Source organism: Lynx canadensis, chromosome A2 (assembly GCF_007474595.2).
Source record: "Lynx canadensis isolate LIC74 chromosome A2, mLynCan4.pri.v2, whole genome shotgun sequence".
Lineage (NCBI taxonomy): Eukaryota > Metazoa > Chordata > Mammalia > Carnivora > Felidae > Lynx > Lynx canadensis.
The window spans coordinates 57,122,596-57,266,774 of NC_044304.2; the positions used below are offsets into that span (position 1 = coordinate 57,122,596).

At 46.7% G+C, this 144,179-nt stretch overlaps 2 protein-coding genes, 1 non-coding gene and 1 pseudogene across 3 annotated transcripts; all 4 read right to left on the minus strand.

Annotated features, from left to right (window-relative positions):
• Nucleotides 1-8,742: 8,742 nt before the first annotated feature.
• Nucleotides 8,743-9,974, minus strand: LOC115508616 (histone H1.10). Its single transcript, XM_030307531.1, has one exon. It carries the CDS (start codon nucleotides 9,873-9,875, stop codon nucleotides 9,234-9,236), a length of 642 nt encoding a protein of 213 aa, XP_030163391.1. The 5' UTR covers nucleotides 9,876-9,974; the 3' UTR covers nucleotides 8,743-9,233.
• Nucleotides 9,975-36,581: 26,607 nt separating this feature from the next.
• RAB7A (RAB7A, member RAS oncogene family) lies at nucleotides 36,582-104,998 on the minus strand. The gene is made up of 6 exons (XM_030307532.2): nucleotides 104,775-104,998; nucleotides 57,218-57,278; nucleotides 55,568-55,694; nucleotides 44,732-44,950; nucleotides 43,015-43,143; nucleotides 36,582-38,070 (listed from the first exon to the last, which is right to left on the minus strand). Exons 2-6 carry the CDS (start codon nucleotides 57,268-57,270, stop codon nucleotides 37,975-37,977), a joined length of 624 nt encoding a protein of 207 aa, XP_030163392.1. The 5' UTR covers nucleotides 57,271-57,278; nucleotides 104,775-104,998; the 3' UTR covers nucleotides 36,582-37,974.
• On the minus strand, nucleotides 49,763-50,670 carry LOC115508618 (annotated as a pseudogene).
• On the minus strand, nucleotides 50,692-50,798 carry LOC115509565. Its single transcript, XR_003967429.1, has one exon. It is a non-coding gene; the product is annotated as a U6 spliceosomal RNA (small nuclear RNA).
• Nucleotides 104,999-144,179: the final 39,181 nt, after the last annotated feature.

The window sequence follows — 144,179 nt, forward strand, 5'->3', positions numbered from 1 at the left end:
AGCGCTAGGGCCACTCCGCTACTTCCTCTATGGGGCATCAGGGAGACCAGGAGCACAAAACGCTGCGCTGGGCTTTGCACGGAAGTGGGCCGACGAGAGGAGGAGAAAGGGCGGGGCGGACCCATCGCGCTCCGCGGGTGGCAGGCCGCCCAGTGCGATTGGACCACCGCGCAGACGCAGCCCGCGAGAGGCGGGGGCGCTGGCTCCAAGCCCTATGCAAATCAAGGATCGCAATTCTCACCAATCAGAGGGGAGCTCCGGCGCTGTTCCTGCTAATGAGAGCGCGCGGCACGCCTTCGAGTTGGGAGGGGGGGCGGGGAGCTGTGCGGGGGCGGGGCACGGGCTAGTGGGTCGTCTCGGAACCCAGACCACAGCGGAGGCCCGCCTTCCCCCGCTCTCCAAATTCCTCTTTGGAGAGGCCTCCCTTCCGGCTGAGGGGGCGGAGTTGGCCCTGGGTGGTTAGCGCTCCGGCTTCCTGTACCCTGCAGGCGGGGGCGTTTTCACTGTGACCTCGTTTTGTTTGGGCTGATTTGCGTGGGCTTTTGGTTGTTAGTATTACCAAGAAATTTAAAAATACATGTAACTAACCAGGGATTGACTGTTACCACTATTTTGTCATATTTGCTTCAAATTTAATAAGCAACAAAAATGAAATTCCCTTTGTTTTTTATTACCATCTCCACTGTTTGTCAGTGTTGGAGATCACTGTGGTGGGGACTTTTCTTTTTTTCTTTTTTCTTTTTTGATTTTTAGTTTTGAGGGAGAGAGAAGGAGCGGGGTAGGGCGAGAGAGAGACATGGAATCACAGAATCCAAAGCAGGCTCCAGGTTCTGAGCTGTCAGCACAGAGCCCAATGCAGGGTTTGAACCCACCAGAGATCATGACCAGAGCTGAAGTCAGATAACAGAATGTCCTCAGGGGCATGTATCCTTTTCACTCAGGTTTACTTGCAAATAAATGTGATGTTAAAAGCACGTTCATGTACCTGAGAACATATTTTGTGATTTTCAGGTTTACAAAAATGGTTATCTTCTTGGGCATTTCGTTCTGCAAATTTTTTTTTTCTTGGCTGGGTCAACAGCCTTCATAGGTATTGCCAAATTGCTCTCCACAGATTTTCACCTATTTCGGGGACATATGAATCCCACCTTTTGCCAGTAAATACTTACCTTGCTTACTTAGAGCAGTGGAACACCTCTTCTTGTCCTTTGCTTTTAAAGAATAAATCTGAGGGACAAAGAGGGCAGCCTTCACCTGCCAGTTGATGTGGCCAAGTCAGGCCAGGGCCCCAGCTGTTTCCTGGGGCAGGTGGGACAGCCCTAAAATCTGTCTGGCCCCTTGGCTGGGCCCCCCAGATGGCAGCTCCCCTTACCCCTGCTTTACCTGTGCAGTGACCAGGCCTGGGTCTGGGCCTTAGGGGATTCTTCCCTCCTCTTGTAGCCTTAGAAGAGGCAGAGGGTCCCTAGTACTCCAGGTCCTAATAGACAGGTATCTGCCCCCATCTGCAATCCATCTAGATCCATCTCCTAGTACAAAGCCTGTGTTCCTAAAGCCCAACGTGCTTCATGTAGAGGTAGAACAGACTGGGGCAAGGGAAGGGCTTGGTCAAGAACACATAGCTAGGCATAGGTTAAGTTGAGGACATATCCAAGGGGCTCCTGACCTGGGAGAGGTGTTCAAACTTAGAGAGTCTGGACAAGCTCCTGTTTGCTGCTGCAAACACCTGGAGGATGGATTGGTGGTGGGAACCAGAGATAGTAATGGGTGGCCTCAGACTCCTAGATCCTCACTCGGCCTGTATACCCTCCCTCCCCCTTCGCAGCCAGAGTGAGAAGCAAGTGGTGGGAAGGGTGGGAGGTCATTCCTTGGGGAAAGGAACTTTGCCTTAGGCTGTATAGGGGGGGTCCCCAGTGAAAAATTGACAAAGTCCAGGGGCGTCTGTGTAGCTTAGTTAAGTGTCTGAATCTTGGTCTCAGCTCAGGCCATGGTCTCACGGTTTTGTGGGTTCAAGCCCCACATTGGGCACTGTGCTGACGGCATGGAGCCTGCCTGGGATTCTTTCTCCTCTCTCTCTGGCCCTCCCCGACTTGTGCGCGCACGCTCTCTCTCTCTCTCTCTCTCAACATAAGTAAACATGAAAAAAATGTTTAAAAAAAATTGACAGTGGCGCCGGGTGGCTCCATCGGTTGAGCGTCCGACTTCGGCTCAGGTCATGATCTTGCAGTTTGTGAGTTCAAGCCCCACGTCAGGCTCTGTGCTGACAGTTCGGAGCCTGGAGCCTGCTTCAGATTCTGTGTCTCCATCCCTCTGCCCCTTCCCCACTCACGCTCTGTCTCTCTGTCTGTTGAAAATAAATAAACATTAAAAAATGTTTTTAAAAAATTGACAAAGTCCTTTGGCTCCTCAGAGACTTCATTTGCCCATCTGTGAATCAGGAAAGTGGGTACTCACAGTTGAACTCCTAGAAGCCCAGAGCAACAGATGCTGTTTGTTGGGAGACCAGAACCTACCCCTGGGCTGGAGCCCCTCATGTAGAGAAAGATGAGGATCTCCCTTTGCATCCAGGACTCCAGGGAGAAGAGGCATGCTGCAGACTTCCCAGGCAACACCTGGTGGGCTGCAGAAGCTAGAGGAAGGACTATTTGGAGGAGCTTGGGGCATCAGTGAATGCGGTTGGACGATTAAGCTGAACAACACGAAAAGTTTTCAAGGGCGGTCAGGCTGGGGCAGGGCCCCAAAGCCACACTCCTGGCCCCTAATGGAGGCAGCCAGAAGACAGGCGCTGGGAGAGGTAAGAGGAGGTGGGGAAGAAAAAGGGCCTCTGGAAGCATGTGTCTGCACGGTGCATTGCACGAGGCTCCGGAATCCTAATGCCAATCCTGTATGGAGAGGGCGTAACCCCTGGTGCAGACTTGCGGTGGGGGCAGGCTGGGTCTCTGGCTTTCACCACTTTATAGCTTCCTTTGGCTTAGTTTCCATCACGGCACCACCATTCATTACTTCTTGTCTTGTGAAGCAGCCAGAAGGGGCCCTCACAGAAGATCAAGTTGGATGATCTCAAAAGGCGGGGAATCGTGGGCCCCCTGAGCTCACATGTGATTTTGTTTGGCCCATCTCGCATCTGTTTGTTCTCAATTGTGGTAACATACACGTAACATAAAATTTGCCATCTTAACCATTTCGGTAGCACTACGTGTATTCACATTGTCGCGCAACCGATCTCTGCAACGTTTGCATCTCGCAAAACTAAACTTTTGTGACCGGTAAACAACTCCCTTTTCTGTCCACCGTCCGGTCCCTGGCAACCACCACTCAATTTCCTGTCTCTGGTTTTGACCATATTTCATGTAAGTGGACTCATACAGAACTTGTCTTTCTTGTGACTGGGTTACTATATTTCGAATAATGTCCTCAAGCTTCATCCACGTCGTAGCCTGTGTCAGAATCTCCTCCCTTGCGAAGGTGGGTTAACACTCCGTTGGATGGATACGCCACATTCTACTTATCCATTCACCAGGCGGTGGGCGCTTGTGTGAATTCCGCCTCTTGGCTGTGGTGGACAGAATGCTGTGAACGTGGCTGTACACATCTCTTTGAGCTGATACTTTCAATTCTTTCAGGCCTATACCCAGAAGTAAAATTGCTGGATGATATGACGATGGTACATGTAATTTTTTTGAGGGACCTCCATACTGTTGTCCTCAGCAGCTACACCCATCTCACAATCCCACTGACCGTGTCCAAGGGTTCCAATTTCTGCACATTCTCGCCCACGCTTTTTTTTTTTTTTTTTTTTTTTTAAGTAGTCGTCTTGATGGTTGGGCGTTTGGAGTGTTTCTTTTGGTTAAACCCACATTTCACAAGCGGGAGGTTTCACACCCAAAAAGTGCATAGTTTCTACATAAAAAATTCTCAGCAGGTGCTTCTGATGACTTAGCCCCATGTGGGACCACTGGCAGGTTGAGGCACTCTCCCAAGCCCCCTGGATGGCCCAAGCCTCATCTTCAGACACATTGTCAGGAGGTGCTTCTAACACGGTCTGAGAAAACGGGAAGCAGTCGGCAGAACTGGTCGTCACTGCCTGTCTTCAGGTGGGGTCTGTGTCCTCCAGTTGGCCAGACCGCCCTGCCTGGCCTGGTGCCCATGCACATCTGTGTTAGAGACCCCCTGGTCTCGTCCCTCCTCACCCGCCTTCCATGCATGCCCAGTTTGTAATGGGGAACTGCGATGGCTTTGTATTGTGTCCAACTGGGCTAGGCCGAACTACATTTCCCACAATTCCCTTCTCTGTGTGTTTCCTGTAGGGTGGGCCGCAAGGTGGATTCTGGCCAGATTTGGAAGGAAGCCATCGTTGTGGTTGCCGATCTGCTGATTTACCTCCTTGGTGTGAGGCAGCACCAATGACGACTTTCCCTGGATTCTCCTTCGGTCTTGCTGACTCAGGGGTGTGCATGGTTAACTCTGACAAAGGGTCTCAGCTTCCACAGGGTACCGTCATCGCCAAGGTCAGAGGCACCGGGAACCAACACAACAAGTTGGTCTGTCCTGGCGTTCCAGCTTGTGCGGATTCAGCCTGCTCACGAGCTTCCCCTCCTGCCTGGGCACCTCCGGCTCCAGCCTCTGTCACGGTGATCCAGCCTCCTGGAAACTGTTTCATCGGCCCCGCAAGTGTGCAAGCCAGTTCCCTGTAACCGATCCGGTGTATGGGTGTGTCAGTGCCACTAGCCCTCCGGTTCTGCTTCCCCACCGAACTCTGACTGAGCGGGGACCCTGAAGCCCTGCTGACTCCTGCCTCGTGCCTGTCAGTGTACCTGCTGCTTTCACCGTTCCCCAGACTCAGGAGCTGTTGTCACACTGGGGGCCTGTGTCATTGCTGCTCCCGCCTGGACTGTCGATCCCCCAGAGCTGCCGGTTTGTGTGTCCTGTGCATCCTCCTCAAGAACAGGAAGCAGATCCCTGCCTCCTCAGCCAGTGTGTGCTCAATGAGTGACCATGGACTAGGCCATACGAAAGACCCCAGGGCCTCTTTGTTGCCTCAGGACTAATGGAGCTGCTAGTACAGCTAATGGGCCCTCTGGCTGTATCACCCAAAGTCTGATGCCTGGGACAGAGGGATGGCAGCACCCCTCCACCCCCGACCTTGTGCTGAGTGCTCAAGCCCCTCACCCCCATCAGGTTCTGTGCTCAGGACTAAGCCTTGCCCTGGCAGAGGGACAGATTCAGCTAGGTTGTTCAGTCAGTGGAGACCCCATCCTGTGGTCACTAAGGCCTGCACTGCCTGCAAAGGGGCCTTTCCAGTGTCTTCAAGGCTGTCCTGGGCCCAGGGAGAAGTTGCATCTAGGGACCCAGAAGGCAGACCTGAGTACCACCCCCTCCGCCTGAGGAGATCAAAGGGAGGCAGGTCCCAGCCCCACGAGAGGAAGAAGGGAGGGAAATCCTGGAGACCCCGGCCATAGGCAGTGTGTTTGGACCCCCTGGTTAACAGATGGGTGAGTAAAAGAAATCTTTCTTGGTTCCATTTAGAGACGAGGAAACTGAGGAATGGGGAGAACAGTCTTGCCCAGAACAAAAGACATGGTGGACAAGATCCAGAAAGCTGGCCTCAGCCTTCAGGGACCTGGTCCCACCCAACCCCCATCCCTATCAAAGGGAGCAGGGAGGAGACCAGGCTGGGGCCATTGCTAAGCCCGTATTTTGCAGATAAGCAAATACACCTGGTCCCTTGCTTCCTCACTGCACCAGGGTCACTTGCCCCAGGAAGCCCTCCTCCAGAGCCTCCCAGTGTCATGAGCCTCCAAGGTTCACCTGGAATTGAGAGTCTTTGAAGTGAGGTCTAAAAGACACAGTAGGTAAATGCTGGGTCCCGGGCTCCTCAGTCCCATGCAGGAGCTGAGTGTGGTGTCAGGGCAGGAAATACAGCCTTCCCAGTCTCAGCTCCAAACCCACACGACAAGCTTTTAAACACTCCCCTCGCTGGGGCTGTCACAAGGCTGAGAGGAGACCTGTGCAGCTTGCCTTAGTGCTGGCCACATACAGAGTGTTCACATGGGGCTGCTTACAGCCATCCATTCTTCAACTTGGGGTGCAGGTCAGAGATGTGGGCCCCACCCCAAGGTGCAGCTCAGCTTGAAGGGTCTGAGTGAGCACCCCGAGAAGAGAGGAGGGGAAGGGCCTGTGGGTAGACGGTGGGACACTGGGAAAGTCCTTTCAGAAGAACAATTTAAAGGGATGACAAGGTGTCCAGGATGTGAGCATGGGAGGGTAAAGTGGGTCAAAGGAGTGAGAGACCAGATTGCAAGCGACAAAAAAACAATTCAAATGAGCTTACGTAGAAAGCAATGTATCAGTTCACGTGGCAGTCAGATCTAACTAGCTTCAGGCATGGCTGGATCCAGAGGCTCCGTTAATGTCCTCAGATTATCTGTCTCCATCTTGTGGTTCCAACTTTCTCAGTTGGGGTTCCTTTGTCACATGGGCTCTCCCTGTGTACTGACAAAAATGGCTACTGGTAACTCTGGCCTCCTGTCCCTACCTGGGGGAGGGAGCACCTCTTTTTCAGTAGCTCTGGGAAGAGTGCCAGGATTGACACTCATTCAACTCACTGCCTTCAAGAACCTATTTCTGACCCAATGGCTGTGGCAAAGTGAACAATGGAACGCTCTTCATTGGCCAGGTCCTCAGTCACATGACCCTCATGGAGAAATCCAGAGCCATGTGGCCTGAAAGTAGGGGGGTTTGGGTCATCAGAAAAATATTACAACGTCCTTTAATAGAGTGGGACGCCTGCCCCCTGGAGGGCTGGTCCATGGGCTATATAAGGCAGGCCTTAGGATGGAGAGGACAGCCAGGGGCCCAAGTGTTCATGGAATGGAGACAGGAGACAGGACGGAGGTGGGGCGGCAGCATCAAAGCAGGAGGCCACTGGGGGAGCCAGATGGTATGAGCAACAGAGGGTGGGTTTGGGTGGGAAACACGGAAAGGAGGTGTTGAATAAAAAGGACCTGAAGGGCATTTTGGGGCCCTGGAGCTCCCGTGATGTCTGCAAAGGATAGACTGTTGGGGGTGGGGGGGCTTTGGTTAGGAAGGACTCAGAAGGGATGGAGCTCAGTGTGAATTGTTGCACGGGAAGGTACAGTGTCCCCCTGCCCGTGGCCCCTGTAGCAGCCCTTCTGAACCGTCTCAGAACCTGTTACCTAGGAGCTGATCGAAAAGCTAAGTCCCAGGCCCTGGCCTCAGACTGATTCTTGGACAACTGGGGTGAGATTCTTGGCATCTGGGCTTGGGTTTCTGGTTTAGGGAATGGGTGTGGAATCAGAGATCACATTCAGCTGGTCAGGAGAACCATCCCCCCCAGAATCCTGGGTAGGCCGGGGCCTGTCCTGGCCTCTAGCTGCTGGCAGCCTCTCAGGTGGCCCTGCAGGCAGTATGGGACAGGAGCTGGGCTGGCTCAATGATCCTGTAGCAAGGCACTGGCCGTGCCACCTCCCAGTCAAAGCTGCAAAATGGATGAAGCCATTACTGAAAGGCAAGTGGCCACGGCATGGGCTGGCAGGGTGAGTGAATGGTCAGCCCTGGCCCACCATAGTCCCATAGTCTCCAACCCAGGCCTCCTTCCTCCCTCCTGGACACCCCCAGTTCCCCAGAATCAGAACAGTCACAGCCAGGCTAGTAGGTGGAGGGGCACCGTGTCCTCAAACCTTCTGCCTAGAGAGCAATGATGTGCCAAGGGACGTGTCTGGGACTTGTCCCTGAGGCAGGAGGCAGCAGGGAGGAGCCCCCACCGACTTTAAGACACTGAAAGAGCAAGTGGAGTGGCCACTCGCCCTGTGTGGAAGGATCTGCAGGGTGACAGATGGCTGAAGTGTTTGCTCTGTGACCCCCCCACTCTGTGTGCAGGGGGAGGGTAGTGGCTGCCAAGCCCTGCTCCGGGATACCAGTAGGCCAGGGGCGCTTCTCCAGTGATGCTCCCTCCCCTCTCCTAGTCTCTAACACTAACACAGAGATCATCTCCATCTTTCACCTACCCCCAGCCCAGGCTTACCCAGTTTGGTACATGTACACACGCACTGTTCTAGAACATTCCCTAGCTTCCAGAGCCCTCCTTTGGCAGGGTTGTCCTCATAGGAACATCTGTCAAAGGCTTAAACGGCCTTAAGTACAACTATTCCATATGCTGGACACCAGAGTGTCCCAGGGCTCAGGGTCACACTTTGCAACTTGTCCAGGAATCCTCCGGGGTCCCGCGTGTGCACTCCAGATGAACCAACAAGCTGAGGATCCGTGCCTTGCTCAGGCCACACCTCGGGTTGTGCTCAGTGTGCCAGAGCCCAAGGCCTCCACATTTCCAACATCCCTCTCACATCAACACAAAGTCTCGGTGAATTCGGAATAACTAACCTCTGCCAAGGCTCAGCCTGGTAGGACCTCGTTCGTGCTGAGGGGCCCTGACCAGTAAGCCCAAAAAGCCATGGCTGTCCCCTCCCCCTCTCCCCACCCCCTGTCGGGGACCGGACCAGCCTATCTCCAGCATGTTTTCACCTCCGCACACTATATATCAGTCTCTTGAGGCTCCTTCCGGCATCAGCCAGGCGCCCCCTCCCCGCAGTTTCCACCCCTCACGGAGAACTCCAGGCCTACCTAGCTAACATCCGGGGTACCCAAGACCCTTGGGACCCACCATCCAACCCAAGCTGCTCGCCGACCGCACCCATCCCTACTCCACTCGGAAGAAAACGAGAGCGGTTCAAAGGTTTAAACAATTTATTGTGCCCCAAAAAGGCCAACGGGAGGAAAGGAAGGCCGCGCGGCCCCGCGCCCCGAGCGATTGTTTGTCGCGCACCCAAAGGCGGAGGGTGGGGAGTGGGGAAGGGCGGCGCGGCGGCGGCGTCTCAGCGCACCAGGGCCCGGCCAACCCGCGGCCCCCGCCCTGGCAGGCAGGCGCGGCCTCGGCCATTGGCGCCTAGGGGCCGGTTACCATGGAGACAGCCGTTGCCAAGGGCGAGAGCCAATAGGGGCGTCGCCTGGCCGTTTCAAAAATCTAAAGCAAAAACAACAACAAAAAACCGCTACGGCGGCGGGGGAGGGGGGGCAGGAAAGGGGATGGAGGGAGCCCCGGGCCCTCCGTGCGGCTCAGAGCAGGGGCGGCGGTGGCCTGGCCGGGCAACCGTACAAAAACCTACATACACTTGGGGTAGAAAAACCGAACACCGGAAAGACCCGGCAGGCCGGCGAGCTCACTTGCGGCCCTTGGGCACCTTGGGGACGCTGGGCTTGGCCGCCTTCTTCACCTTCTTGCCCCCGGCGGCCGCCGCCTTCTTAGCCTTGCTGCCTTTGTCCTTCTTGGAGGCGGCGCCCTTCTTGTGCGAGCGCTTCTCGGGCTTCTGGCCCTTGGCCGGCTTCTTGTCCGCGCGCCGGGGGCCGGCCGCGCCCGGGGCCGCCTTCTTGGCCTTGTGCGCGGCGGGCGCCGGGGCGGTGGCGGCCGCTGTGGCTCCGCGCCGCTCGCCGCCGCCCTCCAGCTTCTTGCGGTTGAGCTTGAAGGAGCCGTTGGCGCCGGTGCCCTTCACCTGCAGGAGCGTGTCGTTCTGCACCAGCGCCTTGATGGAGTACTTGAGGTAGGTGCGCCCGTTCTGCTGGTCGAACCACGCCACCTTCTTGGCCTCCGTGTAGATCTTGGCCAGCGACGAGCCGTTGCGCTCGCCCAGCCTGCGGATGGTCTCCACCACCAGCTGGCTGTACTTGCCCGGCTGGTTCTTCTTCTTGTTGTTCTTCTTCTTCTTGGACGGGGACAGCGCTGCCGAGCCGCCAGCCTTGGCCGCCTTCTTGGCCGCCCCCTCGGCGGTCGTCAGCGGCAGGGCCTCCTCGAGCTCCACAGACATGGTGGCGAGCGGGTTGGTGGCGGGCGGGGCGCGGAAGCCCGGGGGCCGCGCCGGGAAGAGGAAGGCGAGGGGCCGAGGGGGCGCCGGGGGACTGGGGGCGCGCGGCGGCTCCAGGCGGGAGCGGCCGCGGCCGGGCCTGGGGCCGGGCGGCAGGGCTGGGGTGGGGGCCGGGCCGGCCGGATCGGGGGTCCTGGGCCGGGGCCGGGGCCGGAGCCGGAGCGGAGGGGCCGGGGCGGAGGGGGCCGGAGCCGGGACCCTGCAGGAGCGAGGAAATCGGCCGAGGGAGCGCCGCTGCTGCCGCTACCACCGTTGCCGCCGGAGCTCGCTGGGCGTGCGCGCTGCGCTCTGGTGAGGAGGGCGCATCGCTCCGCCTTTATAGCTCCGTGGCGGACCACGTTGAGAACAACAACAGCCTGGTCTGGAGCCAGCGCCAACTTGTGCTTCTTGGAGCCCCTTCCTCGGCCTCTGGCTTCCCGGGCAGCGCCTCCCGGGCGCCACCGAGCCCACCGCCGAGCGCCCCGGACAGGGCCCGAGCCTGCGGCGCAGCGGAGAAGCGGCCTGCGCCCGGGAAGGGCTCGACAAAGGGGAACGGAGGGGTGCACCCTAGGCTGAGGGAGCGCGAGTGGAGGGGGGCACCCGGTTTGGAGGCGAATAGCGCGGGCCCCGGGGGAGGCCGCGCGGCGCGGAGCTTTGCGGCCGGCAGCCAAGAGTGCGCCGCGGCCACCTAAGCCCCGAGCGCGTCCAGGGGGCCCCAGGCCTGCCCGCAGGACGAGCTTTAATTTGTCCGAACTAACACAGGGCACGCCCTCACGTGGTCGGCTGGGGCAATGTGAAGTGTGCTAGGACATCTTCGAGGGGGGTCTCCACCCGAGTCCGAGGGGATGGCGGCTGGAGGCGCCCTCCAGCTGTGCGCCCGGGGTCTTGTTAGGCCTAAGGGGCCCGGGCACCGCCCGGGAGGACGTGGGGGACGACCGCAGGTGTCTCTCTGAGGACATTTCTTAGCCCCCCACCCCCACTGGCGCTGATGCTCCAAGTGCCCCATTTTGTGGTGCGCGAGTAGCCGCCACGGTCCCCCCCCCCCCCAAAGCCAAATGTCGGCTCCACGGTGGAGCAGGTTGAGCGAAATGTCGGGGTGCGACCCCCGGAGGAGTTCTCGCACAGGATGGGGGAGGGGAGTTGCCCCGGCCACACCCCTCCCATTCTCGTCGGGAGAGTGCGATTGAGAGCGGGTCCTGGAGACTGCTCGCCCGGCTCCTTTCTCCTGGTACAGGCGAAGTCCTCCGCAGAGGCTCGTGCAAGTCTGGCGGCCCTGAGCTGGGCGGGGTCCAGTGTCGCGGGTGCGGAGGAGGCGCCGGACGGTCTTTCTTGAAGCCAAAGAAGCCTCTGCTTGGGGAAGCTGAGACCATGGGGAGACACCCAGAGAGGAGAGCTGATCCCTTTGGGGTAAGTGATTTTAGGCCTGAGCATGGAGGGGTGGGTGGGTGGGATGGGACGTAGAAAATTGGGGTTTCAGGGTGGAGAGAGCTGGAGGCCCTCAAGTCCGGAAAAGCAGGGTGGGGGTGTTCTGGGCCTTCTGCCCCAAGAGTCCCCTCTTGTTGGCGCGCACCCCCAAGCACAGACCCCGTTTGCCCTCTGACAAGCTAGTGAATAAGGTCCAGGAGAGGAAAAAATTGAAGCTAGGAAAAGGTGAGACGGGGAGTGGTTTTGAGGGGGGCGGGGGGTGTCAGTCGCTGGGAGCCAGGAAGGGCTTCAGTACGGCCCATAGGGGAGGGGAGATAATCACAGGTCCCCGCAAAGAAGGCCAAGCCCCTCTTCCAGGAATGAGGAGCCCCCTGAGTGGACTGTCTGTCAAGGGCCAGGAAAACCTTGGGGCCTGAGACCTCAGCCAAAGTGAGAAAAGACCCCCAGGAATTTCCTGACTGAGAGGGGCTTCTGAAAGTGCCACAGAGCTGAGCCCTGGGGGCGGCCCTGGGGAGCAGAAAGGTCTTGCTGGGGTGGTCTTGCAAAGGTCTTGCAGAAACTGCACGTGACTTGAGCACAAAAACCACAGGTTCCGGAAATGCAAAGTGTGTGCAGGCTGGGCTGCTTGGAGGATGCAGTGCAGTGACCGAGAAGCAGGAAGACGGAGCTGCTGCGGCCCCTTGAGGAGTGTCTGTCCAGGAACCGGAGCCATCCAAGAATGAGCAGAGGGCACGCCGGGGGAGGTGGGCATGGCGGCCCTACCCGGTGGCCCAGGGTACATGGAGATGGGGCAGGAACAGGGACACCGGAAAGAGAGCCGGCCCAAGGAAATCAGGTGGAGGGGGGTAGCCAGGTGCCTGGCCTAGAGAGGCTCGAGCTTGGGGCTCTAAAGGTCAGAGCAAGAGCAGAGGGTGACGCCCCTGGTGGAACCCCGGCATGGGCCGCAGGGACATCCTCAGACTGAAATTTGCCCAGCCATTCGGGAGAGAAGGTCGCTGGAAATGTGAATCTGGAGCAGGCTGGGTCAGGGGTGTCTTCCCTGGGGTCATCGCGCAGGGAAAAGGAGGATGTGGAAATGGTAGAAAAGGGAGGGGTGCTCCACTGGAGACAGAGGAAGAACGGTCAGAGAGGGAGGAGGAAACCAGGTGTGGCAGGTATCACGGAAGCTAAGGAAGAGAGAGTTTCAAGAAACAAGGGCTGGTCGGTCACCGTGCAGCCCCTTCAGAAAGTGGATCAGTCTATCAGAATGGACGGGCGAGCTTCCGGCCCTCGAGACCCCCTGGCTGGAATCTGCCTGGTTTGCCCCGTGGTTTTTAAAACACCAGGATTAAAAAAATCAGGTGATTTCGGGTAAAAATGTGTCCAGACTTCAGCTTTCCCTTCAAAAAATCTGAGGACTCACCCTGGGTGGGGGCAGAAAGAACAGGGCCTGAGTTAACAGTTTTTCTGCTAGATGGGCTAGACCCCCAACACCTGGTCAGTTTAGGGAGTGTGGCCAGTGTGGGGCAGAGGGAAGGTTCTCCAGCCCTGGGGGAGGCCTGGCCAGGGTTGGAGGGGAGAAGGAACCAGTGGAGGGAGTGAATACGTACAGGCAGGGCAGTGTGGCCCAGGCGGTGGGGAGGGTGCAGAAGACGTGGCTCAGAGTCCACACCGGCCCTAGTGGGCTCCTTGGCCTGCTGGTGGAGCAGGTGCTTGTGTGGGGGAGGGGAGCGCTGCCTGTGGACCTGTAGACCAGGGCTCTGGGAGACTAATAATTCCAGGGCTTTGGGAACTGCCAGAGACGCAAGTGGTTTCATCCCACTGGCCTCGTTATACAGATGAGGAAACTGAGGCCTGGGGCTAGCTGGATGTCCAGTTAGCCAGGATTCTAGGCCTGGGGTGCTGCCAGCCTTCAGGGATGCTTCTCAAACCCCATACCTCCCAAACAGCTCCCCACCCCCATCACCCCTCTAGGGAAACGTAGGTGGGGAAGGCCTCAAGCAAACCAATGAAACATGACAAAATTTGGAAAAAGAAACATATGGAAGTGGCCAGGGCCTCTCTCTCTCTCTCTCTCTCTCTCTCTCTCTCTCTCTCTCTAGTTGAGCTCATCCAATCCTGGAGCTCCAAACACCATCCATACCCTGCTGACCCCCGTTTCTGTCAGCCCTCATTTCTGTCTCTCTCCTGACCAAAGGACTCTGGCATCCAGCCGCCTGCCGCGGCCTCCACTGGGATGTCCAGACACATCTCTTCTGCGTCCTGGCTAAAACAGAACTCGGTTTTTTTCTCTTGCAAACCTGCTCCTCTCCCCAAGGTTCCCAGGCAGTCCTAGCCCCAAAGCATAGACTCGCCCTGTTTTTTTTTTTCCCTCTACCCTCTCATTCACCCCATAGTTTCCTGTCACAGCTACCCCCAAACAGGTTCCTCCCCAAGCCCACCCCCATGCTCTCCACTCCTCTCCATTCAGCAGCAGGCAGAGCAGCTGATGTGAAGTCTGATCCCCTGCTTCCCACCTCTGTTGAGAAGGCCTCCAGTGGCTTTTCATCAGCCTTAAGAGGAGTCTGCACTCAGCCACACTGGCCTTTTTTTTTTTTTTAATGTTTATTTTTTTGAGAGAGACAGTGTGAGCCAGGGAGGGGCAGAGAGAGAGAGAGAGAGGGAGACACAGAATCTGAAGCAGGCTCCAGTCTCTGAGCTGTCAGCACAAAGCCTGACGCGGGGCTCGAACTCACGAACTGGGAGATCATGACCGGAGCTGAAGTCGGATGCTTAACACACTGAGCCACCCAGGCGCCCCTACACTGGCCTTTGTGTTCCTCACACAGACCCAGGGGACTCCCACCTCAGGGCCTTTGCACTTGCTGTGCTGCTGACTGCCTTTATTTCGATTGCAATCCATGAATATCTACCTCTTCAGGGCAGCCTCCGCGCCAGCCTGGCTGAAGTACCTGTATCACATCATCCTGCTTTATCATCCTCTGATCATGTGCTTACCATCATCATCTGACCCTATTCTATTTGCTTGTGTAAAACTGTAAGAACAGAGTGGGGCCTGCCTTGCTCCCTGCCAGATCCCAGCCCTGGCCACACCCTGCCTGCTGGGTACCCCTGTTCATTGCTGTCTGTACTGCAGCCAACGGGGAGACGGACCGGAGCCATGAGCTCCTGGTTTGACCTGGACCCTGGGCACTCCCCCAGACCTCTTGTGCCACCCACCGCCCCCCACCCCCCACTACTCTGCCTCGGTTCCCCAGTTTGTGAAAAAGGGTTGGATGTGTGCAGTTTGAACGACCCTCCTCCAGCTTTGGCAGTCTGAGTCTGGACAGCCGAACCGAGATGTCCTCAAGAGAAGGGAGGACCCGGAAGAACACAGCCTGCCTGGAGGATGGGACATAAAACAGAGATCTTGGTGTCAGCAGAGGAGTCTGCTGGGCCTGATGGCAAGTCTGGGTCTAGGATGCAAAACCCCGGGCTCTGGGCAGGTTCCCTCCTGTGCTTCTGTCAGCCTCAGTGTCATCTGTAAAAGGGGTACACACACTAGAGCTCGGATGGAGGCACCTTCCCCTGGGAGGGTTTCAGAAGACCTGCGTGGGAGTCACCAGCCTCAGGGATGGGGTTCAGAGACCCTGCCCCCTGAGGGCCCTTCACCCGGAAAGGCCTCATTGGCTTGAGCCGGCTGCAGAGAGTTAACAGTTGAAGGCCAAAGAATCTGTCTCCCCAAAAAGGGTTTTTAACTGAGAGGTTGGCTCCAGCCTAGGCCTGGGCTGGGAGGGAGGGTGGCTGGGCCCAGTTTGGGATTTTAAATGTAAATAGAGAGGCATTAAGTACTTTTCAGCATTTAAGTGGAGACAAAGGGAAATTCACCAGGCGAGACGGTGGGGAAGGTCGCCTTTAAGATGCAAATGTGTATTGTGAAACCCTGAATGGGGACGTTGTTTGGGGCCCTGGCCCCTAGCCGCTTGTGGCCGGGCAGTGGGCTCCGAGGGGTCCGTGGGTCAGACGAACCCGGGCAGAGTGGCCAGAGATCAAAGGAGTGGACAAGTCGCTGCTGAGGCTGAAAGGGTGCGAAACGTGGGGACCGAGAGAGCTTGGAGTTCCCGGAGGCCCCGCTTGCAGGGAGCCTGCTGGCCCCCCAGGCCCGAGTGGGGCGTAAAGGAAGAGCCGGGTGGAATGGGATAGGCCAGGGGGCAGGCTCTGAAGTGCAGGTGGCCCATGCTTAGGGCACCGGCAAAGCGTGAGCCCCGCGAAGGGTTCTAATACAGTACGCATTGTTTTAAGAATGGAGGTAAGTAGTTCTCGTGGAACAAACCAGACCTTCGTGGAACTTCACACAGCTTCGTGCCGTTTTCATTCGGAACGGCATTAAGGGAGAAGGGATGGCAGGACCGCGTGCATACGTCTGCATTTGGCCTTTAGGGGAGCCTTCACCCCAGGCACCTGCGGACCATGGGTGTCGAGTAAGAATCCCCAACCACTAGAGATAAGGCCGCGAGGGTGAAAGAATTGAGGGTGATGGGAGATTTGAACCTGTCTCCAGGAGCCAGCCGCCCCATCCGTCCGTCCTCCAAAAGCAGGAAGGCTGCGGGACCCAGCAGCGGGCACAGGAGGAAAGGGGGGTGGGGGCCCAGCCTGCCCCGGCGCTGCCAGCAATCTCGCTGCCCTTCCCCAGGCCGCCTTGCCCCTCCCCCCAGTTCTTTAAAAGCTCGTTAGTTTTTTCTCAATAAAGTTGTTCGTGGTATAAAACCCAACGGTGTAGAAGTTAGGATGCGGAGGGAAAACCAAGTCCCCGCCCATCGCCCCCACCGCCTGTCCTCGCCCCGCTCTTGGCAGGCGCCCGTGGCTGAACGGGGGCCCTCGTGTCGCCGCTCCCTGTCGCACACGCAGTTGTGCTTCCCTATGTGTTGAACAGGACGTTTCCACTGACACATCCAGGTGTAACTTGGCCTTCGGAACAGGGCCCGGGTGTTTTCCACCAGCCCTGTGGGTGGATGTGCGGCGCAAGCCGGGACTAGCCTTCCTTGCTATCCTGGAAAGATCTAGAGGATTCGTCCTGTAAATGGGGTTCCTCTGTCCAAGAGATTTGCTAACTCTTGGTGACCTGAGACCAGGTTGCCCTCAAGAGCATGTCCCCCCACCATTTCCTACTGCCGTGCTGTGTCCCCACCTGGGGCCTTTTTCCATGCACCCCACAGGGAGAGCACTGGGCCCTCAGGATTCGTTTTTCTTCCTTTTCAGGTTTTGTAACCCCCAGCTGGTGTGCACGTGCCCTCCCTTGGGCCCCCACCTCAGGTGCTGCCATCACTCCTCAGGGCCTCTGTCCCCCCCACCCCGCCACCCCCACTGCCCTCTCTTCTGGGCTGTGGCAGAGACTGGCGGTCTGCCTCCTGCCTGCTTTTCTAAGTTCATGTCCCATTCTTCATTCCTGTCAGTGGCCTCAGCCGCCCGCCTGGCCGCTCTGGGCTCACCCTACACTTGACTGCACCTCCCCCTACCCCCAAGCAGCATCCCCAGCCCTGGGGATCCTGAGGCTTGGAACTGGGGTCTCTGTCCAGCCCTCCCGCCCATGTGTGCGTCACAGGGCCTGCATGTGGGCTGCTCAGAGAGCCTGGACCAGGGGTGAGGATTTGAAGGAGGAAGTGAGCAGTGGAAACTAGAAAATGGCTTCTCCAGGCTCCGCCCTTGAGTAACTGGCCCCTCCCAGGCTCACCCTTGGGTGGGGACCAAGGAGAGCAGCTGAGAGGAGCTGGGTTGTTAACGTTAGGGAGGAAAGGCCCAGTGAGGAGAGGGTAGCTCCCAGCCCAAAGCCTTCTGGGGATTCCCTTTCCTTGGGGGCAGGGGTCTTCTGGGTACATTCCCGGTCTCCCCCCGCCCCGCTTCTTCCCCCCACCCAAGGGTCAGTTTACAGGCTCCGAGAGGGAGCTCTGCCCTGGCTCGGGCTCCGGGACCCGCGGCCTAGCCTCTGCCCCTGCAGGGCTTGGTTTCCTTAGATGGGAGTGTGGAGTTGGGGGGGAGGGAGCTGGGGGGACATCTCTTCCCCAGAACTTCGGTTTGAGGCCCAAGGAGCTAGGACAGGATCGAGAAACCATTCTGGAGGGGGATCCAGAAGATGACAAAAGCCGACAGGCAGAAACCACCTGCCCGTGTCTCCCTGGACCACCAGCCCCAGTGGCCTGCTTTGGCCACCCCTGCAGCACAATCCCTGTTGGCTGAGGTGCAGGCAAGGGAATCTTGGCTTTATCTCCCTTTGTCACAAACAACAATTAGTGGACACTTTCTTCCTGGGGAAGAACTGAAAGTCCTAAAGAGGTGGGGCGGGGGGGAGGGGGGGAAAGAGGAGGCTGCAGCCCTGTGCTCAGCAGCTGGGAGCCTGGGCACCACGCTTTCCTGGAATATCGACTGTTTCCAGGGGGTGGCGGGTCCCTCCACTGTCCAGATGAGGAAACTGAGGCTTCAGAAAGGTTGGGCAATGCCCCAATGACATCCGGCCAGAAAAAGATGGCAAGGCATTTGCTGTTTACCCCATTGCAAGTAGCCTCCCCTTCCCTCCCCCCAGACACTTGATGTACTTTGTTTTATAGCACTTATCACTTTCTGAGATTATCCTGTCTCCTGCCTGTTCCCACTAAAGCAGGAGCCCTGTCTAACTCACTGCTGCATAGGGCCTGGCACATAGTAGGCCCTCAGTAAATATTTGTTGAATGAATGAGATGGGATTCAAACCTGGTCTGGCTTCCTGTCCCAGCACTGACCTTACATAGGTCACAACTCGAAGTATCTGTGCACTGAGCCCACTGGGCTGCCTGGCAGAGCAGGCAGGGACCCCACAGAGTTGTGACACCTTTGAAAACCCTAGTGGAAAGCCTACTGCGACCTTTGCAGGGCTCACAGAATTCCAAGGCTCACAGAATTTTATTTCATCGTTGCTTGTCCCATTTGGGGACCTTGAACTTTTCTACTAGTCAAGAACGTGTTAACTGCCCCTTTCTTCCTGTGATGAGGCGCGGCCTCACACCAGACCGCTCCCTAATTGCCATTATTTGAGGGGGGCCTGAAGGGTGGGGACATTACGGCTGCACCGGGTAGCTGGCGGCACAGGCGTCCCGCTTGGACGGCCACCATACGTATACCTGGCCCTGCCATGGCCCCCCTCCTCGGCCAAATTCAATCCAGTCCTTCCTCCACTTACGAGGCAGCCAGAGGAGCTTTTAAAAGGCAAACCAGAGCTTGTGGCTGTCCTGCTGGGACCCTCCAGCGCCCCACCCTCCACCCCGACTCCGCCAGGCCCCACTGACCTCTTCGACTTTATCCGCCGCCGGTGCTCCCTCCCTCCCTGCCGGCTCCTTCTCCTGGCGGGCACACCCCTGCAGACATGCCGGCTGTGGCGCCAGGCGTCCTGCTAGCCTGCCCCCCCCCACCCCCCCCCGACTGCCACCCCCATCCGCACTGGCTCCCTCCATCCTGTCATCCTGATTCCTTTTCTCATAAGGTTTCTCCAGCTGCGTGAGTTTTACTTGCTTCCTATCTGTCCGCCTGCCTCCAAGACCTTGGCTGTCTTGTGTAGCATCGAATGATGAGAATCTAGAAACGAATCTAACTCTTGGCCCTAAGTCAGGTTCAGAAATATATTTAAAGATGGGGGAAAAAAATACCCAACCAAACCAACGTGTAATCTGGAGCCTGACATCAGTAGCTCTCAAAAAATATGCTCCCTTCCTTTTCTCCCCCCCTCCTCAGGTAATCTTTCTTGAAAGAGGTGGGCTTTGAATAATGCTTTTGAGACCATCAAGGGATTGAATGGGAGGATTCTTAGCCCACATTTTGTCCCATCTGCCCTGTTCCCCCCCCCCCCCATTTTACATGACGAAGCTGAGGTCCAGAGAAGAGGCAGGACTCACTTGGGGCATGCGGATTCTACTCCAAATCTAATTACCAGTCCAGTGCCCTTGCCCCATCTGTCCAGTTGGCTGGGCGTGGGGACGGGAGAGCAGGGCCACAGGATGAGGGCGGGCATCAGGCTGTGCGCCACCCTTGTCTGGGTGTGAAAGACAACCATAAAGGCTGTTCATCTCGGCCCCAGGCCCCAGAACCATGCCTCACTGGAAACAGCTGAAGGGGGTGTTTGACCTCGAGAAGAATACGAAGAGGGACTGAGCTCTCTCTGACGCTAAACTGTATTCTGGACCTGCCTGCCTTGCACCCCCTGCCCCAAGACATTGAGAAAGCCTCAAAGTGGGTCTCCCTGTTGCCAGATCTTTACAGAGGCCAAGTTTTCCCCAAAGCCCCCGTGGGATCTTGCCCACCCCTGCCGAAACACGTGGACAGCTTCCCATCACACTCGGAGTAAAATCCAAACGTCTCCCCACAGCCTGGAAGGCCAGATGTGGTCCTGTCCCCTGCTGGTCTCCTGTTTCTACCCTGGCTCCCCTTCATTGCTGACTTTTCTGTCCATGCCTTGGACATCCAAGCCGCAGGCCACCGCAGTGCCTTGTGCTGTTTCCCCTCTTCAATTTGAAGACTTTCACGGAAATTGCCCCTTTTTGTGACTCAAGTTAATGTCACCTTCTCCGGGAAACCCTCCTTAAACACCCCATCTGAAGTAGGGTTACCCACTCCCCCCCATCCTCCACACTTTCCCACGTTTTTCGTCATAGCACGTCTCACTATTGGGGAGTTTGTGCGTTTCTAATCCTCATTTCTCTGCCCCACCCTAAAGTCAGCTTATCTGCCTTGTGTATCACGGAATCCTCTGTACGTGGCACACAATAGATGCTCAATAAATATTTGTTTGAATAAATGAAGGAAAAAAAAAGGGCCCCTCCGGGGTACAGAGATTTGTCCTGGTCTTTTCTGTCCCAAGTATTACACCAGGTGTCTGGAGAGCCTGGGGGGGGGGGGCGGGGGCGGGGGTGAAGGCCAAGACAGCATCTTTCTCGGAGCCCCCCATCTCAGGTCAGGATTGCCGCGAGGTGGCCGTTCACCCCAGCCGGAGGCAGAACGGGCCCACCTGGGGCAACTTTGTGTCCAGGGAACGGGAGGGTTTCAACGCCAGGGTTAAAAACGAACCGGGAGGATGTGGCGTAGTTCGGGTAAGCGACGGCCGAGGTCAGGGTCAACGGGGAGACCTTTGGGGGACATAAGATAAAGGGTTCCGGCGACACACCGGCAAGGTGTTGGTGCTGGCCCCCGAGCGGACGTGCCCTTCTCTACTCTAGGGGGGTTAGCAGTGGTGGGTGCCTAGCTATTGCCTCAGTCGGTGCCTCTCCAGAGCGGGGGTGCAATAGTCCCCCCTCCGCCCCTCCGTTTCACGGGGGCCCGAGGCCCTCGACGGCCTTTGCCGAAGAGGCGGCGCGGGACCCTGCGCTTCTGTCTCGCCGCCGCCTGCAGGCGCCCTTCCCTCCCTCGCCCGCCCCGCCCCACCGCCCCCAGAGGTCCGAGCCGCCGGGCCAGGCCCGTCCCCGGAGCGGGAGCGGGCTGGAATGGCAGCGGCGAGACGGCCCCGGGCCACTGGGTTCGGCTCAGCCGTTAGGCGTTGGGCGCGCGCCCCGCCCCCGACGTCCCAGCCGTCGCGGGCCAGCCCCGCCCCTCGTCTCCACGGAGACTCGCACGCTGCACCGCGCCCGCCTCTGAAAGGCCGTGCTGCGGCGGCGCGTGCCTGCGCTGCGCGCCTTCTCTGGGCACCGCGAGCCGTGTCTCCCAGACGCTTATTGACATGCAGACTCCCAGACTCCTTCCCTGATGAGTCAGTCAATAGGTTCAGGGAGGGGCGTGGGAATCTCCTTTAGCAAGGCGATTCTTATGATCGATGATCGGCAGGCTTGGGAAGGGAATTGACCCCAAAGCCTACAGACTTTAGACCCTTGGGTATATGCACCCTTGGGTATATGCTAGAATACAGTGACTCCCAGCTCCCTTCCTAGTTTTGTATGGGGCCTTGAGCCAAAAGCTTCGGCTGACTTAGCCCCCAGAAGTGTGGTTCTCAATCCTGGCTACACACTCAAATCACCTGGTAAGCTTTAAAAAATACAGTGCTTTCTTTCATACCAATTGAATTGAAAGCACTGACGGTAGGGCCCCGACATGAGGATATATTTTATTTTGAAAATGTTTGTTTACTTATTTTGAGAGAAACAGAGAGAGAGAGAGGGAGAGAGAAAGCTCACGGAGTAGGGAAGGGGCAGAGAGGGAGAGAGAACTGTGAGATCATCACCTGAGCTGGTATCAAGTCAGATGCTTAGGGGCACCGGGGAGGCTCAGTCGGTTGGCATCCAACTTCAGCTCAGGCAGTGATCTTGCGGTTCGTGAGTTCGAGCCCTGCACTGGGTTCTGTGCTGACAGCTCAGAGCCTGAAGCCTGCTTCAGATTCTGTCTCCATCTCTCTCTGCTCCTCCCCAGCTCACGCTCTCTCAAAAATAAACATTAAAGGGGCGCCTGGGTGGCGCAGTCGGTTAAGCGTCCGACTTCAGCCAGGTCACGATCTCGCGGTCCGGGAGTTCGAGCCCCGCGTCAGGCTCTGGGCTGATGGCTCGGAGCCTGGAGCCTGTTTCCGATTCTGTGTCTCCCTCTCTCTCTGCCCCTCCCCCGTTCATGCTCTGTCTCTCTCTGTCCCAAAAATAAATAAACGTTGAAAAAAAAAAATTTAAAAAAAAAAAAAAAAAAAAAAAAAAAAAAAAAAAAACATTAAAAAGAGAAAAAAAAAAATTAGATGCTTAAACACCTGAGCCACCCAGGCGCCCCATGAAATATCTTAAAGTTCTAGCCCTCCACACAAGTGTAGGGGGGAGAATGACCGTCTTGGGCATCACCAAGGGGGAGAATGACAGTCTTGGGACATGTGAAATACTGCCTTGGCAGCTCAAACTCTGTGGCCCAGCCTGAGGAGATGAGCTCCAGGGGCTCCTAATGGTCAAAGGGACAAACTTCTGGGCACCCCAGTTTCTGGAATGGCAGCACTCCCAACAGTGGAGAGCAATCTGAAGCTGGGATAACAGGGAAATCTGGGGGGCGGGGGACACCACACTTCCCCGGACCATTTCACCGGTCAGGGAGAGCAGGGGGAAGGGTGCCCCAAAGGCATTCTCTTTTCACTCCTGCTTATACCCCCTTCCACCAGCAAAGGTGGCAGGTGGTCCACAGGCTCTCAAAGCATTATGGCCAAAGAAATCATCCCTCCTTAACTCCTCCCCAACACTGCATGGAGCTCACACTCTATCTATACAAGGGAGCTGGGGTTTCTGTGAGGCTAAGCCCTATTTTCAGGGTCATAGACTTTAGGTACTAATTGCCTTGGACTTTTTTACATCAATAGTTTCCTTTTAAAAATAAAATGTACATAACATAAAATTGATCATTTTAACCTTTTTTAGCAGAGTTCAGTGGCATTGAGTGTATTCACAATGTTGTGCAACCATACTTACTATTTCCATTAGCCCAAATAGAAAGTGTATCAACCGAATATTAACTCTCCCTTGCCCCGCCCCCACTTCTAGCCTACATTCAGGGTCTTGGATTTTTTGTATTCTAGGCACTTCATCTAAGTGGAATCATACATTACTTAACCTTCTATGTCAGACTTATTTTACTTTGCATAGCACCTTCAAGGTGCATCCATGTGATAGCATGACTCAGAATTTATGGCTGAATAGTATTCCGTGTGTGTGTGAACATATACTACATTTTGTTTACCTATTAATCTGCTGATGGGCACTTGGGTTGTTACCACCCTTTGGCTATTTTTTTTTTTTTTTTAATGTTTATTTATGTTTGAGAGACAGAGAGAGACAGAGCGGGTGCAGGGCAGAGAGAGAGACACATAATCTGAAGCGGGCTCCAGGCTCCGAGCTGTCAGCACAGAGCCCGATGCAGGGCTCGAACTCACGTACTGTGAGATCATGACCTGCGTGAAATTGGACGCTTAACCAACTGAGCCACCCAGGCTCCCCAAACCCTTTGGCTATTGTGAATAATGCTTCTGTGAACACAATGTAGGAATATCTCTCTGAGTCCCAGCTTTCATTATTTGGGGTGTGTACCTAGGAGTGGAATTGCTGGGTCATATGGTAATTCCACATTTAACTTTTTGAGGAATGACTAAACTATTTCCCACAGCGGCTGCACCATTTTACATTCCCTCTAGCAATGCACAAGGGCCCCAATGTCTGCACATTATTCTCAACACTTGTTTTCCACTTTGTATAATAGCCACACTAATGAATGTGAAGTGGTTTGGATTTGCATTCCCAAGTGACTAATGACACTGAGCATCTTTTTCATGTGCTTATTGGCCATGTGTATATCTTCTTGGGAAAAATGTCTTTTCAAGTCCTTTGATTTTTTTTATTACTGAGTTGTAGGAGTTCTTTATATACTCTGAAACTAAAACAATTTTTTAATGTTTATTTTTGAGAGAGAGAGAGAGAGAGACAGTGAGAGCAGGGAAGGGCAGAAAGGAAGACACAGAATCAAGTGCAGACTCCAGGCTCTGAGCTGACAACACAGAGCCCATGACGGGTTCGAACTGTGAGATCATGATCTTAGCTGAAGTCAGTTGCTTAACCAACTGAGCCACCCAGGCGCCCCTTCCATATGAATTTAAGGACAGGTTTTTCTATTGCTGCAAAAACATCATGAGACTTTGATAAAGACTGCATTAAATTTGTATAATCTTGGGTAGTACTGTTGCCTTAATATGCAGGGGCGCCTGGATCTCGCGGTTAGTGGGTTCAAGCCCTGTATCGGGCTCTGTGCTGACAGCTCAGAGCCTGGAGCCTGCTTCGGATTCTGTGTCTCCCCTCTCTCTCTGTCCCTTCCCTGCTTGCACTCTCTCTCTCTCTCTCAAAAATAAAATAAAAAGAAAAGAAAAATAAGGCTTATGAAAGAAATTGAGGACAACACCAAGAAATGGAAAAATATTCCATGCTCATGGATTAGAAGAACAAATATTGTTAAATGTAGATACTACCCAAAGCAATCTACGTATTCAGTGCAAATTCTTATCAACATAATACCAGCATTCTTCACAGAGCTAAAACAAACAATCCTAAAATTTGTATGGAACCAGGCAAGACCCCAAATAGCCAAAGCAACCCTGAAAAAGAAAACCAAAGCTGGAGGCATCACAATCCCGGAATTCAGGCTGTATTACAAAGCTGTAATCATCAAGACAGTATGGTACTGGCACAAGAACAGACACTCAGACCAATGGAACAGAATAGAGAACCCAGAAATGGACCCACAAGCATATGGCCAACTAATCTTTGACAAAGCAGGAAAGACTATCCAATGGAATCAAGACAGTCTCTTCAGCAAGTAGTGCTGGGAAAACTGGACAGCGACATGCAGAAGAATGAACCTGAACCACTTTCTTACACCACACACGAAAATAAACTCAAAATGGATGAAAGACCTCAATGTAAGACAGGAAGCCATCAAAATCCTCGAGAAGAAAGCAGGCAAAAATCTCTTTGACCTCAGCCGCAGCAACTTCTTACTCAACACATCTCTGGAGGAAAGGGAAACAAAAGCGAAAGTGAAGTATTGGGACCTCATCAAGATAAAAAGCTTCTGCACAGCGAAGGAAACAATCAGCAAAACTAAAAGGCAACCAACGGAATGCAAGAAGATATTTTCAAACAACACATCAGATAAAGGGTTAGTATCCAAAATCTGAAAGAACTTATCAAACTCAACACCCAATTAACAATCCAGTGAAGAAATAGGCAAAAGACAGGAATACACACGTCTCCAAAGAAGACATCCAGATGGCCAACCGGCACATGAAAAAATGCTCATCTCTCATCATCAGGGAAATACAAATCAAAACCACAATGAGAGACCACCTCACACCTGTCAGAATGGCTAACATTAACAACTCAGGCAACAACAGATGTTGGCGAGGATGTGGAGAGAGAGGATGCCTTCTGCACTGCTGGTGGGAATGCAAACTGGTGCAGCCACTCTGGAAAACAGTATGGAGGTTTCTGAAAAAACTAAAAATAGAACTACTCTACGACCCAGCAATTGCACTACTAGGTATTTATCCAAGGGATAGAGGTGTGCTGTTTCGAAGGGGCACGTGCACCCCAATGTTTACAGCAGCTCTATCGACAATAGCCAAAGTATGGAAAGAGCCCAAATGTCCATCGATGGATGAATGGATAAAGAAGATGTGGTATATATATACAATGGAGTATTACTCGGCAATCAAAAGAATGAAATCTTGCCATTTGCAACTATGTGGATGGAACTGGAGGATATTATGCTAAATGAAATTAGTCAGAGAAAGACAAATATCCTATGATTTCACTCATATGTGGAATATAAGATACAAAACATTTGAACATAAGGGAAAGGAAGCAAAAGTAATATAAATACAAAGAGGGGGACAAAACATGACTCAAATACAGAGAACAAACTGAGGGTTACTGGAGGGGTTATGGGTGGGGGGATGGGCTTAAATGGGTAAGGGGCATTAAGGAGGACACTTGTTGGGATGAGCACTGGGTGTTATACATAGGGGATGAATCACTGGAATCTACTCCCCAAACCATTATTGCTCTATATGCTAACTTGGATGTAAATTAAAAAATAAAAAAATAAAAATTTTAAAAAGTGGTATTTTATAACTTAAAAATATTCTTTCTGGTACTGTTGTAAATGAAATTATTTTATTTTTCTTAATGTTTATTTTTGACAGAGAGCGAGACAGAGCATGAGTGGGGGAGGGGCAGAGAGAGGAGACACAGAATCCAAGGCAGGCTCCAGGCTCTGAGCTGTCAGCACAGAGCCTGAAGCGGGGCTTGAACTCGTGGACAGAGATCATGACCTGAACCGAAGTCAGATGCTCAACTGACGGAGCCACCCAGGGGCCCCATGATTTTTTCTTAATTTACTTTGAATTGTTTTCAGTGTATACAAATGCAACTGATTTTTGTGTACTGATTTTGCATTTTGCAATGTTACTTAGTTTATTACCTCTAATGTTGTGTATATGTGTGTGTGTGTGTGTGTGTGTGTGTGTATCCTTTAGAGTTTTCTTTTCTTTTTTTTTTTTTAACGTTCATTTATTTTTGAGACAGAGAGAGACAGAGCATGAACGGGGGAGGGGCAGAGAGAGAGGGAGACACAGAATCGGAAACAGGCTCCAGACTCTGAGCCATTAGCCCAGAGCCTGACGCAGGGCTCGAACTCACGGACCGCAAGATCGTGACCTGAGCTGAAGTCGGACGCTTAACTGACTGCACCACCCAGGCGCCCCAAGGGTTTTCTATGTACATGACTGTGTCACCTGTGACCAGGGCTATTTTATTTCTTCCTTTCCAATTAGGAAGGCTTTTCTTTTTCTTGCCTAATTGTTCTGCATAGAATTTCCAGCACTATGTTGAATAGAAAGTGGGCATCTTTGTCTGGTTCCTGATTTTAGGTAAATGGCTTTTGCCATAGTATGGCCTTTGTTATGTCAAAAAACTTCCTTCTATTGTTTTCAGTGTTTTAATAATGAAAAGATGTTGAATTTTTTCGAGATACAACATGGTATCAATTTTAGGCGTACAACATAATGGTTTGGTTATTTGTGTATATGGTAAAATGATCACAGCAAATGTAGTTAACATCCATCAACACAATTACAATTTTTTTTTCTTCTGATGAAAACTTTTAAGAGTTACTCTCTTAGCAACTTTCAGACATGTAACACAGTATTAATTCTAGTCACCATACTGTACATTAACTACATGATGGGATTTGTACTCCGTACAAAGTACTCCGTACTTTGTAACGGAGGTATGTACTTCTGACCATTTTCACTGATTTCACCCACCTCCCACTCCCTGTCTCTGGCAACCACCAATCTGCTTTCTGTATGAGTTTGTTTTTTTGCTTTTTTAGATTCCACATGTGAGATCATAGGGTATTCCATCTTTCTCAGACTTACTTCACTCAGCATACCTTCAAGGTCTATCCATGTTGTTACAAATGGCAAAATTTCCCTTTTTGTGGCTCTGAATATATATATATATATATATATATATATATATATGTATGTATATATATATATAATATATATATACACACACACACACACACACACACACACGTATACACACCCCCACACACATCCTTATCCATTCACTGATTGATGGACGCTTCTGTGGCTTCCATGTCTTGGCTACTATAAATAATGCTGCAGTGAGCATTGGGTGCAGGTATCTTTCGAGCTAGTATTTTCATTTCCTTTGGATTTAGTTTTTTGAGGAACTCCCATACTGTTTTCCAGAGCGGCTGCACCAGTTTGCATTCCCACCAGCAGCGCATGAGGGTTCCTTTGCCTCCGCATCCTCGCCACACTTCTTTTTCATTTTAGCCATTGTCACAGGTGGGATCTCATTGTGGTTTTGACTTACATTTCCCTGATGATAAGTGATGTCGAGCGCCCTTTCATATACCTGTTAGCTATCTATCTTTGGGAAAATGTCTATTCAGCTCCTCTGCCCATTTTTTAATTGGATTTTTTTTTTTTTTTTTTTTTTGCTATTGAGTTATAACCCTTTCTGTATCTTGGATATATATCCAAGGGGGTTAATACCCCTTATCAGAATATGATGTGTAACTATTTTCCCCATATTCAATTCTTGTTGAATACTTTTCAGTGTTTCTTCTGCATCAATTGAGGATCATGTTGGATTTTTTCCTTCCTTCTATAAATGTGGATTATATTGATAGATCTTCATGCTGAATCACCCTTGCATTCTAAGAATAAATATCACTTGGCCCTGGTGTATAATCCTTTTAATTTGGTGCTCTTCAGGATAACCTGAAGTGATGTCAGAGTTGGAGGATCTGATCCCATGGCAAGGAATGAAAAGACAGCAAGACGTTTCCCTGTCCTTCCACAACTCCTAAACAACCCCCAAACAGTGCTTGCTAGGGGTGGAAAAATGACTAGAGCCAGAGACAGTATTTTTCTGAACTGACAGCCATGCAAGTTTCTCAAAGCAGAAGCAACATACACAGATGCAAACCCAACTACTGAATCCACCACTTTAGTTCAGTAGGCCCTCCAAGGTGGCTTTTTCCTCCCCTCAGGCTAGAAATTTATCACGGCCTTTACCCTTTCTCCTCCCTGGTCTAGACTAGGCAGTAATAATCCACCCATGAACCAGACTAAGGCCTAAGTGGCTGACAAAGTTCCAGCACTGGCTCCCTTCGTGTAATTCCAGGAAAATTACATGCGCCCCAGCAGAAGGGGGCATCTTCAGCCTTGCAGTGCGGAGGTGGGATTTCTGCCAGAGGAAGGGGGGCCAGGAAAGGTACTGTGAGGGCACAGTGCTCCTCTCCTGGAAGGAGAGAGGAACAGGGTGCACCATGCTGGTGCTCAGGTTATCTTCCAGACGGCCAGGATTTTCTGGCTGGTTCAGGAAACGAAGGCCATGGAAAGCCAGTAGAGCGGGATGGGCTAAGCCCACTTGGCAAAGAAGTCCCGCCAGCGCCTCACACCCATAACCAGGTCTCCTGAAGCACGTGTATTCCAGACTTCTCAGTCAGCACTTGCAAAAGGCATTTTTTTACAACATCTGAGCAGTGCATGCAAGTTTTAACTGAGGTGGGTCCTCAATTAATGATCATTCTGAGGTATTCAGGAATGAGATCACAGTAGTGCATTTTCTGCCCATTAAAAAAAATGTTTATACATTTTGAGAGAGAATGCAAGCAGGGGAAGGAGGGAGGGTGAGAAAGAGACAGAATGAATCTCAAGCAGACCTCGCACTGTCAGTGCAGAGCCCAACTCGACGCCTGATCTCAAGAATTGAGGCTTGATCTCATGAATCAAGACCTGAGCCGAAATCAGGAGTCAGGCGCTTAACCAACTGCACCAGCCAGGTGCCCCTCTTCCAATTAAAAAAAAAAAAAAAAAAAATACATATATATACATATATATATATATATGTATATATATGTATATATATATTTAGTGTGTAGGCTTTATAGGTACCCTTCTCACAAATTTTTAAATTTTTATTTTTTTTAAACTTAAAAAAAAGTTTATTTTGGAGAGTGTGTAATCGGGTGAGGAGCACAGAGAGACAGGGACAAGAGGATCTAAAGTGGGCTCCATGCTGATAGCAGAGAGCCCGATGCAGGGCTGAAACTCGAGAATTGTGAGATCATGACCTGAGCCGAAGTTGGATGCTTAACTGACTGAGCCACCCAGGTGCCCCAAATTCTTCTTTTTAAAATATAATTTATTGTCAAATTGGCTTACATACAACACCCAGTGCTCATCCCAACAAGTGCCCTCCTTAATGCCCATCACCCACTTTCCCCTCTCCCCCACCCCTGCCCCAAATTCTTTTATTTATTTTTATTTTATTTTTTAAAAAAATTTTAATGTTTATTTATTTTCGAGACAGAGAGAGACAGAGCATGAACGGAGGAGGGTCAGAGAGAGAGGGAGACACAGAATCTGAAGCAGGCTCCAGGCTCTGAGCTGTCAGCACAGAGCCCGATGCGGGGCTTGAACTCACGGACCGTGAGATCATGACCTGAGCCGAAGTCAGACGCTTAACCGACTGAGCCACCCAGGCGCCCCTGCCCCAAATTCTTTTAAAGTAATTTCTACAACTCAACATGGGGCTTTAACTCACACCCCCAAAATCAAGGTTGGATGCTCTATCAACTGAGCCAGGCAGGCACCCCTTTCCTGTACTTCAAGAGCAGCTAGAAAACTGGATATTGTGTGCTGTCTTCCAGTTTAAAAATATTGGTTGGATGGGGAACCCGGGTGGCTCAGTCAGTTAAGCGTCCAACTTCAGCTCAGGTCATGATCTCACAGTTTGTGGGTTCAAGCCCCACATCGGCCTCTGTGCTGACAGCTCAGAGCCTGGAGCCTGCCTTGGATTCTGTGTCTCCTTCTCTGCCCCTCCCCTGCTCATGCTCCGTCTCTCTCTCTCTCTCTGTCAAAAATAAATAAATGTTAAAAATACATATATATTGGTTGGATGCATGTAGGGAAAGTGGAATCAAAAGTTAACAGGCAGGGGGCGCCTGAGTGGCTCAGTTGGTTAAAGTGTCCAACTTTTAATCTTGGCTCAGGTCGTGATCTCATGGCTTGTGAGACTGACCTTCCTGTGGGAGGCAATCAATGGGCAGGACTGCAAGCTTAGTGGTGGAGAGAGGGGCTGGCTAGAGCACGCATTTGATGTCTTTAAATTTTTTTTTTTAAGGCTAAATCCTCTTCTCTCTTTGGGCCTTACACATTAGTTGTAGGTCAAAATACTTTAGGGTATTATTTTTATACCACTTCAACTCTGGCTGCATGTTAGAATCACCTGAGGAGGTATTTTGTTTTCCATTGTCTTTTTTTTTTTTTTTTTTTTTTTTAATTTACTGGAGAGAGAGTAAGCGAGCAAGTGAGCGAGCAGGCACAAGTGGGGGAGAGGAGCAGAGGGGCATATATATATATATATATATATACACACACACACACACACACACACACACCTGGAGGGGGAGGGGGAAGGGGTTGGGAGAGGGAGAGGGAGAGGGAGAGAGGGAGAGGGAGAGGGAGAGGGAATCTTATGCAGGCTCCACGTTCATCGAGGAGCCCAACAAATGGCTTGATCCCACAACCCTGGGATCATGACCTGAGCCATGAGTCAGAAGTTCAACTAATGGAACCAGACTGGTTTCCCCTCCTGGAAAAGTTTTAAAAGGGACACCTGGCTGGCTCAGTTAGTAGAGCACACAACTCTTGATACTGGGGTTTTGGTTCAGGCCCCATGATGGGTGTAGAGCTTAAAAATAAAATCTTAAAAAAGCTACTTGGGATACCCCAGCACTGTCAAGTTCAGTGAATCGGATGGGGCCCAGGCCTCCAGCTGATTCTAATACACAGCTAAGCTTGAGAGAAAGGAACCTTCTGCCAGCCAGCTTTACGCAAGCTGTTTTCTCTTCAACTTGTTTTTTTTCCTCTTTACATAGGGTAGTTTGTACCTTACAAGGTTTCTTTTCTTTTTTTTTTTTTTTTTTTAACGTTTGTTTATTTTTGAGAGGGAGAGCACAAACAAAGGAGGGGCAGACAGAGAGGAGACCAAGGATATGAAGTGGGCTCTGTGGTGACAGCCCAACACGGGGCTTGAACTCACAAACAGCAAGCTCATGCCCTGAACCAAAGTTGGACATTCAACCGACTGTGCCACCCAGGAGCCCCTCACTTTTCAAAGTTTTAAAGAAAGGGAAAAATTTTAAGTCAGGAAAGAGGAAACCTGGCATGAAGCCAGTTTTAAGCAATGAAAGGTGACTTCAGCTCAGGTCATGATCTCATGGTTTGAGCTTGAGCCCCGAATTGGGCTTTCTGCTGTCAGTACAGAGCCCTCTTTGGATCCTCTGTCCTCCCCACCACCTCCCCGTCTCTCTCCAGCTCCTGCACTCTCGTTCTTGCCCTCAAAAATAAACATAAAAAAAAAAAAAGAAAAGAAAAATTGGGGCACCTGGTGACTCAATCAGTTAAGCATCTGTCTCTTAATTTCAGCTCAGATCATGATCTCATTGTTTGTGGGATTGAGACCCACGTCAGGCTGGTGCTGACAGCACAGAGCCTGCTTGGGATTCTCTCTCTCTCTCTCTCAAAATAAGCTTAAAAAAATGAAAGTTAAATGTTAAAAGGTAACGAGAGACGAGGGAGCGAACACATGTAGATAGCATATGTTAAGGGCTGAATTGTGTCCCCTCCCAAATTCACATGTTGCAATCCTAACCCCCAGTACCTCAGAATGTGAGGACACATTCTTTCAAGAGGTAATTAAGTTGAAATGAGGTCGTATGCATGGGCCCTAACCCAGTATCAGTATGACTGGTGTCCTCGTAGAGAGACATTAGGACACAGACACACACAGAGGGAAGACGATGTGAAGAAACAGGGAGAAGACACCCACCTATAGGCCAGGCCAAGGAGAGGGCCCCCAGAAAGAACCAATTCTGCTGACACTTCAATCTCAAACTTCTATCCTCCAAACTTGCAAGAAAATAAAATTCTTTTGTTTAAGTCACCCAGACTCTGCATATTTGTAACAGTAGTCCTAGCAAACTAATACAGGACATATCCAAGAAAAGAGCCAAAGAACACAATGGGATCTGGGAGGTGAAAATAGTTTGGGAAATGGGAAAAGGACTCTAGGAGGGCACATCATAGTCAGGTTCAGAGTTGCTTCAGGATAAAGTTCATGGTGTGGTAGGTCAGATCATGATTTGTCATGATGAAAGTAAGAGGACAAAGATCAGGGTCAGTGTTAAGGAGAATTATCAATTATTTCAAGACAGGGTATGGATCATGGCCTGTGTCCAAAGGATGGTTACGATGTAAGGTTCAAGGTTACATGGATCAGTTAATACAGTGGCAGGTAATGTTATTTCAAGGTCAAGTTGAGAAAGGTTAGAATGACTGTCAATATCAAAGTGAGAATCTAGAGTAGGGTCAAGGTCAGGTTCAAAATGAAAGCAAGATATAGTCATGATGATCAGGGTCAGAACCAGAGTCAGATTCAAGGAAAAATTCAAACTCACGTTCACCTCAAGGCCAGGGTGTCTCACAATACAGAACGTTTGGTGTCAGGACAAGAGTCTCAAATGGGCACCTGACTTGCTCAGTCAGAAAAGTGTCCAGACTCTTGATCTTGGACTAATGAGCTTGAACCCCATGATGGGTGTAGAGATTACCAAAAACAAACAAACAAACAAACAAACAAACTTAAAAAAAAAAAAAAGAATACTAAGAATTAGGGTCATTTCAAGATCAAGTACAAATTTGGGGTAAGATATGGTCAGGGTGGTGGTTTGCATCAGAGTTAAGAATCTGCTGAAAGGTCTGAATAAAGTGAAGGATAAGGGCCAGGGTCAAAGACATTTTAAGTTCATGGCAGCTCAAAATCAGGGATATCATCAGTGACAGAATCAAGGTCAAATATAAACTTAGGACATGAGATGGCCAGGACAATAATCAGGATGTTTCAGATTTAGGTTGAAGGCATCAGTGTCAGCATTTGGTTCTGTGTCCTAAGTTAGGTCAGTTTCAAGAACAAGTTAAAACTGAGAGCAAAATATGGTAAGGATGATGGTTAGGATGAAAACAAGGGTTAGAATTAGGGCCTGGTTCAGGACCACTTTCAAATTCAGGGTCAAATTCGTAGTAATTCCAATTTCAGGGAGAGTTAAAGTCAGGATGATTATCAGTGTACAGGTTGAAGATCAACGTCAAGTTCAAAGGGTGAGCTATAGTCAGAACATTAGTGGATCAGGGTGAGATTCCAGGTTAATTTTAAAGTTAACCCAAGGTCATGTCAAGGGGATCATAGTCAGGATCATTAGTGTAAGAAGGACAAGGTCCGGATCAAGTGGTTCTTGGTTAAAACCAGGGACTCTGTGAGATGGAGGATGATCAGGGCTGGGACAAGGGTTAACTTCATGGTCATTTCATGATTAAATTCAAGGGTAAGTTCAGCATTGATCTTGGTTAATTAATTAGCATGCTAGCATCAGGCTGAAGGTCAATTTTGAAGTTCAAGTTCATTCCAAAGTTGTAATGAATATTAAATGTGATGTTTAGGGTCAAGCTCAAAATGAAGGTAATTCAAGAGAAACATGATATCCAAAGGGTGAGAGACTGGATCAGGGTTAGGATCGAGGGAAGGTTCTAGCATAAAACCAAGTCCAAGATCACTTTATAGCCAGGGCGGGTCAAGGTTGGGTTCACAGAAAAGGTCCAGTTTGAGGTAAAGAACAGAGTCAACTTATAATCAGGATGAGACATGGTCAGAATCAGGGCAGTATTAGGTCAGGTTCAAAGGGTGAAACATGGTCAGAATGAGTTTCAAGGTCATTTCAAAGCCAGGAAGATCATCAAGGTCATAGTGAAGGTTAAGAGGTTCAGCATCAAGTTCATGTTCAAGATCAGACTGGGGGCAAAATCATGGGTCTTTATTTTTTATTTTTTTACATTTTATTTATTTTTGATTGAGACTGAACACAGTGGGGGAGGGGCAGAGAGAGACAGAGACACAGAATCCAAAGCAGGCTCCAGGCTCTGAGCTGTCAGCACAGAGCCCGACATGAAGCTCGAACTCACAAACCACGAGATCATGACCTGAGCCAAAGTTGGATGCTAAACTGGCTGAGCCACCCAGGCGCCCCTGTTTATTTATGTTTTTTGAGTTTATTTTTGAGAGAGAGAGAGAGAGTGTGTGTGTACAAGCAAGGGAGAGGCGGTGGGGGGGGGGGGGGGGGGGGCAGGGAGAGGAGAGACACAGAATCCGAAGCAGGCTCGAGTCTCTGAGCTGTCAGCACAGAGCCTGACGTGGGGCTCAAACCCATGAATCTTGAGATCATGACCTGAGCTGAAGTCGGACACTTAACCAACTGAGCCACCCAGGCGCCCCCAAATCATGGGTCTTTAGAGTGTGTCTGGCTGAGCATCAGGGTCTGGGTCAGGATTAGTGAAACAAATGAAGGAAAACTCAGCAATATAAATTCACGTCAAGAGCCAGGTCTGAGAGTCTGAGCCAATTAAGAGGAGTCTAATTAGTGTAAGCACACTCAGTCTGATTCATTTGATTTATGTAACTCCTAACTGCAAGTTAGTCTAAACCAAGATGGACACAAGAAGTGCGCTCCATGCATTCATCTCTTTGGCACATTCTTACTGGGAGGTAGAGTGAATTAGCACGAATCTAATTAGTGCTATTGAGAAGCATCATTATTAGTTCAAATGAGCTCGGTCTCAGGCATTCTTCCTAAAGGCAAAACCTCATTACCTAGTTAGTATCAACTAACACGAACATAAGCAATGCAACACACATTCATCTCAAAGGCATATTTTTAATGAGAAGTGGGAGGAATTAGGTTCAACCTGAAGAGGAGTTGGGATAAGAATTCCTGTCAATGCAACAAAATCGGCCTGGGACTCCTTATAGGCTGTTCCAGCAAACCACCAGTAAACCCAGCAATCCACACTCACACTGTGACACACAGTGACTTTGGGTCCAACTAAGGCATACTACTTAAACAAATCTGTGTTAGCGCAACAAACGCATTCCCATTCTTCTCAAAAGTAACATCTCCCTGTCAGAGCAAACGGAGATGAGCGTGAGCACAGCAACAGCATCCGTCTCCATTCACGTTCTTACCGGGAGGCAGAGCACATTCAAATGAACCCGAGGAGTGTTACTGAAGAGAATCCTAAGTATCAATGAAAACAAACTCCATCCCGCACATCCTCCTCAAAAATAAATCCCTACCGCTTGTTGAAGCAAATCGACTTGTTTGGCTCAAAAGCACATGCTTATGGGGAATCTAAGTGGGAATACGAAAAAAGATACTGTACTAGTGCAGAGTTCAGTGTCAGCCATTCCTTCTTTCTGTAAACGGCCAGGATGATTATCCATCTTAGAATAATGGTTGCGATGAGAGGTCAAGGTGAATCTCCACGTCACATTTAAGGTTAGGACCAGAGAACAAGATCGCTGAACAGGAGCCTGGTCTGTAGAGGAGTGCATCACCCAGGGTCCATAACCAGAGAAGATCTAGGCCACATGGCACCAGCCAAGGTGGAGTTGTAACTGTGTGCTTCTGAGAATGCTATCTGTAACACACAAATGGAGCCAACAGCAGGCGCGAGGGAAGGAACCAAATGAGGAGCCTGAGACGTGGGAATGTAGAAACGTGTAGCAAAGGAGAATCCAAGAGCTTAGTCAACGGGGGCACTTCTAGAAGCAAAACCTACGCCAACCCTCTGACGTGGCATCTATTCAGTTCCAGCTGGTGACCTAGAATGTTGAACACGGGGCCCCTGCTGCCACATCTTCCTCTCCTGCGAAAAATCAGAAATCCAGAACTATGTGGTATCTAAGTATCAGCAACTATGCCAACCACAACACAGAACAAAAAGAACACAAAGGCTAAGTTATAGTCATACCCACAGGCTGTGCATGGTCCACAGGCAACCAACACTCGGTAGCTGCTCCTCTAAAGGGACAACGTCTTCTCCATTCAGAGTCCCCAGGCCCCATCACTGTGATTTAAAAAAAAAAAAAACAACCCAAAACTAGGGATAGGTACTGCACAGCTGGATGTGACAAGGCCTTTCTGCCTCAGAGCACCACATGAGCCCAGTTATGGAGGGCTCTTTAGCTTGATAAAGCACTGGCTATGATTAGCTAACATGGTCTCTACCGAGCCAAGGGTCTAGAAGAAGGAAAAAAGACAGGGCAAAGGCAGATGATCTTTGTTCTTGTTACATTTTATTGGCATCACGTTCATCTCTTTACAGAAGAACTTGGCCCACACCCTAGAATGTAGACCTTTGGAAAAGGGGGAAGTGCTCCGTTAAGCAAGCTACAATGCAGGGGCAGATCCTAGGGAGGGGGCAGAACTGCCAGGGTTCCATACCAAAGAAACAGGTTAATTAATAATGGGCAAGACTGGGAGTCGGTGGGGAAAAGGAGAAAAAGGTTTGCTAACCTAAGGATACCACAACCCTGAAAGGAGCGCCTTCTAGAACAAAGGTAAAATCACTAGGACAGATCTGTTAGGATTTTCCTTTCCCTCTTATCAGTAGGATGCTGATCTATAGGGGATCGAAGTGTGGAAGTGGGGAGGGGAGGAAAAATGAGAATTTTAATTTCTGAAACAACCATTTATCCATTGCACGCACCACTGTATTATGCAAATCAACCTTTTGGAAAATTTAGACACAGAAGGGAACTAGACAGTTTTCCCCCTGGAGAGATGAAAAGCTTTTTGGCTCTTAAGTCTTTGATAAAAGGCGTACATAATTCTTGTGTCTACTGTACAGAATACTGCCTCTAGCTGGATTTCTGAATTCTGAGTTGCTAACACTCTGCAATCCAGACAGGGTTCAACCCTCCATCTTACACGCCTGCATTACAGGACTTAAACACATAATCCAAGAATTTCTTACACTAATTTATACATTTTTAATTGGTTGCATATATTAACATGTACTATAAGATTCTTTTCTAAGAAGCATTACATAATAAATGGATACTGTAAAAAGATCTGATTAGTTAAAAGTAACAAGCATTAACAGATACATACAAAACTCAGCCTTATCAGACTGGGTGTGAGCCTGTAATGAAGCATGGGGCACCAGCCTTCCCAAGTGGTAGCCTTCACAGGAGGGAGGGGTGGGGGTGGGGGTAAAAAGACCACAAGACCGTTAAAAAAATCAGATAACTAATTAGACACAGATTAACTGTAAACAGTTCTCTCTCCCCAGTGGACAAAAAGAATAAGCTTCCGATGCCGACTCCACACCAGAACGATTTCTACAGCTTGCCTGTCCTGGCTGCCAAACGAGGGCTGATGTGGTGGGTGGGCAGACCCCGATGGAGTCATCACAGGCCTGGGCTGGAGTCTGTCTGCTTGTGTCAGGTGTAGGTATAGGGGTGTGTGTGTGAGTGTGAGTGTGAGTGTGAGTGTGTGTGTGTGTGTGTGTGTGTAAGGGTGAGTATGTTTGTTGGGGTTTCTTTTGGCAGCTGGATTTGAGAGATGACTTTATGTTTTGTTTGGAAGAGGAGAGGGGGCTTGTGTTGGAAGGCCTAAGTGTGTTCTTTGTTTGTGAAGGACTCTGTGCTCTGCTCTCACTGCCCCTTCAGCAACTGCAGCTTTCCGCCGAGGCCTTGGCCCGGTCGTTCTTGTCCAGTTTGATGGGTTCGGGGAATTCGTTGTACAGCTCCACCTCTGTTTCCTGGGCAGGGAGAGAGAGAAAGGCCTGTTACTCAGGGTATGGGGAGTTTCTGAGCTCAGCTCTGGCCCTCTTCCACTGGGCACAGTGGGCAGACCTGGCAGTGAACGGAGGGCTCTGGTGGAAGGCATTCAACCCTCTAGGCCCAAACTGGGGGAAGACAGGTTTTGCAATAACTCTGGGACAAGGTGAAGAGAGAAATTCAGCAGGAAGGGCAGCAATCGACACTGAGCACTCAGGACAGAGCTGACTCATGCTCTCCATCATAATCGAAATCTGGTGGCTTGGGGACCACAGCCAGCTCACAGATGCTTTGAGTGGTCCGTATCGTATCATTGCCAACACTTCAGAAGTCAGACTTCAGCATGGGCTGGATCCTGGCAGCTCTTAGCCCTTCCACAAGGCAGGAAGGGGCTGGGGCTGGAGTGCTGGCTGCCCTCTCAGTCCCAAAACATTCCCCTAGGCCCCTATCTGACATTCATTTTTCTGGACTTACGGTCTATTTTCTTTTTCTTCCAAAAGTTAAGAGGGTTTTTGTCTCTAAGTGCTGCGTGCTCAGAAACCAGCTATGGATGAATTTTATCACCAACTGTGGTTGTGAGGTCACAGCAGATGGACTGTGATCAGTTTAGTGTGACTTTCTGCTGAATTAACAAGTATCCAGTGAGGGGCAGTTTTCTACTTCCTGGTGTAGGAAAACAATCTGTCACTTAAACACTGAGCACCTATGTGCCAGCAACTGTTCTAGGATATGGAGATGAAGCAAGCAATGTTTCTAGTCGCTAAAAGTTGTCTAGGGAATGAGGGCCTGGGTGGCTCAGTCAGTCGAGCGTCTGACTTCTGCTCAGGTCATGATCTCACAGTTCGTGGTTTTGAGCCCCCTGTCGGGCTCTGAGCTGATAGTGTGGTGCTGGCTTTGGATTCTGTCTTCCTCTCTCTCTGTCCCTCCCCCACTCACACTCTCTCTCAAAAATCAACACGGAAAAAAATTAAAAACAAAGTTTTCTAGGGAAAATTATACTATTCACAATAGCTATAAAAGTAAAAACCCCCAAGAATTCACATTAAAAAAAGTAAAAGGTCTACCGAGGTATACAGAGTGTACAATTCAGTGGTTTTTTAGTGTATTCACAAAGTTGGGCAACCATCACCACTAATTCCAGAACATTTTCTTCACCCCATAAGGAAACCCTGCACTCATTAGCAGTCATTCCCCATCCCCATCAGACACCCCTAAGCCTTGGCAACCACTCATCTACATTTTTTTTAATTTTTTTTTTTTAATGTTTTATTTATTTTTGAGAGAGAGAGAGAGACAGACAGACAGAGTATGAGCTGGGCAGGGGCAGAGAGAGAGGGAGACAGAATCCACAAAGCAGACTCTAGGCTCTGAGCTGTCAGCACAGAATCCGATGCGGGGCTCGAACCCGTGAACCACGAGATCATGACCTGAGCCGAAGTCGGATGCCCAACCGACTGAGCCACCAAGGTGCCCCTACATTTTTTTTTTAAAATCTATTTATTTTTGAGAGAAAGCATGAGCGGGAGAGGGGCAGAGATGCGGGGATAGAGGATCTGAAGCAGGCTGCGCTGACAGCAGTGACCCCGATGTGGGGCTCAAACCCACAAACCGTGAGATCATGACCTGAGCTGAAGTCGGATGCTAAACTGACTAAGCCACCCATGTGCCCCCATCTACTTTGTCTTAATAGATCCGCCTATTTTGGACACTTCACTTGATGGACGTTTGTTTGTTTCTGCTTTTTGGCTACTATGGCTATTTTGGATGTACATGTTTTCACTCTTCCTGAGTATATACGTAGGAGTGGAGTCAAATGGTAACTCTTGGGGTGCCTGGGTGGCTCAGTCGGTTAAGTGTCTGACTCTTGATTTCGGCTCAGGTCATGATCTCATGGTTCGTTGAGTTTGAGCCCCGTACTGGGCTCCATGCTGACAGTGCAGAGCCTACCTGGGATTCTTTCTTTGCCCCTCCCCTGCTTGCCCACGCTCTCTCTTAAAAATAAATAGACTTAAAAAAAAAAAAAAGATAACTCTTTATGTGTAACTTTTTTGAAGAACTGCCAGACTGTTTTCCATACTGGCTGCACTATTTTACATTCCCACCAGGAGTGTATTTAATATGAAAGGCAAAGGATCTGAAAAATGATACGGTTTTATTGAAGGATATCACACAAGACCTAAAATAATAGCTGTTATGGACTGCATCTTTGTGTCTCCCCCAAATTCCTACATTGAAATCCTAATCCCCAGTGTGCTAGTATTAGGAATAAGAAATGAAGGTTAAATGAGGCCATAAGGCTGGGGCCCTGATCGGACAGGATTAGTGTGTCCTTGAAGGAAGGGACACCAGAGAGAGGGGGCTCTTGCTTGCTCTAGGTCTTGCTGTCTGTGATCACGTAGGAAAAGCCATGCACCCGAGAACACAGCAGTCAGCAAGTGGGGGAGAGAGTCCTTAGCAGAAAGTGAATTTGCTGGCACTGTGATTACAAACCTCTGGCTTCCAGAACCAAGAGAAGATAAAAGCCTGCTGTTTTGCCACCTAGTCTATAGTATTTTGTTACGGCATCCAGAGCATACTAATAAGATAGCTGTAATGCGCAATCCCAGTCAGAATCTCAATAAAGTTTTCTACTTGGGTGCGGGGAGCGGGGGGGAGAAAAAAGGTGGAACTATAATAAAATTCTCAGCCTAAATGGAAAATGCACCAACATGGCCAAGGAAAAAATACAAACAAGACTGGAGGGGTGGGGGAGTGGGGGGAGACTTGCCTTATCAGAGGTCACATACACTATAAAGGCAGTCAAATCAAGACGGTCCAATGCACAATTGCCAAATGGACTGGAGAGACCCGAAATAGATCCCAGTATACATGAACATTCACCCACATAAAGGTAATGCTTCAATCCACTGGGGAAAGTGGTTTTTTAACAATTTGCAACTAATGTTGGAAATAATTGGCTATCCCTCTTAAAGAGAAAGGTGAGACTCTATTTCCGCCTATAAGCCTAGATGAATTCCAGCTAAATCAGACAACACATAAGCTAGATATAGAAAACCTAGAAATTTAAAATGACATACCTGTCTTAAAAAATTACTCTTTTCCTATGGCCCAGGGATAAAGCATAAGTGGAAAAGTCACATGCGATGCAGGTGAAGTTAATTCCTGTTCACAGAGAGCTCATGATCAGCGACAGGTGCCCAGGCCCCAGTGCCGCACAGCGGTGGCCTACAGGACAGGGAACCCCCAGACCGGCGGCACAGCAGCAGACCTACAGATGGTGCCGACTGCTCGCTGGTCAGCAGGTAAGAGAAAGGGCTGAAGCACTGCTGCCTTCGAGGAAAACGTTCTGGCAGCATCTTTTACTATTAATTATTTTTTAGAGTTTATTTTGAGAGAGAGAGCGAGCACGCACGTGCAAGCAGGGAAGGGGCAGAGAGAATCCCAAGCAGGCCTCCTGCTATCAGCTTAGAGCCCGATGCGGGGCTCGAACTCGCAAACCGTGAGATCATGACCTGACCCGAAACCAGGAATCAGACGCTTAACCGACTGAGCCACCCAGGTGTCCCTGGCACCATCTTTTAAAAGCACACATACCTTTCAATCTAACAATCTTACTCCTGAGAGGCTAGCATGTAGGAACAAAAAAGCATTATAATAAGGCTACAGAGACAGCAATATTCAGAGAGAAAAACTGACAGTGATGCCAGTCAACAGGGAACTGGTTGAAGGCAACTCCCCATACCTGTTTAGATTCGCATGCAAGTATCAGGAACATTAGGGAAAACATAGCAGGCTATTATTGACCTAGGTGCGAAGGTGGGTTAGAGGAAGCGGAAGAGAGGGAGGCCTAGGCCTCAGGCCTGCACCCTGTTATCCACGTTTCTCAACAGGGGCTATCCTGGCCTTCTGGGTCGATCAATTCTTCGTCAGGCAAGACCGTCCCCTTTCATCACGGAACCCTCAGTGCAGCCTCCAGTTGTTCCAGAATGGGAACAACCCATTCCAGTTACCTCCCTGCCCACAGGTCCAGATGCCCCATCCTGCTGAGAACTGCTGCATTCTAGAAACCTGGTTTCCTGGAGCTGGCAGAACCTGCCTTGCCCCTCACAGCCACCACGTGCTTCCTCAAATGTTCTCTGAGCCCTCTGGCAGGCGCCTCACCTCTGACACTCACTCCCCCCCTAAGTCTGACTATCACAGATGACGGACGATGCCTCATGATGTCCCTTAACTCACTGGCCCTAACGGAGCCACTCAATCAAAAGAGCCTTCAACTCCCACATGCCAACAAGAAGTAACTGTTTGTTTTCTGGAAACAGCTGAGTAAACAACATTAAGAAAGAAATTCTCATTCAAGGAATACATTTCCTCGAGTTTCTGGGTAAGCTTTCCTTCTGGTGATCAAATATAACCATTTATGAGGATGACAGGAGTGACCCCATCTCATTCAATCTTAACCATCCTGCAAAGCAAGTATTCTCTTTTTATGAGGGGATGGAAGTTCAGAGATGAAACACACACACACACACACACACCACCACCACCACCACCACCACCACCACCACCACTAAATTTAATGATGCGTAGCAAACCTGGGATTTGAATTCCAATTGATGCTCTCCTCCAATGGAAGGAGCAATGTGGCCAGGGGCCTCCTAGTGGTCTGATCTCCTAACAGCATGCGGGAGAATAAGCACATACCCGTAAGGGTGGCCCTCAGCCTGTCTTCACTGCCCCTGTCCTACAGAGGTGGAATTTCTGGGAGCTTTAGCAAAATGCCTCATTACCTTCCCAGATAAACACATGGGGTTTTCTGGCTACACGGACAAAAGAGCTAGGAAAGAAGATTACGGACAAGGAAGCCAGGCAGGGGCTGGGTTGATGGTCAGTCAGCAGAGGGAGCCAGATAGCTGCTGGAGACCCACCTGTTTAAGTGCATTCCGTGCAATCGTCTGGAACGCCTGCTCCACGTTGATGGCCTCCTTGGCACTGGTCTCGAAGTAGGGAATGTTGTTTTTGCTGTAGCACCAGGCCTGTGCCCGCTTTGTGGCCACCTGGAAGAGGAAGCAGGGTGTATGTGTGCTCCTAATCTAGCACGGCCTCAACCTTCTCTAGAAGGATCATGGTCCCTAGTCTATAGGTAGCATAGGTGAGGGAGCAGACCTGGGGGGTGAGGGTGTGCAGGGACACAGCTGCAGACCTGTCCAAGGTCACCCTGCTGGCTCTGCATAACACAGCTAGACCTCAAACCCAAAGCCCATTCTATAATCCATAGTTTCTGACCCTTAGCTACACTTAAAAGGAGTAAGCAGCCAGCCCAAGAAGTATTGAATCATTTCTCCTAGGACCTCAGAGGTCCCAGCCCAGGAAATGCCTGGCAGCTTGGTCTCTAAGGTTCACTGTCCCTTACCCATTACTGCTCATATTAAACCACCTGTGTCACAATCTTGTGTCACAGAATCCTGCTGCTCTCACCAGCACCCCTACCCTCTCCTACCCCAATTCCTTCCCCGAGCCTTAGCCTATTTTCAGGCATGAGGGGACTGTCACTTAGAAAAGGGAGAAAATGAGATCAATGGCCAGAAATAAACCTAGTTATAATTAAGAGTCTATGTTCCCAAGAGAAATGCTATTTGAAAGTGAACCAGAGCAATTTTACTCAAAGCCCAAAGCGCAATCTTTTGCACACATGGAGATCCAGGCAGGCCCCTGAGGTGCAGGAGAGCAGAATTACAAAATCTAATCCCTTCCTTTCAAGTGCAGAAGAAGAACTGAGGCTCAGAAGGCAAAGGCAATGGTCTAAAGTCACAGCCGGTCAGGGGCAGCGTGGGGATTTAAACCAGGTCTCCTGAGCCCTGGTCCTCAAAGGCAGCTGGCCAAAAGGTAGTTCACATTCCCACATACACCTTTCTAGAGCCATTCTGAGTGTAGCAAAGAACCCTCCAAACCACAAGGCACCGTGGAAGCCAGTGCCTCTCACAGGAGGGGAAAATAACAACGGGCCCATAGAAAGCCACCATTTTCCAAGCTCTTCCTGGGTGCCAGGCTTTCAGGTGCAGCGTCACCTGATCCCAGAGTATTCTTGTTACAGGAGTCAACGTTCAGACTCCAAGAAGTATTCCCAAATTAAAAGTGCATGAGCCAGGCTTTAAATGCAAGTCTGCTTTTAAATCCCAAAGACCAAAATGCAGACTGCAACCCAGCCTCAAGTCCAATTATTTCATGGGGACCAAAAGTGATGGACTTGCTACTTTGCTGGCATAATCTCAAAGGGAAAACCACTGCAGACTTTCACTGTCCCTGTGTTGCCACAGAGAAAGCAAAACTGGTATGCCATTACTCGGTTAGGAAGCAAGGCTTTATTCCAAGGGCTGGATGGGTAATTAGTTATCTCTCCCCTCTCCCCCAGTATGGGGCACACGCGCGCGCGCGCACACACACACACACACACACACACACACACACACAGTTATACTGGGTATTGGTCCTTAAGGCACGTGGCTTTTTACTAATCAAAACTAAAAACAGTAGCCATCTGAAACTTAGCTGCTACTTTTAAAAGAAGGCCCAGCAGCCACGACCTAAATGAGGGTAGATTCGTAAGCCTCCACATTTTCGACTGTCACTACCTTTGGCACTTACTTGTCTGTTTTCGAGGTCAATCTTGTTTCCCAACACCACGAAGGGGAAGTTTTCAGGATCCCGGGGACTGGCCTGGATGAGAAACTCATCTCTCCAGCTATCAAGGGTTTTGAATGTGTTGGGGGCAGTGACGTCAAATACCAGAACGCAGCAGTCTGCGCCTCTGTAGAAGGCCACACCAAGGGACTGGAACCGTTCTTGTCCTGCTGTGTCCCAGATCTGCGAGAGACAAAACATTATTCCTTGGGGAACACGGCTGTAGGAGTGGGGGACACCAGAGGAAAACGAGCTGGATCACGGAGACACTCAGAGACAAGTGACTTCAGAACCAGAGTATCCAGAAGAGCCCTGACAGACAGCATGCGTGAGTGCACGTGTCTGTGAGGGGTGACACTGAGTCCGAACTCTGTTAGAAAATGTCTTTACCTTGATCCAGGTGGTAGTCACACGGATATTTATGTGAAATTCATGATGTAAACTTAAGGTTTATGTACTCTGGGGACTTTTTGGGGGTGACAGAATTACAGGGAGGTGATTACTCACTGAATTGTATATTTAAATTTACACATTTTACTGTCTATCAAGCTTACCTTAAAAAAATGAGCATGTTTTATTTATACTATAACTCACTTAAAAACAAAAAAAGCAAACAAAAACCCCTGACAGAGAGAGATGAAGGGAAAGACAGACAACAAGAACATACTCTAGAATATAGGTGAAAGCCGGCTTTCAATCTGAACACCATGTACTACTGACCAGCTCAAAGAACTTCACGCCGTTCATTGCCTTGCTAGGTTTGAGAGCGAAGATGGATTCCCTCGCTGCCCTAGATTCCTAACAAGGCCACCCTGATCAGCCTGGAGAGATGACAGGTGTTATGAGAAATGGTCCCACACCCCCCAGCCAGTCACCAGGTTTAAGAAAGTGGCTGGGTCAGAAGCAGCATACTATTACTTCCAGCTGACACGGGTCTCCCCCCCACTACTGGATTCACTGTCGGCAGGGAACCCGCTCAGCTTCAGAACACAAGAACTTGGACCATCCTTACAACCCAGATACATACCAGCTTTACGTCCACATCACCGGCCAACCACCCCAAAGGCCCAGGGTTTGAACCCAAATGGGGTGTGGATTGGACCACTATGGTTTTATCTCCAGAACCAGATTCTGCAGAAAGATGGTTGAGCTCCTCTGTGAAGCCCTTCTCAGGCAGCCAGTCCTGCCTCACTCCAGGTGATCTGGAACACCTGGGCAACATGTCAAGTGTCCCTAGGCCAGACAAAGATTGAGCTCCCAGTTCAGGGAAGAAGAGCACCATACAAGACGAGGGTAGGATGCCTGGTTAGGATGACTTAGGTGCAAGGCTGAAGGGCAATAGAAACAAACCCAAAGCCTATTAGTCTAACTGCCTCTCATCAGAGTTGGAGGACTAAATGCTGCCCCACCCCCAAGACAACAAGCTAAGTACACACATGTAGACACGACATGATCTCTAGTGTCACTGGATCCCCAGCAGAGGGGCTGTTGGTGAGGTCTGATTTTGTGCTTTTCGGGTTTCCCAACACCTACACTGAATGTGCGTCTCTGAGTGAAAAAATGAACCCTTTCTCGTAAGAGAGAGACTGGGACGAAGGGGGACTCAAGAGCTTGGTCACACAATAAGGAAAGTAGAAACAGACAACTATTCCTATAAAGAGAAAATAAGAAAACAAGATTTAAAACCAGAATTTTAATCTAGGCTTGTACAAAAAAAAAAAAAAAAAAAAAAAAAAAAAATTCCATTAGAGAAGTAAGTAACATTGTTCTTATGTAAACATCTGGGTAAGTAAAGCCAAAAGAGCCCTCCAAACACTTGGCACACACTGCCCCACGAGACCATTACTCTAGGTGTCCGTGCTGTGGGGTTTTATGTAGCTGAAATCCTCCCCCACACGTCACTCCTCTCTGCCCTGTGAAACACTGCAGCACTTTCTCTGACAGCGACTCACACCTTTATGGATGCCCAACAAACTCAGCGAACAACTTCATTCTTGTTAAAAAAAGCAAAACAAAAAAAAACACCCCGGCTGCCAATTTTCTGTACTTGTAACTCAGTAATGAATGCTAACATACAGAGCCTCTTCTGTATTTCAGGTGCTTGTTTAGGACAGAATCCCAACAGGAGAATTACATAAGAATTCTACCACTTTTGGGTGGAACCAAATGGGTATTTGGAACTCAAATACACAGAGAAGGCAAAGTAAGGGGTTGTTAAAAAGAAAAGCTGAAAAGCTGGGGAGTTATTCTTAGCAACTTTCAAAAATTTATCTTCAAACCTAGAAAAGTATAGTCCTATAACTGTGGTCTTTAAAACTTTTTAGTATTTTAACTGAAATATTTTGTTTTCTACATTCAAAACACACCCATATAACTACCTGCTACTTGAATGTGACAAATATTAACACTGACACCTTCATGTCAGTTTTTTTACTATTTTTTTATTGTCTAGTTTTATTTAAATTTTAGTCATTTAAAAAATTATTTATTTTTTCTAAGTTTATTTATTTTGAGAGAGAGAGCGAGCAGGGGAGGGGCAGAGAGAGGGGGAGAGAGGGAGGGAGGGAGGGAGGGAGGGAGGGAGAGAGAGAGAGAGAGAGAGAGAGAATCCAAAGCAGGCTTTGCACCACCATCAGTGCAGAGCCCAACATGGGGCTCAAACTCATGAACCTCGAAATCATGACCTGAGCTGAAATCAAGAGTCAGATGTTTAAACTGAGCCACCCAGCCCCCTACCCCATCCCCCCTTTTAAAAGGAAACAGAGTTAACCCTTCCTCACAGCATTCCCTTTCCTCCCTCCCCAGAAGTAAATGGTTCCTGAAGAACTTTTTAGACAAATGGTATTATCCTATACATCTTTTTTTGCAATTTGCTTTTTTTTTCCCTTTTCCAAAAGTTAATGGTTATATAGCATTCCACTTTCTTAATATACATCCTTTATTCCCTGGTCATCTGAACTGTTTGCAGTTTTTCAAAAAAGCTGCAATGAGCATTTTTCCTAGGCTTCTCTTCTTGTGCCAAGAGGTAAATCTCTCTAGGCTACCTGCCTAGACAGAGAATTGCGCGTGTTCAACAATGGAAAGCAAAATGGTAGTCTCTATTAAGAAGAGCTAATATCCCACCAACAGCTTGAGAATATTCTGCTTCCCTATATTCCTGCCCAAACTTGATTTTGTCAGCTTTTTTTTCCATGTCTGCACATTAAAAAAAAAAATTTATTTGGAGAGAAAGCCACCATGTACATGCATGCAAGCAGGGAAGAACAGAGAGGGAGAGTGACAGAATCTCAAGCAGGCTCTGCAAACCCACAAACCGCGAGATCATGACCTGAGCTGAAACCAAGGGTCAGGGGCGCCTGGGTGGCGCAGTCGGTTAAGCGTCCGACTTCAGCCAGGTCACGATCTCGCGGTCCGTGAGTTCGAGCCCCGCGTCGGGCTCTGGGCTGATGGCTCAGAGCCTGGAGCCTGTTTCCGATTCTGTGTCTCCCTCTCTCTCTGCCCCTCCCCCGTTCATGCTCTGTCTCTCTCTGTCCAAAAAAAAAATAAATGTTAAAAAAAAAAATAAAAAAAAAAAAAAAAAGAAACCAAGGGTCAGACGCTTAACTGAACGAGCCACCCAGGTGTCCCTTCATGTGTACATATTTATAGTAACACACTTTATTAACTTAAAATTTTTAAAAATGTTTATTTTTGAGAGACAGACACACAATGTGGGCAAGGGACAGAGGAAAACAGAGGATCTGAAGTAGGCTCTATACTGACACCAGCGAGCCTGATGCAGGGCTCAAACTCACCAACTGTGAGATCATGACCTGAGCTGAAGTCAGACACTCAACTGACTCGAGTCTGGGTCGCCCCATGCTTTAACTTTAAATTACAATGTAACAAATTACTGTTAAAATACAATAAAGAATATCTGGGTAGTACATCTGTATCACTTTAAAGAACTCTATCTACATCAAGAGAGATCTATATAAAATGAGGAATATATTAGAATTAAAAGGCTATCTAGTTTGTATTTTTCTTAAAATGTATATAAACTCTCACTTGCAACTCAGTGACTTTAATAATATGTCTGAATATTTATTTTCTACATGATGGACTCCTTGTTTAAAATGTTATGGTAAAGGGGCTCCTGGGTGGCTCTGTCGGTTAAGCATCCAACTCTTGGTTTCAGCCCAGGTCATGATCTCACAGTTTGCGAGCAAGTCCCAAAGCACTGTGTAGGACTCTGAGCTGACAGCATGGAGCCTGCTGAGGATTCTCTCTCCCTGTCCCCCTCTCGTGTTCTCTCTCACTCAAAAATGAATAAGTTAAAAAAAAAAGTTACAGTATGACATTCTTTTAGTCCTATGGACGGTAAATAGAATATGTTACTGTTTACCATTAACAATTTCAATTATTTTTTAATGTTTTTATTTATTTTTGAGACAAAGAGAGACCAAGCATGAACAGGGGAGGGGAAGAGAGAGAGGGAGACACAGAATCCAAAGCAGGCTCCAGGCCCTGAGCTGTCAGCACAGAGCCTGACGCGGGGCTTGAACCCACAGACTGTGAGATCATGACCTGAGCTGAAGTCAGACGCTTAACCGACTGAGCCACCCAGGTGCCCCATTTTTTTTAAGTTATTTTTTTAATGTTTTAATTTATACCATTAACAATTTCAGATAATACTTTATATTGAAATAAGACACTTTTCTTCCCATCCCCATGATTTACTTATTTTTTAACCAGAAGTTTGTTCCTTCACCTTGACCTGTTTCTCCCACTTCCCACCCTCCCTCCCCTCTGGTGGCCACCGGTTTGTTCTGTGTATTTATGAGTCTGTTTTTGTTTATTCATTTGTTTTTTTCAGATTCCACAGACAAGTGAAATATGGTATTTGTCTTTGATTTATTTCACTTAGCATAGGCCCATCCATGGTGTTGCAAATGGCAAGATCTCATTCCTTTTTTATTGCGAGTAACATTCCATTGTATGTATACGCGTCTTGTCTATTCATTCATCTGTGGATGGACACTTGGGCTGCTTCCATATAAAATAAAACACTCACTGAATATTATAATTTTACTTCAAATCTAATTTTAGTTCCAGAGAAGGCAGTACTATCTTAAAGGCTTGGACAAGGTTTTCTTTTTCTCTTACTCCAGGAAGATCACTTAACAGCAAACACTTGAGGGTTTTACTTAAGTGATGGAGAGAAATGATGCCTTTGTCTGTGATAGCCCCACACAGAATTGTTTCCATTTCCAACACACTTTGTCGTAAATTTTTAAGTTTACAATGATCCTCAATATAATGACACGTGCATGACCTTATGTTTCTAGCATGCTGTTAGTGCTCCATGGGACCAAACCCGATGCTCAGGATTTAAGAGCCGGTGCATCAACTGCCTGAATCCTGTCTGTCTAGGGAGCCTGCTGAGAGGTCGTTATAGTCCTTCTGCCAACTCTCCTGGCCACGGCAGTGCAGAATGGCCCCACCGCACAGTAGCCACATGGATGCTGTCCCTTCAGGGTTGACATCCACTTTATTCAACCAGGCCCAGAAGTATCTGGAGTCACAGGACCACGGGAGTTTCTTTAAGCCACACAACTGCTGGCAAGTTTTTCCCGAAGGCATCATTTGATAGCATCGGAGAAGCGGAGGGTGTAAGGAAGAGGAGGTGTTCCCTGCACCTACAGTGGTCCAGCCTGCCCTGTCGCCTTTTTAAATTTGCAATTCCCTGCAGTTAAGCCATTGGAATTAAAGGCTTCTTCTCATAATTGCCTGCTGATGTCTTTTGTCCAGTTATCCAGTGGGTTGTCTGTTGACTGGATACTATGATGCATTATTAACATTTTCTTCTGGTCTGTGGTTTGTTTTTGTCATTAGGGAGTCTTATTATTCAAATGTTTACTTTTTTTTTTCCTTTCTTTCTTTTTAAAAATATGGAACGCTTCACGAATTTGTGTGTCATCCTTGCGCAGGGGCCATGCTAATCTTCTCTGTATCGTTCCAATTTCAGTATATGTGCTGCCGAAGCGAGCACTCAAATGTTTACTTTAATGTAGTTTTACTGTCAATCCTTTAGGATTTTCGCTTTCTCTATTTTAAACACCAAAGGTTAAAAAAAATTTTTTTTTTTACTTTTAAAGTTTTCATTTTGTATTTTTTTCATTCAGGTCTTGAACCCTCCCTCTTGGTTACTCCTCCTCATTTAAAGGGAAAACCACTGGGGTGCCTGGGTGGCGCAGTCGGTTAAGCGTCCGACTTCAGCCAGGTCACGATCTCGCGGTCCGTGAGTTCGAGCCCCGTGTCGGGCTCTGGGCTGATGGCTCAGAGCCTGGAGCCTGTTTCCGATTCTGTGTCTCCCTCTCTCTCTCTGCCCCTCCCCCGTTCATGCTCTGTCTCTCTCTGTCCCAAAAATAAATAAACGTTGAAAAAAAAATTAAAAAATAAATAAAGGGAAAACCACTGGCCCGTCCCATTTACTGTGTAACTCCACTTTGCTAGTCTTCTGGAAGCCACCTCTCTACTCAGTGTCCAGCTGGGGGTGGCTTGTTTGTGTGCTCTCTGTTCCCTTGATCTGTCTCTGACAATATCACAGTTTAAATTGCTATGGATTCAGTAGTAAGTTACCTTTAAATTTTTCATGCATACTTGATTCCATCTAATGTTTACTACTGACTGATTTCTAGCTTCTTCCTGAACCATATAAGGAATTTAAAAAACCCACAACAGTCACTAATCTTCCTCCACACATTAAATTACAGAGGTCCAATCCTGGTTTTCTATGATAGTTTAGAAGTTACATACTCTTACTATTACGGTCATAATTCTAACAATAAATACATGTATACAATTAAAGTTGACCTCAATTTATCTTCCTAACCTTTCCAAATGAAATCACTTTCCTTCTGTCTGAAGTACATCTTTTAGAATTTTCACCGTGGAACTTAAGGATATATGCTTTCATTCTTAGTATTTTTAGTAGAGACAGAATACTATGGTCAAGGTTTCTTTCAGAATATATTCCACTGCCTGGTGATCTCCACGGTTACTGTTTGGAGTCAACAGCCTCATTTTTGCTCCTTTTCAAGATCATCTTTTTTCTCTGGATGCTTTCAAGTTTGTCTTTTTTTTTTTTTTTTGGAGAGAGAGAACGACCAAGTGCACGCAGGGGAGGGGGGCAGGAGAGGGAGGGAGAGAATCCTAGCAGGCTCCATGCTCAGCATGAAGCCCAATGTGGGGCTCGATCTCACAACGGTGAGATCATGACCTGAGCCAAAATCTAGAGCCACCCAGGCGCCCCCCCCCTTTTTTTTTTTTTTTGTAATTTCATTATGATTCATCGAGATTTCTTTTTTATTTATCCATCTTGGAGTTCGGGCTTCCTCAATCTGTGGATTGGTGCCACATCAGTTCTAGCAAATTCTCAGCAAATATTATCTTTGATCTTTGTTTTGAGATTGATTAAAAGGAAGTCTGACCTATCTATTGAATCCTGTTTGTACCTCTCTTTCCTACCATTCTTCATTTCAGCTCTCTTCTAGCATACTGATCTGTTGCTAAAAACATTCTCAGATTTCCACCTTTTGGTTATTGTATTTTCTTTTTATAAATTCTATTAACTTACACACTTATTTAGTTTCTTCTCTCCAGATATCTAAGATTGTCTTATTTCTCTGAAATATAAAAACCACTCTGAAAGATCAGGGAACTTTCCATTGGTTCTTGTCTTGTTTTCTTATTCGGATCATCTTATTGCATGTTGCTAAAAGCCCGTGAAAAATATGTGAGGATTCTTCAAGATCTACCTTGATGATACCTTTGTCCAGAGATGATGTCTCTCATTTACTTCTAGTCTTTCAAGCTGCCTGCAACAGCATGAGGGCCAGCTTTTCCTTTCAACCTTTCAGGAACATGTTCTCTGGGGCACCTCGGTGGCTCAGTCGATTAAGTGTCTGACTTCAGCTGAAGTCATGATCTCATCGTTCATGAGTTTGAGCCCCGCACTGGGCTCTGTGCTGACAGCTCAGAGCCTGGAACCTGCTTCGGATTCTGTGTCTCCCTCTCTCTGCCCACCCTCCCCCCCCACCCCTGCTCGCACTCTCTCAAAAATAAATATTAAAAAAAAAAAGGAACACGTTCTCTTTCCCACTGTTTCCAGACTCCAGTGACCAGTGGTTCTTCAGATGGTGTTCACTCCAGTAGTGCAGCAGTATAGGGTGCAAGCTTAGTATGGTATGTGGGCTCTATTATAATGGCCCCAAACCCAGGAGGACCTGGGGTCTGACTTCTGAATCAGCCCACATCGCCGTCAAAACCACAGCTTGGTCCTATAGCTCTGTTTCTCCTAGGTACAGGATGCAGCTTTTAGTCTGGCTGGTACACATGTGGAATCCTTGGGTGCTACTTTACTCTAGTACCCTGAAGCTATTCTGTTCCCTTCTGCCTTCTATGGTCTCTGAGAACTCCTCTAACTGTTGTTAAGTAATCAGTCTCTTCTCTTCAGAGACAGACTTCGCTTGTTGGTGTTCTGCAGTTTTTGAGTTTCCCAGGTAATTTGCTCAGTTCTTACAGCTTACTGTTTTCTTCAGGTGTCTTTAACCTGCAGTTTAACTGTTCGTTTGGCTTATTTCAATGACCATCTTTTCACTTCTTGAAGTTCTATGTTTTCCATATCCTCATTTTTTATAGTGTCCTTTTTCTCTATGGTTTCTATTCCCTTTCTAAAAATCTCTAGTCATTGTGAACATCTTTTGTGGTACGTTATTTCCTCATGTGGCTATGAGCTCACCTTCTGTTCTGAGGTTGCAAGTCTTCCTATAAAATGGTCTCGACTCTGCTTGTGTCAGGAGTGGCAGGGGTTTATAGGTTTATGTCAAATTCTTTAACATTTCTGTACCATGTAGAGTATAAGCTCAGAACCCACACATGAGCATAGTGGGACTGAGCGTCTCCAACAAGAAGGCAAAGAGGCAAAAGCCCCAAGCTTTTACTTCATGCATGAGCTCTGCCACTTCACTGGATTAAGGCATTTGTTCCTGTTTTCACATCTTTCCAAGGTCCTATGTGAGTGGGAGTCTCTCTCCCTCCCTCTCTCTTTCTCTCCAAGGGGATTCCTAGTTCCAGCTCTCCCACCTTTTGTAGTCACTTCTCTTGCCCATGGTGAGTGATAAAACTCTAGTCCTGGTTATAAAGTTGCTTTTAAAGCATCATGACAGAAGCCCCTGGGCTTATCACTAGTTCTCAGTTCCATCTTCTTTCCTGTAATCTGGAAATTACCTTTTCTCTCAAGCTTGGCCTTTAAAACTTTAGTCTGAGCCTGGGTGGCTCAGTTGGTTAAATATCCGACTTTTGATTTTAGCTCAGACCATGATCTCATGGTTCTTGAGTTTGAGCCCCACACTAGGCTTCGGGCTGTCAGCTTGGCAATCTGCTTGGGATTCTCTCCCTCACCCTCTCTGCCCCTCCCCGGCTCACACACATGTGAGCGCGTGCGCTCTGTCAAATAAAACTTAGAACTTAAAAAAAACTTTAGTTGTATTTTAAACATCTCTAGGGGCGCCTGGGTGGCGCAGTCAGTTAAGCGTCCGACTTCAGCCAGGTCACGATCTCGCGGTCCGTGAGTTCGAGCCCCGCGTCAGGCTCTGGGCTGATGGCTCGGAGCCTGGAGCCTGTTTCCGATTCTGTGTCTCCCTCTCTCTCTGCCCCTCCCCCGTTCATGCTCTGTCTCTCTCTGTCCCAAAAATAAATAAACGTTAAAAAAAAAAAAAATTTAAACATCTCTATGTGTATGTGTGAGGAAGGTGGGGAGGGGAAATCCATATTAACTGCATTCTGGAGGTGTGAGTCAAGGAAGTGTCAAGAGTCTTTATTCTCTGGGAGCACGTCACAGCTTGAGGTCAATGTGCATAAAAACCATCTGTAACGCCTGGATCATTCAAACATTTCAGCAAACTTGGCATTTGCAAGGACTACAGTGGGATAAGAACTATATTTGTCTCAAGAGGCCTGAGTCTGCCAAGGGCATCATTTAATATAAGAAGAAATAACTGCTGTGGAGGTAGGAATTTGAAAATACAACACCTGGGCTAAAGGTTGGAGACCTGGGGATGGGCTGAGATGGGACAAAGGGGCTGGGCTGGAAGCAGACATGTGCAAGGACAGGGTTGTAAGAGCAGCACATGGTTTGGAAGAGCTGGCAAAAGACAAAAAAGCCAGAACGCAAAGGCTTTCCAAAGGCCATATGAAAGAACCCGTATTTTATCCTAACTGTTGCAAGAGAAGCCCTTGAAAGATTAAGGTGATACATGCAAAAGCCAGGCTGGCTTAAAAGAAACTCAACTTTGGTGGCTACAGGCAGGACAGATGAAAAGAAGCCAGAAAAACAGGGAACTACATTAATAGCTACTGTAAGAACCTAGGAGAGACCCAAAGATGTTCTGGCCTAAAAAACTATGCAAGGATATTAAAAAAGGCATGAGTTAGACATTTTGGAGACACAATAAGACAGAGGACTGTGTGTTTTCAAATTCAGCAAAAACAAAAACAAAAACAAAACCCCAAAACAGAAGTCCAATGAAATTTGAACTTTTTTGGAACGACAATGAAAAATTTCTAGTATGTCTCATGCAATATACGGTCATACTTGATGTCCTGTATTTTCTCGGCAATACCACCTGTGGAAAATTATCCATGAATATAGTAGTGGGAACTGAAGAACAGGGAGGGGAAATGCCTAGGCATGAAAAAAAGGGTTCAGAATGAATGAACTAACAAGATTTGATTGGCAAAGTTGTGACATGTGCTTACCTGCATTGTAACTAGTCTGTCATCCACCATCACCTCCTTTGTCAGAAAGTCTGCTCCTATTGTAGCTTTGTACTGATTACTGAATTTCTTGTTCACATACTGGTTCATGAGTGATGTCTTACCAACTCTGAAATTGGAGAAAAACCACAAGTATAGGTCAACTAGGAAGGGACTGAAAACTGATTCCGGTATTTGCAGCTCTGAAGAGACTTGCCTATCTTGAAAGAAAACAAAGAACTGTAATCACAACAGAGGGCAGTGCCAGCAAACTGCCCAGCATTATTCATTTGAGGTTGTATTTTCTCCTGGGATAAAAATAGAGGGTACAAATGTAGTCCAGATGTTGAAAAGCTGCTTGTAAGTTTTGGTACAAGCACCTCAGATGGTACAGCCTAATATTATTTTTTCCTTCCAGAAAGATGTCAGCAAATACTCTCCTTCTAAAAGAAGCTACAGTAATAAGATCGTTCCAATATTCCAAAAATATCCCTTATGTCTTCGGTGTCTCTCCATTTAGAGGCTGCTATTCAGTCCAAGAAAGTAATGGCAGGAGGAAGCCATTGGCTGAGAGCAGACATATACACCAGTCAGCCACCTGCTGCTTCAAAGTCTAAAATCTGAACGAGAAAGCACCAGTATTCCACCAAATCAGAATCTACCTCAAAGTAAGCTCTTCCAGAGATGTTCCCCCTGCCCCAGTATGAGAACTCAGCAAAGAGACAATGGATTTCTTGGTGATGAGATTAGTTAGGGCAGGCTGAAGATGATGCAAAAGCCTTCTTCAAAGCCAACTGGCTCACCTTCCTTTCTCACTAAGGAACATTCTTATCTGTATATGCAGAGCACCTGGAAGTACAGTTACGGCTTAAGGAAGTGAGTGTTCTCCAATCCAGGCCACCTGCATCTGAATTTTCAGGGGAGAGGCCAGGAGATCTGGAATCAAGTAAAGGCCTGGTGATTCTTTCTGGGCAAGTTTGGGCCTAACACCGTATCTCTCAATCCTGACAGCACACTAGAGTCACTAAGAGTATGGGAGGGAGACAGACAGACAGACAGACAGATGTGTGTATTTAAGGTACTGCCAACTCGGCCCTACCCACTGGTCTGGAAAAACACCAACTTTTAAAAGGCTCCTCAGGCAATTGAAAAAGCCAGCCAGAGTAGAAAAATCACTGCCTTTTTAAAGGGCAGGGGACTTTGGGATACGGAGGCACACCCGTGTTTATTATTATTATTTTTAAAAAGGCCCAGCTTTCAGTTGGTCTAAGGTTTCACAGGTCACCTCAGAAAAGTCTCCTTTTCTGAGCTACTGCTAGGCCCCACAGCTGCTAGGCATGGCGTCAGTGGCAACAAATCTACTTAAACAGCACTCCTTAGTCTAACCAGCTTGGAAAAAAGGGACTCCATGAAACTGCTCTTGAGTTTAAATAGCCCCCCCTCCCCCCAAATCATGCCTAAGATCATGGAACGAAGGGTTATATAACAAGAGATCGTTCACATTTCTGCTGTGCCCAAAACAGCTGGAGACCTAGGGCCCTCATGCCACCACTACTAGAGAAGGAAGTGGCAGGTGTCAGCGTGGAGGGCACGGGCTTCAAAGGAGGCTTCATCCAAACCAATGTGTCAGTTCAAATGGTGAGAGCCACTTACCCAGAATCTCCCAGGATGATAACCTTCAGCAACACTTTCTTCCTAGAGGTCATCCTTCAAACTAAAAGGAGAAAGGAAAACACACTGTGAGTGTGACAGAATTACCAAGGCAAACCACCTCCCCTGGCACAAACCTCTCAAGAGCCGCAGGAGAACTGTGTCCTGAGCCTTCCTGTTGGCCATCCTGCCCCTCGAAATGGCCTAAAAGAATGGATTCTCCCTCCTGGATCAGTCTGGATCAATGCTCCCAACTTACTCAACAGCTCGGTCCTGTTTCATTCAAGTCTCTGTTCAAACAGCACCTCATCAGAGAGGTGATCACTTTATCTAAAGTAGCACCCCCTCTCCCTATCTGCTCTCTATCCCTTTACGTGGCCTTAGTTTTCTTCAGAGAACCTACCATTACTTCACATTTGCATCTATTACATCTGTCTTCTCCCTTTTCCAATAATCTCTGCGAAGACAGATGTATTCCCTGCTGCATCTCCAGTGCCAAGTAGAGAATTATTATCAAATATTGGGTTAGCGTGAGAATAATACCTGACCTTGTAGCTCCTGGGATCACTGTTTTCTAGAACATCTTTTAGGCAGCCTTCCCTACCACTGACCATATAATATGTCAGATGCCTAATCTGTGTTCATCTCTATTCCAGAACTTGCCCCTGTTTACTTATCAAGACAGGGTTCCTGTCTTAATTATCCCTCGGTGTCCCAAACCTGACTCAGTGACTTCCAGGAGAGTAGGAGTCCTAAATTCTGGACCCCAATGGCAGCGACTTATCTAAGACTGCTGGAGGAACACTCCTCAGGCACGGCTGGAATCCCCAGCAGGAGGCCCATGTTCTCCTCCAGAATCAGGAATTCAAGACTGAATGTGAGTGCCTCAAGATTGACATCTACATCTTCTGAGAACCACTACCAAGCTCTGGCCCATTATCCTCACCAGACAGTGAAACAGCTAGGGCAGCAGACTACAAGTAACAAGGCCAGGGTCAACTCTACCTCCTGCCTCCAGTGGAACTGGGGGAAATAAGTGTTTACATATAAAAAAGTAAATAAGTGTGTTCAATAAAGCCTGTTATTCTTCTACAGTTTGGGAGAACAGGCAGTCAGGACTGGGTCCTAGAAAAGCTACTTTTTAGTTTCATTTTTAACCAATGAGCTTCTAGAAGGCTGAAGCCGATAGTACTGGCTACAGTGTGACTTAAGCATGCAAAAACTGTTCCCAGACTACTTAGATTTTTACTCTGGCTTTGCTACTTATTAGCTGTGTGACCTCAGGCAAATTATCGAACCATTCTGTTGGAATGGGGATACAGGGATCATAGCCATCATGTCCTAAGGATACTATGAGGCCTGAGTGACTAAAATGCTCCGGACGGTCACTAGAATATAGTAAGTAGTTAACAAATGTTGGCTGCTACCGTTTTAATGAGTGTCAAATACAGAGATGTGTAACAGAACAGACTCCAGAAGGCACGGAGAGAACCAGGAAATCACAGAGCCTAGACAAGGTAATGAAGCCACGCTCCCCCATTTCCAGGTGCTTGGCTGTCAACTGCTCTTTCAACAGGTGGCACTGCAACAAAGACCACAAACTAAAAGGAAATTTTACAACTGACTACTGCCCCATAGGGCAGGGTTAGATAATGAATCCTATGCCCCTGAGGGTGGCGTTTTCCATGGCTTCTCAAAGAGTGCAGCAGTGGGAGCGAGACCAGAAGACAGTTTTACCAGGCATGTAAACCAGGCCCCATGACACACCCAAGGGTCATGCTGTCTCTCACCGCCCAAAGCCTCACTCCCCTGGCAGGTCTACTGAAGACACCATCTCTGCCCACCAGTATCTGTCTATAAAACTCCCATTAGTGCCAATTAGGGGGCAGTACAAGACGAGCTGAGTTTGTGCAAAACCTGTTTCCTTTAGTCTTCCATCATACCTAGTTTCCCGTGCCTCCCGCCCCCGCAGTGAGAGGTATACCCCAAATCACCTGTTACCTGTGGAGCCCCATCACCCCCTCCCTTCCTCCCCAGAGACTGCCTTGACCAAGGTTTAAGAGTATCAACCCGGGGGACAAAGCAGAAGAGACTCATAAATATGGAGAACAAACTGAGGGCTATGGGAGGGGTTATGGGAGGGGGGGGATGGGCTAAATGGGTAAGGGGCACTAAGGAATCTACTCCTGAAATCATTGTTGCACTACATGCTAACTAATTTGGATGTAAATTTAAAACCATAAAAAATAAAACAAGTTATAAAAAAAAAAATCAACCCAGGTCTGGTCTACATTTTGGGGTAGAGATCAGATTATGACAGTTGGACAAGTTTCAAATTTGAAGGGCAAATTAAGGAAAGGGATGAAAAAAGAGGAGAAACTTTACAAAGAAAGCCTTGAAGAATATTTAGGAAGGATTACAAGAATGTGAAAAGGGATTTCCATAACTTGGTTTAGGGAATTTCACTGATGTACCAAGAATTACTTAATGGCTTTTAAATATTATAAACAAAGGGCAACTGGGTGGCTTAGTCGGTTAAATGTCCGACTTTAGGCTTGGGTCGTGGTCTCACGGTTCGTGAGTTCGAGCCCTGCGTCGGATCCTCAGTACCCTTCTCTATCTGCCTACCTCCCCACCCCGGCTCAAGCTCTCTGGCACTCTTGCACTCTCTCCAAAATGAATAAACATTAAAAAAATAATAAAGAGGGCTTAAAAGTAAATATTATAAATACTAATTTAACAAATGATGATTTTAAATTTATTTAAAAAAACACCAAGAAATGCGCTTCACCTTGCTGTTCCCACATGACAGATTTCATGTTTGTTTCCTTTGTGTTTCTGCTCACACAGGCTGCAGGCAAGCCCACCTGTGTAGCTACCTTGTTAGGCTGACTCTCTTGAGCAGCAGAGCCCTGAGGGTTTTCTTCAGTCACGGTGATCCCAGAAAACACCTGAACACACAGTACTAAAGTCTCCTAAGTGCCCACTAGAGCAGGTGCACATCCCCAGCACACAATCTGTATTTTGTTCCTCCTATATTATTCTTTATCCTTGTTGCTAGTACTTGCTTCTGTTATAGTCTTCACGTCTAATATTCCTTTGAGTGAATTAAGTGTTTAAATAGCCATTCCTGCCTTTTACATATTATACCAAAAATCTGGGGAAAGTAATGCTATAAAGAACATCTTTGAACTTCAGTTTGTGGGATCATTTCTTTGGGACACAGCAATCTTCTTAGACTCACAAGACTATCACAGGCCATACTTGGCACTTGTCTACTGAGGACTGGGACAGGAACACAGCTTGCTAGCTGTTCGTGCAACAATCCACATAGCAGCTCTCAGGTACAGGGAGACAGTGTGGGTTCAACCTGACTTAAAACCTTCACTGCTGAGGGGAGCCAATCATCTCTTTGAATAGCTTCTTTGGCTCCATGTGAGGGACACATCCAGCACAAGAGCCACTGTGCTCTGTGAAGCCCAAGCATGGGGGCCCATCAGTATGACGCACAGCCTCTCCCTGTCCGGATGCAATTACCAACCAGGAGACATTTAACCATAAGCCACAGTGCCCAGCAACAGAAGCAACAATCTGCCTTTATCAGGTTCCCAGGAAACAAAATTAACCAAAGGTCAAATTCTCACACAGGAAAAAAGGTTTTCTTAAATTTAATTTATAGATAATGTTTAGGAATGGGGTTACTGAGTCAAAAGTATAAACATCTTCATGACTTTCACTAACTCACTTTCCTGAAGGATTTTCCACATTTATACACTGCAACTGTTGCAATGGTTAACAGCAGTAGGACTTAATTTTTTTTATTATTTTTTAATTAAATTTTTAAAGTTTAGTTACTTTGAGAGAGAAAGCAAACGGGGTAGGGTCAGAGAGAGAGGGAGGAGAGAGAGAATCCCAAGCAGGCTCTGCACTGTCAGCACAGAGCCCAATGCAGGGCTCAAACTCGTGAACTGTGAGATCATGACCTGAACTGAAATAAAAAGCTGGACACTTAACTGACTGAGCCACCGAGGTGCCCCAACAGCAGCACAGGACTTAAATAAGAAAATGACAATCTCGGGGCACCTGGGTGGCTCAGTCAGTTAAGTGTCTGACTCTCAGTTTTGGCTCAGGTCAGGATCTCAGGGTTTGAGGGTTCAAGCCCTGCATCCAGCTCTGCACTGACAGTACAGAGCTTGCTTGGGATTCTCTCTCTCTTGCTCTCTCAAAATTAAAAAAAACCAAAACTTAAAATGACAATCTTATTGAAACAAAGGGAATCTGAATAAATGAAGAGATATTCCCAACAGAAATCCTTAATACAGAGACAAAAATTCTCCCCTGCTGAAACAATACTAAGGGTTGTTTTGGAACTTGATAATCTAACTTTATTCATAAAAATAAGTGCACAGGAGTCCCTCCCATTCCTTTCCCCAAAAGAATATTGATAGAGGACTTGCCTTAACAGTCTTGGAAAGTATGTTATACAGTATTAAAAGTATGGGTCTGGAATAGGACTAAACAGAAAAAGAGCCCAGAAATGAACAACTCAGACAAATATAGCATTATAAAATTCAGTAGCAAAAGGATGAAAAAAATTCACTAAGTGAAGGCAGCCAGAAAAATTCTGATGAGAATTAAGATCCCTATACTTCATGTTCCAAAACAGATTCCCAAAGGAGTAAAAATTTAAATGTAAAAATGAAGTTGAAAGGAATACACACAATATTAGCAGGTTTTTCCTGGGTGACAGAATTACAAATAGCTTTGTTTTCTTTATTCTATATTATTGTGACCTGTGGAGGGGGGAAAAATTTAAAAAAAGATTTTAAATTTATTTTAATGTTTATTATTTTTGAGAGGGAAAGAGACAGAGTGCAAGTGGGGGAGGTTCAGAGAAAGAGAAGGAGACGTAGGAACTGAAGCAGGCTCCAGGCTCTGAGCTGTCAGCACAGAGCCCCACGCAGGGCTTGAACCCATGAGCTGTGAGATCATGATGTGAGCCAAAGTCGGACTCTTAACTGGCTGAGCCACCCAGGCACCCCTAAACATTTATTTATTTATTTGTTTGTTTGTTTGTTTATGTATTTAGAGAATGCACACATGCAAGTGGAGGAGGGGGCAGAAAGAGAGGGAGAGAGGGAGTGAGGGAGAGAGGGAGGGAGGGAGGAAGAGGGAGAGAGGGAGAGGGGGAGAGAGAGAGGGAGACAGAATTCCAAGCAGCTCTGTGTTGACGTGGGGCTCAAACTCACAGACTGTGAGATCATGACCTGAGCCAGGATCAAGAGTCGATGCTCAACTGACTGAGCCACCCAGGCACCCCAATAGGCACTTTTTTTTCTGAGCAAACACTAACAGTATTCCATATGCTGAATCAACTCTTTCCCTCAAGGATAATTTTTCTTGTATAATAAATCAATAGCTAGAATTTTCCTCTATTAGTCTGAAGTTATCACTTTCTTCATCTCTGAAGCAGAGAAGCCAACTGCCCAACAACAAAGAAAGCCCAAGTAGAAAAGGTTAGGAAAATACTGTTCAAGGGGCTGGACTGGGCGCCTGGGTGGCTCTGGCATTAAGCATCTGACTTCGGCTCAGGCTACGATCTCACAGTTCGTGGGTTCAAGTCCCATACAGAGTGACCTTGTGCCCTGCTTTGGGTGAGCTCAAGCCCCACTTCAGGTGGGCCCCACTTCTCTCTCTGAGCCCCTCCTGGGATTCTCTCTCTCTCTGCCCCTTGCTCACTTGCTCCCTTTCGCTTTCTCAAAAAAAAAAAAAAAAAAAAAAAAAAAAAAAAAAAAAAAGCCGATGGGGGGTGGGGGTGTCTGGGCTGGGCAGGGTCAGCGAGGGCCTGTCAGGGTCAGTCAGAAAAGGCCTGACCGAGAATGGTCAGGTGGAGGGCAGTGAAAACAAAGAACTGATATGAAAAAAACTGGACCAAAAGGAAAGGGGCAAAAGTTGGGGGTCAGCAGGCCACTGCAAAGTCTGGCCAGTGCAATTTTGCGTGGTGATCACAAACTCACAATGACTGCGGTCAAGTGGAGGTGAGGCTCTAAGGAAGTACAGTATTAAGAAGTTGAAAGCAGGGCACTTGGGTGGCTCAGTCAATTAAGCCTCCAACTTCGGGTCAGGTCATGATCTCACTGTCCTGTCCATGAGTTTGAGCCCCACGTCGGGTTCTGTGCTGTCAGCTCAGAGCCTGGAGCCTGCTTCGGATTCTCTTCTCCCTCTCTCTCTGCCCCTCCCCTCCTCATGCTCTCTCTCTCTCTCTCTCTCAAAAATATCGAAAGATTAAAAAAAAAAAAGTTGAAAGCAAAGCATCTGCAAAGCCATTAAGACAACAGTGTAAAATGCAGGGAATGGAAGTGGACGAGGTATTGTATCATGTCCAAGGACACACAGCAATTGAGTGACAGAGCTAGAATTATCAGGCATGTCAGTGCAGGCCCCAACAATCAACCATCATGCCACTCTGTGATACCAGCTCTCACAGCAAAGAGGATCTGTTTCACCAGGGTGGGGAATCAGTCCTCAGTTAGGCATTGTGAAAAGTTCCCTCTGGCAACTGAGGCACACACACAGGGTTTGGAAACCACTGACTTGAGGTCATAACTGCCGTTGTGATTTGCATGTGTGTCTGATGCAATGACAGCACTAAATATGTGAACAAATGCTAAAGGTGCAACAAGGATGGGACAGAGAAATCAGCTGATAGTTTTATTTGCTTGGTGCTACCAAGTTGCCTACCTGTAACACGTAGGTCCTAATCATACAGTTGACTTTTCTGCTACCCTGTCTCTCCCTGTCCCCCAAATAAAGTACTGAATTGCAGAAAATTCAGAAAGGTACACAAAAGAATGAAGCAAAGACAAAAAGGCACCCACAATTTCATCTAGAAACGATCACTATTAGCATCAGAATATAGGTCTTTCTAGTGTTCCTTCAGGTGGTTGAGATTATGCTGTATGTAACTTTTCATCCTGGTTTTTTTGTATATTAAATATCCTCCCATGTTATTAACATTAAGGTTGCATGATTTATTTCAGCATACGAATAGTCCCGCTCATTCCCTTGTTATTAAGCATGCAGTTACTTTTAATTATGAGATGAACCTATGTGTATGATCTGTCAGCATAACCTGAGCAGACACACAAATGTGTTATCACTAAACAAAATAGTATGAAAAATTTAAAGGCCCTTGAAACATACTGACAAATTATTTTCCAGAACAGCTTTATTAACACCCACACCAGCAGTGAACTAGTATTTCCATTTCACCATACCCCAGCTATCATTAGCACAAATCATTGTTAGTCATATAGCTAGAAAAGAGGGTCAACTGGTTCCACCTGCATTTCTTTAGATTAGCAGAGGTCAAACATTTCAACCAGGTATCTCTCAGCTGTCTTTGATGGTCTCTGCCTGTTTTACCTACCATAATGTGATTTATTGCATACATGGTTTAAATATAGTACTGAAAGGGAAGCATCATGGGGACGCAGATTCCAGAAGTTGTAGGCTTCTGAGCGGATTCAAAAGTACCATTCTAAACTTTAACCAGCATGGAACAGCTCCATCCCATTTTCTTCCAAGACTCCGTGCTCTGTACCTGACCATTAAAGACCCAGCAGCATACCCTGTCCTCAAAACCAACAAATAGAAGGGTCAGAATGAAATAAGCAAGCAACATGTGCTGGTAAAATTTTGGAGAAGGTCACAGGGGAGACACCAGGAAGGCATTTGCAGTCATATACTATTATTGTGCTGGTTATCAACCTGAACAGTAATGTCTACTGTAGGTAGGCTCTTTTTAACTTTCCAAAGTCAAGAATCAGATTAGGGCCTAAACAGTTGAAGAGCACAGAATAAAAGACCCCTTCCTGAATGCACTCTGTAACCAGGCACTACATTATAGACTTCACTAAGGTCATGCAGTTAATACAGCAAGCCCATAAGGTCTTATTCTCATTTAACACATGAGGAAACAGAAGCTCGTAGGTGGTCACTGGATTTGTAAAAATATTCAGATGTGAGACTGGAGCCCACGACCAATTACAAAGACCTTGTTCATCTCAGCCACTACACTGGGTTGCCCACCAAGATCAAAAAGGCATTTCATGCTTCCAAATAACTCAGAGGGTGAGATGGAGTGTATAGCCAAAACAAGACCAGCACGAGCCAGTAACATGTTGAGAAATTGGGCGCATGGTACTGCTCATGCTATTTTTGTACATATTTGAGATTTTCCATAAAAAATTGTAAATACAATTCATACTTTTAACAAATTAGGAATATCTGGAGGAAAAAATCAAGAATGTGTAAATTTATTTTCATTAATAAAAATACTGTGGCAAGTTTTTATGGCAAATGTGTCCCAGATTCAGGCTTGATAAATCATCATCTGTGATGATCAGCTTTTGGTCTGAGGGCAAGCCGACTGTTAGTTTTGTCACCATAGAAATCTTAGGTTGGAAACACGGCACATACCTTCTAAAAAGGAAGCCTATATCGTTCAGAGCCTGGAGCCTGCTTGGGATTCTGTGTCTCCCTCTCTCTCTGCCCCTCCCCCGCGCGCACGCGCGCTCTCTCTCTCTCTCTCTCTCTCTCAAAAAAAGGAAGACTATATAAAAAATTATGTTATGACTTTGATAAGAAGTAACTTAAAAAAATTTGTTTTAATGTTTATTTTTGAGAGACAGAGCATGAGTGGGGGAGGGGCAGAGAGAGGAAGACTCAGTATCCATTTTTTTTTCCTTCTTTTTTTTTTTCAACGTTTATTTATTTTTGGGACAGAGAGAGACAGAGCATGAACGGGGGAGAGGCAGAGAGAGAGGGAGACACAGAATCGGAAACAGGCTCCAGGCTCTGAGCCATCGGCCCAGAGCCTGACGCGGGGCTCGAACTCACGGACCGCGAGATCGTGACCTGGCTGAAGTCGGACACTTAACCGACTGCGCCACCCAAGCGCCCCTGAGGAAGACACAGTATCCAAAGCAGGCTCTGGGCTCTGAGCTGTCAGCACAGAGCCAGATGCGGGGCCGGAACCCACCAAGCACGAGATCATGACCTGAGCTGAAGTCAAAAGCTCAAATGACTGAGCCACCCAGGCACCCAGTAGCTTTTTATTTTGAGTAGGCTCCACACCCAACATGACCCTGAGATCAAGAGTCACATGTTCTACCAACCAAGCCAGCCAGGTGCCCCCGAAGTAACTTGTTTTAAGATCAGTTTGAGAAAGAAAGGGAGAAGGATAATAGGAGTTTGGATTCCTACAACAGAGCAGCTTAAGAGCGAAAGTGAACGGGTGCCTGGGTGGCTCAGTCAGTTAAGAGTTTGACTCCAGTGCAGGTCATAATCTCACAGTTTGTGGGTTTGAGCTCCTCATTGGGCTCTGCCCTAACTGTGCAGAGCCTGTCTGGGATTCTCTCTCTCTGCCCCTACCCCTCTTGTGTGCTCTCTCTCTCAAAAATACATAAATAAGCTTTAAAAAAAAAAAAAGTGAAAAGTTAGAAAAAGAGCAGATTTTTAAAAAATAATCTCTATCCCCAACATGGGGTTCAAACTATGATCCCGAGATCAAGAGCTGCAAGCTCTACCGACTGAGGCAGCCAGGCCCCCAAAGAATAGAATTTTCAACAGATAATATCACCTAGCCAATTCCAATTGCTGAAAGACACTGCATAAGGGTTCTACAGTAGCGAGACAGCCATGCAATGTCATAAAGGTAAATAAAAACAATTCTCACCAGCACTCCAAGCCAGAAGGTGGAAGAAAGAAGTTATGCTGGTTTGCAGAAGGTAGGTTTGTTAGATGGGCATAGGAAATACAGTGAAGGAAGTGAAGGAAGACTACTACACAGAGGCCTAAGATCAAACATTACCAAGTGCTTCTCCTGAAAACTCATTGTGTGCTTGTCTCTAGACTAAGCATCTTATCTGGGTAAACATGAAGAGTAAGATAACTGAGTGTTCCTTACAGGACAGTTTAAGGGTGTTCAGTGTCCTTTGGGGAGGAGAGTTGAAGTGTGGCTACTCTAACAATCCAAGGATTAGCAAATCAGAGAAATCCTCTACTAAAAGAAAGAGGAAAAAGGAGAGGGACATAACAGATTGCCTGAGTTAAACAAACAAGAAAGATGGAAACTGGAGTTGTTTGGAAACCCCACAATCAGATGGTACAAGAACCGGGTGCAGGTACAGGAAAGCGAAGGAGAGAAAAAAGTAGGTCACAGTCATACACTTCCAGGAGGGGATGTAAGGCATGAGAGAGGAAAAGGCCCATTCTGGGCAAGGGGCAGGACTGGCAGGGTGCCAGTCTGGCAAGGAGGAGGGAAGGGGATGAGTGGAGGGCTTTGATAAAAGCCCTTTCTGTGGAATCATGAAGTCACTTTGGGGGAGCTCAGGATAGTGCTGGTGTTCCAGAAACTGAGACAACAGGATTAGGCTGGAAAGCAGAATTTAGCAACCAGGTCAGAAGAATCACTATCTCTGGATGCACAACAGGCATTTAGGCAAGCAAGCCACTCTTAGGTTTAACTAACCTTTGTCTTGTTTTTATTGAATAAAGTCACTTGCCTGGCCTAGAGCACCTTCCCTGCCATTCAACTGGCCAATCTCTTAATGCCCTTCTTTCAACACAACTGTATTTCACAATAACTGTAAAACCTTAAATCTAGGTTCTCTGTGCCCAGGGCACCAGAGTTTGTAGGTAGTTTTTCCCTTTTGGGTCAAATGCTGCCTTCAGCAAGAAGCCTCCTTTAGCCTTCCCAAGGCCCAAGACAGACTCAAGTCTTCCTTCTGCCAGTTTCCATTATACCCACCCAATAAATGAAGAGATATTATGGGTAGGACTAAGCTATGACCAACCTAGAGTGGAATCTGCCCCAAGAGGGAGCCTACGCCTGGGACATAAATGTCTGGGCAGTGGGCAGAGGCTGTGGAATTTCTTGCCCTGCTGAAGTAGTTTGTATCCTGGAAAGTTCAAGAGCCACTGCTTTAACAGAGTCAAGGATCTGATGAGAAACGTGTATTTTGAAATTCATATATCAACTACTTTCATGTTACAGCTTACAGGGATTTCCAAGTCTAGGAAAAATATGAGCTCAGTTGAGTTTTATCATATTCCCCTTTCCTCCTATGAGAGGGCCTGGAGTAACCCTGCAGTCAAATCTTTTTTTTTTTTTTTTTTTTTTAAGTAAACTCTACCCCCAACGTGGGGCTCGCGTTCACCACCCCAAGACTGCTCTCCCAACTGAGCCAACTGAGCCATATATATATATATATATATATATATATATATACACACACACACACACACACACACACACACACACACACACAGGAGCACCTGTCTGACAGACATATATATATATATATATATATTTTTTTTTTAAGATACGCTGTATTCAGTTGTATCTCAAATTTCACTGCTGAGGGAATACTTGTTTGTGTTAGGATTTTAGGACTTCAGTCTAGATGCCTGTGCTAAAATGGGAATGTCAGCATTCACTGGGCACACAAGGGCAGTACAAAGAATAATAGATGGCTGGCCTTGCCTTCTAGAGGTTTGATGTCTGGTAGGCAAGAAGACATCATCATTACACGGGGCATATACACACAGTACTTTAAGAGTGCTGTATGGCAAGGGAGAGAACTGTTTTCAGCAGGAATACTGGAACATTTCAAAAGCAAGACTGAACAGCTGTACCCACAATGCCTAAGGAGTGTTCAACGTGTCAAAACTAATTGGTCAGGATGTTTTACTTGTTTTCCATTCCTTACTAGCCTCAGAGAAGTTCCCAGGAAGCTCAGTGGGAGATGTTAAAAGGCTGAAATGAGAAGATCAAGACTGTGAGGGGTCAGGTCTGAGGAGCAGCTAGACATCAGAGGGATCAAAAAGAACTGTCTGGGGCCAAGACAGCTGGGATGCGCACAGGGCCCAAGGGGACGAATCCACCATGGATGGAGCTGGCACACAAAAGCTAAAGCCTCTCTCGCCATGGGCACTCTAGACGACCAAACCTTACACTATTTCTCTAGAACAGGCATCATTTCCATCCCAACAGGCCTCGTGTCTCAAGTGCACTTGGCGCTCCTTCCCCAGGGTCCCACCCCCATCATGTACCCAGGAGCCTGCTCATCTGAGAAGGGGCAATGTCGAGGCGGCCTTGACAGCCTGTCTTCCGGGACACCACTCTGCAAGCCCCAGGGCATCTGGGTCCCATGTCCCTTTTTATCATATGGAATCGTGACTTACCTGAGTGTCTGTCTGTCACCTAACTGGGGGCGGAGGAAGAGGAAAGCTCTCCTTGAAGGCAGTCTCTCCTCCATCCCTGGATCCCCAACTCCAACAGTGTGCATGGCCCACGAGGGCTTGGCAAACAATGACTGCTTGGACAGTGCACATGTCCTATGCAGTAGTTACTACATGCCCCACACAGTAGTTACTAACCACAGGTGACTACTTAAATGAAATTAAGTGAAGTCAAATAAGTTCCTCAGCCACACTAGCCACACTCTAAGTGCTTAATAGCCAGCTGTGGCTAGCACCTACCATACTGGACAGTGCGGATATAGAGCATTTCCATTATCACAGGAAGTTTTATAGTACAGTGCTGGTCTAAACAATTCTGGAGCATTTCACCAGGATTAATACAAGTCCTCAAACATCTCAAATCTCAATTTATGGCCATTCCTTGTTTCATTATTGATAACCTTCCACCTTTCATTCTTGACAACACAATAAAAATACTGGTTCTTCAAGAGCAAACTTTCTGTCTGAATTTTTCATAAGATTACTACAGCAGGATAATGCCGCATCACATCTGATACATGCAGGCTACACCAAAAAACACTGGTAACCACCGTTAAACACTGGTAAACACTGTCACGGGCAACAGGAGGTAGGTCATTCATCACGGCAGCAAGACTGGACTAAATGAACCATGTGATTCCTTTCTGGCTTCATGATTTTATAATCAGCTACCAAGAGCATCATAAAGTGTAAATTCTGATGAACAAAATTATTTCAAGAAACGATTATTTCATATAATTCCTCATTCTGAAGATATGTAATTAGAGGAAAGCAATGTACCCTGCCTTTTTAATAGGAATTGTACCAGCTGACAAGTAGGAAAAAATTTTGAACAGATGAATGCCAGAAGGAATGATTGAAATAGAAAAAAAAAAAAAAAATTCTGCAACCCTGAATGAAAAGGAAAGATTCAGGTCAAGATCATCGATGATGCTAATACCACAGATGAAAGGTGGGTGGGGAATTAAAGATCCACAAGGCACTGAAACAGCATTTCACAGATCACTTCCTAATCACAGAGGCTGGGAAGGAAGAGCAGTACAGAACTGTGACTACCCTAATACAGCGATTAAACTTATTCCCACCAACAGTGGGATAATCAGACATTATGAAATGTTCTTGTCAAAAACACATAACCTAAATTTACCCAAGCTTTTAGTTGTAATTTCCAGGACACAAGAAATACCAGGGCTAGAGGACACATTGACTATCAAAGGATGCAACCTGCCAAACCCAGAATGTGGAACATTCTGTTAAGACAATTGGCTTGATCTTTTCAAAGTTAATGACATAAAAGCAGGGAGGGGAAGGGATCACAGTCTAGATGAAAAGACTTGAGCATTTAGGGGTGAAATGTCATGATAATATCTACTTTATTTTGTAGTAGGTCAACCAAAAGAACAGATAGAGCAAACAGACTTGACCCTGCAATAACACAGGTCTCAACTGTGTGGGTCCACTTATATGTGTACTTTTTACAGGACAGTACTGTAACTATATTTTCTCTTACTATTTTCTTAACATTTTTTCTCTAGCTTACTTTATTGTAAGAATACTGTATATAATACATGTAACATACAAGTGTTTATGGGTGTGGCTTCTGGTCAACAGTAGTCTATTAATAGTTAAGTTTCTGGGGAGTCAGAAGTTATACTTGAATTTGACTACATGGGGACGTGGTACCCTTAACCCCTGCACTGCTCAAGGATCAACTGCTGAATTTAGGTAGGAGTGTGTGTGTTCGTATATTTTATGATTCTATTTACTTGAATTTTTTCATAACAGAACACTTAACTTATTAGATGTTTATTTATTTATTTAGAGAGCATGTGAGCGAGCAGGGGAGGGGCAGAGAGAGAGGGAAAGAGAGAATCCCAAGCAGGCTTCTCACTGTCAGAGCAGAGGCCAATGCAGGGCTCGAACCCACAAACCGTGAGATCACGACCTGAGCTGAAACCAAGAGTCCGAAGTTTAAGTGACTGAGCCACCCAGGTGCCCCCAGAATAGAACATGTGAAAAAGAGATGGCTACTCCACATTAGAGGAAGAGTGGCTTCCTGAAGCAGTACTGTTAGAGCATGACCTCTGACCAGATCACATTCTGATACTTAACCCCCAGGATTCCCCAACTTCATCGTGGGCTGTTAGACCTGCCAAGGAACTTCAACATGCAGAAGTGCCTCAAATAAAACCTTCCAAAGTACTGCAGGTGTGCTTAGACAGTTGAGCACTTAGTTCAGATTTAAGTAATCCTTTGCATCTAGTCATACAATTCCCTCCCATTTTTTTTGTTTGTTTGTTTTAGAGGGTTGTGTCTGTGATAAGACTTCAGAAAGTTAGTAAGTGTGGGAGGGGTTTGTAATAAAGAATAATAAATAACATGGTCTGCTTAGTTTACTGTGTTGAGACAGAAGAGCTTGAAAGGGCACAAATTCTAGTAAACATTCTTTTTTTTTCCCCCCTATAGGAAATGAGAGTACAAGCAAAGGCAGACGAGGGGCAGAGAGAGAGGGAGAAAGAAGCTCAAGCAGGCTCCATGCCCAGCACAGAGCCTGACCAAGTGGTGAGATGCTCGATCTCACATCATGACCTGGGCCAAAATCAAGAGTGAGGTGCTTAACCAACTGAGCTACCTAGGTACCCCGGTAAACATTCCTTCTGATTCCTGAGGGACGGTGGGCAGAAATCCTTAAAGTTTCCATTGTTTTCCCTTCCCTTATTCCCTTAGCCTTTTTCATCTTTAACCTCCACACAACAAAAGCTACCTGCGGCCTAGAACAAACTGACCCATCATTTTTAGTTCAATATTGCCAAGACTATCCTCACCCCAACAGGTCTTCAAATTTACTAGCATAAAGTTATAGAAAGCATTCTTACTTTATTTTATTATGATTTACTGTGGCAAAATGTGCAGAACATAAAATTTACCATTTTAACCTTACTAGCTTTATAAACAAATTTTCGCATCTACAATTCAATTTCCTTCCTCACATGTAAGAGAGAGACTTCCTGCCCACCTCTAACTGGTTGTAGGGTTGTAGGGAGGATTCCACGTGTGAATAGGTAAAGCAGCCTTGTAAACAATAAAACACTTTACATGCATACAACTTCTCTGAAGTCAATATGGGACTGACAGTAGAGAATATGATTCTTGCCTTGTCTCTCCTACAAACAGGATGAGATTTTAAAAGATTTCAGTTAACACTATTCCCATATGTTTTTGAATCCATTAACCTAGAGACTGAGTGTTTTCCTATAGCTCTCACTCACCCCAAAGCTACCCATCCTTTCATTTCTACATCTCACTTCTGTTATGGTTGCTGGATGAACTTCTTCACTTTTACCCAAAGGCTTAACTATCAAAAAAGCCTGTTGGTTAAGTGACTAAACTTTCTGCCAGAATAGGGCTGGCTGTTCAAAAACCAGACACTAGTTCCCTGAATTCTAAGAACTATCTGAGAAACAGAAGTATGTAAAGGATCATATAAGGATACTCTGGGACCTATCTCTAGGAAAGAGTGACTCTATTAATGCCAAGTTCATTAGTCAGGGTTCTCCAGAAACACAGAACCACCAGAACTACCAGAACCACCAGATGGAGAAAAAGAACTTACTGGCTCTGCTGGCACCATAAAAAGTCCAAATTTTGCCAATTACCTTCAAGTGAGATTTCAAATATAATGTTAAGGGGCACCTGGGTAGCTCAGTCAGTTAAGCATCTGACTCTTGATTTGGGCTCAGGTCATGGTGTCACAGTTTGTGAGTTCAAGCCCTGCATCAGGTTCTGCACTGATGGCGTTCGGGATTCTGTCTCCCTCTCTCTCTTCCTCTCCCCTGCTTGCTCTCTCTCAAAATAAACTTAAAAATATATATATATGTTGTTAAAAATAAACTTCAAATATAATACACTTCATATACATATGAGATTTATATATACAACAATGTATACGATCATATAAATATATATGTGAGTATATAAACACATACATAAAATTTCTACATATGCCATTTATTACAAGGAAGTAGCTCACATGATTAAGGAGGCCAAGGAGTCCCAAGATCTGCAGTGTGAGGGTTTGACAACCAGGAGAGCCAACAGTTAAGATCCAGGCAGGGTCTGAAGGCAGGAGAAAACCTTCAGAGAGAGTGAATTCTCTCTTGCTCAGCCTTTTGTTCTAGGCAAGACTCTACTGATTGGATGAGGGCAAGGTGCTTTGCTCAGTCTATAGATTCAAATGTTCATCTCATCCAGAAAGATCCTCACAGATAGAGCCAGAGTAACGCTTTACCCAAATAAGCGGGCATCCGGGCCCCAGTCAGACTGACACAAAATAAGCCACCAGGCCAAGGGGTAGGCACAGAAAGCTAACAGAGTCAGGTGAAATGAGGAACCGTGATGCTCAAGCACAGGCCCAGCTCTTTGGGCTGAGAAGGAAATGCTAACGAACAGCAATGTCACAAGTTTCACAACACTGCTTCTATTTCAAGGGTTACATTACCGAAGAGTAGGTTTAACAGGACTAACACCGGGCTCACACAATTTTGGCAAAATGAAGATCCACCCGCCAAACAGGATCGCCAACAGACAGCTTGCTTTTGACAACATTTAGAGAGGTCACTGCTGAATACTAACTCAAGGTGAAGGACACAGCTACCCTGATAAAAAAGGAAAAGGGATGAACATTTCACATTCCATAATTATGTGCTTTTCTACCACACCACACTGCATGGGTGAGCACACCACGAGGTGGTAAGTCAGTTTATGTAACTTTATTCTTCCTTGGTTGGGATAGTTGCTTTAGAACAGAGCTTCTCCGTTTCCCCATTGCTGCTTACTAGCCTCAATGTAACTATGAAATCATATTTCAAGGGCAGAGATCTGTCCGTTAAGATGCAGTTTGGCTTTATTTGAGAGGAAGAGTGTGTATGAAGAGAAGCTACTGATCTTAATTTCCTCATTTGTAAGAACATCGCACTGTGGTGCAACATCACCACCGTCTATTTCCAGAACTTTTCATCACAGCAAACAGAAACTCCATACAGATTAAGCAAGAACTCCCCAGGTGCCGCTCCCCTAGCCCTTAGCAATGTCCACTTTCTGTCCATGAATCTTCCTTTTCTAAAGAGCTCACGTGAGTGGGATCATACGATATTCATCCTTTTGTGTTTGGTTGACCTCACTTGGCACGTTTTCAAGGTTCATCCATGCTGCAGCGTGAACGCTTCATTCCTTCAGGCGGTGAATAACACACCACTGCGTGTAAATACCAAATTTAGTTTATATCCAGATAAAATATCTGCTGATGATGTGGGTTATTCCTACTTTTGAACTGTTGTGAGCAATTCTCCAGCGAACGACTGTGTGAATATCTGTCTGAGATCCTGTTTTCACATCCACCTGAGAGTGGCTTTGCCAGGACATACAGTGAGTCTGGGTTCTGACTCTAGCTTTCCACAGGGCCAGCACTATTTCACCTTCTCAGCAGCAACAGCAAGATGTCCAATTTCTCCACATCCTCACCTCATGTATTCTTCATGTTGCTGTTGTGTTTTAAATAATAGCCATCACTGAGGTGCCTGGGTGGCTCGGCTGGTTTTGGCTCAGATCATGATCTCACAGTGTGTGCGATTGAGCCCCGCATCAGGCTCTGTGCCGACAGCACGGAGCCTGCCTCGGATTCTCTCTCCCCCCATCTCTCTCTGCCCCTCCCCAACTCACACTCTCTCTCAAAATAAATTAACGTAAAAAAAATAATGAATAGGGGCGCCTAGGTGGCTCAGTCGGTTGGGCGTCTGACTTCAGCTCAGGTCATGATCTCACGGTTCGTGGGTTCGAGCCCCACATCAGGCTCTGTGCTGACAGCTCAGAGCCTGGAGCCTGCTTCAGATTCTGTGTCTCCCTCTCTCTCTGACCCTCCCCCGTTCACGCTCTGTCTCTGTCTCTGTCTCAAAAATAAATAAACATTAAAAAAAATTAAAAAAAAAAAATGAATAGCCATCACAGTCACTGTGAAGTGGTATCTCACTGTTGGCTTAATTTATATTTCCCTAGTGACTGGTGATGTGCATTTTGCGTATCTTTGAAGAAATGTTTATGCAGGTCCTGTGCCCCTTTTGAATTGTGTTGTTTGTTGCTGAGTTGTAGGGAGTTGTGTGTGTGTGTGTGTGTGTGTGTGTGTGTGTAAGCTCCATGCCCAACACGGGGCCTGAATTCATGACTGTGAGATCAAGAGTCGCAGCTCTTACAGACTGAGCCAGCAAGATGTAGGAGTTCTTCAAATATTCTGAATATTAATGTCTCATCAGATGTATGATTTACAGGTATTTTCTCTCATTCTGAGGGTTGTCTTTTTACTCTCTTGATAGTGTCCTTTGAAGCACAGAAGATTTTTTGATCAAGTCCAATTTACTTGTTTTTCCTGTTGTTGCCTGTGCTTTTGGTGTCACATTTACAAAATCATTATCAAATCCATGCACAAAACTTTCCCTTATGTTTTCTTCTAAGAATTTTATAGTTTTAATCTTTAGATTTAAGTCTTTGATTAGCTTAAAACATTTTTTAATGTTTATTCATTTTTTGAGAGAGCACAGCGCACGTACATGAGTAGGAGAGGGGCAGAGAGAGGGGGAGACACAGAATCCGAAGCAGGCTCCAGGCTCTGAGCTGTCAGCACAGAACCCAACACGGGGCTCGAACTCACAAACCACGAGATCATGCCCTGAGCTGAAGTCGGACACCTAACTGACTGAACCACCCAGGCACCCCAGTCTTTGATTAGTTTTAATTTTTGTTCATAGTCATAGCTAAGGGTCACTTTGGCAGGTATGTGTTTTCCAGTACCATTACCGTTTGGTGAAGACACTGTCCTTTTACCACTAGGTGGATTTAGCACTCTTGTGGAAGTTCAACTGACCATGTATGTGAAGGTCAGTTTCTGGGCTCTATATTCTACACATGTATCCAGATGCCAATATCACAATGTTTTGATTACTGTGACTTTGTAGTAAGTTTTGAACTCACAAAGTGGGACACCTCCTACTTCGTTTTGAGCTTTCAAGATTGTTTTGACTATTCAGGGTCCCATGATTCTCTATATAAATTTTAGAATGCATTTTTCTATTTCTGCAAAAAGTCACTGAGATTTTAATAAAGACTGCACTGAATCTGTAGATGGTTTTGAGTAATACTGTCATCCTAATAAATTGACTTTTCTAATCCAAAAACATGAGCTATCTTTCTATTTATATCTTCTTTCAATTTTTTCAGCAGTTTTATAGTTTTCAGGCCTTTCACATACCAAGTTAATTTTTTTTTTAAATTTTTTTTTTTTCAACGTTTATTTATTTTTGGGACAGAGAGAGACAGAGCATGAACAGGGGAGGGGCAGAGAGAGAGGGAGACACAGAATCGGAAACAGGCTCCAGGCTCTGAGCCATCAGCCCAGAGCCTGACGCGGGGCTCGAACTCCCGGACCGCGAGATCGTGACCTGGCTGAAGTCGGACGCTTAACCGACTGCGCCACCCAGGCGCCCCAATACCAAGTTAATTTTTAAAAATTTTTCATTTTAAATTCCAGTAAACATACAGTTTTACACTAGTTTCAGGTGTACAATATAGTGATTCAACACTTCCACACATCACCCAATGTTCATCACTACAAGTGCATTCCTTAATCCCCATCACCCATTTCATCCATCCCCCTGCTCTCCTCCCCTCTGGTAGCCATCAGTTTCTTCTCTATAGTTAAGAGTCCGCTTCTTAGTTTGTCTCTCCTTTGCTCAATTATTTCTTAGATGCCACATGTGAGTGAAATCATATGGTACTTGTCTTTCCTAACAAGCTGATTTTATTCTTTTTGATGCTATTTTACGTGGAACTATTTTCTTGGTTTCCTTTTTGGACAGTTTGTTGTTAGTATATAGAAATGCAGCTGGTTTTTTTGTGTGTGCATTTGCTATCCTGTAACTTTGCTAGATTAGTTTATTAGCTCTAATGGGTTTTTATTTATTTTTAGTATGAAATCTTCAGATATTCTACATGTATAAGAGCCTATCATCTACAACAGAGATAATTTTACTCTTTCCTTTCCCATTCCTATGCCTTTTTTTCCTTCTTCTTGCCAGTTTGGTCAGGCTAGAACTTCCAGGACTATTATGAATAGAAGTGGCAGCAGTGGGCATCCTTGCCTTGCTCCTGATCTAAGAGGAAATGCTATCAGCCTTTCACCATTATCATGGTCACTGAGTGCTTTTCATATATGGCTTTTATTATGTTGGAAGTAATTGCCTTTTATTCCTAGTGTTCTGAGTCATGAAAAGTTGAATTTTGTCAAAGCTTTTTTTTTTTTTTTTTACATCAAATGAGATGATGTTTTGTTTTTGTTGCTGCTGTTCCTTTTACTCCGTTAATGTGGTGTATAAGTACTGTATATGGTATACACTGATCACTTTTTCAATGTGAAATCATCCTAGCATCCCAGGAACAAATCCCACTTGTTCATGGCAAATAATCCTTTTAATATGCTGGGAAATTTTATTTGCTGGTATCCGTTCAGGAGTTTTTCAATCACTGTAGTTTTCCTTTTTCTGTAGTGTTTGCCTGGCTTCGGTATCAGAGCAATGCTGCCCTCACTGAAGGAGTTAGTAAGTGTTCCCCCTCTGATTTCTGGGAAGAATCTGAGGATCAGTATTAGTTCTTTAAATGCATTCACCAGAGAAGACATCAGGTCCAGGGCTTCTCTTTGTTGGGAGGTTCTGGACAACTGATTTCATTTCCTTACTTGACAACAAGTGTAATTTTTTATGGAGTCAGTTTTGGTAGTTTACATTCCTAGAAATTATTAATTTCATCCAGATATTGAATCTGTTGGTGTATAGGTGTTCATACAACTCTCTTATAATCCATTTTTTTCTGTAGAATTGGTAGTAACATCCCCACAAAGTTCATTTCTGACTTTAAGTAACATGAACTTTTTTCCCCCTTAGTCAATCTAGCTAAAAGTTTGTCTGCTCTAATCTTTACAATTTCCTTTCCTTCTACTGGCTTTGGCTTTGGTTGGTTCTTTTTTTTCCAGTTCCTTAGGAAATAAAGTTAGGTTGTTGATTGGAGAGGTTTCTTCTTTTTCACAGCCATAAATTTCCCCCTTAGCTCTGCTTTGCTGTGTCCCAAAGTTCTGGTGTACTGACTTTTCATTTAATTAACCTGAGTATTTAAAAATTTCCCTTGTGATTTCATCTTTGGCCCATTAGTTAAGAGTGTGTTGTTTAATATCCATAAATCTGTGAATTTTCCAGTTTTCCTCCTGTGACTGATTTCCTTTTTTTTTTTTTTTTAAAGTAGGCTTTGCACCCAGCATGGAACCCAATGTGGGGCATGAACTCACAACTCTGAGATCAAGACCCAAATTGAGATCAAAAGTCAGATGCTTAACTGACTGAACTACCCAGGTGCCATATCCCGTGACTGATTTCTAACTTTATCTCAATATTGTGGTCAGAAAAGACATTTTATATGATATCTACCTTGCAAAATCTACTGAGACTTAAACTGTGGTCTAACAGCAGGTGTGTCTTGGAGAAGGTCCCATAGGCACTTGAGAAGAACTTGTGCTGTTGTTGGGTGGGGTCCCGTCTCTTAGATCTGGTTGGGTTATTGTTATTCAAGTTCTCTATTTCCTCACTTACTTTCTCTCCGGTTCTACCCACTCTCCAATATCACTGTAAAATTGTCTATTTCTCCCTTCAGTCCTGTCAGTTTTGGATTCATATAATTTGATGGCCTGTCATCAGGCATGTAAATGTTTATCATTATTTTATCTTCTTCCTGTACTGAACATTTTATTAACATATGTCCTTCTTTGTCTCTTATAACTTTTTTCATTTAAAATCTATCTTGGGGCGCCTGGGTGGCTCAGTCGGTTAAGCGGCCGACTTCGGCTCAGGTCATGATCTCGCGGTCCGTGAGTTCGAGCCCCGCGTCAGGCTCTGTGCTGACAGCTCAGAGCCTGGAGCCTGTTTCCACTTCTGTGTCTCCCTCTCTCTGACCCTCCCCCACTCATGCTCTGTCTCTCTCTGTCTCAAAAATAAATAAACGTTAAAAAAAATTAAAATAAAATAAAATAAAATAAAATCTATCTTGATTCATACCAGTACAGTCATTTCAGCTCTCTTTCAGTTACATAGATTTGCATGGATTATCTTTTTCCATTCTTCCACATTCAAATTTTGTGTGTCTTTGGATCTAAATTGAGTCTCTTGTACACAGCAAATAGTTGGATCACGTTTTTTTCTATTCAATCTGCCCATCTGCTTTACACGGAGAGTTTAATGCATTTTCATTTAAAGTAATTACTGGGGCGGCTGGGTGGCTCAGTCAGTTGAGCGACTGACTTCAGCTCAGGTCATGATCTCATGGTGAGTTTGAGCCCTGCTTTGGACTCTGTGCTGACAGCTCAGAGCCTGAAACCTGCTTCAGATTCTGTGTCTCCCTCTCTCTCTGCCCCTGCCCTGCTCACACTCTGTGTCTCTCCCTCTCAAAAATAAATATTTTAAAAAATATTTTAAAAAATAAATTACTGACAAGGAAGGATTTATTTCTGTGACTTTGGTGTTTGTGTTCCATGCATCTTAGAGCTTTTTTGTCATTCTGCATGACTGTCTTCTATGTTTAGTTGATTTTTCGTAGTGAAATATTTAATTACCTTTTCATTTCCTTTTGTGTGTATTCTATAGCTATTTTCTTTGTCATTACCCCTAGATTACATTTAACATCCTAAAGTTATAACACTTTTATGTGCACTTATACCAGCTTTAGTAACACAAAACCTCAGCTCCTTTACAGCTCTGACCCAACCCCCTTTCAGTTACAGATGTCACATCTTTATGTACTATGCATCCAAAAACATATTAATTTTAAAAACTATATTAGTCTCTTGGAGTGCCTGTGCAGTTTAGTTGGCTAAGTGTCCAATTCTTGATTTCAGATCAGGTCATAATCTAATGGTTCATGAGATCAAGTTCCACATTGGGCTCTACGGTGACAGTGCAGAGCCTGCTTGGTCTTCTCTCCCCACCCCCATCCCCGCATCTCTCTGCCCCTCCCCCTGCCCGCACACTCACTCTCTCTCAAAATAAATAAATATTAAAATACACACACACACACACACACACACACACACACACACACACAGGGGCACCTGGGTGACTCGGTCAGTTGAGCATCAAACTTTGGCTCGGAGCATGATCTCACGGCTCTTGAGTTCAAGCCCCATGTCAGCTCTGTGTTGACAGCTCAGACACAGCCTGTCAGATTCTGTGTCTCCCTCTCTCTCTGCCCCTCTCAAAAATAAACACTAAAAATGTTTTTAAATATATACATATATAGTCTCTTAAATTACAAAGAAAACAAAAGGCGGAGCTATAAACCCAAGCTACAATAGTGCTAGCTTTTATAATTTTCCAGGTATTTACTTTTACCAAAAATCCTTATTCATTTATAAGGTTTTGAGTTACTGTCTAGTGTCCTTTCTTTTCAAAGGTGAAGGACTCCCTTCATGTAGGCCAGGTATAGGGGTAATGGTCTGTCTACTTTGCTTTATCTGGGAATCTCTTAATCTCTTCCTCATTTTTGAAGGACAGTTTTACCAGATACAGGATGCTTGGTTGACAGCTTCTTCTCTTCAACACTTTGAACACATCAACCCATGCCTTCTGGCCTCCAAGGTTTCTCATTAGAAATCTACTCATAATCACATTGGTGAAAGTAAGATGAAAGAAAGCTATCTTCCTCTCAACGCTACAGATGTTAATAACGTACCTCATTGCCGTCTTATGCCACAAAACCCTTTCCTACAGTATTGTGATGCAAACATAGTTGTAGCCTCATTTTAACACCAATCAGAGCTTAAGCAAAAGGAAACAAAGATTTTAGGTATAAACAGTGAGGTCTTCAAAGCCAAAAATTATTACAGATTTCCAAACTAGAAAGGAAAAGCCCACTGAAGCACCCCAGATTTTTTTAATTTTCAATAAAATAAATATTAGTCTCTAATAACCCACCTAAACAAAAAGTTCTTTGAAGTCCCTTCTAAAAAAAACGAAAAGTCTTGAGACAAAAAAGTGAGAAAACCACTGTAGATTATCTCTAGCCACTATCAGTCCATGTCTCGCTCTGCACCATTGGTGATGGAATCACAAACACCCCAATCAGCCCCTGGCTGCACCTAGGTTTTTGGTCCTTATAGCCCAGAAAGCTGATTTCTGGTGACCTGACAGCCTGTCTTCTCCTTTTTAAAAATTTTCCATCTTATTTATTTATTGTCTCCATTCTTTTGTTTTTCCCATTTTTTTCTATTTTCCTTTTTCTTATTTTTCTTTGTTCTATTTTCTTAAATTTTTTTTCATTCTTTTTGTCTTTTCTCATTTTTCTCTTTTTTCTTTTATTAGCATAGTCAGTAAGCATAACTACTGTTTTGTATCATTAGTGTTGTTAGTACAACTGGGTTAGGAAATCATCATGCAGCAGGGACTCACGGCCATCTCTGCTAACATACTACCCATATCGACAATTATGAGCTCCTCAAGACCATTGGCCAGGGTAACTTTGCCAAAGTGAGGTTGGCCCAGCACATCTTGACCGGGACAGAGGCGGTGAAGGTCATTAAGAAGAGTGAGCAGAGCTCCTCCAGCCTGCAGGGACTTTGCTGTGAAGCACGCAGCATGGAGGCCTTGAATCATACCAATACTGTAAAATTATTTGAGTTGAGTGACACTGAGGAAGCACTATTCCTTGTTTTAGAATACATTAGTGGAGGAGACATGTTTGGTTATTTATTGGACCATGGCCACATGACAGAAAGAGGCCAGAGGCAAATTCCAGCAGCTAGTATCCACTGTGCAGTACCGCCATCAGGATGGTACAATCCATAAGGACCTGAAGCCAGAGAACCTGCTTTGTGGCATGCAGCTAAATATAAAAATTTCAGACTTTGGCTTTAGCAATCAGTTCACCATTGGCCATAAGTGGAATACCTACTCTAACAGCCCCCCTTATGCTACCCCAGAACTCTTCCTGTGCCAAAAAGTACAACGATCCACCACGGTGGATGTGTGGAGCATAGGAGTCATTCTGGCTCCATGGTCACCAGTGTCCCAGCCTTTTGTGGGAGAGGACTTCTGGCAGCTATGGAAGCAGATCCTGAGGGGGCAATACCACATTCCAATATTCTTATCTGTTTAATGTGAAAACCTCTTGAGAAAACTGATGGCCCTCAACCCCAGTGACAGTAGAACGTTAGAAGATATTATGAGGGGGGGCGCCTAGGTGGCGTCTGACTCTTGATTTTAACTCAGGTCATGATCTCATGGTTCATGGGATTGAGCAAGACTCCTCGCTGACAGCATGGGGCCTGCTTAGGACTTTCTCTCTAGCTCTCTCTGTCCCTCCTCTCCCCTGCCCCTGCCCACCCTCTCTCTTTCTCTCTCTCTCTACCTCTCCCTCTCAAAAATAAATAAACTTAAAAAGAAAAAAAAAAGATATTATGAGGGACCCATGGATAAATACGGGCCAGGAGGAGAAACTCAGATCTTACACAGAGCTGCCTCATCACAACAAGAACCGCCGGTGTGACCAAGGTGATGATGAACATGAGCTATGGGTGGAACCAGATCCAGGACCCATCAACAGGCTGGATGTATGACACTGTGATGGCCACCAAAGTGATCCCAAGCTCAAGAAATCCAAGGTGGAGGGCCACCCCATCACAGTAAGGCCCTCCCCTTCTGCTGACTCCAACAGCTGCATTCTTTCCCCAACCCAGAAGGTTCAGCAGGTGTCTAACGATGAAGTGAAGAATACCTACAGCAAGCCTGCTATCCCCACCTGGTTCTCCAAGGCAGAGAATCAGTGGTCCGAGGAGGACCAGGAGTCAGGATAAAAGGCCACAGGGCCTTCTCATCCCCTACCCAGGCTGGAGTTGAGGACCACCATCCCCAGCTCAGCCCCCTAGCATTGGTGGGCCTCCTCCTCCACCACCAGTAGCATGGCGCCAGAGGGAACCAACTGTCCTCAAGGTGTGTCATTGAAAGAAAATCTGCTCCAAACCAGACAGCCTGATAGTATGACCCAAGCCTCTGCCTCTGGGGAAGGGGGGTGGGGGCGGGGGGGAGGGGGGCAGGTCCTTCAAGTTTATTCTAAGACACTTCTGTTTAGGCTGCCCAGCAAGAATCAGAACAGCAAACAAAACAGAATGAAGCCAATTGAATTTCTCATGGTGGATGGCCAAGGCAGAAATCAAATCAAGGACCGTGGGGAGGTTGAGCTGTGCTCCCTGCATTTTAAATGTAGAGAAAGAAGATGCTGAGCTCCAGGGAGCCTGGCAACACAGTACAGATCAACCAGAGACTGGACACAAAGAGCTGTGGGCAGGAGCAATGTAAGAAGTACATGCTGTGCGTGCAAGACGCTCGGGCAAGAGGAGTTGGTAAGTAATGATAAGGAAGTCTTTACCTCTGTCATATACTATTTGTTTTCTAAATGTCTATTTCTGGTTGTTGTTCATTTCTTCCTTTACTGATATTTTTGTATTTAGTTGAATTTTTAATGTAATTTTTACATACCATTTCAATTTCCTCTTCTTTCCTCTTGTGTATATTTATTATTTTCTTAGTAGTTACGTCAGGGATTACAATTAACATCTTAAACTTATAATAACCTAAACAATATCAATTCGTTTCAATAGTATACACTCTGTTCTAATCTCTGTCCTTTATATTATCAAAGATTACATCTATATACACTGTGTGGCTGTTATGACAAATTTATAACTTTCATGTTATAAATGTAAGAAAAAAAGAGAACAAAAAGAGCAAGAATAGTGGCTTTTAAATTTGCCTGCATAGTTATCCTTACCAGTGTTATTTCTCCTTATGGCTTTGAGTTAGCATCCAGTGTCTTTTCACTTCATCCTGAAGAACTCCCTCTAGCATCTCCTGTGGGGCAGGCGTACCAGTAAGGAATACCCTCAACTTTTGTTCATCATTTGGAAATATCTTAATTTCTCCTTCATTCTTAAAGGATAGCTCTGCCAGACACAGAATTCTTAGTTGATAAGATTATTTTTTTTCTTCTTTCAGGACTTCAAAATATGCCATTTTTACCGTCTTCTGGCATCCATGATTTTTCATAAAAAATCAGCTGTTGGGAGCTCCTGGGTGGCTCAGTGGCTTAGACATCCAACTCTTGATCTCAGCTCCAGTCACGATCTCACACTTCATGAGATGCAACTCTTTGTTGGGCTCAACACTGACAGCACAGAGCCTGCTTGGGATTCTTTCCCTCCCTCTCTCTCTGCCCCTCCCCTGCCTCTCTCAAAATAAATAGGGAACATTAAAAAAAAATCTTGAAATAAAAAAAAAATCAGGTGCTAAAATCTTATTTAGAATCTCTTATATATGACAAGTTGATTCTCTTGCTTTCAAGTCCTTGTTGCTTTGAAAGTTCAAGTTACTACTCTACTATAAATGTGCCTTGCTGTAAATCTCCTTTGAGTTTACCCTACTTGGAGTTCATTAAGCTTCTTAGATGCATAGATTCATTAGATTTTGGAAGGTTTGGACCATTATATTTTCAAAAATGTTTTACCCCTCGTATATATTCCCCCTCTGGGGCTCCTAGGAAGTATATTTGGCATGCTTGATGGTGTCCCACAGGTCACTCAGGCTGTGTTACTTTTTGTAATTCTTTTTCCTGTTCCTCAGACTGAATAATTTTGATGGTTTTATCTTTGGCTTGATGATCTTTTCTTCTGTCTGCTCAAATCTGCTCCTAAACCCTTCTAATAAATTTCATTTCAGTTACTGTACCTTTCTGCTCCAGATTTTTTTTCTTCTTATATATTTTTTCTTGATGTTCTCATTTTGTTCAGACATTGTATTCTCCATTTCCTTTAGTTCTTTGTCCATGGTTTCCGTTACCTCTTTGAGTATATTTAACACAGTTAATTTAACGTCTTTGACTTACAATTCCAATGTCTGAGCTTCCTCCAAGATAGTTTCTGTCCAATTCCTTTGTTTCCTGTGAATGGGACGCACTTTTCTGTTTCTTTATGTTTCAGATTTTTGTCGTTGTTGAGAAATGAACATTCTGAGTACTATAATGTGGTATCCTGGAAATCTCACTCTCTTGTTCATCAGGGATTGCTCATTGTTGCTTGCTGAAAGCTGGAACCGTCCATTTGTAAGCACACCACTAACTTATGAAAGATCAGTAGCCTATCCCTGCGTGAAGCACATCTCCATCCAATCAGGTTCCAGAGTTTCAAAACAGTTGATTCTAACCACTCTCTCTAGGTCAATGGCTTTGACTGGTAGAGGGACTGACCTCCAAAGCTTCCCACTCTGTCATTTTGTGTGATATCACTGTGGTCTATAGCCTTAACTTTTTTTAAGTTTATTTTGAGAGAGAGTGAGCAAGCAGGGGAGGGGCAGGGCAGGGAGGAGAGAGAGGATCTCAAGCAGGCTCTGTCTGTACTGTCAGCACAGAGCCCAATGCGGGGCTCAAACTCACGACCTGTGAGATCATGACCTGAGCCAAAACCAAGAGCCAGATGCTTAACTGACTGAGCCACCCAGGTGTTCCTATAGTCTTAATTTAAATATCAGTGAACGAGTCCAATTTTTAGTCCTTGACCAAACTCAATCAAGTCCTTGAATCACTGCTAATTCTCTCAGCAGAAAATGCCAGGTACATGCCTATTTTTTGAACAGAAGTATGATTTGTTTTCTAGTTTTGGTAAGGGATCAGAATGAGTCATTCCTTCCCTAAATGTAAGTTCTTCCTTAAATCTTTTGTGACCACAGAAGACCATCACAGGAACAGATTTGACATGCGGCAGAAGACGAACATCATCTAATAGCACAGACTCAAAATATCAAACTAGTGGCTCCTGGGTTTAAGTACTGTTCAAAATATTAGAAGTGAAATGTCGTATTAAGAGGTAGTTAGTTGACTGGGAACATGGCACAGAATTCACTTCAGGAGTCATTATTTGGGAATGCAAGCTGGTGCAGCCACTCTGGAAAACAGTATGGAGGTTCCTCAAAAAACTAAAAATAGAACTACCCTACGACCCAGCAATTGCACAACTAGGCATTTATCCACGGGATACAGGTGTGCTGTTCGAAGGGACACATGCACCCCCATGTTTATAGCAGCACTATCGACAATAGCCAAAGTATGGAAAGAGCCCAAATGTCCATCAACAGATGAATGGATAAAGAAGATGTGGTGTGTGTGTATATATATATATATACACCACATCATATATATATATATATATATATATATATATATATATATATATAATTATGGAGTATCACTCGGCAATCAAAAAGAATGAAATCTTGCCATTTGCAACTACGTGGATGGAACTGAAGGGTATTATGCTAAGTGAAATTAGTCAGAGAAAGACAAAAAACATACGACTTCACTCATATGAGGACTTTAACAGGTAAAACAGATGAACATAAGGGAAGGGAAACAAAAATAATATAAAAACAGGGAGGGGAAAAAAACAGAAGAGACTCTTAAATATGGAGAACAAACAGAGGGTTACTGGGGGGGGGTGGTTATGGGAGGGTAGAGGGGCTAAATGGGTAAGGGGCACTAAGGAATCTACTCCTGAAATCATTGTTGCACTATATGCTAACTAATTTGGATGTAAATTTTAAAAAATAAAAAACAAACTGTTGAGTGTGGGGGCACCTGGCTGCCACAGTTGGGAGAGCATCCAGCTCTTGATTTCAGGGTTGTGAGTGCAAGCCCCACACTGGGTGTAGAGATACTTAAAAATAAAACCGTAAAAAAATTAACAACAACAAAAAAAGAGTCATTATTCAACCGTCCAGGGCTCTGAAGAAGAGTTAACACTTCTCTGTGCTCAGCACACATTAGGAACTTGAATATTCCTTTGCCTTAATAGAAGCATCTTTCTGGATGCATACATAAGAAAGGATACAAAGAATGCTCCATACAGGTAAAGTACTTAGCTCTCACTCCAAAAACCTTCTCTCTTTAAAACATGCCTTTTTTGAAGTAAGAAATTTCTATCAGTAGGATAAGCTGAGAGTTACAATGGTTGGAAAATTAATGTCCTAACAGTCAGCGATTCCCATCAAACAAATTCTTCCTCCAAAAACAGCCAAACTACATCAACAGTTAACCAGTTAGAGGCTGTAACTATAAATGAGTTCACCATGAATAGGACATAATCACTGGTTAGAAGCAACAGGGGAAGTTGAGAACTTCCTTTCAGTATCACCAGAAATGGATACAAGTCAGGGCACCACACCATGCCAGCACTGCCTAGGCATCTTTGGTTAATCCTGTCTTTTCAGGAGCAGTTAGCTCTGCTTCCTCTTTCACCAACTCGGCTATGCTTGCCCAAGCCGACCCCTATCTGCGTAAAGCCTGTCAAATAGGCATTCTTGCTTTTAGAGCCACAGTCACCATCTTAGACCAGGCTTATACACATCATACCCATTCTATACAACTTGTAAATCCTTTCAACCAGAGTAATGTCCCTCATATTTTCTTGTCTTTTCCTTTCAAATACGTAAATATGGATAGATTATCATGACGAGATGTGGTTAATGTGAAAAAGAGAGGTACCAAAAATCTGTTGCCTTTACAGAACATCATAGTGCTTCCTGCCTACGCCCTTGAACGGTAACATACCTGAAAAACACAAAGCCTGCCGCACCTGGAACTACCTGAGCAGCGGTGCATACCACCTGGATTTCTTACTGTATTGCCCCAGTCTTTCCTCATTTTTAAGGCGTACCGTCCTCTCAAATCTATCACCTCAAATCAATCACTGCCCAAAATCTAGACACCTACTTCCAGGTTTGGCCACATTAACACATTTGGAAGGTCATAAGTCCACTTCTCCCCTTTCCTTGATGCATCTCTCTCAGCCAAGAAAATACAAGTGGGGAAAAGAAATCTGCCCCTGCTTCAAAATGCATATTCAAAACACATAAATACACAGGGACAGACTTACATGTATTATGAGTGAACATTCTAAAATGTAGTTAGATTTTTTCTGTGAGAGAGAGCACAAGCAAGCACATGTGCCCAAGCAGGGGAGCAGCAAAGGGAGAGAATCTTAAGCAGGCTCCATGCTGAGTGTGGAGCCTGACGTGGGGCTCAATCCCACAACCATGAGATCACGACCCCGGCCTAAATCGAGAGTTGGACACTTAACCAACTGAGCCACCCAGGTGCCCCAGGTTTTCTTTAAGTATGGTACAGAACAAGATAATGTTTCCATTTGTGTTTATTAGGCTGAATCCTATGAAAGTGTCATGTTTGGTCAAAACCAATCAACTTTATAGGGTTCACTATTGTCTCTAAGGTAGGAGGGACTGAGGTATGAAAATATTTGTTTTCAAGGTTTCCTTCTGTACAATTAGATTTATGAAGTGTGTCATTACCTCCTCCTCACATCCAAAAACTCAACACCTGTCCAAAAGCCTATCAAATCTTTTTCATACTACATCACCCCCTTTTGTGGGTGGCTCCTCATGTGTCATGCAGTCAAAAAGAAACATTCCTCCAGGACAGGAACTATCTTACTCCTTTGGCATTTCGCTAGCGTAGCCCTCGGCACGAAGCACCATTTGGATACTTGCATGCCTGAATAACTACACGTCCACTTCCCCTGTATGACCAGGGGTAGAACTTGTTCCCCACCAGAGCAGTAAGAAGGAGAAAAACCAACTCCCTTCTCAGATTCTGACATGCACTGTTTGATTTTGGCCTGTGAACAACCACAGGTGAAGTTATTCGTTAAATGTGTGTGTACACCATGTGTCTAGGGAGGGGGTACATTCCAAGGCTGGCCAACATGAGCTCCTTCCTCCTCACTCCCCTCTAACCTCCCACCCCCTTCCCAAACTCACAAGTGGAATCTTGCTACTGCCTCATGGCTCCAGTGGGCTAACAGAAATCTGGCCACAAGGTTCCAACCTTCACAGAGACAGCACTCCTTTCTCTCCCCCAAGTAGATCGTGGGTGCTCTATAACTCCAGACGACTTTATGGGCTCAGAGAACCACAAGCCATAGAAGGCTGCCATTTGCCAGAGTGGTGGCCAGTCATATGTACACAGAATTTCATGTTGACGTCATGCAAAATGATTAGCTATAACTTTAGAAGATAATAAGCAAAGGGAAAAAAGGAAGAACTGGCAGACCCAGTGTACTTTTTTCCTGTAGAAAGGCAATCATTTTTTTACCAATTCAGACTAACATTCCTTTAACAACCCTGAAAATAAAGACTGGCCCAATGGTGTGATCTTCATCTGTGAAAATTAATTAACTCCCTCCTTATATATTAGAATTAATTAATAAAAGGAAAAAAACATTTTTAACTCTTGCCAAGTTTGGGACATTCCTATGGAATCTGCTATTACAACCCTCTACCAGGAGTGACAAACAAATCTATTTTGTCCAAGTTAGACAAGAAAAGTTAGTAAAAAATCCATCTAGAATAAAGATTATAAGTAACTGTGTATGTTCGAATACTGCAAGAAATGACCACAGAAGACAAAACATGAGGGGGCTTGGTCAGTTAAGCTTCTGACTTGGGCTCAGGTCATGATCTCAGTTTTTGAGTTCGAGCCCAGCCCTGCGCTGACGGCTCAAGAGCCTGGTGTCTGCTTCGAATTCTGTCTCCCTCTCTCTCCCCCTCCTCCCCCTACTAGCACTCTGTCTCAGTCTCTCAAAAATAAATAAACCTTAAAAAAAAAAATGAAATACATAAAAGCTTCATGAACATAACTTAAAACCTAATACTTGCTTTCCAGTGTCCTTTTTCAATCCTTTACATACGGCATCTGGATACTAAGATTAAAAGATGTGGGGCACCTGGGTGGCTCAGTTGGTTGAGCGACCGACTTTGGCTCAGGTCATGATCTCACAGTCCGTGAGTTCGAGCCCCGCGTCGGGCTCTGTGCTGACAGCTCAGAGCCTGGAGCCTGCTTCAGATTCTGTGTCTCCCTCTCTCTCTGACCCTCCCTCGTTCATGCTTTGTCTCTCTCTCTCTCTGTCAAAAATAAACACGCTAAAAAAAAAAAAAAAAAAAAAAAAAGACTAAAAGATGTGTACCACTGCCCCACCAAACCCAAGGCTCACTGGGGGTCAGAAACCAGCAGGTTTTCTACTATTCGTACAGCTATTGCCTTGCACAAGGGTTCGGACGTGGTGGCTGCTCAATGAAACCTACTGGCTACACGAGCCATTATACAGTATTTGTCCCAGATACATAGGGGAGAGAATTTCACTGCTTCCCTCTGTCAGAGGGCACCTTAGTAAAAGCTTCTTCTAAACTTGATGGATGAAACTGTCCTACAAATTGATTAAGGGACCAAGGGTAGAAAGAGTACCAATTTAATCAGAAGCAAACGTGTTTTGAGCCTAACTTCAACAGAGTTCTATGCAAGATGGAAAACTGCAAACTTATCAAAATGTATTATGAAGCAGAAGCAAATAAGACAGCAGTACTGTCCCAGAGACAAAGAATGGAAAAGTTAAAAAAAGACACATGTAGGTGGGTAATTAGTATGTGATAAAAAGATTTCTAGTCAGTGAGAAAAGGATGACAATATAATGAAATACTGAGACAACGATACATTTGGAAAGATGCTGACATCATATTGCATCATATATAAGAATTCCGGGGGCGCCTGGGTGGCTCAGTCGGTTAAGCGTCCGACTTTGGCTCAGGTCATGATCTCGCGGTTTGTGAGTTCGAGCCCACCGTTGGGCTCTGTGCTGACAGCTCAGAGCCTGAAGCCTGCTCGGGTTCTGTGTCTCCCTCTCTCCCTGTCTCAGAAATAAATAAAACCTTAAAAAAAAAAAATGAATTCCAATGTGCTAAATACTAGGGGGAAACATTGTTTTACTGCCCTCAGGATAGGTTGGGCCAACATATAATAATGTAAACCCCCCCACCCCCCACACACAAATCAACAGTTGACTACAGGAAAGTTTCTTTACTACAAAAACACACCATCAACCAAACCAAGCCGTGAGAAACAAGGCTGGAACGTCTGCAACATGAAAAAGTGTCAATATTCTTGCTATAGATAAAAAGTTTAGGTTAAAACAAAAACCTGTCTCACTTGGGCTTTAGACAAAACAGTCAAATCACAGAAGAAAAATAAATGGCTACTATTTTTTAAAAGTTTAATCTATCATCAATGAAATGGAAATGAGGTATCATTTAAATTTTTCCCACTGAACTGGCAACCATTAAGAAAACTGATGGCTGACATAGGCAACTATATAAATAGAATTGTCAAGCTACAAATGTTAAGTACGCAAACTTCTTGGAGGCTGTGTGGTAATATATACCAAATTTTAAGTATGAATAACAATTATAAGGAAATGATCAAATAAGTGGACAAAGACAAATATAGTCACCAAATTATCCAGGAGGGTGACAGAAACCTATTCACTTGCTTCTGTAATTTAGAAACAAGTTCACTTCAGGAAAAATCTAACCACCTCTATACAGTGAGGTTATTCTCGCTCCTCATAAAGAAGTGAATGAGCAGGGCTCCATGTAGGTGACAGCTTTGAAATTGCTGAAAGGGTACTCAAAGTCATCTTGCCAGTTGGGATATTGCAAAAGCCACTGCAGTATGACCAAGAGCCAAAGAAAGCCAAAATATGAAAGGATCTTGAGGACAGCCAATCCGCTACTCTCATTTTTCAAAAATGGAAACAGAAGCTTAGGAACTCACTTGAGAGTCAGAGTCATCCTGTGGCCCTGCTTAAGGAAGTCTCTGCACCCTACAGCCTCTGGCCCACTGATTTCAAACATGAATTTCTTTTTTTTTTTTTTTTTTCAGCCAGAGAACACAATAGAGAGAGAGAGAGAGACAGTGTGTGTGTGTGTGTGTGTGTGTGTATAAAAAACCACTTGGAGAATATATTTTTAGTTCTTTCTTTCAAATGATTAGCTTTGGGGGGGGACATAAATTAGTCTAGGATCTACCCTGAAGCCCCTCTCCTAGAGTAGGTAAGATGCATATATGTGTGTGTCAGACACACACATGAAATACAAGTCACAGGGATTCAAGGAAAGCTAAGAATAGTACAGGCTAAAAATGAAGCTGGTGGTACCTGAGCCAGGCAGGATCCCAACAGATGTAACAGAAATGAAGGGACCTGGCAGGAACCAAGCTGAAAGCAGCAGGGAACAAAGTGTCCTAAGGAAAAGGTAAGTAAAACAACTCTCAATAAAAGGTCTGTATCAGAGAAAGCACAAAACCAGGAAGACCAGCTGCAGGCAGTTTGTGGAGGGAAATAACCAAGGGCACTGAAAAAACAAAGGGTTCTGCGGGCAGGGAAAGAATAGGACTTAGGAGTACTTTTAAGACTATGACTATCTGGTAGCACTTTAGGAGAAGGACTGGGGGAGAAGGGGAGTGAGAAATCAGTAAAAAGACATTTAGGGTATCTATAGGATTCCAACACTGAAAATATGGCAGGCAAGGGAATGCTCACACTTGGCTGTTTCTTTCACACCTACTTCATGCAAAGGGCATTTCAAGACACTTGAGTTGAGGTGATCACATTGTTTATTTTTTTAATAAATTTTTTAAAAAATCAATTTTTTAGAAAGAAAGAGAGAACACGTGCGCAGGGGAGGGGCAGAGAGAATCCCAAGCAGGCTCCCCGCTGTGACCTGAGCAGAAGTCAGATGCTTAACTGACTGAGCCACCCAGGCGCCCCTATTATACACCATTTAAAAGAAGTAGATTCCTTAGGATAGAAAGGTGATTTGTGAGTGAGGCAATTTGTTATCCTTTTGGCATTTAAATTACCAGTTGACTGGGGCAAGAATCTATGAGGCAGTCTTTCCCCCAACACCTATTACCTATTACAGCAAGCCACGATACAACTAGTACTATTTCCTAAATATTTCCAACTCTGTGCTTTCCAAGCCCACGGCAGAATCCCACTTCTTGGTCTCTGGTGTGGTGTGACTCATTCTGGCCAGTGAGTTGTAAGCAGAAGTGACGTGTCCCTCTGGGCTGGAACATTTAACTTCAGGAGCAAGACCTTCCAATAGTCCTTTTTCACTTTGCCAAGATGCCCAGCAATATTCCATATTGTCACTGCTCCTTCAGGTGGAGTAGGAATGAGGCAGAGCCCCTGGAAAACTCATGATGCACATGCTGCACAAGCAGAAAATAAACCTGAGTTGCTTTCAACCATTTTGAGGTTATTTATTGCTGCAGAATAACCTAGCCTATTCAGTCTCATTCTGCTGGAAAATTCACTACCTGGAAATTTACATATCAAAAGAGAACAAAGCATCCTTCTTTTTACAAACCCTTAAACAAAACCAAATAAATTTACATAAGCTCTTCTTCTATATGTTATTTTTCTCACAACTATTAGGGTTAAAGAAACATTTGGCTACTTGGAATATGAAGTGCCAGTTCTAATCCCACTACCTGGGGACTCCGTGGTACTGAGCGCATCCTTTCAGGCCATTTCCGTGTCTGTGAAGAGATGGTAATAACTCACATGCTGCTTAGATTGAACTTTGAAGTGAAGCTTAAACAAGGTAACAGTTGAGTTCTGTAAAAGAATAATTATATATACACACTTTATTCCATGTATCACTCATGAAGAGGGGGAAAAACTAAGGCAAGTTTTACAAAGAAGCAAGTTTCTTGAACAGTATGGTACTGGCACAAGAACACTCAGATCAATGGAACAGAATAGAGAACCCAGAAATGGACCCACAAATGTATGGCCAACTAATCTTTGACAAAGCAGGAAAGACTATCCACTGGAAGCAAGACAGTCTCTTCAGCGAGTGGTGCTGGGAAAACTGGACAGCAACATGCGGAAAAATGAATTTGGACCACTTTCTTACACAATACACAAAAATAAACTCAAAATGGATGAAAGACTTCAATATAAGACAGGAAGCCATCAAAATCCTCAAGGAGAAAGCAGGCAAAAACCTCTTTGATCTTGGCCTCAGCAACTTCTTACTCAACTGGTCCTCAGAGGCAAGGGAAACAAAAGCAAACATGAACTACTGGGACCTCATCAAAATAAAAAGCTTCTGCACAGCGAAGGAAACAATCAGCAAAACTAAAAGGCAACCTACAGAATGGGGGAAGATATTTGCAAACGACATATCAGAAAAAGGGTCAGTATCCAAAATCTAAAAGAACTTATCCAACTCAACACTCCAAAAACAAATAATCCAGTGAAGAAATGGGTAAAAGACAGGAATAGACACTTCTCCAAAGAAGACATCCAAATGGCCAACCGACACATGAAAAAATGCTCAACATCACTCATCATCAGGGAAGTACAAATCAAAACCACAATGAGAGCCCACCTCACCCCTGTCAGAATGGCTAACATTAACAACTCAGGCAACAACAATGTTGGCAAGGATGCGGAGAAAGAGGATCCCTTTTGCACTGCTGGTGGGAATGCAAACTGGTGCAGCCATTCCAGAAAACAGTATGGAGGCTCCTCAAAAAATTAAAAACAGAACTACCCTACAACCCAGCAATTGCACTATTAGGTATTTATCTAAGGGATACAGGTGTGCTCTTCCAAAGGGGCACATGCACCCCAATGTTTATAGCAGCACTATCAACAATAGCCAAAGTATGGAAAGAGCCCAAATGTCCATCCATGGATGAATGGATAAAGAAAATGAGTATTACTTGGCAATCAAAAAGAATGAAATCTTACCATTTGCAACTACATGGATGGAACTAGAGAATATTATGCTAAGCAAAATTAGAGAAAGACAAATATATGACTTCACTCATATGAGGACTTTAAGAGACAAAACAGATGAACATAAGGGAAAGGAAGAAAAAATAATATAAAAAAGGGAGGGGGACAAAACACAAGAGACTCTTTTTTTTTTTTTTTAATTTTTTTTTTTTCAACGTTTATTTATTTTTGGGACAGAGAGAGACAGAGCATGAACGGGGGAGGGGCAGAGAGAGAGGGAGACACAGAATCGGAAACAGGCTCCAGGCTCTGAGCCATCAGCCCAGAGCCCGACGCGGGGCTCGAACTCACGGACCGCGAGATCGTGACCTGGCTGAAGTCGGACGCTTAACCGACCGCGCCACCCAGGCGCCCCAAGAGACTCTTAAATATGGAGAACGAACAGAGGGTTACTGGAGGGGTTGTGGAAAGGGGGATGGGCTATACGGGTAAGGGCCATTAAGGAATCTACTCCCGAAATCATTGTGGCACTATATGCTAACTAACTTGGATGTAAATTAAAAAAATAAATTGGGGTGCCTGGGTGGCTCAGTAGGTTGAGCGTCTGACTTCAGCTCAGGTCATGATCTCATGGCTCACGTCAGGCTCTGTGCTGACAGCTCAGAGTCTGGAGCCTGCTTCAGATTCTGTGTCTCCCTTTCTCTCAAAAATGAATAAACATTAAAATTTTTTTTAATAAATAAAATTAAAATTAAAAAAGCAAGTTTCTTGAAAAGCAATTCTTGTTAAGAGGACTTGGCAACCCAACCCAATAGATTCTCCGCTATGTTGTGCTCACTGCTCTCGAGCTTTCTAAAGGCAGGTACCAAACCAAGAGCAGAGGCTTTAGTCAGAGACCCGGATGGTAGTGCCTTTTTTTTTTTTTTCTTTTTTGGTAAAACAGACTGGAAAGCAGCTAGCTAGTAAAATAGACAGTTACACAGAACCATTTCAATAACTCAAAGCTTTTATAGCAACCCTTGCTTATCTCAGGCATTTACCAGTAAAATAGATTGCTCATAAATTGCTAAAAGGAGCCCATAGTGGGCTGGCTGGCTAAAGAGGAAAACCAAACTAACTGCTCCTTCTCCATTCCATCCCTCCAAACCAACTCCTTTTAATCTGTGTTAAATGCACTTCTAAGGAAGCACCTCTTTGAAGGTTTAAACACATTTGTATTTGACTCCTAGCCCCACTAATCTCTCAATGTGTGTTTCTTTAGGTAAATTATAACATCAAAGTCATTCCTTACCCATACCAGGGGTACCACCTGCCTTACTCAATAGGGTTGTGACGTTCAAGTGAGAGGATTATGCCCTATCCTAGCATTATCTATTGAAGTATCACTTTGTTAAACATAAACCCTTCAAGAAGGCACTAGAGTGCCTCCCCTCCCCCACTCCATCTGGCCCCCGTACATCTACTCATTCCCAAATTGGAGATAATGCAGTCATTCCATCTGCCTTAGCATTTCCTTACCTCCATTCATTTGCTTATGCCAGTCTCTCCAATTACAATGGGTTTCCCAAGTCTCCCTTCCATACCACAACTCTACCCAGCACCCACCTAACCCAGCCATTTGAACACCTCTAGCATTTTCTTTAAGCTATTTTTATGACTCTCATTTGCCTTGTTTTACAATTATTCCTAAACCTCCAGTGATCTTCATTTTATACTCCCCACAGCTGTCAGCAGTGTTTTCTTACAGCAGACAATAAAAATCTGTCAAATGAACACAAAACACAGTTCAGCATTCAGGAAAGCTCTACATATTAATCACTGGCCCAGAAGCATAACTTACATGCTACAAATAGTAATTTACTGTGCAAAGTTAGAACTGGAAAAATTTGTTTAAGTTTACTGAATATTTCAAGATCCATCCTAGAATAATTTATCTCTGCCCTCAAGGAGTTTAGAGTGGGGGTGGGGGGAAGCAAAGTCATGTAATATCATTCCAACCAAACTAAGGTCTACAGTGGATGTACAAAGCTCAAGATCACTTAGCCAGAAAGCTGTTGGTCAAACACCAATATGTAAATGGTCAGTCAGAACATGTAAACAGACCTATTTCTAGCATGTGTATGATGGAATCCAGTATTTTAAGGACTCAAGTGTCAAAGCAAAGAAGAATTTGAATGAAAGCACAGATGATCCTCTGGGGCCCATTCCACCAGCAGGAATGGATCCAGATCATAAATGCAAAACACTGCTGGTGGGAGTGTAAGCTGGTACAACAATTGGATAATTGACAGTATCTATACCAAAGTGTAACAGATACTGTAATGGGCTGAACTGTATCCGCCCCAAATTCATATGTGGAAGTCCTAACCCCCAATACCTCAAAATATGACTATCTTCAGAGACAGGAACTTTAAAGATGTGATTAAGATTAAATGAGGTCATGAGAGTGAGCTCTAATCAATATGACTGATGTCCTTATGAGAAGAGACTAGGACACAGGACAGCCATCTACAAGCTAAGAGAAGTCTCCAAACAAACAAATCAACCCCGCCAACACAACACAGCATCTTGAGCTTCTAGCTTCGAGAATTATGGTGAAACTTTTTTCTTTTTGTTAAGCCACTCAGTCTGTGGTATTTATTACAGCAGCCTTAGCAAAAGAATACATATACATTTTAAGCCTAAAATTAAGCCTTTCCACTCCTCGGTATTAACCTAATAGAAATACGAACACATTAGTCAGAAAAACATTCTGACCACACAAGAACATTCATACAACATTATTTGTAACAGCCAAAAGTTATAAGCTACCCAAATGCACGTCAATAAATTAATAAATACATCTGGTATACCACACAATGGAACACTTCTGAGCAATAAAAATGGAGTTGAGAACTGCACTCAATACAAAATCTCACAAACAATAATGGATCAGAGAAACCAGACACAGAAGAGTACATAGTGTATAACTCCATTTATGTAAAATCCAATTCGGGCAAAATCACACTACAGTGCTAAAAATCAGCAGACTCATTACCCAGGGACGAGGGGATGATAATGACTTGAAGGAGGCACAAGGGGGCTTCTAAATTTACAAAAATCCTCCAAGTTGGGGCACCTGAGTCTCTCAGTCGGTTAAGCATCCAACTTCAGCTAAAGTCATGATTTTGTGGCTCGTGAGTTTGATCCCCGCGTCGGGCTCTTTGCTAAGTGCTCAGAGCCTGGAGCCTGCTTCAGATTCTGTGTCTCCCTCTCTCTCTCTCTGTCCCTCCCCCACTTGTGTTCTCTCTCAAAAATAAACATTAAAAAAAAAAAAACCCAAAAAGTATTTATATAAATGTCTCCAAGTTCACTTGTGTACTTTTCTATAAATATGTTCTGCTTCAACTTCAAAGTTTAGCAGCATATAAAAATGACAAATTACTTAAAAATCAGGGCAACATTTTACTTATCCAGTGTCACCATGCCAAATAACTTTATTCTGGAACTGAATCCATCAGGTTCTTCACCTGTTGCCATTAAACATCTGAAAACCACAGCTAGCCTCATGGTCCCCAGCTTCCCATCACAGTGTTTATTAGGAGAAGTCCCATAGGTCAAAGGATTCAAGTGTCCAGTCCCAGTCATAGTTAAATTCTCACACCACATTTTAGTCTATTTCATAAAAGAAAGGTATTAAAGGATGGATTCATAGGAAGAAAACAACCAGTTAACTCTGCGGTCTTCCTCTGGATAGTGAATGGTGGTTTTTTCCTTTTTACTTCTGTATTTCCCTAGTGTGTGTGTGTGTGTGTGTGTGTGTGTGTTTCCTTTAAAAGAACGGATTCATTTAATAACCAGCAAAAGAGAAACATCATTTTATTAAGTTTTTTATTTATTTTTTATTTATTTTTTTAAATTTTTTTAACGTTTTATTTATATTATTTTTGAGACAGAGAGAGACAGAGCATGAACAAGGGAGGGTCAGCGAGAGGGAGACACAGAATCTGAAACAGGCTCCAGGCTCTGAGCTGTCAGCACAGAGCCCGACGCGGGGCTCGAACTCACAGACTGCGAGATCATGACCTGAGCCGAAGTCGGCCGCCCAACCGACTGAGCCACCCAGGCACCCCGAAGTTTTTTAAATGCTTTATTTATTTGTTTGTTCTTGAGAGAGAGTGCGTGGCAAATGAGGGAGAGAGGCAGAAGGACAGAGAGAGGCAGAAAATCCAAAGCAGGCTCCAGGCTCCAAGCTATCAATACAGAGCTTGACGCAAGGCTCGAACTCAGGAACTGTGAGATCATGTCACAAGTGACTGAGCCGAAGTCACTTAACTGACTGAGCCACCCAGGTGTCCCGAGTAACGTCATTTTAAACAAAAGGTTGTTGGGGGGGGTGTCTGGCTGGCTCAGTTGGAAGATCATACAACTCTTGAGATTGGAGTTGTGAGTTTGAGCCCCATGTTGGGTGTAGAGATTACTTAAAAAAATAAACGTTAAAATAAACAGTAGTGGAAGAAAAACCTTTTTTTAATGTTTATTATTATTTATTTATTTTGAGACAGAGCACATGCAGGAGCAGGCAAGGGAGGGGCAGAAAGAGAGAGAGAGAGAGAGAGAAACAAAGAGAATCACAAGCAGGCTCTGCGCTATCAGCACAAAACCTGACGCAGGGCTTGATCTTGACCTGAGAGGAAGTCCAGAGTTGGACTGCCCCACACAAGAGCTCCAGACAAATACATTTTTAAAAGGAGTCAAATGCCGAGGGCTTTAAGGCAATCATGTATAATCAAAAAGGGAGGGTGGTGTATCAGAAAGAGCATTGAGCTATGTGTTTCAGCAGACCTAGATTAGCATTGTCTAGGAGCTGGGCCACCTGAGCACCAGCAGTAGCTCTCTCAGACACAAAAACAGAAAAGGCTATCCTCTCAGCGTACAGAGATGTTCTAAGCACCAAATGAAACCTTATGTAAAAGGTAGGCAATACACAAACACTAAAGAGCATCTATTTAAAGACAAGTATCACGTAGTAACGTTTCTACAAAACGTTAGTACTCTCTAACAACCATCAGCTGGCACAGGTCACAGGATTTCAGAGGGGCTCTTACCCTGTGGGCTGCCCAGATGACCCAGAGTTATCTCTGGGGTCCCCAGATCTCTAAGTGCACAGTGCACAGTGCACAGAGCACTGTTGGTAGACTGACTACCATATGTAAGAGGCACTACTTTTCATAAAGTCTGTGCTGTTACGACTGGGTTTTTTCGGCTCTGTCATGTATTCTCAAATTAACTCGAACTAAGAGTTTATCCATCTGAAATAGACTTTTAATTAAAATTGCATACAAACATTGGAAACCAACGATGTTAACTATTTACCTCCCAACGCAATTTTTAAAGGATTCCGGAACTGGGCTGGGTGACTCCAGGAAAGCCAGTAGCAAGCATAAGTTGTCGTTACTTGGAAGAGTCAGGGAGAACAGAGATGCTCCTTCACTGGGTCTGGCAGCAGTCACACAAGCAAGCTCATTTGAGAGCCAAGTGAGGGGCGCCTGGGTGGCGCAGTCGGTTAAGCGTCCGACTTCAGCCAGGTCACGATCTCGCGGTCTGTGAGTTCGAGCCCCACGTCAGGCTCTGGGCTGATGGCTCAGAGCCTGGAGCCTGTTTCCGATTCTGTGTCTCCCTCTCTCTCTGCCCCTCCCCCGTTCATGCTCTGTCTCTCTCTGTCCCAAAAATAAATAAACGTTGAGAGCCAAGTGAGGTTACAGGATTCCTAAACTGCCCAGGTCCCCAGACCTCCCTAAATATGCTTCAGATTTACTCTGCCCCTAAAGCAAACAGTCGGAGGCAACCAGGAAATGGACAACAAAATCAGTCAGACTGATCTCCATGGCAGCGATGACATCACCAGACAGCCCAGGAGAGGCTAGAGGTCCCCCGCATTAAGTACTGCATCTTCAGGCAAATGAACGAGGCCAACACTGTATGTCACCACTGGAACCAACTCCCAAGCTTTCTTCCTCCCCCACAGAGATATTCTGCAAGTAGCTATTCTTAAATTTGTTTTTGAAATCACAGCCTGAGTACTAAAATTGAAACTAGTCAGAGGCACTGCTACAAGGCCTGTTCTGATTTCACCCACGACACATCACTTTTACCTTTGATTCACAAATCACACTGACCACAATTACCATGAAAAAGTTTTAAAACATAAATACAAACTATTTTTCTGTGTTTATGAAAAGTCAGAAAATAGAGGGAAGATGTGAGAGCAAATACTGAAGAGATCAACACATTGAAAATGTTTCTGCAGCAAACTGCAGAGGTACAACCCTATGGAGCTATTAGATAGCATTAACAGATAAATGTTTGATAACACATAGGAATGGATGACTGAGAATACAATGGCAACCTTACATGGGAGATAAGAGTCAGCAGAAAGCCAGTAGCCGCAAGGGGGGGGGGAGTGCTAATTTCTAGAGCTTCAGTCTCCTTCAGAGGATGACATCAGTGCCAAGGGAACCACTGTTTAGCCTTACTCAAGAGGATTCCACCTCCTTACTTCCCTGGAAAACCTTGCTTATAACTCCTAGTCCAATATCTTGTCAAATCCTCAGCCATATTTGTTGAATTATATAGATACAGAATTAGGACATTTTATCACAGGCATAATGAGAACTATTTATGTCAAATCTCAGAAAGGAACAGTGTATAAGACTATCACATGTGTGTGGTCTGAATTTGCTACACCTTTGCACAGAAAGGTTAATACCAAATATAAGGGCAGAGATGTTATTTGTGTAATTCTCTTTGGAGATTTATTAAAAGCTAATCAAATAACCAAAACCATTTTGCTTCACTCAGTGGTGGGGTCAGGAATCGGATGCAAAGCCATACTGTACCATAAAGCAGTGCTTTTTGATGATGGGGTTGGGGGCTTAGGCCTGGTTGGCCCCCCAAAACATAACAAAACAAGCAAATGCCCCAAGTGATTGCTAAGAATCACCTGGAGAGATATACTAACAAAACTATTTTTAGAATGCCTTCTACATTCCACCCTTCTGTTTGTTTACTCATGCAGTTCTACCACAAAGGCAAAACTCACATCTCCTTTGAAAGGGAAGACAGAAAAGTTGCAAAAGAAGGGACAGCACAGGGTTTTATTTAGTATAATACGGACACTGTAACTGGTAAGCACTATATCAAACTTTCTTCATCAGCTAAAGAAAAAAAATCCAGCATGCCAAATGTGCCTTTGCTCAAAGAGCACTGCAACAGCTAACGTTTGCAGTGTCAAATGGCAGTGACATGAACTCCCTCCAGTGCACAACAACAACAAAATGCCACTAGAGCAAAAGGAGAAACAAGCTTAGTGTTGAAGGTTACTCTTCAAAAAGCATGATCAATTTGAAACTGTAATATTATCTTCTGTACTTTAAGAGCAAACCATACAAATGCCACTGCAATTAACAAAGCCTTCGAGTTGGCCGGAACACCAGACTGCCTACTATGAACTCACTTGGGAAAAGGTGAGAAACCACTCTTTCCAAAAGCCTCAGGTTCTACCACCAAGCCATTCCACAACAGAACGCCTGGCCACAATCACACACCATTTTTAAACTCCTTTAGGACAGGAACCACACCTACCTCTCTGAGTCAATAACCAGTAATGCCTAATACATGCTAGATACTCAAAACATCCGAATGAATGAAAAAGTGCTCATCACTACTCCCTTCTAAACACAGACATTAGTTAAGACTTACCACTTAAGTACTACGCACTTACCACCCGCTTAAATATATCAGTTCAGGTATAAAAGTTAAAAAAAAAAAAAGAAATTAGAATACAACAGGGTCGTGAGGACTAAGCTTCAGCTTGGACAGTATCTTCAGAAGCACTCACAACTCACCTTCCAGTTCTTAGACTCAAATCTGAGCAAACTCTCCCAAGTCTGAAGACAAACACACTAATAGGAGACTCTATTAATCCGTGGATGAGAAGTCATGCGGCTAATCAGCTGCTTAAGTCACAAGGAAGAGACAAGAGCCTGTTCTTTTGGAATCCAAAGAGAAGATACAGTATTTTCAACAGGAAAGAACCAACTGGCTAGATACCCACACACTAAGGTTTGAAGAAAGGCTGTCCACACGGCAGGATTGCCAGACTTAACTTGTTTGACCAAAGATTTAAGTAACAAAATTCTTCAGACCTCAATCGAGCACTCTGCTGGAACCGTAGAGCTTCTACTTTACGAGCACCACACTACAAACAAGCTGTGTTAAAAGTCACAACCGCACAGAGAACAGCTTACGGTTTATTAGGTAGCACTAAGGCAGCTACCAGAACAGGCTTTCAAATGCATCACTAAAAACAAAGGCGGCAGAGAGAGGCAGATACACCAGACAGCGAAAGATGGATCACAAACTTCAGCAGCATGGGAAAGCAGTACAACCCAGGGGCTGATCAGAGTACTCCGGAGTCTGACCGCCCGGGGTCGAATCTCCCTCCAGAAGTTATTTACGGTGACCTTGGACAAACAAGTTAACCTCTCCGTTCTCTGACAATAATGGTTACTTCAGAGGGCCGTTCCGAGAATTAAACATAATGATCTGTGCAAAGTTCTTGCCCATCTGCCCAAAATACAACACACGCTCAAATGCTTGCTATTATTCTTCTCGATTTTCCACTTTTAAGAACCACTAGGCACCAAGGTTCAATTTAATGCGGTAGAAGATCCCCCGACGCGGTGGAATCCCAACACAGCCCGACAACCAAACACCATCTTCCCCCCCCCCCCCCCCCCCCAGTAAGTTTGAAAACTTCTCTCAGGATTTACAACATACTTAGGACAAAAAGCTCCCTGTCTCCCAGAGCCAGAGGCGTCTCACATGTATACAAGTGCTTGGGGAGAGCCCAGTGCACGTGATCTGACTCACTGCCTTGACTCAGTTGCTGTCAGGGAACCTCTCTCATTAGCAGGGTCGGGCTGTTCAACTGAACAGACAGATAGGAACGTGGCTCAGCCTTGGGCGCCTGTTAACAAGGCCCGCGCGGTCGGCGGGTCCCGGGCCAGCGTCCCCCGGACAAGTCAGCGGGCGGGGTCGGCTCCGACACACTCCGGCTAGCTACTCCCAGAGCCCCAGCCCAACAGCGCGTCCCGCCGCGGCGCAGGGCCCCCAGTGCCCAGAGGCCACCCGAATCAGGAGACCCTCCCGGGTCTCGGGTCTTGACGCCACCAATAAACAAGGCGTCCGGGACAGCCGGCCCGGGGTCCGCAACCCGGCCAGAGGTCACACCCCGCGACCTCTGACCTCCCCCCCGGCCGGGCGCGGTTCGGGCCTGCGCTTGGGCCCTGGGCGACGCGGAGTTTCCCCGCGAGGCCTGCGCTGGGTCCAGAGCCTGCCCAAGACACGGACGACGCGAGGCCCAGGCGACCGAGGAGCTGAGGAGGGGGATGGGACCAGGCCACCGGCCGGGCTGGGCCCAATGCTTACCGCGGCCGCTCCGCTGGGGGCTCCGGGCCGGGCGCGTAGCTAGGGCTCCCACCGAGGAGGAGATGCAAGGGAGGACAGAGGCAGAGAAGTCCAAGTTCCGGTTCCAGAGGACTCCTCGGCACTCCCCAAGCTTTCAACGCCGCCGCTGCCGCCGCCTCAGGCTTTATGGCCAAGACTCCGGCTCCGCTCCCACTTCCGCCACCGCCGCCGCCCCGAGCGGAAGTACCTGTCACGAGACGCTCGACGCCAAGAGTGCGGGGGAGGAGCCCCGCCTCAATCTTCCGTCACGTTCCGGCCGCCTCTGGGATGAACCTTGATCATGTGGCACAAACATGTCTGCCCCTTAGTGGTTGTCGCCATCTTTGAGGCTCGTACAATGAGCAGGACGGCGCCATGTTGAACCCGCAAACGGATGTCTCAGCCATTCCCTGTTACCCTGGAATAATGAATGCCAGGGAAGAGAGGACGTGAATAAACTGGCTCTTCCATTAGTGTCCTTCTGCAGAAGGCCCTGATCACAACTAAAGAGTCCTACTGTGTGCCCTGAGTTCTTCAGGATTCACAAAGCATGCTGTAGGAACAGGCTTTCTTAGGGAGAAATCTGAGTGTTAAGACACAAGAGAGTGGTTTTTTGACAAACTCACAATGGGTTGAGGAAGGGCACCCGTATATACTGAGTATCTCCCGTGACCCTGTACTATATACCTTTGGATCATCTCCATTTTAACCACTTTAGGGAAAGATTATGTTCACCATTTTGCAAATAGGCAACAGAGACCCACTACAGGTCACTCGGCATCGCTCCACGCAGTAATTGGTAGAGTGGGATGTGAATCAAGGGATGTCTGATGTCAATGTGCATAATCGAGTAGACGGCAAATGACTGCACCAATTGTGTTACAGAGTGATAAAGACATGGAGGTAAATTAGACACTACCAGAACATTTTTTTTTCTGGCAGAAGAAAGGGTCCAAGAAAACGGAAAAACAGTGTAATCCAACTAACATGAGGTCACTTCTTAGTGAGTCACAGACATGCCAGGTGGAGCTGTCACACAAAGTAAACTTTATTTGCAGCAAATAAGGAGATTGCTGAGGAATAACTTCCGAAGCCATGACTTCCTGAGCGAGGGTGAATAGGTTCCTTTTACTTATAGGGTTAGGATGAATATTTAGATGGAAGCCTTGTCATCCTATGTAGAGGGGGGCAAAAGGAGGCGCAGGCACCTTAAGGAAACATGCCTATACATACATCGTATGTTATGTATATGAGGCGTATGCTCCTCCTTGGGCAGAGATTTTACTATTATAATGAGGTAATTGTAACTGTCAGTCACTCCACGGATCTCTCCATGGTCCATCTGCACAGGCATGAGTGGGGGGTTAAGTTCAAACTGGTCTGGGTGGTCTAGGCAGTTGTTATTGCTTGAGAGGTATTTCTGTTTCCATCTGGGATGTTATGTCCCTCAGGTCTTTCGCCTGAGTTAAGAGATAAGCTGGAAAGAAGAGCTTAAGGAAAAAGGTGAGAGAAAGGTCAGTGAGTACAATAAACAGGTAGGCAGTAAAGGTCAGGCTTTGGGGCCCAGCTGGTGACAACAGCTCAAGACTCTCTGAGCTTAGGAGGGTGGGACACCCTACCAAGCACCTGCCCCATCTGAGCACATTAAGATCAACTCAGAACTCAGATCAACATCTTCGACAACATGCTCTTCTCATAGTCCTTTCCTGTCTTGGTTCATGAAAGCTTCATTCTTTCAGTTGCTCGGTCCAAAAAATGTTGGAATCATTCTTGTCTGCTGTAGTGGACTGAATAGTCACCGGCCAAAAGGTAAGCCTATACCGTGGAACCTGTGGATGTGACCTGATTTGGAAAAAGAGTATTTGCAGATGTAATTAAAGATCTTGAGATGAAAGCATCCTGGATTATCCAGGTGGGTCCTACATCCAATGACAAGTGTCCTTAGAAGATACACACGGGGTACAAACACACAGAGAAAAGAAGTCCATATGAAGATGGGGTCAGAGATTGGAGTGAGTAGCCACAAGCCAACGAATGCTGACAGCCACCCGAAGCTGAAAGAGACAAAAAAGGTGGAGGGGTAGGGTGGGGGGTGGAGGCTTTGATTTTGAATTTTCTATTTGAGATGTATTTGAGAGAATATATTTCTGTTGTTTTAAGCCACCAAGCTGGTGGTGATTTGTTTACAGCAGTCCTGGAAAATGAATTAAACTCCCCTCTCTCTTGTACCCCTCGTTCACAGCCTTCAAAAGATATTCAGAGCATGACCACTTACTATCTCTGCCATTACCACCTGTTCTGAACCTCCATCACTTCTCCCCTGGATTGCAGTAAAAAATCGTGCTTTCCTGCTCCCACCTCACTCCTTGTCAATTCTTAACACAGCAGCCAGAGTAATTCTATAAAAATGTCAAACCATGTCATTCTCCTGGTCAAACTCTTCCCATAAATCAGACTAAAACTAAAAGCTTTACAAGCAAAAGGTCCTACCCCATCTGATCCCCAAATACCTCTCTGACCTCAGATAGGTCTGCTCAAACTATATTAGTTTAAGAAAAGAGAAGGCACACATCTAACTCAGGTCTTTGCAGTTGTATTTCGTTCTGTCTGAAAGACTCTTCCCTCAGATACCTGTACAGCCACTCTCACTTTTCTCAGGTCTTGACTTCAATGTCATCTCCTCAGTGAGAATGGCCTTTCCTATTTAAAATGGAAGTTCTCCTTCCTACTGACACAAAATACCACTTGCTATTTCCCTGCTTGCTTTGTTTGTTTGTTTATATTGCTTACTTGCTTATTGCCCATCTCTCCACTAGAATGGCATCTCCATAAGAGCAGGCATTTTTGTCTATTTCATTCATAGCTATGTCCCTGATCCCTAGAATAGTGCTAGGGCACAGTCGGTGCTCAAGGAGTACCTTTCGCAGAGGAATAGAAATTGGAAATAGTCTCAAAGGCCAAGAATTATGGAAACTGCGCCCCATCCTGCAGCCTTACAAAATGCTAGGATTGAAGATAAGCAATTACAGAACACAGGGAAAGACAGAGCACAAAAGGAGAAACCTGTGAGCCCCTGCCTTCTAAGAAGCTGACTGAGGAGGCTATTCAGATGTAAACACGGGCTATTTCTTGTGGAAAAGAAGGGATGATTCAGAAGAAACTCACCAGAGGGTAGAGACAAGAGCTGCAGAGAATCGGTCCCAGGAAGCAGTATTGGACCAGAATCTAAGAGCTGGCAGCGCATACCTAACTGGATTTCAGAATTGCTATGACCCAGGGTAGCCACGTCACTCCCGTTTTCCCCCTTTGTTGGAACAGAAGTGTCTGCTTGAGATCTGGTGAGCTCAAGCCTGGTCAACTCTACTTGCTGGGTATCTGGAAAGCAGAAAACCCGTCTGTAGCTTGCACGTCTTCAGATCAAGAGGAATAGTACTCAAGAAGCTGTTCTTGAGGAATCATCTGTACCTGATCTGTACCTGGACCTGATTTATATGATAAGATGCATTATGAGCCAATGATATTTTGGGATGAGACTTCAAGGGTCCTTGGGAGGAAGAAAATATCTTTTGCACATGGAAGTAATAGAAATAATTTGTGTCTAGAGGGTGGTCTGTTGTAGATTAAAGGCAGTAGTAAATTCTTTGCTCCTACTTCGAGATGTGGAGTCTACTTCCCTTCCTTTTGAATTTGGGTGGGGACGGGGGCACCTGGGTGTCTCAGTCAGTTAAGGATCCAACTCCTTTTTTTTTTTTTACATTTATTTATTTTGAGACAGAGAGAGACAGAGCATGAGCAGGGGAGGGGCAAAGAGAGAGGGAGACACAGAATCAGAAGCAGGCTCCCGGCTCCCAGCTGTCAGCACAGAGCCCGACGCGGGGCTCGAACTCACAGACTGCGAGATCATGACCTGAGCCGAAGTCGGATGCTCAACCGATTGACCCACCCAGGCACCCCATGGAGTTTGCTATTTAAACATGGCAAGTTTCAGGGGCACTTGGGTGGCTCAGTCGGTTGAGCATCTGACTCTCAGTTTCAGCTCAGGTCATGATCCCAGGGTTGTGGGATTGAGCCCCATGACGGGCTCTGCTCTGAGCCTGCTTGAGATTCTCTCTCTCTCTCTCTCTCTTGCTCTCGCTCTCGCTCTGTCTCTCTCCCTCTGCCCCTTTCCCCAGCTTGCGTGCTCTCTCTCTCTATATAAAATAAATAGAAATGAAACAAATTAAAAAAAAAGAAACATAGCCAAGTTTTGCTCAAGTTTTGCTTCCTTGGCAGTTCCTACTAACCCAGGAGTCACTTGCTGGCTGTCCCTCCATGCCTGCTCTAATCTTCCCTTTTTTGGTACTTCCCCAGTCTAAGCCCCTGTGCCTTTGAGAAACTCACTTGAGCAATGTGGGCCTCAATTTCCTCATTCAAAAATGGTAGTGGGGCGCCTGAGTGGGTCAGTTGGCTAAGTGCTAACTTCGGCTCAGGTCATGATCTCACGGTCCATGAGTTTGAGCTCCGAGTTGGGCTCTGTGCTGACAGCTCAGAGCCTGGAGCCTGCTTTGGATTCTGTGTCTCCCTCTCTCTCTGCCCCTCCTCCACTCAATCTCTCTCTCTCTCTCTCTCTCTCTCTCTCTCAAAAATAAAATAAACATTAAAAAAATACATGGAATTGATAACACCAACTCTGAGTTATTGTGGGAATCAGATGTGAAAGTGACTTATCAAGTACTCTATCACATGTAGGAGAATGAATGAAGTTATATATCAGTTGCTGGGTGAGATAAATCTGGGGTGGTGGCTTCAGGCATCTTTCTGCTAAATGTAGTGAAGGAAACAAAGATCCATTCATTTGTTCATCCAAAACAAATCAGTCCTCAGCTTGCAGGACAACCCTAGGAACAGAGAGATGTACCAGCCACGGTCCCGGTGCTCCAAGAGGTCCCAGTGGTGTGTGTGTGTATGTGGTCAGGGGTGTACCTACAAAAAGACAACCTCACATTACACAAGGTCTTCTTCCTCTTCCCATAACACTAGCCACAGACTGCTTTCCAGAGCTTTCCTGCTCACAAGGCTGCACTTTAGCCCTCTGCCCACAGTAACCCTGTTAGGAATGGGCACTTGACCAGCTCCAGGGAAATCAAGGCTAATAACTCTCAAGTCCAGGGGTTCCTGAGTGTTGCAGTTGGTTAAGTGGCTGACTTTGGCTCAGGTCATGATCTCACAGTTTGTGAGTTCAAGCCCCATGTAGGGCTCTGTGTTGAGAGCCTGGAACCTGCTTCAGGTTCTGTGTCTCCCTGTCTCTCTGCTCCTCCCCGGCTTTCTCTCTGTCTCTCAAAACAGAATGAACGTTAAAAAATTTTTTTAAAAACCGCTCAAGTCCAGTTCTTTTTTGGGGTGGAGGAAGGCAGATTTTTGGAAGAGAGAAGACGTTTTCCCTGTGGATAAAGAGTAAGACATGTCTAGAATTGCTGGGGGATTTCTTGTCACCTTGAGGGCAGACCACCTGGGAGTCTTTACTTACTAAATAACAGAAGAAAACAGGGGTGCCTGACTGGCTCAGGTGGTAGAGCATGCGACTCTCAATCTCAGGGTCATGTGTTCAAGCCCCACGCTGGGTTTTACGTAAAAAATAAAAACAGAGGAAAACAAAGAGATGGTGAGGGACATGTCTTAGGGTTAAAATCTGGGCACTTGTATCCAGTGATGCCTGAATCCACCTGCCTCCTCCCTCCCCCATTTCCCCAACCCCATCTCCACTCCACCCTCCAGCCTTCACCACTTGTTTAAGGGAAAGTCACAGCCATTCCCAGGGGCCAGCCTCAAGCAGGAGCTACAGCGGCTTCAGGCCCCAAGTCCCGCCCAAGTGGACTTACACAGGCTTTGGTGACTCTTCTAACGGACTGCTCAGAAGAGGCAGGAAATACAGCCCAGAAATGAAGGGGGGTGAACATCCCCCTGGATAAACTCTGATCAACGGGACTCAGGATTTGGGGACTGAGAGGTAAAGTCTTGCTTTTATCTTTCCCCAGTGGATGGTTCCAAATGCCTGTCTAGAGATATTTCATGGGACTAAAGTTGTCAGAATTAGCAAATAAAAAGACTTGGTTTAGGGCCGCCTGGGTGGCTCAGTCGGTTAAGCGTCCAAGTTCAGCTCAGGTCAGGATCTCATGGTTCATGGGTTCAAGCCCCATGTCGGGCTCTGTGCTGACAGCTCTGAGTCTGGAGCCTGCTTCGGATTCTGGGTCTCCCTCTTCCTCTCTGCCCCTCCCCAGCTCGTGCTCTGTCTCTCTCTGTCTCTCAAAAATAAATAAATGTTAAAAAAAATTTTTTTTTAATTTGGCCTAAAACATTATTTGTATTCATCTGGAATTCAAATTTACCTGGGCGTCCTATATTTTTTTTTTATTTTTTTTTAAATTTTTTTTTTCAACGTTTATTTATTTTTGGGACAGAGCAAGACAGAGCATGAACGGGGGAGGGGCAGAGAGAGAGGGAGACACAGAATCGGAAACAGGCTCCAGGCTCTGAGCCATAAGCCCAGAGCCTGACGCGGGGCTCGAACTCATGGACCACGAGATCGTGACCTGGCTGAAGTCGGACGCTTAACCGACTGCGCCACCCAGGCGCTGGGCATCCTATATTGATCTGGCAGCCTGTATGAGACCCAGCAACCAGCTGTGCCTGCTGAGGCTGTGACCAGTATGATAACACATTACCTTCTGTTTGTTTTCCCTTCTCCCCTGTCCTTTCCTCACTTTGCTTTTTCTTTCACTCTTGCTGCCCAGGTAATGAATTCAACAATAAAGCAGCAGCATGTCAGGCTTGGTCTCAGGTGCTATGTGCTAGGAGCCAAGCCTTGCACATAAGGCAGTTCAAGTTAGATTTCTGTCACTTACATCCGAGAGTCCTGATGAAAACTCGGCCTGTTTCCTCTTCTGTGGAACGAGGACAGGAGTTTCCACCCCATTGATAGCCTAGGATGGATGAGAAGGTCCAAAGACCTTATGAAGGGCAAAGTGGCAACCCCACAGCCAGTAGTAGGTCACTGCAGTCACCCCAGAAGACAGGAGGTTGAGTCCCAGAGCTGGCCCCTGCCACACTGAGTTAATGAGGCTAGGAGAAAGGGCTGCTAACCATTCAGTGGCCGTGGGATCCTTCTGTGTTCTCTCATATGGGTGATGTCTGCCCTGGGGACCACTGCCAAGGTGGACCACTGTATTTGTTTCAGACTTTGCACTTCAGATTAATAAGCACCACGCGGACCAGGGAGTCCTGCTGCCACCCAGGCATTCTTTCTAGAGTGTGGATTGAAGCCCCCCTCTAGCCTCTGAAGCCATCATCCCGACAATGCTATGGGTGCTTTGTCCTGCCTTTAGCAACACACACCCATCCCTGTGTGTGCCTCTGGTCCCCTTTGCCCGGGATGCCCCTATACCATGGTCTTCAAGGCCCTACATCATTTGGCCTTTGTCTATCTTTCATGCGTTTATTCATGCAACAAACCTAGTTTGAGCACTTACTGTGTGGCAGGCATTATTCTAAGCCCTGGAGAGAGAGCAGTGACCAAGTCAGACAAAACCCTTGCCCTCGTGGAACTTACACGAGGCAGACACAGAAAATAAACCATATAAATAAGTGAAATATGTAGCATACTAGATGGCGATGTGTGATGGAGAAAAATACAGTGGGGAAGTGGGGTTGGCGAAGGACCCTGCCCCCAGCTAGTCTCCCTTTCTCCCTTGATCTGTCCACTCCTGCCACACTGGTCTTCTTCCTGTTCTCAAATACATCAGTTGTTACCACCATGCCTTCTTAGGTCCTCTGTCTCAACTATTTCCCCTCTCCTCCATTCTGAAGATCTTTACACAGCTGGATCCTTCCTACCATTGGAGCCTTAACTCAAATGACACTATAGGTGACCCCCTGGATCACCCTGTCTAATGCACTTCTCAGTAGTTCTTTATCCTATGGCCTTGTTGCATGGTATCATTTTCTCCATATCATCTCTAGTTGCAAGAGGAGGTGGGAAATGAAGGACAGGGTTAGGCAGCTGCCTTCTGGCAACAGCTGTTTGCCATGGAAGTGGGAGAAGAAACTTTGGTGGACAGCTTTCTGCCTCTGACACATATACAGCATGATACATGCTACATACAGGAAACAAAGGGGTGAGGGTGGCCCAAGAGAGGCACCTGATGTAGCCTGAGAGACAGAGGAGTCATGGGCAGGCTTCCCAGAGAAGGTAGTGATGAGGTGACTCATGAAGGGTAAGAAAGAATCTGCTGGGCAAAGGAAGAAGGAGGTTACTGCCAACAGAGGAATGACTATGTGCAAAGGTTTGGAGAAAAGAGAGAGCATGTCATAACTTATTTTGTTTAACTTTTTAAATGTTTGTTTATTTTTGAGAGAGAGACAGAGTTGAGCAGGGGAGGGGCAGAGAGAGAGGGAGACACAGAATCCAAAGCAAGTTCTGGGCTCCGAGCTGTCAGCACAAAGCCCAACGCAGGGCTCGAACTCATGAGCCGTGAGATCATGACCTGAGCCGAACTCAGACGCTTAACTGACTGAGCCACCCAGGCGCCCCCTGTCATAACTTATTCCAGAAATTGATGATGGTTCAGTGTTCCTAGGAAACAGCGTTAGAGGAAAGAAAGCAAGAGCTGCAAGGAAACCTAAGAAGAAAGAGTAGGTCATAATAGGATGTGAACACCTTTGACCTAGATGTTGCCAGGGGCCTTTCCCTGTTTTCCTGGTATTGACAATTGAAGTAGATGCAAGGTTGAGGATAGTGTTGAGGACCTCGCATTTAAGGATGATTAAGGATGTCTACTAAGACCTGGGCAAGAACAGGCACTGCCCTGGGAGTATACAGAGAAGTGGCAGGACTGGCCCTACCACAGTCACCCTCCTCCCCCGCCCCTCCATGAGCAAAAGTATGGGAAGAGGTGAGACAGGGAATCCATGTAGGCTCAGGGTCCACTGGGGACTCCTGGGTTTTTTTCTCCCTTCCCCAACATCGCCAAGGTGAGGGGATTCTATGAGACTTACTCTTAAAGCTGGGGTGGGGGGCTACGAGCAAGATTGATGTGCATCTGGTTTCCCAGTGGAACCTCCACTTAGGCAGCAGGTGTGTTGATCCTGCCCTCTGCCTCCCTGGACAGAGAAAGGACAGGGACATGAGGACAAGAGGAGGCTGCAGGGGAGCTGCCAACAAACCCTCTGGGGTGAGGCTAATGGGCAGGAGTTTCCCAACATCAAGGGTTTGGGCCAGAAGGGCATCGGGCTTGAGCCACTGTATCAGCTACCTATTGCTGCAAAACAAAATACCCTAAAACTTAGAGCCATGAACCAATAGTCATTTATCATGTCATGATTTCCGTGGACCAGGAGTTCAGATGGAGCACAGTACACATGACCTATCTCTATTCCATGATGTCTGGGACCTCAGCTAGAAGCTACCATCATCTGAAGGACTTACCTGGGGCTGGAGAATCTACTTCCAAGGTGACTCACGCACATGGCCGGCAAACTGGTGCTGACAAATTGGTTTCTTTCCATATGGGCCACTCCAAGGGACTGTTTGTCCTTATGACACGGAAGCTGACTCCCCCTGAGAAAATAACCCAAAGGACCAAGATAGAAGCTGTAATGTCTGATACTACCAAGCCTCAGAAGTCATACACTGTCACCTGTACAGAATTCGACTCACCATACAGTTCAGCTCTGATTCTGTGTAAGAGGAAACTACAGCAGGAAATGAACACCAGGAGGTAAAGATCATTGGGCCCAAAGTGGAGGCTGGAGACCACATCCCTGTTTTGCCTTCTCACCCAGAAGGGCTCGTGAGGGAAGGGGGGATCCTTAAGCGGATTGGGGGTTTATCCTCAGCAGAGCTGAGTCAGATCTCCCTCATTATGATTTTGATCTATGGGAAGACCCCACAGGGTTCTGTGCATAACTCACACATGCCCTGTTAGAAATGCAGGCCCCACGGAAGAGGTCAAGGATCAGTGAGCATAGCCAGAGAAGCAGCCACGGCCCTGTATCATCTCCTAAAAAGACCATCTTCTCCCCACTGCTCTGGAGTATCACCTTTCTCATAAATCAGATGACTGCATATTTATGGGTCTATTTCTAGACTCTGTCCCGTTCCACTGAGCTGTTTGCCTATCTTCATGCCAATACTACATTGTATTAATTATTATACTTACGTGAGTAAGTATCTGGTATCTGGTAGCGTTAAGTCCACCACCCTTGTTCTTCCTCTTCTGAATTGTCTTGGCTCTTGCTGGCCCTGGCCCCTTGGATCTCCATATACATTTTATAATCAACTTGTCAATTTCCACACAAAAAATTCTGCCATAAATGTTGACTGGAATTGCATGGCATTCGTAGATCCATTTGAGGAGAATTTTGCCGAGTTACAAAGTTAGGACTCAAATACTTGCTTCTGTACATGTTACACTTCAAAAAACATTTCATGTCAGGGGCACCTGGGTGGCTTAGTCGGTTAAGCGTCCGACTCTTGGTCTCGGCTCAGGTCATGATCTCGCGGTTCATGAGCTGGAGCCCCAACCGGGGCTCTGTGCTGACGGCACGGAGCCTGCTTGGGATTCTCCCCCTCCCTCTCTCTCTCTCTCTCTGCCCCTCCCCATATTGTTCTGTCTCCGTCTCTCTCAAAATAAATGAACTTAAAAAAAAAAAGAGTCGGATGCTTAACTGACTTAGCCATGCAGGCACCCCAATACTGCTTTTGACAGAAAGGGAGTTGATTTAAATTGTCTTTTAATTTATTTTTTTAAAGAAAACTTTGTATCACCATTATAAGGGGATAATGAGTCTCTCTTAACATATAAAGATAACTGCCAGAATAAGCATACTTAAGCATTATTGAACTATAGGTAGATATTGTCTGGCGGAGATTTTAAGAATGAACCTCGCTCTTTCTTTGTTCAAAAGGGGTACTTGCAAGTGTCAGAGAAGGGTACAAGGTACATTGCTGTCATATTTATAATTTCTACTTTGGGTAATCAGAAAGATCAGAAAATACTGAAAAAAGAATAATTTTATCATCTGTTGCCAACTGTAGATTCACACGCAGTTGTGAGAAATAATACGGGGATGGTTTGTATACTTTTCTGTTTCCCCCAGTGGTGACATTTTGCAGAGTTATATAGTGCCTCACTGTGAGGATACTGACATCAATCTCTCTTTTTTTTTTTTTAACACTTATTATGAGAGACAGAGAGACACAGAGCATGAGCAGGGGATGGGCAGAGAGAGAGGGAGACACAGAATCCGAAGCAGGCTCCAGGCTCTGAGCCGTCAGCACAGAGCCTGACACGGGGCTCAAACTCACAAACCACGAGATGATGACCTGAGCTGAGGTCGGATGCTTAACCGACTGAGCCACCCAGGCGCCCCTACTGACATCAATCTTACTCAACGTTCCTCACTTTTACTTGTACTCATTTTTGTGTATGTGTGTGTGTGTGTGTACTAAATTCTATGTAATTTGATCTCCTGTCTAGATTTGTGTATCCACCACCGTAGATTCTGTGTGTTTTTTAATGGTATGTCTTGCCCCAACTTGTCCTCATTTAGGAACCTGGGCTGACGGAGCAGGCCTCCCCTTACTGGCACAGCACGTGCTGTGTCATGGGGGTGTGGCTATGGAAATTATGCCCTGGCCCCCACTCACATATGAAACCTGTTGCCTCCATTTCTGTTTTCTGAGACAAAGCCTGTCATGCCCTAACTAGCTTCAATTAGGCAGGGAAGCAAGATCTTACTAAGTTCCTGAAAGGAGGAGAATTTGAATACTAACGACCACTATCACACTGTTTACCCATTGTGTGCATTGGTGAACACCCTGAAAGGGCCAGGTCTCTAATCCATTCTTGGGGGAAAGCAAGGCGAATAGAACACAAACAATTATGTACAGCTTTCAAATAACCTCTTAGTAACATTGACACTGTGAGAGAGTAGATCAATTTCCCTTCTCGGGGGTCTTTAGAGACTATGTCAAGTGTGGGATAATTATTCTGGTCATCTCTCTCTGCCTCCTTATTAACCAGGCACTAGGGTCTACCCATATGGCCTCCTAATCCTCTCTTGGGTTCATCCTTCTTTCTACTCCAACCTCTGAGCTCTACACCCCATACAGACCTACCATTCCACTCTCCTCCCAGGGTCTAGCCTCCACTCTGCCTTTCTCCAGGGTCTGCCAAGGTGATCTTTCTTCATTCTCAACGTTCTAGCCAAGTGGAACTCAATAATTAAACACCATGATAACAATGAATTTGAAATTCAAAGAGAGATTCTGAAGAATTAACTATTGGTGGTGGTTTTTTGTTTGTTTGTTTGTTTGTTTTAGTAAGCTCCAACCCCAGCATGGGGCTGGAACTCACAACTCCTGAGATCAAGAGTTGCATGATCTCCTGACTGAGCCAGCAGAATTAACTGTTTTGAGCTTTCCTTTCCAGGCCTTATCCAAATACAGAAGGAATTTTTATGTAATAATAGTGATATATTACACATACGATTTTTATATTGCTTATTTTACCTAATATTGTATAAATCCATTTTATATGTTACCAAATAGTCCCTAAGCATACTAAAAGTAGCTGTCACTGGGGCTCCTGGGTGGCTCAGTCGGTTAAGTGTCTGACTTTGGCTCAGGTCATGATCTCACGGTTCATGAGTTTGAGCCCCGCATCGGGCTTTGGACTGACAGTGCGGAGTCTGCTTCGGATTCTGTCTCCCTCTCTCTGCCTTTCCCCCTATTCTCTCAAAAATAAATAAATGATAAAAAAAAATAAAAGTAGCTATCAGTTTCCTATTCTCCCTCATTATGTAAACAATATATTCATTATTGAACAGTTTAGAAAGATCAGGAATCCGTGAATAGGAAAATAGGGCATCAACAATCACACTACCTAGAGATAACCAGCAAAATAATATGTGGTATACATCATTACTGGTTTTTTGTGCATGTTTGACGTAACAACATAACGTACCATATTCGTTAACTTTAGAAAATATCAAAACTACCCCAAAACTCAGCAGCTGAAAATCAACACTTTATTATCTCACAGTCTCTGCGGGTCAAGAATTCAGGAGCAACTTAGTTGGGTGCATCTGGCTCAGATTCTCTCAAAAGGCTGCAATCAAGGGGGTGGTTGAAACTATCCTCATCTCAAGGCTCGACTGGGGCTGGGAGGATCCACTTTGTTAATTTTTTTTTAATGTTCATTTTTACTTTTGACAGAGAGAGAGAGAGAGAGCACGAGCAGGGGAGGGGCAGAGAGAGAGAGACACACACAGAATCAGAAGCAGGCTCCAGGCTCTGAGCTGTCAGCACAGAGCCCGACACAGGGCTCGAACTCATGGACTGAGAGATCAGGACCTGAGCCGAAGTCAGATGCTCAACTGACTGAGCCATCCAGGCGCCCCTTAGAAGGATCCACTTTGAAGCTGACTTGCTGGCTGTTGGCAGGCCTTCGGTCTGCCCTGTTGTGTGCGGACGTTAGTTCCTCACCACATGGGATCTCCATAGAGCTGCTCATGATATGGCAGCTGGCTTCTCCGGAACGAGGAGAGAAGGGAGAAGCAGAGAGATGGAGAGTCTCCAGTATGGAAGGCACAATCTTTTTACAAAGTAGTATCCAAAGCAACGTTCCACCACTTCAGCTGTGTTGTTACGAGCCAGTCACTAAATCTGAGAATCCCTGGGGGCCATGTAAGGGGCTGCCTACTTACTGCTTATACAAAAGCTTATACAAAACATTATTCTGTAACCTACTGGTGTTTTGTTTACTTGGGATATAATTCATATACCACAAAATTGACCTTTCACCAATTTTAGAGTGTACAATTCAGTGATTTCTGACATAGTCACAAGGTTGTGGAAACACTACCACTTATTCCAGAACATTTTCTTTTAAACAATTAAAATATGTTTTTAAATGTTTATTGATGAGAGAAAGAGAAAGAGAGAGAAAGAGAGAGAGAGAGAGAGAGAGAGAGAATGAATGGGAGAAGGGCAGAGAAAAAGGGAGACACAGAATCCAAAATAGGCTCCAGGCTCTGAGCTGTCAGCACAGAACCCAAAGTGGGGCTTGAACTCAACAAGCTGCGAGATCATGACCTGAGCCAAAGTTGGACGCTCAACCGACTGAGCCACCCAGGCGCCCCTCAGGAATGCATCTTTAAAGAGTTCTGGCTCCATTCTTCTTCCTCTGGTAGCTGCCACACCAGACCAGGCCTGTAGGTTGTTATTTTTGAAGGTTACTGTGGACCTGGACAACAAGGGATGGGTCTAGGGCAAGTGAAAATGTCATAAAACACTGTTTGTACTGACACTCATATTTACTCTTGATTAAGTGTTCTTCAGGTTGTTTCAAGCCTTTGGCTAATTTCCACAGGCCTCAAAAAGTTGATTTTGATCATTTTTTCCGTTTTCTGGTTGATTTTAGGGAGGAAACAATTTTTTTTTTTTTTTTTTTTTTAATTTTTTTTTTCAACGTTTATTTATTTTTGGGACAGAGAGAGACAGAGCATGAACGGGGGAGGGGCAGAGAGAGAGGGAGACACAGCATGGGAAACAGGCTCCAGGCTCTGAGCCATCAGCCCAGAGCCCGACGCGGGGCTCGAACTCACGGACCGCGAGATCGTGACCTGGCTGAAGTCGGACGCTTAACCGACTGCGCCACCCAGGCGCCCCAGGGAGGAAACAATTTTTTGAGTCCTTAAATTGCCATTTTCACTGATCTCACTCACACCTCCTTTTTTTTTTTAACTTGAAAATGAACTCTGAACTTTTTCAAATGACTAATTATTCTGAAGTATGATGTTCTCATGACTGAATTGCATTCCACTCTATGAATAAATTATTGTTGCTTGAAGAACTGCCTCCCAACTGTTAGACATTAGATGGTGGAAATCTCCAGGGATATGCTGGAGCCAGGGGGCACTGACTCGCAAGACCCACTTGTATACCTCTCTTCCTAAATCTCTGGTCAATGAAAGCCCATTGGTAGCTTGAAATGGGCCATGGCAGAAATGCTTACATCACAGAAACTGGCCAAAAGTACAAAATGTTTCTCTCTACCCCCAACCGGTAGCTGGCTGCTAAATATTTAACTGCACATCAGTGGGTGCAGGTACATAGCAGAAAGCCGTATTAGGACCACATTTCATTCGTTTGTGTATCCTCAAGACTCAGCAGAAGGCCTACCACACTGTAAGTGTTCATGGCTTTTTGTTGTTTTTGTGTACATGCTTTTTCAACATAGATTCCCAATTTGAGGACTATTTTATCATCTTTCTTGATTCAGCGTAACTTCAAAGCTCATTATATGTTGACACATAATTGTCATTATTTTAATGGCTGCAATTTTCCTTTGAATGAATGAATCATTGTTTCTTTAATCCCTTCCATGTCGATTTATGATTAGGTTATTTCCAATGTTTTGCGGTGATGGACATCTCTATGTAATGACCATTTTGTATCCTGTTAGAACTCCTTTAAACCTGGAACATGTTATCTTGTTAAAAAAAACCACCCGAGATAGAGTAAAAATCACACAGGACATCCTAGATCATGAATTCTTTTATACAGCGAGTGTCTCTTCTAGTCTAAACTTAAAACCTTTATGCTGTACAGAAATTTTGCTACCCTGCTTCAGTCTTTTTCTTTTTTATATGGCAGGAGCTAAAAGGAATTGGCCCTGACCTTGCTTAGCTGTGTAAACAAGGGCAGGTGAGACCTGGCCGTGACTCAGGCCACTTGAGTCTCTGCAAGGACATACTGAATGTGTTAAAATACCTACCATTACAGAAATTTGGAGCCTCTTTCATTTCCGTACAAACAAAGCCATGGATGTTAAATCAGAGCCTGCGGAGGCAGGGGTGGGGACAGGTGGTGGTGCATAAGCAAAGAGGAAGGAGTGATCTCTCTGCATCTGTCACCCCACCATTCATGTGGTACACACATGAACATTTTGTTTTTTATTATTATTTGTTTCAAGTTTTTATTTAAATTCTCACATGAACACTTTAATTTTTTAAAGTTTATTTATTTATTTTGAGAGAGAGAGAGAGAGAGAGAGAGAGAGAGAGAGAGAGAACATGAGTGGAGTAAGGGCAGAGAGAGGGGGAGAGATAGGATCCCAAGCAGCTTGGAGTCCGACACGGGGCTCGAACCCACGAACCATGAGATCATGACCTGAGACAAAATTAAAAGTCAGATGCTTAACTGACTAAGCCGCCCAGGTGCCCCTCTTCGGGACATGTTTAAATGGCAAACCACGTAGGGGGAATTATTAGGTAAGTAATAATAGAGCATGGCAAACCACGCAGGTGGCATAGCAATTCCTAGGATTTGGAAAACCCACTGCAGGATCGTAGTTAGTCCTCCTGACAACTGTAACAGTTGCTTATTTTTTCCCCCCACTTGAGAATGGACACTGAGGGTCAGAAAATAGAAATGACCTGTCAGGGTGACATGGTGGCAGTGGTCAGTGACAAAGTTGAGATTCGCTCCTGGCCACCCCACTCCCACCCCCACTTCGTCACATACAGACTGTGAGAGCCACCAGCAGGGATAACTTTGGAGAAGTGAAAACTCTTCCAGGCCACTTCCTCCTGGTGGCTGTGGTCATCCATCAGCTCCCAGTTCCCCTCTGATGGGGCTGATCTGTTGCAGAGAATGCACTGCGCTGGTGGTGCAGAGCCTGCTTGGAATTCTTTCTCTCTCCACCCCTTCCCCACTTGTGCTCTCTCTCTCTCTCTCTCTCTCTCTCTCTCTCTCTCTCTCCCTCCCTCCCTCCAGGAGATCTGCTGCACCCTCCAGTGTGCAGACTGGAAGGCTCAAGACCAGAGGAGGGAGGGGCCTGTCTGGGTCTCTGTTCCTTCTCCTTGCCCTCGTCTGTGGGCTACGGTCTATATTCCAGGAAAATAAAAGAGAAAGTGCAGTGGAGATGGCATAAGGGGTTGGGATGCTGCTTGAGCACAGGCTGAGAGCTCCTTGTCCAAAGCCAATGACTCATGTGGCCCCAGGACTCACTCAGGGCAGCATATGGACGAGGGAGTGAGACCCAAGCCAGCCTTTCCAGGGATCCATTGGCCATCGGAGTGCTTCTTGGGCTAGAGGTTTCAACGCTGTCGTATGCTACAGACCAGGGCCAACCAGTAGGGAAGGAGAAGGTCTTTTTGGGCATCCCTGCAGCCCACTGCTCTTGCTACAATACAAACAACTTCTGTTTTATGTCCTAGATTGAGAACCATTGCCCTAACATCTTCTAGGCCTCAGGTTTGGGCATGTATGTACGTATGTATGTATTTGTTTAGAGGGAGAAAGAGAGAGACAGAGAGAGAGAGAGAGAGCGCAAGTGGGGAAGGGGTGGGGAGAGAGAGAATTCCAAGCAGGTTCTGCACTACCAGCGCAGAGCTTGATGAGGAGCTCAAACCCACAAACCGTGAGATCGTTTAGTTCTATGAACTGTAGACTTGGAATCTAAGTTCCAAGTCTGTCAGATATGGCTATTCTGCAATCTACCCTTCCCTGGGCCTCTTTCTCCCACCTGCCTACTCCTGTGATCTCTGATTTTAATTTTACACTATCAAACCAGAGAGTGCTTATGTTTCGTTCCGTAACCAAAATTCTCTTCCTTGCTGCATCTATAGGTTGACTCTTAAAGTTGAAAAGTCAATATTGCTCACAGGGTTAGAACTATATAAACATCATCACCAAGCAGTACACTATGGTTATATTTCCTTTCTTGGACAGCCTTTGATTTTTCTTGTACTGAACTTATTGAACTACTTTTAAGGGCGCCTGGCTGGCTCAGTCAGTTAAGCGTCTGACTTTGGCTCCAGCCATGATCTCACAGGTTTGGAGTTCAAGCCCCACATCAGGCTCTCTGCTGTCAACACACAGAGCTGGCTTCGGATCCTCTGTCCCTTTCTCTCTCTGCCCCCCCCCCCCCGTGCTCTCTTTCTCTCTGAAAAATAAATGACACCTTAAATAAAAATTAAAAACTAAAGTTGAAAAGTCAAGGGCGCCTGGGTGGCGCAGTCGGTTAGGCATCCGACTTCAGCCAGGTCACGATCTCGCGGTCCGTGAGTTCGAGCCCCGCGTCGGGCTCTGGGCTGATGGCTCAGAGCCTGGAGCCTGTTTCCCATTCTGTGTCTCCCTCTCTCTCTGCCCCTCCCCCGTTCATGCTCTGTCTCTCTCTGTCCCAAAAATAAATAAACGTTGAAAAAAAAAAAAAAAAAAGAAAAGTCAATATTGCTCATGGGATTAAAACTATATAAATAAGCACTATTACCTCCACAACCAAGCAGCATACTATGGTTACATTTCCTTTCTTGGACAACCTCTGATTTTTCTTGTCTTCAACCATTTTTAGGGGTGCCTGGCTGGCGGAGTCCAGGGAGCAGGCACTCTTGATCTCGGGGTCATGAGTTCAAGCCCCAGTTTGGGCATAGAGTGTACTTAAAAAATAAAGTAAAATAAAATAAAATCTTTAAAAAAAGGAAACAAAAGTCAACTACTTCTACTTAACGGCCTCTTAAAGGTCTTCCGTTTTTTTCCAATGACCATATAGTAATTCAAGTCTGTAGATTTAAATTTTTTAATTAAAACTTTTATCGTAGTGGGGTACATGGCACATGAAGTTGGCCATCTTGACCTTTTCTGAGTGTTTAATTCAGTGGCATTAAGTATATTCACACTGTTTGGCAACTATCACCATCCACGGAGCTTTTTCACCATTCCATATTAAAACTCCGTAGCCATTAAAAAATAACTCCCCATTCTCCCCTCCCCAGCCCTTGGTAACTACCATTCTACTCTGACTCTATGAATTTGACTATTCCAGGAACCTCATACGAATGGAATCGTATGAGAGGGAGCAAAATACATGACCCCAAAATATGTCAGTCACTTTGGCACAAGGATTATTTTGAGCTGAAGGCAATCAAGACCAGCAGATTCAAGAAAAACTTTTTTTTTTTTACTTCTTCCTTAACTACCTAAAGGAATTTAGAATTGGGTCCTGGCCCAGAAAGAGAGCTGTTACCAAAAGTGGCTGTTTATCTGAAAAATCTATCTGTAGAGCAGGGCAAACACCTAATTACCAAACATCCACTCTTCCTGTTGTCCTGTGAATGACCCTCTGTCCCTTTGAAGCACCAAGCCCCCATCCCATTCCCTAGCTTCGGAGGGCATATAAGCGTCAACTGACTGACTCATCTTTGGAATCTCATTGTCTTTGTGGGGTCCCCACATGTATGCAATTAAATTTGTTTTTCTTTTTTTTTTAATGTTTATTTTATTTTTGAGGGAGAGTGCGCACACACAAGTGGGGCAGGGGCAGAGAGAGACACACACACAGAATCGGAAGCAGGCTCCAGGCTCTGAGCTGTCAGCACAGAGCCTGACGCAGGGCTGGACTGGAGATCATGATCTGAGCCGAAGTCCGACACTTAAGTGACTGAGCCACTCAGGCACTCTTAAATTTGTTTTTCTCCTGTTAATCTGTCTTATATCAATTTACCAAGAAAGATTTTTCCTCCCCAGCAGTCAGCACCTCCCCAGCAGGATGAACCACCGGCTGGAAACTGCTTGCTTTGAGGCTGCTGCAACATAGAGGGCCTGGGACCTCTGACAAGCACTAGCAGGCAGTAAGAATTCTTACCACTTCAGTCTCCCAGATCTCTGCCTACAGAGACTCGTGAAAGAGACAGTGGTGACTCTTTTCTTTCCCCCTTTTCTCCTTTTCTAAATTTAGATAAGCAGGAGAAAATCTGTGTGCAGCTAGGTCCTTGGATTTAGGGACTCCGGTGAAGATTTGATAGGCATACCCTTGATTTTTTTGTTGATCCTTTTCCTCCCAGAGATGGTCACTGTTTTCCTTTGTCTCTGTTGTGTCATTTGTCGGGAGGAAGAAAGCCACAGGGAAGAATGCAGGCGTGGGCCTGTAAGCCTGCTGTCTGACCTGGCCTCCCAGAATGGTGAGCCCATGGCTCTCAACAGACCCGTGTTCGCTTAGACAAACGTTGCTGTGGGTAATTGTTCACATGAGATAAAGACTGTTGCTAAGGGACATCTTGGAAGCCAAAGCCACAAAACTGGTGGGCACGGGTCTAGCACTTAAACGCTGTTAGAATGATCATCACGTAACTCAAAGACTCATGTGTTACGATACACTGGTTACAGAACAGGTTTGGCTGACCGTAGGTCACCTGCCAGCCTTAAGAAAATTTCTGTGTAATGAGGCACACTGTAAACCACCACACAATCCCCAACCCTGAGGCACATCCATCTTACATATTAATTTGGCTCTGAGAGACCCAAGACTTAGCTAAAGCTGTTAACGTGCATATAAGAAAAACTGGATGAGGTTTCCCTTTTCTCCTGTTCTATGTCTTGAGAACTTGGCTTTATCAACAGCGAGAACACTCTGGAGGATGCATGTACTGGTTTGCATCTGGTGGATAGCCATAGTCTGTGGATCTCGTAAGCAGAATTCTCTTTGTCCAACTGTGCCAGTTTTCAGGGGAATTTGACATAAGGGGTCCTGGTCCATAAGGAGCCTTTGTTTTCTCAATCTCTGTTGTCACTAGTTTTGCCGGATAGAATTGTGAGCGTACCCCCATCTGTGGCTGGATCATTTTCAGGCTAACTTTGGGAGTGAATATTTTTGGACCTTGTTAGGGCTGCAGTTTTTATACTCTCCTTTGGAAATACCTCTTGAGTTCATGGTTAAGTCATAAAAAGACTTATTGGGGGGCACTTGGGTGGCTCAGTCGGTTAAGCGTCTGCTCAGGTCACGATCTCATGGCTTGTGAGTTTGAGCCCCGTGTCAGGCTCTGTGCTGACAGCTCAGAGCCTGGAGAGTGCTTCAGATTCTGTTTCTCTCTTTCTCTCTCTCTCTCTCTCTGCCCCTCCCCCGCTCACGCTCTGTCTCTCAAAAATAAATAAACATTAAAAAAATTAAAAAGAAAAAGACTTATTGGTTGGAGCTATTCGTCGATGGAGCCTTTGAACTGGCTATATTTAAAAGAAAAAAAAGTGTTTTAGAGAGCTGTTATCCTAAACAAGTATCTTATTGGTACCCATACAAAGACCAAATTAAAAAGAGGACACAACAAGTTATAATGGCTAGCCTTAGGGACTCCCTTAATGAGATGAAGGAACACAAATTAGACTTAAAAATTAAATCCAATGTGAATTCCTCTCATTTTTTAAAATGTTTATTTATTTTTGAGAGAGAGAGCATGAACACAGAGAGGTGGAAACACAGAATCCCAAAGCAGGTTCCAGTCTCTGAGCTGTCAGCACAGAGCCTTGTGTGGGTCTTGAACCCCCAAACTGTAAGATCATGACCTGAGCCAAAGTCAGATACTTAACTGACTGAGCCACCCAGGTGCCCCGAATTCTCCTTCTTAAAATCTAGCCCTGTCTGTGTATTTTGACTTCCTTTTCCCTACAAGATTTACAGAGAGCTCTCCGGCCTGATCTTCAGGCCCATGGTATATAGGTTACTCATTTAAGTGCTAAAAGTCAGGAAATGAAGTTAGTAGAAGCACCTTGGACAGTGAATAGGGCTTGATTTGCTGAGCTCTACAATCCGGCTCTGCCAGCATCAGGCTTTCCTATCAATGTCCTTTGCAGATAAATTCTAGATCCCCATCCAAAGAGATCACGTCTCCTACATGGCGGGAAATAAAATTTCGCCTTGTCCCTTCCTTTGCAAACCCAGACCTGTTGGTTTTCCATCCTTTCACTCCCAGAAATAGCTCTTGCCTTCTTTCTTGCCTAGTTTTGTGTCCTAAGAACTTGGCTTGGCTTTCTGCCTGCCTGGAGCATACAGGTTGTCAGTCCTTTCTTTTGGCTACCTTTGGGAGTGACTGTGGATCTTAGGAAGGTAATATCCTTTGCACCCTCTTGGGGACCCCTCTCACATCCAAGGAAGGAATTTGTTTAATGCTGCCAGAAATATTACTGTTTGTCCTGGCTGAAAACTGACAAGACACAGGCGTTCCTTGGAGCTATTGCAGGGTTGGTTCCAGACCACCACAATAAAGCAAATAGCATAATCCAGTCCGTCAAATGAATTTTTTGTTTCCCAACAAATGTAAAAGTTATGTTTACACTACACTTCAGTCTATTAAAAGTGCATTATGTCTAAAAAAACCAATGTATGGGGGGGTGCCTGGCTCAGCTGGTAGAGCATGTAACTCTTGATCTCAGGGTCGTGAGCTCAAAACCCTGTGTTGGGCATGAAGCCTACTTAAAATAAATAAAAATTAAGAAAAAAACCCAATGTATATGCCTAATGTAAAAAATACTTTATTGCTAAAAGTGTTAACCATCACCTAAGCTTTCAGGGAGTCATCACCTTATTGTTGGTGTAGAATCGTGACTCAATGTGGATGGCTGCTGTCTGACCAGGGTAGCCAGGTTGCCCAGGGCTGGGTGGCTGTGGCAAATTCTTAAAATAAGACAACAATGGAGTCTGCTGCGTTGATTGACTCTCCTGTCATGAACCATTTCTCTCTAGCATGTGATGCTGTTTGATAGCGTTTTACCCACAGCAGAACTTCTTTCAAAATTGGAGTCCAAACTCTCAAACCCTGCTGCTGCTTTATCAATTAAGTTGTTGTCATATTCCGAATCCTTTGTTGTCATTTCAACAGTCGTCACAGCATCTCCACTAGGAATAGATTCATTTCAAGCAACCACTTTCTTTGTCATCTATAAGAAGCAACTCCTCATCTGTTAAAGTTTGATCATGAGATTGCAGTCACTCAGTCATATCTTCAGGCTCCACTTCTAATTCTGTTTCTCTTACTGTTTGTACCACATCTGTGGTGACTTCCTCCACTGAGGCCTTGAACCCCCTCAAAGTCCTCCATGAGGGTTGGACTCAACTTCTTCCAAATTTCTGTTCATATTGATGTTTTGACCGCTTCCCATGAATCACGAATACTCTTAATGGCATCTAGAATGGTGAATCCTTTCCAGAAAGTTTTCAATGGAATTTGCCCAGATCCATCAGAGTAATCAGTATCTATGGCAACTATAGCTCTACACAATGTATTTCTTAAATAATAAGACTTCAAAGTTGAAATCACTCCTTGATCCCCATGCTGCAGAATGGATGTTGTGTTAGCAGACATGAAAACATGAATCTTGAACATCTCCTTCATAGCTCTGGGGTGACCAGATACATCATTAGTGAACAGTAATATTTAGAAAGTAATCTTTTTTTCTGAGCAGTAGATCTCAACAGTGGGCTTAAAATATTCAGCAATCCATGTTGTACACGGATGTGCTGTCATTCAGGCCTTGTTGTTGCACGTAGAGAGCATTGGCAGGGCAGATAAAGCGTAATTGTCAAGGGCCCCGGGATTTTCTGCATGGTAAGTGAGCACTGGCTTCGACTTAAAGTCACCAGCTGCATTAGCCCCTAACAAGAGAGGCAGCCTGTCCTTTGAAGCTTTGAAGCCAGGCATTGACTTTTCTTCTCTCGTTATGAAAATCCTAGACGGCATCTTCTCCCAACAGAAGGCTGTTTCATCTACACTGGAAATCTGGTTAGTGAACCCACCTTCGTTCGTATCTCAGCCCGACCTTCTGGATAACTCGCTGCAGCTTCTACATCAGCACTTGCTGCTTCACCTTGTCCTCGTATGTTGGGGAGACAGCTTCTCTCCTTAAACCTCATGAACCAATCTCCGCTAGCTTCAGACGTTTCTTCTGTGGCTTCCTCACCTCTCTCAGCCTTCACAGAATTGAAGAGAGTCAGGGCCTTGCTCTGGATTAGGCTTTGGCTTAAGAGAATGTTGCGGCTGGTTTGATCTCTTATCCAGACCACCAAAACCTTCTCCATATCTGCGTTCAGGCTGCGTGACTTTCTTACCGTTTTTGTGTTCACTGGCGGAGCACTTTGAATTTCCTTCCAGAACTTTTCCTTCGCATTCGCATCACAGCCACGTTCCTTGGCTATTTGTTGCACAAGGCCTGGCTTGGGGCCTTTCTCAGTTTTTGACACGCTTGCCTCACTAAGCGGAATCCCTTCTACCTCTTCACGTAAAGTGAGAGACGTGGGAGTCCTCATTTCACTCGAACGCGTAGAGGCCACTGTAGGCCTCTTCACTGGCCTGATTTCAATATTATTGTGTCTCGGGGAACAGGGAGGCCCGAGGAGAGGAAGGGGGGAAGGGGAGGGGCTAGGCGCTGGAGCCGTCAGAACAGGCACATCTTTCGATTAAATTCCCCATCTTTTATGGACGCGGTTCACGGCACCTCAAAATCAGTTACAGCAGCAACATTCAACAATCTCTGATCACGGATCACCAGAACAAATAGATTAACAACGAAAAAATTTGAAATACTGCGAGAATTACCAAGATGTGACAGGGACGCGAAGCGAGCAAATGCTGCAGAAGAAAGGGCGCCGACCGACTTGCTTAAAGCAGGGTCACCACGAACCTTCGATTGGTAAAAAAAAAAAAAAAAAAAAAAAAAAAAATGCAGTATCTGCAAAGCGCAATAAGGTAAGGTGTGCTTTACTCAAAAAATATTTGAGGAACGAGCAAATGAACAAGTCTGCTTACATGATGACGGATAAAGTCGCTGGGCTTTTTACTCAAGTGATCGGTCCTCTTCCTTCACCACCAAGCCTGCCAACTTCCCCCTCCCCTCTCCTTTCTCCTTGGCCTCCCTGCGAATACCCTCCTTTGTGGCTCCTGCAGGAGCAGGAACTTGGGCGTGGAAGGTCCTGAGAGCCCCCTGTGGGACCTGCCCATGATGCTCCAGAGAAGTCCCAGCTCCCGGCTGTGCTGCGGCCTCACCCTGGCTGGCCTCTCTGAGCCGGCCACTCACCCCTTTGTCCATATCCAGCCATTCCTCAACTCCTGGCCCATTGTCAGCCTCCCTTTGGATCCAGGGACACTGAGCGTCTCTGGCATAGAAACAAAGACACAGGCACGTCTGAGAGATCTGCAGGGATTTTCCTGAGAAAGCCTTACCCTCCAGGGGAGGGGGGGTGCTCAGCTGTTCGGAGCTCCTGCCAGGTCTCTTTGGTCTGGAGCTCCCCCATGGAAGATGAGCAGGCATAAGGCAGCTTGTGTAGGGCTAGGGTGGGCAGGGCCTGGAGGAACCGGACAGCCCGGTCTGGAGCAGGGCAGCCTGGTGGAGGGCAGCTCAGCACCCCCAGGCTCTACAGGCAGTCCTGAAACCCAGAGAGCAGAGATGACACCAGGAGGGAGCCAACTGCAACGCCTTCTGGGCCAAGCTGATCCGCGCTGTGCAGGGTTGAAGCTGACTGCAAAAAGGAGTGAGCTCCCCGTCTCCGTGACTAAGAAAGCAAGGGTCTGTCAGGGGCAGAAGAAGGCCTTGGGAGCCTCTGCCAGCCCTGAGGACTCTGGATCCCAGGGATGTCCCCATGAAGTTCTCAGGGAAGCCCTGGTGTTGCCCCAAGCCCGATGTCATGGGGTGTAATACTACGATGTCCCAGCAGAGGGCAGCATGTGGCTGCCACACAGTCCTGGAAAGAGTTGCTGGCAAAACCCCAAACCTCTGGGACTCAAGGAGGTCCAGAGAGGCCCAACAGACCTGGCTCCCTCCCAGGCCTGCCCATGAGACCACTCGCCACCTCCACACCCACGCCAGTCCCTAGCATCTTGTTTCTAGATTGGATCCTTTTGGCAACATCTCCGTGTGTGGGATTGTTTTAGCCCCACCCAGGTCCAAAGTCACCCCTCAGTGGCCTCACCCACGCACTAGGTCAGACTTGAAGGTCCCACTCAGATACTGTCACTTCTCAGTGACCCACCCAGGTCCTAAGTCACAAGGTGTCCCTCGGCAGTCTGCTCTGAGAGCCCGGGGAGGCGGGCCGGGCTGTGCCTGGTCAGCTGCCATATCCTACCTTGAGGACACTAATTTCGCATTTATCAATTTCCACTGTCCGTTTTTCTTATGTATTTTAATCCAAGGCATTTTGAGTCCTGCCTCCCACAGCCCTGTGAGGAGCTTATAGGCCTGGCCCTGCCCTGCCTGTGCTCAGGAAGATCTCACCCCGGCTCTGACACCAGGTTCAGGGTGAGCACAGCCCGCACACGGTCTCCCAGGAGGCCACGAGCCTCTAAAAGCAGCTTCCAGAGGAGGAGCGATGTCTCAGGGAGGGGACTGCACTGTGTGACCCTGGGGACTGCCTCACCCTGACCCTCAGGCTCCTCGTCTCTCAGGTTTGCCATAAGGAGGTGGTGGCAGAGAAGCAGCCACGTCCACTGATGGGGGGTTGAGCGTGAGTGGTCACAGCAGCCTCTTTCTTCTCCTCAGGCCCACAGTACAGAAGTAGAAACTGAGGACAGTGAAGCTCGGGGTCTGTCTCTGGCCACACGGCTGAGCAGAGGGGCCCAGGAGCCAAACCCAGGCCAACTGATTCCAGCAACCACATGTTCGCGAGGGCCTTCTCTCAGTGAGTCCTGCACCTGCTAAGCTGTGTGACCTGGGGTAGAGTGCCTGCCCTCTCTGGGCTTCTACTGGGAGACCCTCAGGGAGGGTGGGAGTTCAGTTCAATCCTTACCTCCCCAGAAAGCAGAGGGGCACATTCAGATTGTTCACGAACAAAGACTTCACTGATGTCAAATCAGACCCTAAGAGAGGTAGGTGTTCTGTACTTGGCGCACGGTAGGGGTTCAGAGGGGCCACTGCTGCTGTTTCACCATGGTAGTGACCATGGTCATCAGTGAGTTGGCACCAGTCAGATCTTGCTCTCTGAGCACCCTCCGTCTTCCTCACCTTGCTCTAGGCTTACTGCACAGGCGAATGAGCCAGAGACTGCCACCATCCCTGTCCCTGGGGTCCCCTGGGCTGCGTGTGACCCGGTCCAGATGGTCACTGCCTTCCCCAGAGGCGAGCCCAGCTGGGCAGGGTCTCGCCCTTCCTGAAGCCTCCTCATGGTTCCCCTAACCAAAGCATCAAATGTCCACCCCAGGCTTCTTGAACCAGAACCCCGGGGCAGGTTCAGCCCTCGGGGTGTTAACAGCCTTCCCGCCGCCGACATCCTTGCAGCCCCATTAGGGAGACACTACCTCTCGAGAGGCAGGAACACAGGCTTTGGCACCAATGGAGCAAAGGATATTGTAATGCATGCCCTGCACTTCCCAGAGGCCAAGCTCCCTTCCTGCTCCGTCACCCCTCCCTCCCCAGCCATCTGGCGCTTTTTCTGCCACTCCAAGGCTCCAGGTAGGCCCCAATGGGGATGCTGAGGACACAATCACCAGCCTTTTAGGAACGCGTGTTTGTGAATGAAGCCTGGACGTCTTCTGGCAGAGAATGCTGAGTGAGCCTTTCGGGGCTGGCAATTTGCAGAGCAGTCCAGATGTGGCAGGACAATGGGGGTCTGATTGGCAGGGGAGCAGGAAGGGCCAGCAGCTGCAGAGCAAGGAAAGGTAGGGTGTAGGAGGGGGGCGGCGCGCAGGAAAATCTGCAGGGAGGTAGGAGTCCTGCAAAGGCATGGGGCGGGCCAGGTCTCATTCTACAGCCCCAAATAAAAGCGCTGACCCAGCTGTACCGGAGAAAGGCCTGGGCAGGAGGCAGAGGGACTGGCGTGAGAGAGGAAGGAGGCAGCAGGCTTCTCCTGAGAACTCTGTAATTCATTCATTTATCTGTGTACTCATTAAGTCACTCATGCATGCATGAACGCCTTTGGAAGGCATCATCATGAAATGGCAACAGCTCTCAAGGGCCATTCAGACTCTGTGGTTTAAATTCTGGCTCCTGCACATATCTGGGTCCTTCTGCCCCAGTACCCACATCTGCGCCATGAGCTTGGTATGACGCTAAAAAAAGGATCATACAGGTAAAAATGCTCAGCACCACCCTTGACTCTTAGTAGGTGCTTACTAAGCATGGGCTCAGCTTTCCCGTCTCCTCTTTTCCCTCTCGGTCATTCTGACATCTTTTGAGTACCTAGTATGTATCAAGAACGGACCTGGCCAGTGGGAGACAGACAAAGGCAAGACCCCTAGACCAGGCTCTGGCTCTTGAGAAGTTCACAGTCATGGAGGCAAAGGATGGCGAGGGACAGGCCTCTAAGTGACATCAGGGAAGGGGTAAATGGCCATTCATTTATTTGCTCATCCCTTTAGTTATTCATCCAGTTAAAGGTATTATGTCACCGCCTATGAGGCGGCACAAAGCAAGGCCCTTCCCACAAGGGATTCACAATCTAGCAAGAATCCAGTATGTTTGGAACACAGAAGTCAAGCAACTGACAGTACTGGGAAGGCAGCACAGAGGAGGTGCCGTATGAGCTAGGTTTTGAAGGATGCGTAAGAGTTCCCTAGGGGAAGGAGACAAGAAAGCACACTCCCAGAAAAGAAACAGGACAAGCAAAAGCATAGCAGGCTTCTGGTACTTGGAAAGACTGTCCTAGCAGAGGGCAAACCTGCTTGGCTCTAGACTCAAAATACATCCTCATGCCCTCCGGAGACACGGAAGAAACACCAGCTGTGGTCTGTGACCAGTTCTGGGCCTTCAGAGATAGTTCTCATTTACTGAGCATCTATTCTCTGCCTAAAGTCTCCCAGGCCTTCGTATACGTGGCCTCCTTCCATGCTTGCAAACCTTTGAGAGTGGTCTGGTTTTCTCCTGGCTCAGGAGGAAGTTGAGGCTCCAAGACAGAAAGCGACTTACCCGCTAATACCACTGGTCGGGAGAAGAGCTGGGATTTGAATCCAGATCTGCCTAACTCCAAAGCAATGGTCTTCCCTGCCCTGCATTTGGACCTAGATCCGCCGTCCTTCGGTCACTAAGTCCTCCACATGGGATCTTCGTTCTGTCTGCTGGCACGTTATGCAAGCTCCGCCCCCTCCCCCCCCCCCCCCCCCCCTGGGCCTGGGCCTGGGGGCTCGAGCCTCTGGCCATGCTCCTGGGCTGGCATGAACCCTTCTGGATTTCACACCATCGCCCTTCACCTTTGAGGATCTGGCCTCAGCCCCTCCCTCTGTGAAATGGGGCCTGGCCCCTCAGCTCTGCCATTCCTGACACCCCTCTCCCCACCCTTTGCCTCCGCATCTGCAAAACCCTGATAAACCATCTCTGGGCCTTTAAGGGCTTTTTATTTCTCCAGCCACGCTTTTCTCTACATTTTAATAAGCTGCCTGCAAAATTGGTGATTGATGAGTAAGAATGAGGAGGATGTGGGGCTGAACATTTTTTTCCTCGGAATCGCTTCTGGCTGCGCACTCGACTTTAAATTGATTAATAACGTGCGGGTCCAACATTAATTATCAGCCATTTGTCACCGGGGAAGGCTGAGGCCTGAGCCCTGCTTGCAGACCTTGTCCTCATGGCCAGCTCCATGGCACTGTGGGAGATGCCCAGCTGCCCTTCGTGGGCACCGAAGGCCCCGGGCACTCAAGGCCCTTGCTGAGCTCGGCCCCTGGAACCCTGAGCACTGTGGCGGCATCTAGAGGCCGAAACTGAGCATCCCAGGGTGATAGCGCTCCTGATGCGTGCCTGCCCCCAGGTGGCTCATGGCCTCACCAGACCCTAGGCTGGCTCTGAATAAGGTTACAAGGATCCCAGAAGACCCTGGAATTTCTTCATTCAACCAACACAGAGCAGCTATTACATGCAGCCATTTTCGGGGGCACTGAGCAGTGAGCGAGACAAGGTCCCTGACTTTTGGGGAGGCTGATAACAGAATCATAGGGAAGTGCAGCAATGTCGGGGAGGGGGGGAAGCTAAGATCTCTGAAGAAAAGCAAAGCTGGTAAGGTTGGAAGGGCCAGGAAGAGGGCGAGAATTACCCATTTAAATAGGGGTTGGGGAAGCCCTTGCTGAGGAGGGGAGTGAAGGAAGGAGCCGCAGAGGAAGAACATTCATGGCAAAGGGAGCAGCAGTGCAAAGGCCCTGAGGTAGGGGGAAATGGATGATTAGAAATAACACTTTGCTCCAAGAACGAAGTCGGTCACAAAAGACCACAGAGCGCATGGTCCCGTTTATAGGAATATTCAGGACAGGCGAGTCCACAGAGACAGGAAATGGGTAAGTGGTTGCCAGGGGCTTGGAAGATGGGGGTAATAACGGGGAATGACTATTAATGGGTATAGGTTTATGGGTGATGCAAACATCACAAAAGTAGACAGTGGTGATGGTTGCACAACTCTGAATATACTAAAACCGTTGCCTTGCATGCTTTAAGCGGGTGAGCTTTCTATATGTAAATTACGTACCGACGAAGCTGTTGCACAATGACTATGTCACATGTCAGGTAGCCAACAGTGCCCTGAAGGAGAAGGAACTGGGATAAGATGGGGAGGGGGGTTAGGAGGGGACACTTGAGCAGAGACCTGAGTGGAGTTTCAGGTCCAGGAATGGGTGCAGCTGGACCAGGCTGCCTGTGTCTGCCACCTGGGGAAGTTGATGCCAGAGTTGGGCACGTGGGCGTGTCAGACTCCGGCCTGGGGGTGCTGACAAGTACTCGGTGGGGTGGGAGGGGATGCCGCTTCAGGTGTGCTGGATGGTATTTCATGAGAATCTGACGTTTTTGTTTTTTTTTTTAATTTTTTAATTTTTTTTTAATTTTTTTTTTAATTTTTTTTGGGACAGAGAGAGACAGAGCATGAACGGGGGAGGGGCAGAGAGAGAGGGAGACACAGAATCGGAAACAGGCTCCAGGCTCCGAGCCATCAGCCCAGAGCCTGACGCGGGCCTCGAACTCCCGGACCGCGAGATCGTGACCTGGCTGAAGTCGGACGCTTAACCGACTGCGCCACCCAGGCGCCCCGAGAATCTGACGTTTTAAAACCACTAAGACTTGCATCCTCTCAGAGCTAGTGGGACAAACGCTTTTCAGGCTCAGGTCCCTCGGGTGGTCACGGAGGTCACTACCGTCCTCTGTTCAGAAAGAGCGGAGGCGGCACCAGGTAGGGCTTACGGGTAGTGGCCATTCTGTGCCTGAGTGCTGGCCCAGGCATCCGTAGCCCTTAGAGGCCCCGCTTAAGTCACATCACTGGCAGAGCTCGATCTTTTGGGAAGCCAAAGTCAGTATTTACAGGAATGAAGCAGGCCAAGGTAAATGGGACTTCTCCCAGATCACCCTGGGGCTCCAGCTCTGGGAGGGCTTCTTGGCCCTAAGTTTTAGGAAAATAGCCATCAGTGTTCCCCAAAAGGTCTCCCTTGGGGCAGCTTTAGATACCAGGAAAGTCCCCTCAACCTCAAAGTGCTCCCTGTTCGTGCCCAATTCACCTTGTCTCCCTATAAAAGCAGAACCAGCAATGAAGGAGGTGGTTCTGGGCAGAGGGCTCAGCACGTGCAAAGGCCCTGAGCGAGGTAGGAGTGGGCCTGGTGTGTTCCAGGATCAGCGAGGAGGCCGCTGTGCTGGTGCAGAGGGAGTGATGGGGACAGTTGAGGAGGGGTAGTCAGAGGACTGGCTGGTGCAGGCTTTGGATGGCCTTGGCCTTTACTCTAAGGTGGGAGCTTTGGGAGGGCCCCTCTGGCTTTGTGCTGAGAACAGATAGCAGGGTGGCAAGGGCAGGAACAGGGAGGGCAGGGAGGAGGCTGGTACAAGGGGCCATGGGAGAAGACTTCCCCATGATCTTGAGTGAAGCTCCACCGACTCCTCCTTAGCATAGAGTGGTGGGGGAGATCAAATGAGACAGATAAAGACCATAGTCCTCCTTCCAAGATGAGGTTTGGCTGGCTCTTTCCTCTTCTGTCTTTATACCAGGCTCTTCCTACATCTAGGCCTTTGCACACACTGTTCCCTCTGCCCAGGACACTCTTCCCCCTCTCCTCATCAGCCTGGTGAAACTTCATCCTCAAGTCCTAACCCCTTGGGTGTTGGGGTGGTTTCCTCTGCTGGGGTTGGCAGCCCAGGGTGAGGCATTTCCCCTCAACACACACAGAGGGCTTGGACTTTCAGTGCAGACCGGCCTCCAGGACATCCCCTTGAGGCCCGCCCTCCGAGCTGGGACAGAGCCAGGAGCTGAGGACACCAGCCCCTGAGGGTTCCCTATCCTCAGGTCAGTGGTTTGGGACGGGTGGAGGGGGTGGCGGGCAGACCCAGCACAATGCCACCAAGTGCGGGTAAATCCAGCAAAGCCCAGAATTCCGGGCCAAGTCAGGTTGTGTCTCTGGCTGAATTTTTGCAAAGCCTCACACTCTGTTCATTGATTAATTGTACAAATGTTTACCGAACCCCGGCCTAGGCCCTGGGGATTGGGCGGTAAGTAGGAAAGAGTTCCTGCTACCATGGGGGTAGGGATAGACGGGAAGCTTGTGCACAGGTGCACACTCAATACTTGGAGAGGGCACTACGCGCCGTGAAGGTGTCTGGGGATGGTCCGGGAGTGTTTCCCAAGGAGGTGACCTGTGAGCTGAGACCTGGATAGTGACAAGGCACCAGTCATGCAAAGACCTGGGATACTAGTGGTTCAGACAGGCAGTGGCCAGTGCAAAGTCCCTGAGGCCAGAGAACACCCTGTGTACTTGAAGAGCTGCAAGGGGAACGGAGTGTCTGAAGGGGAGTGCCCCTTCAGGGGAGGTAGAGGGGGAGGCGGGGCAGGTGTGATGGGGAATCTAGATTTTGGGCAAAGTGCAAAGCATCGGGTGTTCCAAACCAGCAACATGATGTGGTTTGTGCTTATAAAAGCTCCCCCTGCTGAGACAGTAGAAAGGAAACGGAGACCCAGGAGGCCCTTGGGTGGATGGGCAGTGTGATGCCTGAAGGGCCACTGGTGCTAAAAAGCCTGGAATTGGGGGGGAGGCGGTGAAGATATAGGCTGGAGATATAAACTTAGAGGCCATCTTTCAGTTTTATTGTTTCAGAGATAAACCCTTATAAAGCCCAGCGATCAATAAGCAGACTAACACTGGCCATCTTCCCCACCCAAATCCTGAGAGAGCATTTCACGAGTGCTTTCAAAATGACTCTGGTCTAGGGAGGGAAGGAGGGGGTGCGGTGAGACAGGAGCCCAGGCACCAGCCGGAGCTTGATAAAGTCTGCCCACGCCTCAATGGCATCCACTCACCAGGGGCAGTGTGAACAGTCACCTGCCTACATTCTAGAGCAGCGCAGCCCAAGATGGGCCGGGGCTGGTGAGCCAGGCCCTGGGCCCAGCCCTGCTGTGATAGTGCGGGGACACCAAAGGAATACAGCCACGCCCGCTCCATGAGCTGTGGCAAAGCCCTGCACTGGGGGCTCGGTTTCCTAGCTGTGCGGCCTTCAGCCCTGGCCAAAGTCTCTGAGCTTTACTTTGTTTATCTGCGTAACGGGCATAAAATTACGTGTATGCCGCAGGGACTCCGTGAAAAGGAAACGAGCAGATCCACATCACTGGTTCTCCGCAATGGTGCCGCAGTCCCCTGGGGGTGTGGGGATCTGAAATTTGGGGGGTATTTGTGGATTGCCACGGTGATGTCTGTTCACATCACAGGCTACTGTTGCCAACTGCAGGCCACCGGGTCCTCAACCCTCAAGGCTTCTGCACAGGCAGTTCTCCCTGAAACTGTATCTGCTCATTGTGTGTCGCACCCACTAGAGTGTGAGCTCCAGGAGGGCTGAGACGTGGGCCAGGGTATTTACTACCGTGTACCCAGCACTGAGGACGGTATTTGTCACAACCCACTTAACCTGACAATAATACCAGGGGTCAGGAGTTTCCAGATGAGGAAACTGAGGCAGGATAGGAGCTCCTCTGATGAGGACCCCAAGCAGAAACGCAGCGGGCTCCCCAGCTCTGAGCCAGAATCAGTACCCCAGGGCCCCACTGGGAGGCTGTGGGCACCTCCTCGGCCCTTCCCCGACCCATGTTCCCAGTGCACCTGGGGCCGATCAGCTCGGGGAAGGGGCCACATCGATTCCTGCCACCTGCCTGTGCCGGAGCTGTCTGCACGCTCAGAAACCATCGGCTTCCCATTAGGCAGATCAATAGCTTCCACTGGTTTCCAATTTGTGTTTCCAGAAATTCATCTCCCAGCCACCTTTTTAATTAACCCCCCTCCACCACACCTGGGGCACAGATAGATCACCCACCCTGGGCCACCTCTGCACACCACAGACCACGAGGCTCCGCGAGCCACAGGGGAGCTGCAGGTGTGTTTAAAGCTGACCAGCTGCTTCCCGGTCACCGCAGGAGCCGACCCTGCTGGCTGGATGCCATCCACTCTGTCCCCTGCTCCTCGCTGAACCCCCGTGGAAGGGGCTGGGTCTTCCCTCACAGAAAGAAGGCAGGTGATGAGAGGCCAAGGCACTGTCCTGAGGTCCCCCAGCTGGCAAGAGCTAGGACAAGTGCACCTTTGAGGCAGGCAATTGGCAAAGCGCTCCCCAGATGCCGCAGGACAATGGGGTCTGGCTGGCAGGTGAGCAGGAGGGGCCAGCAGCTGTAGGTTCAGGGCAGGAAAAGGTGGAGGGAGTGTGATCCCCAGGAGCCTCTGCTTTCCCACACCTGGGGTCTCCTGGGTATTCCGCACTGCTCACCTGTCTACCCCTCCGGGGCCTAGCACCCCATCAGTGTCTCCATCACTGCTGCATCCCTGGTGCCTGGCACATAGTAGGTGCTCAGTAATGGCCGCTAAATGAGCAGTAATTACTTGCCACACTTTGCCCTGGGCAGTGTTCCCAGAGCTTCTCTAAAAGACCTTATTTCAATTTCACAGCTGTCCTCGAGGCGGGCATCACTACTGTATGCATTTTATAGGTGGGAAGACTGAGGCCCCGAGAGGTTAAGTGACTTCCCCAAGGTCACACGGCGAGTCAGCGGTAGAGCTGCGATCTGAACCTGACTCTGGAACTGCACTCCACGCTCCCTTACCTATTCCCGGTGGCCTCAGCTCTGAAGGGCAGGAACTGGGTCCTGTGCCCCATGGAACCTCCACCATATATACCATCATGTAAACGTGTTTGTTGAGTGAATAAATGAGTGAATTATGCACTCCTTGTCCTTTAAAACACAGTACAGTCAACCAGTCTGCTGGCACAAATCTGGAGTGTTTCTGGTCGGGGATGAAGGGGAGAGAGGAGTGAATCTCCTGGGGGACCCAGAGGTGACAAGCCTCTCAGTAGTTCCAACTCGGGGGCCATTACTAGGGACCCTCTGATCTCACCCCACCTCCTTGCTCACCAGTCTGTTATATTGGGGTTCTGTGTCATGTATACAGAGGGCACAGAGCCATGATTTGGTTTTATGTGGTGTCTTAAGACTTTCCAGTGAGATAAGTGGATTACTGTTGACCCAACATCTGGGCAAAAAGAGCCTGCTATGCGTGGTCATCCAAGTCAGCTTCTGGAGGTGGCCAAAGTGAGACATGAAGGGAAGGGGGCCATGATGGACCCTGCACCTGTGGCCAGTGAGAGCAGGTGAGTCCGGAGCCAGGGCAGAAGGGAGGAGGGGGACAGCAGGGGGGAGGGTGGGGTAGGGAGAGCTGGGACATCCACCGGCTGAGGTCTGGTCCCCAGTGGGTGCACAGGAAAGAGAGGGTGATGTCCAGAGTGTTTCCACCCAGCTCATTCCTTCCCCACCAGGTGGGCAGTCCCTGGAAGGGGACCCGGGGCTCCCATTGCCCACACGCCATTGTGACCCACCCCGGGCTCCCGCTGCCCATACACCATTGTGACCCACCCCGGGGCTCCCGCTGCCCACACGCCATTGTGACCCACCCCCCGGACTCCCGCTGCCCATACCCCATTGTGACCCACCCCCGGGGCCCCCGCTGCCCACACGCCATTATGACAAATAATGACAAATCTACTTCATCTCAACCCCCGCAACATATATGCTGGCAATCATCCTCCACGCTTATGGCCTGCCCAGATCCATCTAAAGGGTCTCATGGCTGAGGTTTCATTAAACGGCAAGAAATGGCGTTTTCCTGGCAACAGCTAGCCCCTCAAGGTCCTGGAACCTTGAGTCCTAGAGTAAGTCTCCAAGGAATTCTGGCTCTCTCCCTAACCCCCTCCTAACCTGAGGGTATACAATGAGCTAACCGTCAGGACACCAGTGCAGCTCTCCCTGCCCATGGGACCTGTCCCCGTGCTTTAATAAAATCACCTTTTTGCACCAAAGACTTCTTCACGAATTCTTCCTTGGCCATCGGCTCCAGACCCACGAACCCCCCATCACTCCAAAGCTTCACCACCTCCACCTTGTGCTTCCTACAACTCCAAATCCAGCAGGTCACTATCCCACCGACACTCCTCCAGCCTGTGAAGCTGTTCTGGATCTGGTCCCACCCATCGCCCTGGCCAATCTCCTGTGCCATGTCCCCGGGCTTCCTGGAGCTCAGCATCGTTCCCTGCACTTAAAACGCAGGGACGGGGCTCCTGGGTGGGCCTCAGTGGCTCAAGCGTCCCACTCTTGGTCTTGCTCAGGTCACCATCTGTTTTGTGAGCTGGAGCCCCGCGTCGGGCTCCGAGCTGATAGCACAGAGTAGACTTGGGATTCTCTCTCTGTCCCTCCCCCACTCGCACTGTCCCTTCTGTTTCAAAACAAACATTTAAGTCCCTTTAAAGTTAAAAAACAAAATAAAATAAAGGCACGGACACGTGGCTCTCTTAGGGCTCTCATTTATTTGCATTTTTTTGGGGTTCTATTTTATTGTTCTTTTTGAATAAATTTTTGAATTTATCAAGAGGTTTGAGAACACGATTTTTTGGCTCTAGGGACATCCTCCCTGGCTGCCTGTATTCACTGCTGGTGTCGGAGTTTGTGGCTGGCGAGTTGCATCTGGGCCCGCTAATCGTGGTCCCTATGCTGGTCCCTTCGGAGGGCAGACTACTCCGCTTTGAGGACAGGCCTGTGGTGGAACAGGTTGGGATGGAGCCCCAGCAGCAGACTTTGTTTGGTGTCCTGATCGGGGGCTGGATAGTTGTCAACGTGTACCACATGTTTTCACTCTCCAGGGACATGAAAACGAAAGCACTGTATTCCCTGTTTTCGATATTTCGTTCTGCTTCCCAGAAGACTTCCCCCTCAAACGGCTCAAACCCGGTGGCCAAGCAGTACCAAACCACCCCCAGGTTCCAAGGGTCTGCGGAAGGGGTGTCCTCCCTTTGCTGCAGGAAGAGTCGCGGGGCAGAATAAGGGGGGCTGTCCCAGAAAGTGTGGAGTTTGTAGCCAGCAAACTGGATGCTCAGTCCAACCCCCGTGCGTTTTACCTTCAGCTTCTTCTCAAAAAGCAGTGTCTCCAGCTTCTGATACTCGCCGATCATACCTTGTTGGTGGCAGTACTCCACAACCGATAACAGCTGGCAGAATTTGTCTGGAACCTCCTCCGTCACTTGGCCATGGTGCGTAAAATCGTCACACAGGTTGTCTCTGCTTACATATTTTGAAAGGAGGACTAACGTTTCCTTGGTGTTGATCACCTCGAGTGACTTGACAATACTTGGGTGACTTGAGGTCTTCATATTCTGGGCTTCACGACAAAGTCCCTGGAGGCCAGCGGGGTCCTCCTGGGTTTTCCTGATGAACTTCACATCAGACTGCTTCCCGGTTAGGATGTGCCGGGCCACCTTCATCGTGGGGACGTTGCCCTCACTGGTGGTCTCGGGGAGCTCGTAAATACAGATGTCCTCCTCACCAGCGGTAATGGCCTTACGCCCCTGAAGGATGGTGACCTACTAACTACACTAACGCTAAATAATGCTAATTACACGGACTATGCTAACCAACAATACCACCCTACAAAATTTGCCAATACTAACAATACTATCCTTATGAACTATACTAACAATATGAACTATACTAACAATATGAACTATACTAACTGTACTAAAACGCTAACACACACAAAAAAAACAAATGAAAAACACACACACGTGCACACACACACTCACACACACACACACACACAAAGAAAATGAAGGGAGGAAACGAAGAAAAATTGAGAAAAAGAAAAACTAAAAAAGGAGAAAAAAAGAAAAAAGTAAAAACAGAAAAAGGCAAAAAAAATTGGGAGAGAAAGGAGTAGAGAAAAAAGAAAAATGAAAATAAAAAAATAAATAAACAAAATGAAAAAGAGAGAAGTCGAAATCAAACTAGCTAGGGTCAAAGGCCGACAGGTCACCAAAGCTTCCTGGGCTGTAAGACCAAACACCCAGCCGAGCCAGGGTCTTATATAGACAGGTCTTGCCATGACTTCACAATGGGGCTTTGTGAGGGCACAGCGAGAAATGGGCCAATTATGCAATCATGGCTGGGATGTCTGAGACCACAGTGGTTTCCTCACTTTTTATTCCCAAAACCCCTTTACTCAATAAAAAAAGAGACCCCCGATGGGCTTTTTGTTTGTTTGTGTGGGCTTTTCAAGACTGATATTTACTTTGTTAGAAATCAAAATCTATAAGATGGTTCAGTGGCCTTTCACTTCAAGTTTAGAAAACTGTAATTTTGGCTTGTATAGACCTCGTAATGTCTACACTTAAAATACCCAGTTCCTGGTCTACAAATGGTGCTACAACGTATAAGGAAAAGTTGTGTTGTGTAAAACACGATAAGGCTCATTATTAACATCTATAAAGCTCAGAGGAAGATTGCTTTTCATCATATTTTCACTGATAAGGTTGTGAGGAGATTTCTCATCAGAAACCTTGGAGGCTAGAAGGCATGGGTTCATGTGTTTAAAGCATTGAAGGAAAAAAGCTGTCAACCAAGAATCCTACATTTGGGAAAACTGTCCTTCAAAAATGAGGAAGAAATGAAGACATTCCCAGATCAACCAAAGCTGAAAGCCTTGCCCTGATGACTAGACCGGCCCTGCAGTGAAGGGGGTCCTTCAGGTTGAAATGAAAGGGCACTGAACAAGTAACTCGAAGCCTTCTGAAGAGATAATCTCCGGTAAAAGTAAACAGACAGACAATTATGAACGCTAGTACTGTTATGACTTTGGTCTGTAGCTCTACTTTTTGTTCTCTATGTTAAGAGACTGATATATTTAAAAACCTAATTATTCATCTATGCTTTTGGACACAAGATGCATAAAGATGTAATTTTGTGACATAAACAACTGACAGAAGGCGGGGTCAGGGCTGTAAAGTAGCTGAGTTTTCATGTGTTATTGAGGTTAAGCTGGTATAAATTGACACTACAATGTTGTAACTTTAGGATGTTAAAAGCAATCCCATGGTAACCACACACAACCACACACACACACACAAACACACACACACACGCCACAGAACATACACAAAAGGAAATGAGAAGGGAATTAAAATGTTTCACTACAAAACAAAATCAACTAAATGCAAAAGAAGATAGTCATGCAGAAAATTTGAGACAGAAAGCAATTAAGGCATATAGAAAACAAAGAGCAAACCACAGAAGGAATTCCTTCCTTATCAGTAATGACTTTAAATGTAAGCAGATTAAACAGATTAGT

Bases quoted from the DNA above. Each gene is read 5' to 3' on its own strand.
- LOC115508616 (XM_030307531.1), bottom strand. From the start codon at position 9,875: ATGTCTGTGGAGCTCGAGGAGGCCCTGCCGCTGACGACCGCCGAGGGG.
- RAB7A (XM_030307532.2), bottom strand. From the start codon at position 57,270: ATGACCTCTAGGAAGAAAGTGTTGCTGAAGGTTATCATCCTGGGAGAT. The intron at 43,144-44,731 runs GTAAGTGCCAAA...TTCCTCTTCCAG, and splicing joins TTGACCTCGAAAACAGACAA to GTGGCCACAAAGCGGGCACA. The intron at 38,071-43,014 runs GTGGGTCTCCAG...CTCCCTGCCCAG, and splicing joins CACGGAATGCACTTAAACAG to GAAACAGAGGTGGAGCTGTA.